Source organism: Sarcophilus harrisii, chromosome 2, assembly GCF_902635505.1.
Source record: "Sarcophilus harrisii chromosome 2, mSarHar1.11, whole genome shotgun sequence".
Lineage (NCBI taxonomy): Eukaryota > Metazoa > Chordata > Mammalia > Dasyuromorphia > Dasyuridae > Sarcophilus > Sarcophilus harrisii.
Window position 1 is genome coordinate 56416858 of NC_045427.1, and position 131645 is coordinate 56548502.

A 131645-nucleotide genomic window follows, 5' to 3' on the forward strand; every position below is an offset into this window, starting at 1 on the left:
ATGCCATTTGCTTCCAAGAGAAAACTATATAGACAATGCAAATCAAAGCAATTTTTTATTTGCTTTTTTCTTGTGGTTTTTCTCTTTTGTTTTGATTTTTCTTTCACAACATGACTATTATGGTAATATATTTAAAATGATTGTACATGTATAACCTATATTGGATTGTTTGCTGCCTTAGGGAGAGGGAGTAAGGAGGAAGGGAGGGAGAAAAGAAAATCTGAAACTCAAAATCTTACAAAAAGGAATGTTGAAAACTATCTTCACATGTAATTGGAAAAAAATTAAATACTATTGAATAAAAAGATTGAATACACCCATAATGTTCTCAACAGACCAATATCACCCAATGCTGAAGCCATTGACCTTATACCTCAGGTTGCACTCAGTCCCTCTCTAATCAAATTTACAAGTGAAGAAGAGATTTTGAATGCAATTAGGCATCTTTTATGTGGCAAAGCACTTGATGCTGATTCTATTCCAGATGAGATTTTTACAAGACAGACGGTCTACTGCTCATACAAGAACTTAATAAAATCTTGGGGTTATATGGCAAGAGGAGTTATCTCCCAGGAGTTCAAGGATGCTGCCATTGTTCATTTCTATAAAGAAAGAGGAAATCTATGACAATCACGGGTTTCTTTCTTAGTGTCATCAAAATTCTTACTGGAGTCCTTCTTAATTAGCAGATCCTTCACCTAGAAGATGGTCATCTATCTGAGAGTCAGTGTGGCTTCAGAAAGTGGCCAAGAAATGGTGTTGTCATGATGTTTGTTGCCTGACAATGACAGAAGAAATCTAGGAGTAGAACAGAGATCTATACACAATGTTCATTATCTGACCAAGATCTTTGATACAATCAGTTGTGCAGGCTTATGGAAGATCACAGTGAAATTTGGTTGCCCAGAAAAGTTCATCAGTATCATACTCCATTTTCATGATTCTTGCACAGGTTCTGAATGACAGACAATGTTCTCATACTTTCCCAGTCACCAAAGAAGTAAAGCAGGGCTGTGTGCTTGCTTCCACACTTTTTATCATGATGTTTTCCTGATGTTGTCAGATGCCTTCAATAAAGATGAAAATGTCATTAAGATCAGTTCCCACACTGTCGGTAAACTGTTTAACTTGAAAAGGTTTTAAAAACTAAAGCAGAAGGAGAATTGATGCATAGTGACTTTTTGTTTGAAGCTGATTATGTACTCAAAGAGTATAAATTGATTTTCTGCTACTTGTGCTAATTTTGGATGACAATTAACATTTTTTTTTAAATTTAATAGCCTTTTATTTACAGGTTATATGCATGGGTAACTTTACAGCATTAACAATTGCCAAACCTCTTGTTCCAGTTTTTCACCTCTTACTCCCCACCTCCTCCCCCAGATGGCAGGATGACCAGTAGATGTTAAATATATTAAAATATAAATTAGATACACAATAAGTATACATGACCAAACCGTTATTTTGCTGTACAAAAAGAATCAGACTCTGAAATATTGTACAATTAGCTTGTGAAGGAAATCAAAAATGCAGGTGGGTATAAATATAGGGATTGGGAATTCAATGTAATGGTTCTTAGTCATCTCCCAGAGTTCTTTCTCTGGGCGTAGCTGGTTCAGTTCATTACTGCTCCATTGGAAATGATTTGGTTGATCTCGTTGCTGAGGATGGCCAGGTCCATCAGAACTGGGGATGACAACATTAAGAAAACAGATTCTCCACCAACCAGAAAGAGACAAAAAACAAGGGCTTTTAATGTCACTGGATCACAAAGTATTCAAGAGTTTGTAAGACTGGAAAGGTAGGAAGTAGCCAGGTTCTGAAGGACTTTAAAAGTCACATAGTATGCTTAAAACTGTCATAGCTCCATATTGCTCTCCCGAATGGTTAGATCAGTTCACAACTCCACCAACATGCATCAGTGTCCCACTTTTGTCAGGAGGATCCTCTCCAACATTTCTCATTATTTTTTCCTGTCATCTTGGGGGGGGTGTGTAGTGATACCTCAGAGTTGTCTTAATTTGCATTTTTCTGATCAATAGTGATTTAGAACATTTTAAAGTTTTTTTTAATTTTCAGAAGGTATGCATGGATAATGTTTCAACATTAACCCTGTGTTCCAATCCCCCCCTTCTCCCCATCCTAATCCCTAGATCGCAAGTAATCCAATATATGTTAAACATGGTAAAAATGTTAAGTCCTACATAATGCATACATGTTCATACAATTCAGAAAAATCACAATCAAAAAGGGAAAAAATCAGAAAGAAAACCAAATGCAAGCAAACAACCAAAAGAGTGAGAATGCTATGTTGCGATCTACACTCAGTTCCCACAGGCCTCTCTCTGGGTGTAGATGGCTCTCTCCATCACAAGGTCACTGAAACTGGTCTGAAGCATCTCATTGGTTAGAAGGTGGCAACCCAATAGTGATGAAGCAGAAGGTGCCCGTTCACAGCAGCCACATCCCTGCCTGCAGGTGACCCAGGTCAAGGGACCATCTCCCCAGCGGACTCAAACAACAGCGGACTCCGGCGGCCGTCTCGGGGTCTGAGAGCTGGGCACTGCCCCGGTGTGCAGGAGGGACTAGAAAAAGTGCCCTAAAGTGGTCTGCTTTACCTAACCCTGCTCCCCCAGCAGCCGGGGACCCCTCCCGGGGCCGAAACACAGAGACGTGGGTTCAAAAACAGCGCGAGCGCGCTTAACAACAAGTGAGGCGCAGGAGAGCTGAAAGACGAGGAGAACTCAGACGGGCGTCCCTTCGGTGGAACCACGCAGGCGGATGAAGCCGGGCCCGTGGCGCGCACTTTCTGCGGGGGCCTCGGTGACGCTGCAGCCCGTTTCGCAGCCAGAATGAAGCCGGCCAGCAAGGAGCGGATGGCGGCTCGCGGCAAGGGGACGGCCGCTCTCAGGCGCACCCCGAAGCGAAGCTTGCCGCTCTGGGCGACGAGGGCCACAGACACGGCGGGGAGCCCTTGGAGACTGGGCTGGGCCGAGCGGGAAGCGCCCGGGCCAGCGTCCCTCCCCGCTCTCGGGTCCTGGCACCGCACGGCCTTCTGGGTGCGCCCTCACGGCAACGAAACGGCCAGCGGCTGGGGGGCACCCTCGCTCGGCTCGGAGTCAGCGCGGGGCAGCGCGCCGCCCGGGTCCCTCCCGCAGGGGGGGGGGGGCGCGGGAGGCGCTCACGGGCTGGGGGGCGGCGCGCGTTGACCCAACTCGGAAACGCCGGGACTAGTCTGAAGAAGGTGACGGGCAACCTCAGCAGCCCGGCCCGGCCCCTGGGCTAGAAGGACCCGGGCATCGGTACCGGCACCGACGCCTCCCGGCAGTCCCGGGAGACTGCAGAGCCACGGCCGCCCGCCAGGGGGCGCGCTCGCACAGCCCAGGGGCCCAGCCCGCGCAGGAAGGTCCGCCGCCCCAGGCTGGGCAGTAGGAGCCGCCCTAAGGGCAACCCCAGGTCTCCGGGCTCCCGCGATCGGCGGTTTCCCGGGCAACTCGGGTTCCGCCCCCCCCTCAGCCTCCCGGACTGTGCTAGGAGCGCTCTGCTCCTGCCCGCCCCACACCAGCTAGGGTAGGGCGGGAGGCACTAAAGGTTACAGCGGGGTTCAAGGGCCGAGGAGTCCAGGACGGGCCCTTTAAGAGCTAAGCGATGTGGGGGCGGGGCCGCCCCGCCTCCCGAGGGCAGGCATGCGCAGGAGCGCTCTCCCGCGGCGCCGGCCCGGTCCCTCTCTGCCCCCGCCCCTTCCTGAGCCCTTGGTTCCTTAGAAACGGCCGCAGTCCCGGCCACGCGCGAGGCTGCCGCCGTCTCCCAGCGCGCCCGCGCCCTCGCGCGCTCCTTCCCTGCCCGGTCCGCTCCCGCAGCCCACGTCCTCGCGCTCCGAGCTCCAGGTGCCGTCGGGCCCCGCGCTGGGCCGTACCTGGCCCCGGGACCCCCGGCGCGGCCTGAGGAGGGGATGCCGGCAGGCTCGGGCCGCACCTCCGTGGGCCCCGCGCGCCAGGTGAGAGCGGGGAGCGGGGGAGACTGGGGCGGTTACCTAGGAGATGGAAGGGGCGGGGCCGCGGACGCTGGGATCGCCCGCCGTCGGGTCTCAGTTTCCAGCTTTGTAAAACAAGGGGCTCGAACTCGATCGCGGTCAGCAGCCCATCCAGGTTTGCGTCCTGGCATCTTGGCCGGAGCCGAGTTCCGAGGCGAGGAGCCCCAAGGTTCCTCCCCTCCCCCCTCGTTTTAACGGGCAAACTGGGGATGCTGCGGTTGGCTGGCCCGCGGTCGGGGGCAGTGACAGAGGCCTCGCTCGAACCCAAGACTCGCAGCTTCGCGTCCTGCCCTGCAGCCGCCTTCACTTGGGTTCTGGCTCGCCCCTCCCCGACTCCCCCAAGGCGATAAGTCCGGGGGACTCGTCGCCCCTCCTCCCTTCCTCCCCTCCCCTTCGGGAGGGGGAAATTCCCTCCCAGGCATCCTTGACCGCTGGTCTTCTGTCTGTGGTCACATCCTCTGAGTGATCGGAAACTGGTGAAGGACCGCAGCCGCCCTTTGTTGAATGCCGCCGATTGTCATCAAGTTGTTTGCTGGGTGCAGATGAGGAAGGAAGAGAGGGAGAGGGAGGAAAAACGGAAAGAAAGGGTAGGAGAGAGGGAGGAAGAAAGGAAAGAAGGGGAAGAGAGGAGAGAAAAGGAAAAGAAGGATGGAAGGTAGGAAGGAAAAAAGATGGAAAAAAGGGAGGAGGAGAAAGGCAGGAGGAGGAAGAGAATGGAAGGAGGGAGGGAAGAAGAAAAAAGGGAGGAAGGGAGAAGAAAGAAAAGGGGAGAGAGAGGGGAAGAGAAAAGAAAAAGGGAGACAGGAACGAAGAAGAGAGAAAATGGTATTATGCTGACTTTACAAACGTTCTGTCATTTGTCACAACAACCATGGAAAAGTAACCGCAGCTCTAGTTTGCATGTCACTTTGAGAGAGGTAGATGGAATTGCAAGTGTAATTGCTATTTTACTGACCAGGAAACAGATTGAGAGATAAGTGATTTATCAATCTGGTCCTACTGCTGATAACCTTCAGAGCTAGCTCAGTTTCCAGGAGACTGTGATTTCTGCTGTCCTGAAGGCTGTTCCCATCACACTGAATATACTCTTGACTATTAAGAGCCTTTTGGAGATCTGAACACAACAACAGGGGTGCTGTAGGGAACTTCCAAGAACCTTAAACCTGGAAGGAACCAGCTTGGGGTGGTGGGAAGAAAACTGAAATCCATAGTTCTTGGCTCAGTTCTTTTTTTCAACACTCTGGCCTTTGCTTCTTTGATCTGGCTTGGATGATTCCTAAAACCCCTGCTACCTCTAATGGTGTGTGACCTGTGTTATTACCTTACTTACATTAGAAAGACATGGTTGTGGAACTGACTGTGAAAAATGGAGCAAGTGGGCAGAACAACGAAGGAATGACAGCTTCTTATTCTTGGGCAACAGGTATTTCCTTGGGCAGAATCTTGTCAGATTTTGATTTGCAGACTTTGGTGCACTGAATATAGAGTATTAGGGTTGGAAAAGAACTTTGGAAATCATGAAGTTTGGCTCTGTCATTTTACAGAGGAGAAAACAGCTTGGTCAGAGACACATAATAGACTGTAAGCTTTTATGATCATCAGTGGAACACTCTACCTTTTGACTCTTTGTGAGATGAGATGAACTTTTTATTTCACTAACTTCATAATTCTGCTAAGGAGGTGAAGTTGAAATTGGAGCTTTAGATCCTGTGCAGAACTGCCTCAGATTATGTTTTGGGAAAAGCCTGAGATTTGGGGAATTGGAAGAACTGTGTTTGAATGTTGTCACCTCACTTGTTTGGGCCTAGAAAAGGGGGAGTTGGATTCATTGATTCCCTTCATCCCTTTCCACTATAAACCTTTGCTTTATCAAAATGTCAAAAGCAGCTCTCAGAGGAATTATTAATCCTTCAGCACCTTAAGGATCTGAGGTTTTTTATTAGCATGAGAAACATAGATAAGATTTTCAAATAGGACACACTTGCAAAAAAAAAGTACTTAATCTGAAACGTCATGAGGATGGTTTACCTTTTTAAAAATGTAATTTGATATAACTTTTGAATGATTCAGCACTCAAACAGGGATTATTCATGGACTGTAATGTCAAAGCCCTACTTTACAACAAGAATAAGAAATACTGGACAACTTGGAAGAACCATATTAAATACATTTCATTACTGCTTAAATCCTCACCTCCTGGTGTTTCAGGCTTATTTTTGCTTTTTTAAAGAGAGCAGGTGGACCTAGAGAAACAAATGAAAGATGATATACCCATAACAAAGCAACATGAGAAGTCCACAGCAAGTGGTGTTCACAAAATTGCAGATTAATCATCCTGTAGTCATCAGATATAAATACATAAACATTATTTGTGCAAGTAAGGTGCTTAAAAAGTTAAGCACTGAGTTACAATATGCTCTATTTTTTGGTCTAGACCTATGATTTCATTGGTGGAAGAAGCTCCCTTGACAGAGAATTCCCTCCAGTAACTGCTTAGCAATTTGAGTCTTGAGAGTTGCCACATAATCATCATGAGTCAGGGGCAAAGAGAGGAAGCTAAGAGAGAAATTTAAAGATGTTTAAAGAAAAACAGGAATATTTCCAATTATGAAGTATCTAAAATATAAAATTACTTAGAAATTTAAAGATAATTATAGAAAAACAGGAATTATCTATGTATGTATCTAAGACCCACCATTTCTGTGGTGCTACACCCACATTGTGAGGTGTGCTTATAGGAAAATTCTCCTTGGCAGGGCTGCAGAAAGAAGAATTAGCCTGACCATTCTAACCAGTCTTTGGGACAGTGGTCTAAAGGATGGTCATAGAGAGTTCTCTCAAAGCTTTCATTCCTAAGACTTTATAAGTTAGATGACATTAGGGAAGTATAAACTTAAATAGCTTCAAAGCAAATATGTAAACACATCCATTGTAAATCTAGGTAATCTGATGCTTTACCTGTTTTTAATTTTTTTTTAACTTTTAAAAAATTATTATTTATTTATTTAATTATAATAACTGTTTATTGACAGAACCCATGCCAGGGTAATTTTTTTTACATTATCCCTTGTACTCACTTCTGTTCCGATTTTTCCCTCCCATTCTCCACCCCCTCCCCTAGATGGTAAGCAATGCTATATATGTTGAATATGTCATAGTATATCCTAGATACAACATATGTGTGCAGAACCAAACCTGTTTTTAATCTTAATGTTTATGCTCTTGTCCTGGGACATAGAGATTTTGGTTTTGTTAAAGTAGGCTTGCAGTGAACTTGACTGAAATTGCAAAGACCATCATCATCCCTCTTTTTAGGAAAATTTGATAGGGATTCTTTGGAAATAGTATTTTATTTTTTCCAATTACATGTAAAGATAATTTATAAAATTTTGACTTCCAGATTTTTTCTCCCTCCCTTCCTCTGAACCTTTCTTCCCAAGATGTCAAGCAATCTGATATGTTATACATGTGTAGTCATGTTAAACATATTTCCATATTAGTCATGTTGTGAAAGAAGAAACAGAACAAAAGGGGAAAACCACAAAAAAATAAAGTGAAAATAGCATGCTTTGATTTAAATTCAGACTCCATAATTCATTCTCTGGAAGTGAATAGTATTTTCCAATATGAGTGTTTTGGAATTGTCTTGGATCATTGTATTGCTCAGAAAGAGCTAAATCAGTCATAGTTGATCATTGCACAAAGTTGCTGTTACTATGTAAGGTGTTCTCCTGGTTTTATTCACTTCACTCAGCATCAATTCATGTCTGTCCAGGTTTTTCAGAAGTCTTTCTGTTCATCATTTCTTCTAGAACTTATAGTTCTATATATTTAGAACATATTATATATAATATAGAGAAAATATAGATATGTATAATATAGAGAATACATAATATAAAGAATATAATATAGAGAAATGTAGAGAGAATATGTTATATAAATATATAATAGAATATAGATTATATCTATTATATATGTATAATTCTCTCTATATAGTCTAACTTCTTATAGTATTCCATTACATTCACATACTACAAACTTGTTCAGCTATTCCCCAATTGATGGACATTCCCTCAATTTCCAATTCTTTGCCACCATAAAAAGACCTATTACAAATATTTTTGTGTATAAGGCTTGTTTTCCTTTTTTATGATCTCTTTGGGATACAGGCTTAGTAGTGGTATTGCATCAAAAGATATGCACAGTTTGATTCCCTTTTGAGTATAATTTTGACATGGATTCTCAAAGCTACCTATTCAGAGAGTCTTTGTTTTATCTTGGAGGAGAGTACACGCCTCAAGGCTTCTTAAACTTCTTCCACTTCAACTCAGAAATTTTTATGAGGCCCCAGGTTTATAGGTATATAAAATAAGGATGCAAATCAAACATTTACCAGTAATAAGTCATAAATTTATTTAAAAACAATTCTTTGGCCTACATGTAATTTTACCATTCCAAGATCAAAGCAAATTTGCATACTATAATGAGATGGATGTGATGGGGGAATATTTGATACAGCAGGACACAGAGTATTAAGAATCCTTTTATTGTTGTCAAATTTTTCGGGGTTCCTATACTTAGATTTCAGATTCATATGGGGTCATGATCCACAGTTTAAGAAGATTTGACATATCTCATTTGACCCATTATTGATTAGAACTTGCAGCGTACAGTCATTTTAAAAGGAAGCTGTTACTGTTTTAATAATTTTTATTCTTTTATCATCAGCTAATAACTAGAAGAGACCTGAGAAAAGATCTGGGCCAACAGCTTCATGTTGAGATGAGGAAAATGAGATAGACTGGGTTGAGGTGTGTGTGACTTTGTCCAAAGATACAAATTGGCATAAAACTGGAACTAAAACTCTTGTTCCTCCCCATGGTCTTTCCATTCCCCTTAGTAGGCACTGTTACTTTTATAGTTATTGGAATGATCCCCATCTATTGATGATAAAGGAATGTTAAGAAAAAAAATTTTTTTGTATACTTTTCCAGATCTGTGATCTCATTAACATGAACAACTCTTTGCAATAATCCAGATCATGTTACTTCCATGCTTTCTCATTTTGTATGACTCTTGTCTGTATTCCCCTTATAAATCTTCCCAGAATGTCTGCTAATGTATGAGCTTCCTCTGGACCTCTGGATATTGCATGAGAATCAGTGAAACACACATAGGTATTGATTTTTAAAAGATTTTTAAAAGAGATGAAAAAATAGGTACACAATTTAGTAGCTTTTATTCTTTTCTCAGTTACTTTTTTCTCAGCATAATAACATATGTTGTTTTCTGTCAAGTCAATCTTTTTTCAGATATACAAAAATCATTTCCTCAAAATTGTCATTTCTTCTTTTATGCACCCTTAGTCTAGGATGAGCTGTTCTTCCCATCTCTAGTTTTTGAGAGCCATTTCTATTTCCCTATGTAGCTTACATATAGAGATTGTGATATTAAAGGCCAAATGTGATGACTTCATATAGAACTGGTGAAAGATATTTCCCTTTTTCTCTCTCTTCCAGTATTTTTTGGATTGAACTAATTTAATTGACATTCTAAGGTTTTCTTCAAATTTTCTTTGCCTCTGCTACTCTTTACATATGTGTATGTATGTCTGCACATTATGCATATAATCCTAAATACAAAAGACTTAACAAAAGCTTAAATGTGAGCAAAGAAGTTAGAAAAAAATTTTAAATTGTCATTAAATATCAGGAGAAAAGTCATCATTAGCTTTGTAGGATTGATATATAATAGAGCTGTGATAACCTGGATTCTACTTTTGCCTATACTACTTTTTCCCTGTGGAGCCTTGAATAAATCATTTCTCATTTTCCTTATTGCAAAATGGTAGATCAGCTAGCTGATAGGTTTTCTTACTGGTTTTCAATCTGAGATTCTGTATTCTCCACTCACTGTAAATGAGACATATATTTGAAATCATTAGTGGTTCTTTTGATTTTACAATGTTGTGATTTCATATATAAGATGTAGTACATAAAGGATGCATAATGGTAATACTGTATAATTGTCAGGTTTACTAAGCAAAAATGGAAGCCTTTCTGCATATATTTATTGAGAGATGAGGTAGAACATTGAAAGTCAGTCACTGTGAGGAAGAACTCAAGGCAAGGGGGGATTTGGTAAGTTTTAGTTGTTTCTCTGAGTCAACATTATTAACTAGATTTTGAGAACATTTTCTCAAACTTTGCTATATTATACATAGAAATTAATTTGCTTTTTGGCCTAGATCATACAAAACCAAGGAGGCAAGACAATGAGACACAAAGGCACATGTACAACAGAACTCTGGGCCATTAGGCACCTTGCTTTGAAGATTTAGGACTGAACTGGGAACTCTTTCATTAGAGAGCTGAAGGGCCCTGTGACATTCACCCTATGTCAGAAAAGGAGCTTGACTTGTAATTTGGGAGGTCTTGGTTTACTTGGTTTATTTAATCTCTCTGAGTCTCAAGTTTCCTCATCTGTTAGATGCAATGTAAAAATATTTACAGCATTCTACCTTACAAGATTATTGTGAAATCTCTGTATTATAAACCAAAAAGTGCTACATAAGTGTAAAGGAATTATTTCAATGATATCCTGAGATCACACATTTGCTAATGGCAAAGCTAGAACTAAAACCCAACTCATTCCCTCCTAATCAAACGCTGAATAAAGAAAGACCCTTCTAAGAAGAAACTTGTAGCAAAGTTTTGCTAGTTTAAGTTTGGGATAACAGTAGGTACATTTGTGGAGCCATGTGTATTTATTGAGATTTTCTCTTGGAAGGACAATGGCACTGCTCTAAAGAAAAAATAATATGAAAGATTTATTTAGTCAGGATTGTTAGAAGTTTCTCCAGTTGCCATGTACTTCTGACAGATAATTAACATTTCTTAGTCTGGGACAGTTCAAGTAGTCAAGTTTAAAAGACTATAATAAAGTCATTGACAGTGTTTGATAAGAAAGACCACAAGGAAATTAGGAAGCAGAGAACTAGTAAAATTAATAGAGAATTTGTAGAGTAAATACATGGTCTTATCAACTTTCACTAAATACATTTCCTAGTTTCAAGATAGCAGTGGAAGTGTAATAGGTTTACAACAGATCACCTAATCTACTACTCCTGATATTGGAAGTTGTAAAGCAGAAGTCAGGAAACAAAAGAACTGAATAAACATTTAAACCCATTGTATCTGAATTATTCTAAAGTCTTTAATGTTGCACATATTTTAGGGAGTCTAACTCTACATTTGGAATCAATGCATTTTATATAATTATTTAATGTACATTTAATGTACATTTGTTGAATGTGAGAATCGCAATGGGAAAAATGTTTTAGAGAATATAAAAATACAGTATGTCAGTACTTCAGTGGATTCATGTTTTCATCTTTAGGCACTTTCCATAGTCTAATCAATAAACATTCCCCGAAGTCTTTTTCTGTGATGTGGATGTCAGTGGTATTTGTATGGTTGAAAATCATGAAATACCATGATCTCATAGGAAGGAGAAAATTTATATTTGACCCAGACAGCAATGAAAAGACGTATTATGGGCATAAGTTACAACTCACTACATGTAGTAGTGATGATTGTGGATAGAATAAAATGGCTAGATTGAGAGGAGCATCATGAGGAAAACATTTCATTGGTTAACTAACTCTGGATTACATTTAGTTGTCTGACACTGGGTTTGAACTCATCATGACTTCAAGCCAGCACTTTATTCTCTAACTTGTTTAAAGAACATCATTTGGAACCAGAGTATCTAGATTAGTAGAATTTTGTTCATTCTCTGACTTTTCATAAGTTATTTAACTCTGAATCCTCATCTTTTAAGGAAAAGGTTGAATTAGATGATCTCTGAGATTCTTTTTCTGAATCATCTTAAATTCTTCAACAAGGTAAATTGATATCATATTAAAAAATAAACAGGAATGTAGGAAGGAATCAAATAGTCCTACTTTGTTTAAAGATAGAAAATTCCTATCTAAGATCTGCTTTTTTCACAGTATCAGCCCAGAGGAGACGACTTTTAGATCCTAGCTCTTTGTCCCTGTCATCAGCAGTTCTCACATCAGCCTTGTGACAGGCTGCCACTATGTCTGTGACCTAAATAGCACCTCCTGGACTGCTGGGATCAGTCCTGGCAGATTAATCCCAACTTGTCCAAAGCCATTTATAGGGAGGGTTTCCTCCAACTCACTCCCTACTAGGGAAAATTAGGAATAAAAGCCACAAAGCATGTGACCTGTCATTTTCTGGTGCTGAAGTCTTGCTTCTACTGGGACTATCCAGTAAGTGGAAAAGGAAAAGGCAGCTCCATTGTTTTGTTTTTTAAGTTTTTATTCATAACTTCAGGTTCTTACACCATTGTTACTTATCCCAAAAAACCCCTTCAGGAGAGTCATCCCATAATAAAATTTTTAAGAAAAAAATTCAATTAACTGATTAAATTATTGAAAAAGTTTTTTTTTTTTTTTTTAATGGATGATATAGTAACATGTCTGGACTTTTCACTTGGGTTGGGGGTATGCTGTCATATTTCTCTTTAAGTCCTGTCTGATCTTTCTAGTTTTGTTCCACTTCTGATTTTTTTGCGTTTGGTAATGATTTTTTACTCTCTTCTGCTGAAAATACAGTATTGTGTCTCTTCATATACTTTACTTCCAGTTTCCACTGGCTCTCTTCCCCTCACTCCTGATCCCCTCTTCCCAATTGTTATGATGCGGGAAAGATTCCAATCTTTGATTCCCAACCCCCCTAGCTAATGTAAATTACCCTTTGACTCACAAATCCCGGTCCCTTTGAATTCCAATAGAAGATCCAGACTTGTCCCAGCCCCACCCGGATCTGAGCCAACTTTGGGGCTACACCCCAAAACCCCTCGAGCTAAGTCTCAGACTTAAAAGGACCACACTGGGAACCCCTCTTGGCAGAGATTCCAAACATGGTCGCCATGTGAGGACCCTCTGTCCATTGGACCCTCTGTCCAGTGCCCTCCTTATCTCTACCTTCACCTATCTCCTACTTCTAAACTCAGTAATAAACCTCTTTTATTAATCTAGCTCTCTGGGCCAATAAATGCTTTTATTGGGAATTCCGCTCTGCTTCTAGACCTCATATACGCCGTATCCTTGAGCCGAATCCAAGGGGGTTAGAGGGGAACTCTGTTTGACTCCCTGTACCCCAAACCTGCCACTAGACCTTAACTAAACCCTAATTTCATTTAGGTACCCCAAATGTAGACCTCAACATGTACACCTCAACATTTGGTTCCAGACCTCAACAGTTACTATCTCTTTCTCTCTGGAGATTTGTTAATTGGTGCCTTTTTCTCTTTCCTGCTTTTATCTGATTATATAATTTCCCCTTCCTTTCTACTCTCCCCTCACCCTCCTCAGTCTCCTTTCCTTCAGCTAATCCTGTTCACGAGTTTTGCACTCCTTTCCAAACATTATTTCTCTGTCTTTATCTATCCTTTTTCTGTCTGCTTTAGACCTTCATTCTCTGATTCATGACCTCTGTATTTATCTGGTTTTCTTTTTTCTCTGTTGTACTCATACAGTCAAGGCTTCCAAAGTATCCAGTCTAGGCTTTCCCCTCCCTGTGGTTTCTGCCACCACCGTGTAGAGTTTGCCCCATTAATGTTTCTATTATGTCTCACTTCTGCAAGTGTCACAGAATATACTGTGCCATGGGAGGGCGCAACCTACCATGTCCTCGATTAGGTAGCCCACCACTGATAATACTTTTCTCTGGCTACCTATTTTATCCCTTTGTTCCCAAATATCCTCCCTGGGGCCATGTTCTCCCACTCCTCCATGTGACAGTTGCTTCCAGGGATCCAGCTCCTCCCTTCTTTAGGACAAGTAGACTTTTCAAGTGTCAAATTCCCCAGCCAAACCGAGCACAAGATCCCCTTCTCCCTTTATGGATTTTCTCTTCACACATTGGAACAGTTTTCAAGTGGAAGGCAAGAACCTCCTTCCTTTTCTCCTTTTTCTGTTTTTTCGTTCTCTTCTTCACGTGCTCCCCTGGAGGCTCTTTTTTTTTTTTTTTTTTTGGGAGACGTCAAGGTGAGTACCAATCCATTCTAGCCCTTAATTTGATCTCAGCACATCATATATTCTTCATTATGTTCTTATCCCTTCCATTGTACCCTCCCATGTTGTAATATAGGCCCACAAAAAATATGATTTACATGTAGGCAGTATATTGCTTGCTTCTGTCCACAATGCCCTCTGTCTCTTTATTTTACCTCTACCAGATTTCCACCTTCATCCTATCTCCTGAACAATTAAAAAGAAGTTGTTTACTTCTCTCTCTTCTGTTGCTGCTGATGGCTTGGCTGCTGCATTTATTCATCATTTCTTTTTGTTGTTCAGGGTTCTTGAGAAGCAAACAATTTCTTCAGTTCTGGCTTGCTAAAAAATATTTCATACATTTCTTTTTTACTGACCCTTCATCTTTTTTCATTTACAGGTAAGCTCAGACTTGCAGAGTAGGTCACTCTGGACTTGCATTCCAAACTCCATTGCTCTTTGAAACATGTACTTCCATTCCCTCCTCTCTATTTTTTAATGGGTGCAAAATAGTCACATATTCTTTGAATTTTCGTTCTTTTGTATTTGAAGGTCTTTCTCCTAATCAATTGCAGAACTTGTTTTTAAATTAAAATTTCCAATTGTTAAATTTAACCACTATATAACTTGGAGTTCGCAGTCTTGGTTTTTTTCAGGAGGTAAATTGTGAATTTTGTGCTTCCACAGTGGTCCAGGGAAAAGTGTGGTTGCTTGGCCCCTGATCTGAGCTTTGTAAGTGTGTTCTATAGGTTTGGGTCAGAGAGATTCATTGTCAGAACTGCAGGCTGGGTTCCTGCTCTGGTTGTTCCTCTGGAGGCTAGAATTGAATCCTTGGTTCTACTCCTGGCTTCTGGGCCATACCACTGCTGCTAGCTCCTGAACTTGCTTCTTGCAAGTCTAGGCCCTCACCTTTCCTTACACCAGCATGCCAGAGCTGGGCAGGTCTCTTCCTCAGCCTGAATCTGCTGCCAATTGTGAACCATTCCCAGGCCCTGTGTATCCTGTTAAGGGCCAGCCTGCTTTGGAAGCTGAGACATCTTTCTGCCTGTGTCCCAGTGCGAGTCTGGGCTGGAAAAATGATTCACTGACTTTTTCTTGTATTTCCCTTTCAGAATTTGATTTGGTATGTTTGTTAGATCAGTTTGGGGATGTAGAGTGGCAGGGAAGCTTGCTGTATTGCTCCTGCTACTCTGTCCTTGACTGCCCTCCATTCCCTTTCCTCCACAACTGGCCCTCTTGTTCAGATACTCATCCCTTCTAGCCTAGGCTGTTGACATAGACTTTTCACAATTAGTTCTGCCTTCAAATCATTCTGCACACAGCTGCTAATCTGATTTTTCTAAAATATACCTCAGTAGATGCGTCTCCTCATTTGCCTACAGAGTAAAATGCCATGTCTTTAGTTTGATCTTGGAAGGCCTTCACAGTCTGGGTCCAACCAACTTTTCCAGGATTTTTAATGTTACTCTCCTCCATACCCTCCATACCAAACTGAACTGCTTGTGGCCCACCTTCTGCCTCGCCCCCAATTCAGCATTCCAAGCTGCTTCCCTGGCATAGAATGTAATTTTCCATTCTTATTCTCTGAGTCCTTCAAAATGCCCCTCATGGAGGAAGCCTTCCTTGATTTAGTGCTCTTCCACCTCAGGTTTTCTTGTATTTACCTACCTTTTTTCTGTTGTATCATTGAAGGCTAGATCTACTTTTCTTATTTTTGTCTTTATATTCCCAGTGCCAGAACCTCTTATCACATTACTCAGCTCTTAACAATATGTAAAAGGTCTTTTTACCATACCTGTGTTTGCCACAGAAATAGCCAATTCTTTCCAAATCTGACTTTTTTTTTTTTTTTTTTTTTTTTTTTTTTTGGCAAAATATAAAATGGGAAGCAATGAAAAGAGTTTGAATTAAGCAGGCTTCTAAATAAAAACTATTTAAGAATGTAAGATTTAGAACTTGAAGGAACCTCAACAATCATCTAGTCCTATCCCTGCACCCTCATCTTATAGTTAAGGAAACTGAGTTTTCAGTACTGGGAAGTGTCTTACCATAGAGGTGACATAGAACTGGGATTCAAAACCAGGTCTTCTGACTCCAAATGTATTACTTTTCAGAGGTAGCCAAGGTGGTACAATGGATAGATCTTGGAATCAGGAATGCCTGAATGACCCTAGGCAAGAAATTTAACCTCTGTTTACTTTTTTCCTCACCTGTAAAATGGGCTAATAACAGCACCTCCTTTCCAGGGCTGTTGTTATAACGTAAGGATCAAAATTATTTGTAAAGCACTTGGCACTGTATCTGATATATATGTAGGCATTCAATAAATGCATATTCCTTTTCCCTTTATATTATATTGACTCAAAAATAAATCAGGTTACAATTTTGTTTTAACCAATTTCCAGGGCTTTTGCTATAACGTAAGGATCAAAATTATTTGTAAAGCACTTGGCACACACAGTATCTGATATATATGTAGGCATTCAATAAATGCATATTCCTTTTCCCCTTATATTATACTGACTCAAAAATAAATCAGGTTACAATTTTGTTTTAACCAATTTATTTTCTCCCTAACACTTCTCAACAATAGGAAAATTATTAATTCTTGTTTTCTTTACTATATATATTTAAACATGATGAAGACAAGAGTCTATTTTGTTTCACTGAAACACTAGCAGAAACAAAGTATTATTGATCTTACTGCCAAGACTAAAGTTCTTTTCCGAGATGCTTGGTTCTAAGAAGTTGTGGAATGGCCCAACATCAGTGCTCTAGCTAGTTTTTGTTACTCAGGGGCCCCAGAGGACCTCGTTGGATGTGAGCATTAAATCTTGAGGAACCGGTGGTGGCCACTCTATAGCAGTCTCATCCAGAATGCATGACCATGCTCACTGCAGCAGTGCCCCGAGAGTCTGATCTTGAGCAAAAGGAACCTTGTTTTCCCCTGCTGAGTGCCTGATTTTAGGGTGAAGATGAGGGATGGCCTTTTCATTTAAACTGCGTGGCTCTGTTATGATAATCTCTTTGCAAGAAAAAAGTGACAGATGTGAAAATCAGCTGTTATTGAGTGCTACCTAAGGTTTTTGAGTTATAGTTTAAAAAAAAAAAAAAGCAAAACCGAACCTCCTTCTGTAATGGGGAGTATCAGAGTTCCTGTGACCTGGCAAAAGATTGGCCTGTTTGTCATCCAAGTCAAGGGAAGGTGGTCACCATCCAGCCGGTCTGTGAGGTTGGCCATAATCAGGACACCATGGGAAACTTCAGCTGGACTTGGTTTGAGGACTTTTCCTTATGTCTGGCATTCTCTCCCCCCCCCCCTTTTTAAAGCTGAGCTACAAAATTATAGGTGTAGGGGCTCCTGAATAGGACCTTCCTCTGCCAAGACAAATCAGCACCTTCTCTGAATTTAGAGTCTTAGAATTGCCCATGGCAGTGAGAGATTAAGTGATTTAACTAGGGTCATGGCTGCCATTCTTCCAAACTCTTAAGACCAGGTCTCTATCCACTTTAACACACTCATTCTTCCCCTTGAGAAAAAAATAGAACCTTATTTAGTTATTTATTAGGCAACCAATAAATATGAAATAGCTCATTGATGTCAAATACTATGTTCATCTCTTTGAGTGATATACAAAAATGAATAAGGAATAATTACTACCTTTGTGATATTTATAGCCGCCTTTAAAAAAAAAGTGAAAATTCACATGAAAAGATAATTGACAATAAACAGGGAGAAAATAAGGTGCCTAATATATCATTGTTGGATATGATGTGATCTAGATAGTCTTCCCGGAAGGGTGGGATTTTGCTGGACTGGAAAGGGTTGAGCAGGATTTGGATGAAAGGGAGGTATTGGCATAGGGAGGACAGCATGAACAAAGACAGAGAGGAAGAAAGATTTACGGTTTGTTCTGGAGCTAATGGATACATCAGTATTAAGGGAGCATAAAGTTCATGGAGCCCATAGTGAGGGATAAAAAGTTGTGGAGAGCTGGGTTGGATCCAGATTGTAGAGGACCTTGAATACCAGTTTAAGGAGTCTGGGTCTCATTCTGTTGGCAGAGAGCATGTTAAAAGTTTTGAATGGAAAGGAATAGGTAACAAAATAAAAAGTTTTTTTTAAGAAAAATTCAAGGGATATATGGAACTTAGGGATAAGAAAGAAGCCCCAGTATTGAAATAGTCTGACTATAGGGTGGTAAGAGTTCTGAATGAGGTGATTGCAGTAGGAACCTAAAGGAAAGCATGTATTGGTGCAACAGATGTCAGGGACATGAATGAATACTATTCAGGATTTGACTTCTTAACCCATTATGCCTCCTGATACTTAAGATTAATGTTGTTTAATATGGAAATATGTTTAGAAGAATTATACATATTTAACCTATATCAGATTGCTTACTATCTTGGGGAGGAGGAGGTAAAGGAGAGAGAGAAAATTTTTAAACACAAAGTCTTACCCCCAAAAATAACTGTTGAAAACTATCTTTGCATGTATTTGGAAAAATAAAATACTATTGAAAATTTAAAAAATAAAAACCCAAGTTCATGGGGAAAAAAAAGATTATTATTACTTAATCAGTTTGACAAAGTAAGATATCAGCTGCTCTTGTCTGTCCTTCACTTCGAGGCTTGGTGATAACAGTTTTAGGCTTTAGTCTAACTCCAGATTATTAGTCTCACCTGTTGCTACCCGGGCCTTCTTGATGCATAGAGAAAAGCATAATAACAGTAACAACAATAGCATTCATATGATGATTTAAGGTTTGCAAAGTGCTCTATGAATATTTCATGTGATCCTTACCACAGCCCTGGGAAGGGAAGTATAATCATCTTCACTATTTTGCAGATGAGGGAACTCTGCAGGTGGAGGTTAAATGTTTTGCCCAAGATCACAATCCAGTTGATTGGACCTTTATGCAAGCAGATCTTGTCAGCACTGAGAGTCCTACCAACAGCGGACATAAAAAACTAGGCAGGCAGGCAGGCAGGCAGGCCCATTCAAAAGCCTCAGACTCATTTCTAATAGCACACATCTTTTGCAGATTTCATAGATTCAAAGCATATTGTATATATGGAAAACTGAAACACACACATATACATCTTTTCTGTGAAACTGTTCAAAATATAAGTCTGAAATACAGGGGAAAAAAATTAAAGAAAATATCATAGAATCTGTGCAGGAGTAGGATTTGCTTAGTTTTCCAGACCGAACTCAGCACGAGAGGTCAGCTTTGCTTCCTTTTGGGGATTAGCCATTTTTAAAGCTAAAAATAATCTTTGCTTTAAAACTTTCCCATAGAACCACCTCAGTCATGTGCTTTGTTTTTCTTCCTTTTAGGGATTTAGTAGAAACTAGACAAGAAGGGGGAAAAGTCTTAAAACCAGTCTTTGCTTTATCAATGTGTAATTTTGTTGTTGTTGTTGTTGCCAGTCACTGATTATCTCCATAAAAAGGGGACAGAAGGAGGAAAGGGAGCAGAAGCTTGTTGGATCCTCTCTTGCTGGGAGAGCAATAGGGGGCAGATGGCTACCAAGGCCCCAAGCACTTGGCTGGCCTCCTTTCTGAGGTCTCAGAAAAGCAGTAGCTCCCCAGGGAGTTAGGCCTGATTGTTAATTCTTTGGGAGGCCCGTTCTTTTTACCAGCCTGATTTCATGTTAACAGTTCATAAAACACTTTGGATTATTTTATATACTGATAAATATATTATAACACTTTAGGTATTATATTTCAGTGCAAATGTTCTTTCATTCCCACTGATAGGTGCTATTAGAGCTTTAAAACTCTATTGTTGAATTACTCAGGAAATTGTCCATTGTGTCAGTCTTGTTTCTTGAACAAATTCCTTTGGGCTTTTCTCTGATTACACTTGGGTGGGCACCCTGGGCTTATCAGCACAGGAAACTGACTTGTGCTTGGCTAAATCTAACTAAAAACCTTTTTGAGGTTTTAAAAGCAAATGTTGGTTGCTAGAATTTGCAAAGAATTTCATCCCAACTGAGCAGTAAGGAAATAAAACAGAGATTTTAAATAGAATTTGGAGCTGAAAAGGACCATAGAGGTCATATAGTTCAGCCAGAATGCAGAAGCAGGCTTAGAGTAGAGAAATAACTTGGCTTCCACAGCCAGTAAGGAGCGGATCTTCTGACTCTATCCTGTGTGCTTTTCATTACATCTTGTAATTCTTCAAATCTGCCTCATTTCTTTTGGGTAATAATTGATTTTTTAAAAAACCAGAATTTCTTGGGGGCCTACTCTTTTTAACCAAAAATTGTGATATGTGCTCTGACAGATTCTTTCCAAGCTTTGTAAAAATATACTTTCCTTTAAAAATTAGGACTGTTTCATAGAATTCAGGAAAGGTATACATTGTGTATATAGAGACACATAAAAACACATCTGATTTCTTTCTTCCTTTTCTTTCTTTACCTGAGGTCACTGTTTCTTACACAGTTTGCTTTCTGAAGCATCACTGTATTTTCAGTTTTCTTGTTTGGGACAAGAGTTAGCTGCTTCTTTCTTGTATTTCTCTTTTTGAAAATATCTTTTCCAATCTATAACTAAGTCATCTATAATTACTGAGTTCTCAAATTCTCAGACCACTCATGAAAAGGCAAATCATATTATTTGAAGCTGAAGCTTCTAGTAAGAGGACGAATTCTGACAGATCACCGAGTGTATGGATAAGCTAAGAGAAGGCCCAGGAGGGATCATTTGAAAAGAAGCTAAGACAACAATAGCATTTGCACTTTTTCTGTTGTTTGCTTGCATTTTTGTTTTCTTCCCAGGTTATTTTTACCTTCTTTCTAAACCTGATCTTTCTTGTGCAAGAAGACAACTATATAAATATGTATACATATAGTGTATTTTATATATACTTTTAATACAGGAGTCCTCAAACTACGGGCCCGCTGGCCATATGCAGCAGCTGAGGACGTTTATCCCCTTTACCCAGGGCTATGAAGTTTCTTTAAATGCCCACAAAACAAAGTTTTTGTTTTTACTATAGTCCGGCCCTCCAACAGTCTGAGGGACAGTGAACTGGCCCCCTATTTAAAAAGTTTGAGGACCCCTGCTAACATGTTTAACATGTATGGGACTAGGGGAGGGGATGGAGGGAAGGAGGGGAAAAGTTGGAACGAAGTTTTTGCAAGGGTCAGTGTTGAAAAATTACCCATGCATATGTTTTATCAATAAAAAGCTATCATAAGAAAGAAGTAAACTTTCAAAATTGTTTTAAATTACAAAAAAAAAAAAAGAGGCTGAGATTAGGGCAAGTAGATGGCAGAGTGGATAGAGCTCCAATCCTGAAGTCAGGAGGGACCTGAGTTCAAATGTGGTCTCAGACACAACTTCCTGGGCAAGTCATATAACCGCAATTGCCTCAGCAAAAAAGAAAAGAAAAGAAAAGAGGCCAAGGTGATGACCACAGAAAAGCCAACTAGGAAGATCTAGTATTTCAGTTAAAAAAGTGTCTGAGCAGGAACAGAAATAGCTGTTAATCTGCCAATAGTGAGCACATCAAGCTTGGCTTGTAAAGAACTGAAATGGGGCTACCTTAGCCCCTTTGCTTATCTTGTTGAGACTTAGAGTGACTTTCATATTTGTGTCACCTTAGAAAAACTTGGGTCAATACGGAACTGGACTTAGAATCTTCTCTTGTTAAAAGATTGTTATGGACAACCTGTTTTTCTTTTCCACTTTTAATTTGCTTATATAAAACCAATGCCATAAAGAGAGAGTGTGTTTTGGCTAGCTTGGTGTATTCAAATATGAGCTTCAAGAAGTCAGTCAGGGAAGACTTTACTTGTTCTGTTAATTATTTTTTATTTGTTTGATAAAATAGTCCCCAAACCAACATTTTAAAAAGTAGGAATGTGATTTGGCAGTTAGAAAGATACCTGTTTGTTTCATTTCCGAATTTGCCATTGATTTCTTCAATAATCTTAATTGCTGCCTGTCACTGTCTTTTGTTGTATTCTTTATTGGTCCAGTGAGGGTATTGCCCTTCCTTGTAGGAGTAAACTTCTCTTCCAATATCTCAAGCAGTTTTATAAAAATAGTTAGCATGTACTGCCACAATTGGATTATTTCTACTATTCAGATAGAGTAGAAGAAATAAGCTTTCTTTGCAGGTTATATTAGTCTGTCACGGTAGATGAGCTTACTGCCTGTAGGATACAAATCACATGTTTATTAAATTATAAATTATCATTTTAGAGCTAGAGGTACACCTAATTAACTAGAGGTACACATAATAGGACTGAAGGTCCATAAAGATCAAATGACTTGTACAAGATCAAATATAGGTAGGTTTTCTGGTTTTTAGTGCCTTAGTCCACTATATGATCCTGCCTCTTTTCAGCTAGTTTTCTGAATTTGAGTTGAAGTCTTTATTTAAAAAGAAACCAGTGCCCCTTTAGTTTATAACTGTTCTGGATAAATATGCTTCAGTATGTAAATCATGATTTTTAATGGCCTTCTCAACTTAAAATGCCTTTTATGAAAACAGTTTCTTCATTAATGATCTGTGGATATGAAGCATAAAATACCAGCATTAAAGGTATAGGTTACTAGAGGACCACAGGGAAAGGTATGAGAGGCATCAGACAGACTAACTGTAGCAGATTTGCAATAAAGAGCTCTTTAGGCCTTCTGCAGAGAGCCAGGACTGGGAAAGTCTGGTTATACACCTGAATAAGTGATAATCAATGGAAAACTCAAGTTCTCTTTTGGGCTCCTAAAGATGTCCTTTATGTTAGGTGAATGATTTTTGGAGGATTTAAAAGGAGGACAGAATGAACAGAAAACAGGGTTGGAGTCAGCATTGATGGAGGAAATGCCCCCACTGATAGAAGGCTAACTGACCTATGCAAATAAATACTAAAGTATGGGAACAGTTTGATCCTCGCTTGTATCTATGTTTCTGATCCTTTAGAGTATGCATGTACCTAAAATAATGCCTCTGAGTTTTCCAGAGAAATGAAGTTATCCCTTTAGGTATCAGTGGTTTTATTCAAATCATTAAAAAAAAATTTTTTTTTTGGACCTCTGTAGCAACTACTGTCCTATGTCTACACAAAACAAAGTTGAGAAGGAGATTTTCCTGGCCATTGATATTGGGTTTTTATTCACAATGGAGCACATTCTGCAGCTGTGCTTCCTTGATGTGCTTCTGGCCACTCGCCCATCCTTGCCTCCTTTGGTTGACCTTATAGTACAGTAAGTGCTTTGATAACTTTAATAGCCACAGCTTGTTTATTAAACTCACTGTGGTGAAAGAATTAAGGAAGCTCATTAGAGACACACTTTGCAGTCTGGGGACAAAGTATTTACATGGAAATCAAACACCTACGCTTAGAACTAAAAGGCTGGGTAAACACAAAGTGTCCTTTCCCTTAAAAGCAGGTGCTATGGATTGTCAGGCCTTCAGGGTAGGAAAGTCATTCAGTTAAATTTAACAAACATTTATTAAGACCCTAGTCAGTTATTCTATGTCTACATGGTTCTTGTGCCTGTGTTGTTTATTTCCCCACTTTGGTTGAAAACTTCTTTTGACAAGTCACTAGCTTTCTCTAGATCTCAGTTTCTTCCTCTATAAAATGAAAGATTTGGATTTTCAGGTCCCTCCAAACTCAAATTCTGTAAATCTATGTCTTGATTCTATAAATCCCTCTTTGGACCTTGCTCATGATGGGTGCTCATTAAATGTTTGCTGATTGAGACTAGTCTACTGTGTTATAATCACAAAAGCAGTAATTGTGGTAACTTTTTTTTTCCTGAGGCAATTGGGGTTAAGTTACTTGCCCAGGGTCACACAGCTAGGACGTGTTAAGTGTCTGAGGTCCAATTTGAACCCGGGTCCTCCTGACTTCAGGGCTGGTGCTCTATGCACTGCTCCATATGGTAACTTTTTAATGACAAAGTCATGAATGCTGGTTTATCAAATAGATGCTTCCTCTGTTGCAAAATGTAGATACATTAAAGACTCAAAAAAACTAGAATTTAAAGTCTTCCTTTTTTTTTTTTTTTTTCTGGTGGTCTCAACCTGAAAGTGAACTTTGAACAGAGCATTTTAATTGGTTGATTAAAAGAAATTAAAATGAGGTAGATTTTTTTAAGGTCTTAAAGAATCACTTCATGATCTTCAAATAATATTATTCATCCTCTTACAGATGTTTCTACAAAGTATAAGATTCAGAGTAAAAATGAAAAAGTCACCTTCCAGTTGATTCCCATATTCAGAGTTCACTAATCCATAAGAACTAGCACTTTATGAGGTAATAGAAAAATGAAAAAGTATTAGACCTCCCCCCTTATTTAATATTATATTAAATAATATTTTTTAATAATATGAGAAGGAGATTTTTTTCTCAACTTTGTTTTGTGTAGACAAGCTATTTATTTGATCTTTATGGACCTTCAGTCCTTTCATGTGTAAAATAAAAGAGTTAATTAGATGTACCTCTAGCTCTAAAATGATATGATTTTATAATTTAATAAACATGTGATTTGTAACCTACAGGCAGTAATATTATTTAATATAATAGTTGAGATCACTATACAGCATTATCAAAAGTAACACGTTTTAATTTTTCTATATCTCCTCCAACATTTATCATTTTCCTTTTCTGTCATATTAGCCAGTCTGACTTAACTAGTAGGTGGTAGGTGAGGAAAATAACTCAAGAGTTGTTTTTATTTGAATTTCATCAATAGTGATTTAGAACATTTTTTAGATGATGATAGATAGCTTTGAATACTGCATCTGAAAACTGCCTGCTCATCTCCTTTGACCATTTATTAATTGAGAAATGGTGGTGGTTATTTCTATAAACTTGACTCGGTTTTTTATGTTTGAGAAATAAGTCTATCAGGGAAATTCACTGTAAACAATTTTTTTCATAATAATGATGGCCAACTATGTATTTCCCTCCATCCTATTTTCGCCATTTATCCTTCTCTGCTTTCTCCCTTCTTCTCTCTGTTTCTCTCTCTTTCCCTTATTCCCCTTCTCCTATTCACCTCAAAAGTGTTTTGTTTCTGACATTTGCCTCCCCCAAATTGCCCCCTCTCATACACACTTCTCTTATCCCTTTCCCTTCCTGCTTTCTCCTATGTGGCAAGATGGATTTCTACACTCAATTGAGTGCATCCATTATTTTCTCTTGAAGCCAGTTCCGATAAAAGTAAGGTTCATTTGCTCCTTTCCCCACTTCTCTCATTTTCCTCTTGGCTGTAAAATCTCTTTCAAGACTCATTTATGTCAGATGATTTATCCCATTCTACCTTTCCCTTTCTCCTCTTTCCAGTATATTCGTCTTATCCCTTAATTTTAATTTTTAAAATTTATAAATTATAAATATAATTTACTCCCTCCACCCTGGAAGAGCCAAAAACTTAGAAATTCCCAGAATTACCTCTGAAAACAGATGCAGAAAAACAAAGTTTGGGACAATGCCCCCTCTACTTGGTAAGCAGAGCTCCACTTTAGCATTTCCTCAGAAATGCTTGGAAGTTCTCTATTTCATTTTTCTCTCTGAAAGATTATACTCAATTTTGCTGGGTAGGTGATTCTTGATTGTAATCGTAGTTCTTAATCTCAGGAATATATTCATTCCATGCCCTCTGATCCCTGCTAAATTGTGTGTTATCCTGATTGTGGCTCCATGACATTTGAACTGTTTCTTTTTTCACTGTTTGCAGTATTTTGTCCTTGATCTGGGAGGTCTGGAATTTGGCTATGATATTCCTGGGAGTTTTCATTTTGGGATCTCTTTCAGAAAATACTTGGTGGATTCTTTCAATTTTCCTTTTACCCTCTGGCTATAGAATATTAGGACTGTTTTCCTTGTTAATTTCTTGAAAGATATCTAGACTCTTTTTGATCATCACTTTCAGGTAATCTAACAATTCTTAAATTATCCCTCTTGGATCTGTTTTCCAGATCAGTTGGGTTTCACATTTTCTTCCATATTTCATTTTTTTGATTTTGTCTGATATTTCATAAATTCATTAGTTTCCACTTGCACAATTATAACTTGTAAGGAATTATTTTCTTCAGTAAGCTTTTGTACCTCCTTTTCCATTTGGCCAATTCTATTTTTTAAATAGTTCTCTTTAGTAAAGTTTTGTGTATCTTTTCCCATTTGGCCAAGGCATTCTTCTCTTCATTGGCTTTTTTGTACCTCTTTTACCATTTGGTCTATTCTGTTTTTTAAAGTGTCCTTTTGTGAGTGTCTTCTTTACCAAGCTGTTTTCTTTTTTGATGATGTTCTTCCATCACTCTTTCTCTTCCCAAATTCTCTTCTACCTCTATTACTTGATTTTTAAAATCTTTTTTGAGCTCTTCCATGGCCTGATACCAGTTCATATTTTCTTTGAGGCTTTGGATGCAATAATTTTGACTTTGTTGTCTTCTTTGCCACCGTACAAACTTTCTGTGGTCAGAATTTTTTTTCTGTTGTTTGTTCATTTTCTATCCTATTGACTTTTAAAGTGGAGGGGGCATTGCCCCAAGCTTTGTTTTTGTGCATCTGTTTTCAGAGGTAATTCTGGGAATTTCTAGGTTTTTGGTTCTTCCAGGGTGATATGATCTAGGGAGAGCTGTATTTACTACTCTCCTGCACTGGACACTGATTTGTGAGTGAACTACAAGTACTCTCTTCAACCCTGAACTATGATCAGGATTCCTGTTTCCTTGTACTTACAAGTTCTGCTGAGTCAGTGTCCCTCATTGTATTGGAACTAAGATCCAGGATTGTGACCCAGATTCATGTATAGGCAATGTCCTGCCCTTGATACCAGCAAAGGAATGCTTATAAATCTCTTTCTAATCCCATTTTCTGATACCTTTACTGTCTGTGGGCTGAGAGGTCTGGAAACCACCAGAGTTGTCACTGACTCAGTTTCTTCAAGGTCTGTTCCTGGTTTGCTGAGACTGATGCTGCTTGTGCTGGATTACAATTCTCTCTCACCTCCTGGTGCTTCAGTAGACTTTTACTGCTGACCTGTTAAATTATCTTGGACTGGAAAATTGTTTCACTCCGCCTTTTTGTGGGTTCTGCTGCTCTAGGATTTGTTAAGAGTCATTATTTAAAGGTATTTGGAGGGGGTTAGTAAAGAACTCAGGGGAATCCCTGCCTTTATTCTACCTCCAAATCCTTTTCTTCTTCTTTTCTCCTAAGGCATTTACTTATTACACTTAGTTAGAATTACACATTTTAGTGAATAAAGAGCTGGCAGAGACCCGAATGTCTGGATTCAGGCCCTGCCTCTGAAAAGTCTGGACTTTGTGGTCTGAGCAAGTCAATCAGTCATTGCTCAAAGTAAGTTGCAGAGAAGGTTCCAACCTGCCTTTGGAGAGGAAGTTTCCTCATCTTGATTTTCCTTCTATGAATGAAAACACAGTCCAAGTCAGTACCTACTCTGGTCATTTTTGTCCTTCATCACACTTAACAATTCATCTCCTATCCCTGCTTCTGTATAGACTTCCTGTAATGCACACAGGCAGTTTCTTCTCAACCTCACGTCTTAGAATACCTGGTGTCCCTCCAAGCTCAACTCCAGCACCAGCTCGTCCACAACCCCCTTTCTGATCCCTCCAGCTGCCAGTGCCTCTGACTCTTTCATGTAAGAAGGCTCATAATCTCTCCCATAGAATGGAAGGGCCTTGAGGAGCAATGTCATTTTTGTCTAAAACAGTGTCTAAGATGCAGATAGTAAGCTACTTATCAGTATTAATAGATTCCCTTTTGTCTTTCTGTGAGTGTTACTTTTTGGAGAATCGGAAAGAAAAGCAGGAAAACTTTTAAATTCCAGCATTTTTCAAAGAATTTCACATGTGTATCAGTTAAAATTTAGCTCAGTGGCTCTATCCTGGTCTCTAGGTCACATTCTGATAAAATGAAGATTTACTTGGACAAAAGGAAAATAAAATGCATGGAGTTAGGGGTGCCAAAAATGAGGGGAAAACATACATTCAGCTCTAGGACAGCTGGAGAGGGAGGGAGTAGCACCACAGAGCTATGGGCAGTGGGATATTCTCTTGCAGGGCATGTTGCCATGGCAACTGGTTTAGACCTTATCTTCCTGATTCTAAGTGATAAGGTAGATTTGGAAAAGGGACTTGGTATAGTGATAACATCTATGGAATAGTTTCTTTGTGCCAAATCAGAATGATAAGCACATTTGCTAGTCTCATAGACTGCAGAGGCAGTTTGACAATTACTTGGACTTTCCTGGATCCCTGATCATCCTTCCCATGGCACAGACGTAGTCTATTTCTTCCTTTCTGTCCTATCCCATGGAGTGCTTGTCTAAGACTTTCCATTTGTGTGTCTTTGAAATCTGAAGCACTATATGCTTAGTGCAAAGCACAAAGTAAGCATTCAGTAAATCTTGTTGGTTGATTGATAATGTAAGAACAAAGTTTTCTGGTGATCCTAGACCATCTGTTTCCTATTAGATCCTCATTTAATAGGTAAGTATGGGGTGAATTTATTTTAGAGCTCCTCTTGCAGATTTCTTATAGGTGAGAAATTAAAGTCCCAAGAGGTTAAGTTACATAAGATCACATAGCTAAATCCAGATAGCTGTAATGAGGCACAGAGCCCCACCCTTCCCCTGGTGCTGTGTCCATTGTTCTGCTCTTTACACAAGGTGAAGAAGCTAGTGCCTTCACAAATGCCATCTCACTTGATCCTCAGAACAACCAAGGAACGTAGGTGCCACAGCTGCTGTCCCCATTTTACAAATGAAGAAACTAAGGCAGACAAGTGAAATAACATGTCCAGGGTCACCCTGGGATAGGATCTGGGTCTGGGATAGGATCTGAACTCGGACTTTCTTGACTCCAAGCCCAATGTTTCCTCAGTGTTCCACTTGCTTCTTTGTACTACAACCTGAATATCAGAATAGGAAATCTTTGCCTTTAGCCTCTGCTCCCACATCTTGAACCTTCTTTCTCTTTTGATTGGAATGGACTCCCCCACCAACACATTCATAGGATAACAAACACTTAACATAGACTGTGACCACATAGTTTATTGACTGTAACAGAAATGAAAGGAAAAATGTTAATTCCTCCTACTTAGAGCCTTCTCCTTTAATCATCTTCCCAGTCTTTCCCCCCTCCTGCTTCCATTTCTTCAGGTGTAGCCAGGTAATTCTTAAACCATATTTGCCCACAAACTGTGGAAAGGGAATAAGGAAGATGCGATTGTAGATGAGTTCCACACATATACAAAGCTGCCTGTCTCATCCAGGAAGAAGATTTCTGTTTTGAAATGTCTCTATCTAAGAATAAAGAAATTGGCTTCTGAGAGAGAAAGATTTCTAAAGTGTAAACTACTCTCATGGACTATCCTCTCGATGACCATGGACACCCATTTTCCTTTTAAGGGATAGTCTAGTGGTGTTGTCATGTTGAAGGGAGCTGGATGTGGCACTTATGTCTCTTGGGTGTGCTGGATGCTTCTTTGGGACTTGGGATCTGACAACCATGACTGGTGGAAGTCTGAAGAACCCAGGGAGGCTCTGATGTGCCAAGGACAGGTAATTCCGGCAGTGAATTCTCCAGCTATGCTGAGGGGGGGTTATGAGCAGTTCTGGCTTGGCTGTGTATCCATAGTTACCTGGATAACAATTGGGACTCAGTGACACACCCAGGGAGATGACTGACAAGTCAAATAGCATTTATTTACAAAGAAGCTTGGCTCAGTCTGTCCTTTCAGTTTTTCTTTGTTCAGGCTCCTTCCCTTCAAAGTTCACATGTTCTCATGGTATTAGCCATCTCCTAGAAATTCCAGTCCTCTTGACCTATATCACTGAACGGTGGTGGCTCTGGAGGGGAAAGTGAGGGAGGTGACCTTGCCCAGCCCTCTCTCACTGAAATCTAACTCATTTGCATTTCATGACTTCTTCCCATTGTCAGGTCCTCTTGGAGAGCAAAGATCAAACACGACAGATAAGTTCTTAAGCTAAAGGAAATTAAGATCATGGAGCCTTTTGGCAGTATGGTAAAGCCATGGACTTTTTGAGAGTAATGTTTTTATATTTATGGAATAAAATACATAGGATTACAAAGAAAACCAGTCATATTGTAATATAATTATCAAAGTATTTAAAAAACAAGTTTACATGACCAAGATTAAGAGCTCTTATCCTAAGTACCAATGACTAAGTACCAAAAACAAAGGTGTTTTTTAGATGTTTTTGAAATAATTTTTTTAAAAATCAGCATTTTAGAACGTTAGTAGATTCTACCATTTTTAGTAGGCTGGGATTGATAGTCTGATCAAGTCAGATGTGGAGTCTAGATTATCACTGACTTCTTGGGATTTTCTTTCCATTCTTGAGACTTTGCCTGCCATGTTGCTCTACTGAGCACATTTGATACATGAACGGGCCGGTCATGACTTTGGATCCGAGTGTGGTGCTGTCCACAGTGGGCAAAAGCGGCATTGTGAAGGAGGGCCCTACTGAGAGCCTCAATTTTGGGAGCTGATTAGATGAAGTAGGGTCATCTTTTTGTGGCCACCTGGGAAGGCCAAGGCTGTTTCACACCAAATTCCAGTGCCTTGCCCTTGGCCATATTTGCCTTTCTTTTTCCACCTGTGCTTTCACTATTTAGGGAAGCTCAGCTGCTTAGAGCCTAGTCTGCATGAGATTACATGTGGCTATACAAAACTTGCCCAGGGTCTCAGGGACAGAGGCAGGACTTGAACCCAGATCTTCCTGATTCCAAGACCTGTCCTCCATAGGAGGAGAATGCCTCAGTTCTGTGAAGTTTTATCTATTTATCTTAGTTCTTAACTCACCTGTCAATGATAAAACTTAAACTTTGGGTCTTTAAACAAAAAAAAAAAAATTCAGAAAGCCTTCTCTTATCCCTCATTAGCACCAAATTAAAATCTCCATTAGAAAGGGAGCCTCCCCCTTCTTTTATAAAAGAGGAGTTTGGATTAGACCATCTTCAGGGGACCCATTTTCAAGATGAAACAACTTCAGGCAAGTGATCTCTCAACGAAGAGATCATGGGATTGTAACTTAACTAGACTGCCAACAAAACTTTCTTCTCTGTGTGACTTTTGAACAAAGCCCTTTCACTTCTGTGACTCCTAATTCTCTTGTCTGGTAAAATGAAAGTTGCACTAGATGGAATTTAAGGTCTATTTAAGGTTCTAGAATTTCCTTTAACCCAGGTTTTCTAATAATAAACTCTTCCTGTGAAAATACCCTGCCCTGTTCACTCAGTTGAGCATTGATGGTTTAATGAATTAAATTGATAGAAGATAATTCTGCCATTCTAAGAAGAATGGCATCCATAAGAACCGATTCTTGGATTAAGACCATTCTAATACAGAATAAGTGCCTAATAAATGTTTGCTGGCTTGATTTAGGGTTGGTTATATTGCCTCTAACCAGAGCCTTCCTATAAAGTAGTAATTGTCAAACCAGACACAGTTCATTAGGGGAGGTGAGAGGAAATGAGTCAGTGTGTGTGTTCTTTTTGAAGCTGGTAGAGCCAGGAGTTAGCCTGCCCTTTGTCAACATTATTTTTCTCCTTTTCACTAGATGCTAAAGGGGAATGGATGGGAACATTTCCAAGCAAGAGTTACTTATAAGTTCGTTGTTTTTATAACAATTAGAACATTATCTTACTCTACAAGTACAAGATATAGTAGAGCTTCTCACCCCACCAAATGGCTGTGCTTAGAAATGAGAGGAGAATCAGAATGGGTCACTTAGCAGTTCCATATGTTTTCTGAGTTCTTTTTTGAATCCTTTGTTTTTGCTAAACCTGTAGTGTAGTTAATTGTAGCAAGGTGATTTTTTGCCCTTCCTCCCTGGCCAAGCAGACTGAACAAGTTCCATCTAAGCTTGTGCCAAGATGGAAGAGAAGTGCTGTGGTGGAGCAGAAAGAACACAGCATTGGTTGAGCCCTTTCGAAGTGCCAGGCTCAGTATTAGTAGTTGGAGTACAAATGCAAAGTGAGCTATTTCTGTGCTCAGGGAATTGACATTGTCCTGGAAGAGTTGCGGCTCATTGAGTGACCCTAATGGAGTGAGCCTCATAAATGCTAACGATGATTATTGTGTTCATAAAGAAGTAAATAATGGACCCAGATATTTCTTGGGGAAGGGGGAGAAGTGAGGCAGGTGACCTTGCCCAGCCCTCCCCCACTGAAATCTAGTTTACTTGCATGTCATGGCATCTCCTCCCTGATGTCAGGGTCCTCTTTAAGAAGGAAGAATAAACACCAACCAACTAGATATTTATTTATTTTTATAAAGGTTTTTATTTTCAAAATGCATGCATAGTTTTCAACATTCACCCTTGCAAAATCTTGTTAAAGATTTTTTTCTCTCCCTTTCCCCTGCCCCCTTCCCTAGGTGGCAAGTAATCCAATGTATGTTAAAACATATGCAATTCTTCTATACATATTTCCACAGTTATCATGCTGCACAAGAACAATCAGATCAAAAAGGAAAAAAATGAGAAAGAAAATAAAATACAACCAAACAACAAAAAAGAGTGAGATTACTATACTGTGATCCACACTCGGTGCCCACAGCCCTCTCTCTGGGTGCAGAGTGGTTCTCTCCATCACGTCCATTGGAATTGTTCTGAAGCATTTCACCAACGGGATATTTTTATTGTTTTATATATATATATATATATATATATATACACATACACAAAGTTATTACAGGCAGCATTAAAGAACATCTTGAAGGACCCAAACCTTGAAGAGAGCTCAGAATTCCAGGGATGAGGAAGGCAATCATTCCTGGCCTATGAGACAAGACAACTGGTGCAGGAACTTAGAGACCATAGAGTGTTGTTTACTGGTGACAGCAATCAGGGCAGCTTAAGGGAATTGGGATGTGGTCATACCAACTATGGACAGCTAAGGAAGCCAGTGGAGGAGACGCTGTATAAACAGTTAGTACTATTCAGATGTTTACAGGGTCATTGGAGATAATCCACATAGAAAAAGTCATGGACATGGCTCTTTACAACCATGAGGCCAGTCTCAATAGTCTTATGATGGAGAGAGCCATCTGTATCCAGAGAGGACTGTAAGGACTGAGGGTGGATCACAGTATAGTTTTTTCACCATTTTTGTTGTTCACTTGCTTTTTCTTTTCTTATTTTTTTCCTTTTTGATATTATTTTTCTTAGCATGATAAATGTGGAAAAATGTATAGAAGAATTATATATGTTGAACATATATTGGATTGCTTGATGTCTAGGGGAGAGTTAGGGGAAGGAAGGGAGAAAAATTTAGAGCATAGGGTTTTTTTGGAGGGGAGAATATTGAAAACTATTTTTGCATGTATTTTGAAAATAAAAAGCTATTATTTAATTCTTATTGTCTCTGCCAAGAAAATCTCCAAAGAGGTCGGGCATAACTGAAATGACAGGTATCCTATGTCTTTGAGATCAGAGTTTTGCTTGAATAGAGAGTATATGTTCTTTTAATGTTATTGCTTTTTGCTTCTCTTTTTCTATATTGTCCTTCACTTCTATATTTCCATTTCCAATCAGTTGTCTTTCGTTTTGTTTCTTTGGTGATTCTTGCTATCAGAGATTCAATTTTTTTTTTCAGTTCCCCCATTTTGCTCTCACAATTCTCATTTCTCTTAGTTACTCAAGAACATGTTATGGATCTTTGTTCCCAATTCCATTGTGCTCTCTTTCTCACCAAGTATTGAGCCATTTTCCATTGTTTGGCAGTATTTATTCATACATATTTGAACTTATTTATGAGATTCTGAGGCCATATTTCTTTCTGTTTAATTGTGTTTTACTCATCGACTTATTTTATTATGTTTAAGGTCTTTGTATTTTCTTTTTTCCCAGATATTTGGTTATTTCACTTCATGGGCCTTCCTCCCCCACATTCTCTGTTGTTCACTTTTTGACTTCCTCCCCTCTGACAGTGGTTTTCCTGGATGGAGTGGGTGTGGTGAGGGAAGAGAACTCAAAGCCTACCAGCTGTCTGCATCCTGGGCAATTGAAGGTTCACTAGATTAGGCCTGTCCCGGGTGACTTATGAGGAGACTGACCTGGCCCCAGTTGGATGCCAGGTTCTTTCCTTCAGACTTAGTAAAAAGCCACATAGCCCTCCATAACGTGTCCTGCCTGCTCCCTCTGACTCTTGGTCTGGCCGGGCAGGTCAGAGCATTGTCACATGGTGATGTGACAATTTTGTCATTTGGAATTTGGGCATCTCAGAAAGCAGGCAGAGTTAGGGAGAGGTTTGGGATGTCAGGGTGAGCTCTCTATCAAGCCAAGACCTGTGTCCTGCCCCTTGTCTTCTATTCCTCCATTCTCTTGCAGAGATCCTTTGTAGCATAGAATATTGCCTCATTGTTAGCAATTGAAACTAGCAAATTTCTGTCATTTGAAGCTTGGATCTCTATAATGTGGGGGCAGGCTGGGGGAAGAAAGGGATGCATCAATGCAGGTGTATACCATGATGTGGGATGTTTTGTTACAAATCCGTGGTTTAGATGACCTGTGCCACTTTGGGGGAGGAGGTGTTGAATGAGCTCAAGGTAGGTGTTGATTCACGGGTTGTTTTTTTTTTTTTTTTTTTAATCTTCTTTTGGGTTCCTGATGTCCTAGATCAAGGGAATAGCTCTGAAATGGCTTTATCTTTGTTTCATAGTTTCTGTTGCGGAGAAGCTTGAGGAGTCATAAGGTTCAAAGAAAATGTCTACTCCTCCATCATATTGTTCATTGGTCCAGAAATTCATTAATCTCTTAGTTCCTAGGTCTAATGACCTTTTCCCAATCATCATCCTTTTTGACCTTGCTGCAACTTTTGACACTGTTAATTATTTCCCTTGAGGCTGTCTTCTCTCTCTGTTTTTATAACACTTCCTTCTCTTAGTTCTTCTCTTATCTATCTGTTTCATTATCATCCGAGTCACTCTTAGACATCCCTGGGTATCCTCCAAAGTTCTGTCCTGCGTTTTCTTCCCATATTTTATTTTGCTTAGTAATTTCATTAGCACCTATGGATTCAATTATCATCTCTTTTATGATGATTCTCAAATCTGTTTATCCATTCCTAACCACTTTGCTGTCTTCAGTCTCACTTCTCCATTAGACATTTGGAACTAAATTTCCCATCGTCATCTAAAACTCAACCAGTCCAGAACTTGTCATAATCTTTTCCCAAAACCTCTCACCCCTACTTCCAAACCTGTTTATTATTGTTGAAAGTACCGCCTTCCTCCTAGTCGTCTAATCTCACAACCGGGATGTGGTTTTTAATTCTTCACTTCCTCTCACCCCTGCCAACGAATCTGTTGACAATTTCTGTCTTCTAGTTTATTTTATAACATCTTTCATATGTGTCCCTTTCTCTCCCCATGCATACACCACTTTGGTGCAAATTCTTAGCATCTCATGACTGGACTATTACACAATTCTCTGCTTGGGGCTGCCTATCTCAAGGCTCAACCTGCTCTAAACCATCCTCCATCTGTCAAATTGTTCTTCTTAAAATATAGACTCCCTCATTAAATAAATTACCTTGGCTTCCCACTGACTCTAACAGCAAATCTAAAATTCTCAAGTATGCAGAGGCCTTTATAACAGGTTCACTTCCTACTTTTTCAGTCTTTTATATTAGTCACCCTCGTATACTTTGTATTCCAGAGACCATCCTCCATGCCTGAAATTCTTTCCTTTCTCATTTCCACCTCCTGGTTTCCCTGGTTTCAAGTCTGAAGTAATCCCTGCTTCTGTAAGAAGTGTTTCCCAACATCTATTAATGCTTCCCAATGTGGATTATCTCTAATTTATCCTGTATGCAATGTGTTATTACATAGTTGTTTCCTTGTTTTCTTCTTCTCTTTTTCATTAGACTGTGAGTTCCTTGAGAACAGGAACTAACTTTTGCCTTTCTTGGTATCCCCAATGCTTAGCACAGTGCCTGGTAACCTTAGCTTAAAAAGGCCCAGGTCTCCTTTTTCATCTCTGGTTGTTCTGATCTAAATCTGGCCATTAGACCCCAGTGAGGCAGGAGACCTTGCACATCCCACCCTCACTTCAGTCCAGTTTACCTGCATGTTATGGTATCACATCCCTGATGTCAGAAGGAGAAACAGCAGTAGGCACTTAATGGTAGTAGCTAACATGTACATAGCACTTAAGCCTTGTGTAAAGGAAAGGTTGGGTGACCACTAGTTAGGTATATTATAAAAGGAATTCTTAATTCAGTTATGGGTTCAAAGAGAGGGTCTTAAAAACCCTTCCAGTACTCTTATTCTTTTATTCTGTGAACCTATAATAAAAGGGCTGTAAAATATCTCAAAACTACTGCTTTCTGCTGTTGAAATGTGAAATGAGGAAAAGCAAGAAAGTAAAAGAGGGAAAATATAGAGCCTATCAGACTGAGTAGGGGAAGCCAAAAATGACATCAAATGACAGAATCTTAGATCTAGAAGGGATCTCAGGAAGTGTAATACAGGACAGTACTAGATTTGAAGTCAGTTTGGGTTCAAACTCTGCATCTGTCATTTATTACTTGGGGACTTTGGACAAATCACTTTTAAAACTCTGGGCTTAAAAAAAAAACACCAAAACTCTGGGCTTCTTATCCTTCCTTTCTTGTAAAATAAAGAGACTACACTCTGAGGGCCTGTAGTTCTACCTGATTATTATTTGGTTCTAAAATATATACCCAATTGTGATCCTCTAGTTTTTACTTGCAGATCTCTATTTTTAGGAAGTTTCTTCATACAGATAGTTATACCTCTCTACAACTTCTAGCCATTACTCCTTTTTCTGTCCTCTGCTTTTGCTTTTAAGGGCAATATTTTAGTATGTAATAAAATCCCATATTTCTGAACTATCATGTTCATAGATGTAACAATTTCAAAATTGAATTGACATTTTACTTACCCATTGATTAGATATTTTTTAATATTCAGTTCCTAGAATACTTATAAAGTGATCAAAAAAGACTATTGAAAAAAGATGATCAAATAAAGGACCACTCAAGAATACAATAATGATAATGGATAAGAGAAGGAAGTATTATTTATCTTTAAATTTTTGCTTCTGAGTCTTCCAAGAGAAATGACAGAACAAAAATGGTTAATGGAGTTGAATCCTAACACAAATAAGGATATAGTAAGAGAATACTTGGCAGGTGTGAATTCAGGTTAATTAGACATCAACAGAACAATCCTGAGTACCTACTATATGCCAGACCTATGTTAAGCACTGAGGATTGATAGATAAAAGTGTTGAACCATTGCTGGGGAATCTTTGAGAGATTATGGTGAATTATGGAAAGAAAAAACACTCAAAAAGAGAGGAAAATGGAGTCTACAAACAGTAGACTGAATACTTTAATTCCTAGAAGAATAAAATTATTATAGATCATTTTTTAAAATTGTATTTTTTTCGTGACACTCTATATTCTGTATTGTTATTCTTTTTCCTACCAATCTTGAATTAGGGAAGACCAACTTTTGTCATATATGTGGAACTCCCACAATCCATACTTCCATATATTACTTTTTTTTTTTCTGGAGGTGGAGAGCATTTTACTACTTAAATCCTTTGTAGTTGGTTTGAATTATTATATTACACAGGATAGCTTAATCATTCCCAGTTACTCTTTGAAAAATATTGTTATTATCTACTGGTCATCCTGCCATCTGGGGAAGGGAGTGGGGGGGTAAGAGGTGAAAAATTGGAACAAGAGGTTTGGCAATTGTTAATGCTGTAAAGTTACCCATACATATAACCTGTAAATAAAAGGCTATTAAATAAAAAAAAGAAAGAAAAAATATTGTTATTAATGTATATAACATTCTCTTAGCTCCACTCCTTTCACTCTGCATTATTTCATACAAGGCTTCCCATGTTTTTCTAAATTCCTACCTGCTCAGAGATTCTCAGAAAAACCTGGGTCCTCCATCAGCTCAAGCAAAGTCAAATGTACTGTGTACATAGTAATAGCAAAGTTGTGGGATGATCAGCTGTGAATGACTTTGCGATTCTCAGCAATATAACAATTCAATATTACTCTGAAGGACTTATGATGAAAAATGCTATCCATACCTAGAGAAAGAACTAATTGTATATGAATTTAGACTGAAGCATATTTTTTTTCTTGAGAGGTATTTTTTTTGGAGGGGAAAGAATCTATGTTTTTGTTTGCAACATGACTTTTATGACAGTGTTTTATCTAATTTCACCTCGGCCTTCTCAATGAGGGGGGGAATGAAGGGGAAAGAACCTGGAACTCAAAATTTTAAAAACAAATATTAAAAGTTGTTTTATATGTAACTGGGGAAAATAAAAACATTTAAAATAAGAATAGCTTTAAAAAATCTGTTGTGCCTAAAAAAAGGAAAGAAAAAAAAACTAGTGCAATCCTCAAAAAAACCTTTATTTTGTCATTCTTAGAGCACAGTAATATTCCCTCACAATTATATATTGCAACTTATTTGGCCATTTCCCAGTTGATGGGCTTCCCTTTAGTTCTTTGCCACCACAAAGAGAACTGCTATAAATATTTTAAAACATATATGTTTCAACTCTAAAGGACCTATGAAGGAAGATGCTGTCTTGCCTCCAGATAAAAAACTAACATGTATTGTATGATTTCACACATATATCTGTGTCAAATGTTGGCCTCAAGTGTGTGGTTGAGAAGGGGGAAGGACTCAAATGTAACCAAAAAGATTCAAATGTTTTTTAAAAGAAACATGTGGGTTTTGTTTGTTTTTTTTTTCCTTTTCCCTGGTCATTTCATATGCTGGGTCAAAGGGTACATACAATTTTATAATACTTTGGGCATAATTCCAAATTGCTCTTCAGAATGGTTAGATCAGTTCACAGATCTGCCAACAGTTTATTAGTTCCCAATTTTTCCACATCCCCTCTAACATTATTTTTTCCTATCATTTTAGCCAATCTGATAGGTGCGAGATGATACTTCAGAGTTGTTTTAATTTGCATTTCTCTAATCAGTAATGATTTAAAGCATTTTTCCATATAAAAGTATATTGCTTTGATTTCTTCTTCCCAAAACTGCCTTTTCATATCCTTTGACCATTTATCAATTGAGAAATGATTCTCAATCTTACAAATTTGACTCAGTTCTCTATATATTTGAAATATGAAATCTTTATTCAAGAAACTAACTACAGAAAATTTCCTCCAATTTTCAGCTTTCCTTTAGAGCATTTTTAAAAAGGTATTGTTTGTGATGGTCTAACAAAGGAAGTCGTGACATCAATGAAGTCCAGCATGACTTTGTCAGCCATAGGTCAGCGCAGGCCAATCTCAATTTCTTTTATGACAGGGTTACTGGACTGGTAGAAATTGGATTTACACCAAGAATTCAAGGTTGGGTTAGCATTAGGAAAACTATAAAGATGTTGTTAGAACAGCAATAAAAATCATGTTACATCAATAGATGTAGTAGAAAGACCATTTGACAGAGTACATTTATTCATGTCAAAGATACTAGCAAGCTTAGAAATAAATGGATTTTCTCATAATAAATTTAAAATATATCTATTAAAGCCAAGGAGTTATCATCATTTGCAGTAAAGTCCCTGATTGGAAGGGTGTGTGTGTGTGTGTATGTGTGTGTGGTTACTTAACAATATGGAAAATAAATGAGAATTACAAAAGGAATACATAGCTCATCAGTTACCAAATTGTGTTATCTGATGTCTTCACCATATCTCTTGTGTTTCTTATAGCTATCTCCCTCCATCCCCTCACAACTTTTCCTGTGTTATTTGTCCCTGCTTCATGCCCCTCCTCTTACTTGGGCCCCCTTAAGAGCCTTCTAACATCCCCTTTCTCTCCCCATGTAGCCCAATCCCCCTTGAGCTGCTGAGATTGCTTTGCCCATAGAGCCCCAGGGCTTCCAAGATCACACCTAAGCTCTTTGGTTTGAACTGTGAAGCTCTTCTTGTGCTGTACCCTTCATAAACCTTCAGGCTCCTTCCTTCCATCCTGGCCCATTTAAATACTCCTCCTCCTCTTCCTCCTCTTCTTCCTCTTCCTCCTCTTCTGATCTGTGCCTGGGTGTGAGTTTCCCTGCCCCCATCTGGGCCTTGAGAGCTCTGGCTCCTTTCTCTCCTTCCCAGCCCCTCTCACCTCTTCCTTTATCCTGTCTCCTTTCATCCTCATGGCATGGTGTCAGGCCACAAATAATAGCCACAGCTAGAATCCATGAACATTTTGAAAGTTTGAGAACATCTGTTCTCAAAGCTACCTTGGGATCCAAGTATGTTATCATCCTTCACTTTATGAATGAGGAGTTCAGTGACTCCTCCAGGGTCACACAGACCAGATTTGAAGCCAGATCTTCCTGAGTTCACATCTAGGCCAGCTTGCCTGACTGAATGTAGCAATAAGAGCTGTGGACTGATTCCCATCTGAGCTGTTTGCGGCCTGTGTGACCTGGGACAAGGTCCTCTTAGATCCTTGAACAGGAGGCTGTGGTTGAGAATGGTCCTTAATTACCTTCTAAACCTAAATTCTAGAAACTAATAGCATGGGTTCCAGGTGAGTCCAAAAATCGCTGCTGATTATTGTCTTTCCTGCTAATAACAAGGTGTTGCATTGTTTGTGTTTTAGGAGCCATTCTCAGTCTGTGAGCATGACGAATGAAGCCCTAGTGAAGAGATGAATTGGTGAAACCAGGATGAAGCTGCTGCCAGGAGTTGGGGTCTTTGGGACTGGCAGCTCAGCTCGGGTTCTGGTCCCATTGCTGAGAGCTGAAGGCTTCACCATTGAGGCACTGTGGGGCCGGACAGAAGAGGAGGCAAAGCAGCTCGCTGAAGAGATGAGCATTTCCTTCTACACCAGCCGGACAGATGATGTCTTGCTACACCAGGACGTAGATCTGGTTTGCATCAACATCCCTCCTCCACTTACTCGGGAAATAGCTGTGAAAGCTCTAGGTACAGTCAGGCCACAAAAAAGGGGTAGATTGGTTTTAATTATTTCTTTTTTAGTGCTTAGAACATTGCCAGACATCTTAATGGGTATATGTACAGACTGTCCACCAGTATGCCCTTTTTTCCTTCTCAGTCCAGAATATTCAATGGTGGTAATAACTGGTGCTTCTAGAGCTTTTCGGGGTTTACAAACCGTGCTCCTAAAAGTAGCTTGTCAGACAATTTGAGTATTACTAGTGTTATTTATCCCTGTTTTATAGATGAGAAAGCTGAGGCTCAAAGAAATTCAGTGACACATAATGAGGAGTATCAGCTGGATTTTAAAGCTGAGTTTCCTTACTCCAATTCAGCATTTCTTTCCTCCACCTTTTGGTAAATGTGAAAACATAAGTGAGTCAGTGATCCAGAACATATTACGTGGAAGTATATCAGGGTAATATAAGAACTTAAGTTGCACTTCTGCCTTTTAGAAGGATGCATTGCTTGAGGTAAGTACTTTTATTCTGCCACTAAGTCCTGGGATAGAAGATGCTCATGAGAAAGCATTCCTTGTCCTATAGGTTAGAGGATCCACATTTTCAGTGACTTCAAAGTTGTTCAGAGTAAGAGCTTAATGACAGATAGAATCACAGAGCTGGAAGTGACCTTAGAGTTAATTTAGTCCTAAGATCCCATATTCCTGGAACTGGCAATGCTGGGTGTAGGTTCAAGATCTAAAAGGCATCTCAGAGGCCAGTCCTAGGATTTATTTTTTTAAATTAAATTCTATTTTATTTTCCAATCTAAATGTCTTCCTTCTTATCTCTTCTTCCTTTTCTACCCTCTTTCTTCACTGAGAAACAGAAAAAACAAAGACCATTACAAACACAAGCAAAGCAAACGAAACATTTGCTGTGTCCAAAAAAAAAAAAAAAAAAACAGCCAGAAAGAACTCCTGTCTTCTGATTCTGAAGCTCCTGTTGTTTCCATGTAGAGAACAGGCAAGGTCATAAGTCACAAAAAAAGACTTTTTATTGACACTGCAGTTTATAATGCAAAAGATGATCAATTGAAGACTGATCAAGGGTCCTTTTGGTGTCTTAAGTACTTACTAGGTGCCATTCATTGTGCTAAGGACTACTGAAATTTTTGTTGTAGTTTAATCATGTCTGACTCTCCATGATCCAATTTTGACGTTTTCTTAGCATAGAGTGATTTCCATTTCCTTCTTTATCTCATTTAACGGATGAGAAAATAGAGACAAACAGGATTAAGTGGCTGCCCAAGGTCACACAGCTAGGGAGTATCTGAGATCAGATTTGAACTCAGGAAGATGAAACTTCCTGATTCCAGCTCTGTCCTGTGTTCTGTATCCAAACTCTATTGATACCCTATCCACCTACCTGCCAAAGGACTGTGATAAAGAAAAAGTAAAAACTCGGTCTTGATCTTCAAGTCCATATTCTAATATGGAAGACAAAATGCAAATAACTTTACAGTGTGTATCATCTATATAGTCTTATCTCAACTTTCAGATTCTGTGTAACTGTTCCTTTAGCCATTTTATTATCCTGCCTCTGATTTCCACTTTGCTGAATTTGGTGGCCTAATGGCTGGTGGTCATTATCATAGTTGGTACCTATGTATTTCCATTTCTGTAAATTGAAGCTCCATAGAAACTGTTACTGAAGGTCACTAGTGCCAAAATTAGTAAATATCATTGTTAACAGATGTTAAAAGATGTTAGGGTAAGCAAATTTCACTGTTTTATTTCCTTAGGACACAAAATTTCCCTGCAGACTCTGGGAGAATCATTTGCCAGTTCATTGATGTCTTTCCTTTAGATTATAAAACATGTCAGAGGCACAGTTTGGATTCTTTGTGCTTCAGTAACATTCTGTCATACATTGAGCTGGGGCCTGCAAGGCTTTTAAAAATTGCTTCATAAAGTTCCTATAATAAGAAATAAAGTTAAATCAGTACATATTGTATATCTACATGAGTAAGGCCCATGAGGCAGGTGCTGGGGAATATACGAAGAAGTAAAAAAACAGCCCCCTAGCTCAAGAAACCTGCCATCTGGCTGGAGGGAACCAAAGAATAAAATGCAAGAAAACTTAAGTAATAAAATAGCAGAATTGTCAGTGCATTAGTTACTTTTCCTGAATTGTTTATTTCTCTTTTTTCAAATTTTTGCTACAAAGAATGACTTGCTGGGAGAAGAGGCAAAATATCTGGAAATAAAAGTGATATCAAAACAAAAGACCAATAAAAGTAAGATTTAAAAAGGTAGAAAGAGAGATGTCCTAAAGTAGTATGTTATTGTCATGTTTTATACACAGTGACTACTTAGAGTCAGTTCTTTTTACAAATTTCTGGGACTCTGAGAATTAAATTTTCAGAACATTCTGAAGATGACACTCCTGCCCTAGAAGTTAGTATCGCTTTTACTCTAGGCAATATTTCTAGTCATCCAGGAATCAGAGAAGAGTAGAATCCCAAGGCAGTAGCACTTATATACAAGGTTATCTGCTCAGTTCTAGGAATATGATGATGAAAAACTACCAAGACCTCAGAGATTTCATCTGGGAAGCCAGGGATGATGTGGTACAGTGAGAAAAGAATCAAGACAAAGCACTCTAGGAAAATGCTTTGTGACAAGACATTTCCCTGAGGAGATGGGGACAATTTTATTGTGGAAATGGCAACCGAAGGAAGAGAAAGCCTTTAACACCACTGGTGATGGAGTCATAGGCCTGTGATTGAGAGTCAGTCTTTCTGGAATGTGCACACACATGAGCCTTGTGTATACACACACACACACACACTCACGCTCACACATGCACGTGTGCCGCTGAGGTGGGAGGTGGCAGATCAAGATCAGGAACTAACTAATCCATTTTGGTTAGAACCACAGGATGTGAAGGGCAATAATGTGAAGTAAGGCTAGAAAAGGAAGTGAAAAACTGATGAAGGGGTCTCAGATGCCAGACTGTGGGATTGATGGTCTGTCCAGTGTGTCATTGGGAGTCACTGTACCTGGTGATCAGTTAGGCTAGGTAATGCAAGCTAAACCGAGTTTACAAAGTACCACCAGGAATCAGAAGTAGAGGACCTGAATTGGAAGTACGACTTTGAGTTCCAGTTTCTTCCAGGGTAACTTTAACTAAACAGTAAAGTCTGATTCTTTCTCTACTCTCCATCTTAAGATTGACTGTCCAGACTTATAAATCTAATTTTATTCCACACTACATAAATGCAAACTAGCACAATTAACTCCAATAGGTCAACCAGAGACTAGCTCGAGCTTCCCCATTCTTCTACCTGCCTTTTAAGCCTACAGTGATTATGGCTAAGACTAGGCATTGTGCTAGGTGAGGAAATTCCCCATTAGTACTTTGGTAGTATTCCCTTCAGTTCTTAGCATGTAAGAATTCTATGATTTCGGCCTATTTATGTAAATAGGAGGAAGAACAAAGGCATCTGGGAGCCTTTATAGTAGTTCTGTTTCATCCTCCAAAAAAAATCTTCTCTAAGGGAAGTTAATATACTAGAAGCCACTCTTAGAATGTGCTCTGTTCTCTAGTGATGTGGCAGCTAAAACCAGTTAACTCTAGTATGTGACTAAGGTTTTCTCATAACCTTATGAGAACCTTTTCTCATGTTGTTTTTTTTTTTTTTTTTTAAACTTAATGTGAGCTCTAATCAGAAAGCCCAGGTAAATATTTTTTAAAGTTTTATCCTCAGGGTTGCCATAGCAGGGATCTAGAGGGCCGAGCACTAGACAGGTCTAGGGGTCAGAAGACTGGGCTTGATGTACTCTGCTCCATTATAAGCATGGCAAGTCCTCCCCTTCAGTTCTCAGGCTCTTTGCATGTAAAATGAACATAATAATAACTGTCCCACCCTCATTTACTAGGCTGTTGTAAAGAGAAAGGAGTTAATAGATGTCTGAACTTTTTAACTCTTTGGAATGAAGGCCTTAGTGTCATAAAGTAGCACAGTTGGCTTCTGCTCCATCAGGCTAGCCAGGTCTGGAAAAAGATGGCGGAGTTTTGAGCAGTGTGGGCAAGTCAGGTTACATAGCTGACCCATAATTTCTTAAACTGTAAAATGGTTAGCAGGAACACCTCCTAAAGGAGAAAGGAGCAGTGAGGGTTAAAGCAGGTTAAAGAAACCTGGCCAAGACAAAGTCAGCTTAGTAGAATCATCTCCAGGGCCTTCGAGATGGACATGGAAAAAGGACTATAAAGAGGAGGAAGATAGAAAAGATTTTCAAGCATCTACAGAAACTTTTTTTTCCCATCAAAGCCAATAGAACCATCATACTTGGACCCTGATATTACTGTTCCAAAGGTACATACAGAGATGTCAGAAATGATCTAGAAGATAGTAACAGCTAGGGAAAATAGCCGAAGGACACAATGATGGCATCAATCATAAATGGGATTTCTGTAGCCCTTTCAGTTTGCACAGGGCTTTACGAATAATGTCTTCACCACAACCCTGTGAGGTAAATGCTATTATTTTACAGCTGAGGAAATGGGCCCATACCAGGATACACAGCTAGTATGCCTCTGAGACAAAATTTGAACTCGGGTTTTTATGATTACATTTCTATATAAAAGAAATACATTTGTAAATGTGCCAAAAGGCTGATCTCCATGGTATTTTGGAAGGAATAGAAAATGTGAAAGGAATGCTCAACTCTTGTTAATACCCCAAAATGTGAATGAGAAGCTAATAACTGTTGATATTTATATCCTTTCTCCCCTCTAAACAAAATCTTTGAGTGTCATCTTTGTGAGACTTGAGGTCATCCTCAAGGAAGGTATCAGCCTATTTCATTAATGAACCACATCTTTGCTGTCTCACAGTTGATTGAAAGCTGGAGAGAAGGTGGATTGTCTGCACTTAGAGTTTGCTGATAATTAAGAAGTGGTCACCTCAGTAGAACAAAATGCCACCTTACAGACTTTTATAACAAAGTACCTTCCGTCCATAAATCAAGATTCTTTAGGATTCCTTGGAAAATGTAACCACAGAAATAACCCTTTGCTAACAAGCATAAGGCAAAACAGGCAGCAAGCATCTGTTAAGTGTTGACTTAAATTCAGGAGATAGAAAGAAAGACAAAAAGCTGAGCCCTGTCCTCAAGGAGCTTACCTTCTGATGGAGATGACATATAAATAGCTAGGTACATGAAAGGTAAATATAGAGTAGATGAAAGGCAGTTTGGGGGGCCTATAGAAGAAATGAGTTGAGTGGGAATTTGAAGGAAGCTGGGGAAAACTGGCTGGAAGTGGAGGTGAGTGAGGGACATTGTTTTCCAGGAGCAGAAAAGATAGTCTGTTTGAGAAATTAATTGCACACAGGCTGAGGTAGCTAGAATTGAGAGTATGTGAGTCAATTATAAGAAGACTGGAAAGGGAAGAAATATCCAGGTTAAAAGCTTTAAATGCCAAATAGAGGTAACAGAGACCCTTTGAACCAGGGTGGAGATGGTTTGTGGTGTACCAGAAGATCTTTCCCACTGTGATAGAGGAAATATTGCACAGAATTCAGATTGAGGGATTTATCCTTACTATCCATAGGAAATTGTTATATTTCTGTTTGTAGATGACATTGTTTGGTTACCTTAAGTTTCAAGACTTTTGTAGCCTCTTGTAAGAGATCTGTAATCATTGAAAAGAAATTTGGTCTAGCCATACACAAAGGAAAGACCGAGTGGTCTTTCTTGTTTATTACACAGATTTTATCATGCATGTTGAATGGACACCTTATAGAACTTACCCAAGAATATGTATACCTGGGACAAACAATAAGACATGTATCTAGACATAGATACAGAAAAGAGAAGAGAAGTGAGCTGTATTTCTTTTAGGAAATAGCACTTTTATTGAACCTCAGCTTTCCATAATAGCAAAGGCCCACCTTTTTCACGACAAACATTTTACCAGTGTTGCTATGTGACAACTAAAAAACCCACTGCTTCCCAGAAAGTAAAGATATGTATCATGCAGAAAGAGCTGGAAAGGCTCAAAGTAACTAGGAATAGGCTGCAACATAAAACCAATAAAGAAATTCAGAGAAAAATAGGAATAAAGAGTGTCATGAAGAAATAGTAAAAGGGATTATGAGTCAGACAGAGGACCAGATTGTTTCACTAGTGAGGATCATACTTTAGGTCCTACTTTTTTCTGTAAAATGAGTGATATTTATTTATTTATTTCTAATGCACATTGCTTTGTGAATCATGTTGGGAGACAAAAATCAGAATAAAAAAGAAAAATCATGAGAGAGAGAAAAAAAACAGAAAAAAAAAGTGAACTTAGAATATGTTGATTTATATTCAGTCTCCTTAGTTCTTTTTCTGGATAGAGATGGCATTTTCTACCCAAAGTCTATTGGGATTGCCTTGGATCACTGAACCACTAAGAAGAACCAAGTCTTTCATAGCTGATCATCTCATCTTGATGTTACTGTGTACAATATGTTCCTGGTTCTGCTTGTTTCGCTCAGCATCAATTTGTGTAAATTTTTCCAGGCCTTTCTAAAATCGGCTTGTTCATCATTTTTTATAGAAAAAATAATATTCTATTACCTTCATATACTACAACTTGTTCAGCCATTCTCCAATTGATGGGCATCTACAATGAGTGAGATTTTTTTTTCCCTGAGGCATTTGGGGTTAAGTGACTTGCCCAGGGTCACACAGCCAGGACGTGTTAAGTATCTGAGACCAGATTTGAATTCAGGTCCTTCTGACTTCAGGGTTGCTGCTCTATCCACTACACTAACTAACTGCCCCAATGAGCGAGATTCTCAGCAGTTCTAAGGACCCTTTTAGTCTAAAATATACTATCAAATTCTATGAAAATTTCCATCTGTGCCTATATTGCAAAACAACAGCAGGTTTCTTTGGAGTTCTGTGGAGGCTATTATTACTTGAGAGGCCAAGATATAGTGACTATTCTCTGATAATCTATCCCAGTTGCTTCAGCTTTTAAATTATGTCTTATGTCTCTGTGCCTATTTTTTACTTTCTGTTTACTTCTCCATCTTTTCTGTTTTTTACTCTTTCTTTAATTGGCTATATTGAACCTGAGGTTTACATTATCTTTTTGTAGAGTGAAATTTTATGTGCTCTGGGCATAATTTTTTTTATAATAGCTTTTATTTCTCAAAATACATGCAAAGATAGTTTTCAACATTCACCCTTGCAAAACCTTGTGTTCCAAATTTTTCTCCTTCTCCCTTCCCTAGACAGAAGTAATCCAAAATAGGTTAAACGTGTAATTTTAAACATATTTCCAAATTTATCATACTGCATAAAAAAAATCAGATCAAAAAGGGGAAAAATGAGAAAGAAAAAATAAGCAAGCAAACAACAACAACAAAAGGTGAAAATACTAGATTATGATCCACATTCAACCCCCATAAGTCCCCTTTCTGGATGCAGATGGCTTTCTCCATCACAAGTCTATTGGAATTGTCCTGAATTGCCTCATTGTTGAAAAGAGCCAAGTCCATCACAGTTGATCATCACATAATCTTCTTGTTCTATTGATTCTACTCACTTCACATAGCATCAGTTTATGTAAGTTTCTACAGGCCTTTCTGAAATTATCCTGTTGATCATTTCTTATAGAACAGTAATATTCCATAACATTCATATGCCATAGCTTATTCAGCCATTCCCCAACTGATGGATATCAACTCAGTTTCCAGTTTCTTGCCACTACAAAAAAAGGCTGCTACAAACATTTTTGCACATGTGAGTCCTTTTCCCTTTTTTATAATCTCTGTTGGATACAAACTCAGTAGAGCCATTGCTGGATCAAAGGGTATTCTTTGCATAATTCTTTTTAAAAAATCAAAGCTGGAAAACTTGCCTTTTATTTAATTGACCTATATATAGGTGATTTCCCCCCCTTACTATAGCAGGGTACTTGGTAAGAAAAAAAAAAAGTCCTTTGCTTTTTGGTTTATACTTTTTCTTTATAAATTACTAATTTATCTCTAAACCCTGACAGTTTAAGCATCTTGTGGAGCATTTTTCTTTTTCTTTTTTTTAAGGTAATGAAGCATTTTTTTATTGAAACTTTCTATTTTCAAAACATATGCAAGGATAATTTTTCAACATTGACCCTTGCAAAACCTTGTGTTCCAATTTCCTGGTCCTCCCCACACCCTCCCCTAGATGGTAAGTAATGCAGTTAAACGATAAAATAAAATATATATCTAAATCGAATATAATTTTCTTCATGCCATGTTAGGAATATCAGCTGACCAGTAAAGGAAAGAATTTGAGGCCTACAAGGCCCTAAATAAATGAAACTAAGTAAATGAATAAGTGATTTCACGAATGAAGAAGGATCCTTTATAATCTGCAACTTTTCATACATGTTCTCTAAATGCCTCCTCTTTTCAGAGATGAAATTCACTCTGGTGTTTTTTATTTTTTCAGCTTTGTTTAAGAGGGAGCTTTAGTAGATTGTCAAATCATCGTGGTGGTCAGTATATTCTTTCCCTAAAGTCTTTTTAAATCAGCCACTAAAAGATGAGGTTTCCATATTCACTAGAATATTTTTAAGCTTCTAACGGGAAACAGCAAGTAGCAACATTGTTTTTCTTAGGCTGATAACAGCAGAAAGAGAACTGATTCACATACACCAGAACCTAAGATAATTTGACCTCAGAAATAATGTGTTAGGACTAAGGAAAAGAAAAAGTCCGAATTTTTAGGCTTTTGTAAGATAAAGTTTCTTTATAAATCTAGACTTTTGGGTTAAGTCATGTGAAGTCAAAGAAGGAAGTAACAGAGACCTATAGTCCCAGGAACTAAAGGAAATTAGACTATAGGCAGGTACATTAATTACCAGTAGAAAATTTGTTTTTAAGGAGGATATCCTCATGACATCTTAAAATCAACATGTCTAAAATGAAAATCATTTTCTCCCCTAAACCCCCAAACTCTGCTGCTGAACTTTCCTAATTCTATCAAAGGAATCACCATCATTCTGGTGTTTGGGGCTTGTAATCTTGACATTGTTCTTAGTTTCTCACTATTTAAGTGAGCTCACTATTTAAGTCAGCACAGTTCCGAGCACATTACTGTTCTTTTGTTTAGCTGTGTCTGATCCTTTGGGACCCCGTGACCCATGACACTCTTCTTTGTTCCACTGTTTCCCAAAATCTGCCCAAGGTTGTGCTCATTGCTTCCTTGACAGTCTATGTGAGTCATCCTCCTCCTTCCCCTTCTTTTGCTTTCAATCTTTCCCAAAATAAGACTCTTTTCCAGTGAGTTCTTTTGTCTTCTCATTATGTGGCCAATGTATTTCAACTTCAATATTTGTCCCTCCAGTGAAATAGACTGAATATCTTTAAATATTGACTAATTCAATCTTCTTGCTGTCCAAGGAACTCAAAAATCTTCTCCAAAACCACAATTTGGAAGCATTGATTCTGCAGCACTCAGCTTTCCTTATAATCCAGCTCTCATAGACAGACATTACTACTGGAAAAACCATAGTTTTAATTCTAAGAGACCTTTGTCAGAAAAAAGTGATATTTCCGCTTTTTAGTAAATGCTGTACAAATTGGCCATAACTTTCCTTCTAAGGAGCAAGTATCTTTTAATTTTGTGGCTACAAAAGGCATCTACAATGCTCTTTGAGCCTAAGAATATAAAATCTGACACTGTTTCCATTTCTTCTCCCTCTTTTTTCCAGGAAGTGATAGGACCAGTTGCCATGATCTTTGTTTTTTTTCTCCTTTTTAAAAAAAATTATACCTTTTTTATTTTCAAAATATATACATGAATAATTTTTGGCATTCACCCCTACAAAACTCTGTGTTCTAATTTTCCCTCCCTTTCCTCCCTCCCCCAGTCAGCAAGTGATCCAATCTAAGTTAAACATGTGCAGTTCCTCCATATATATTTCCACAAATTTCATGCTGTACAAGAAAAATCAGATCCACGAAGAAAAAAGTGAGAAAGAAAGCAAAATGCAGGCAAACAACAACAGAAAGAATGAAAATATTATTGTGTGGTCCACACACAGTCCCCACTGGCCTCTCTGGGAGCAGATGGCTCTCTTCAGAACAAGATCATTAGAACTGGCATCAATCATCTCATTGTTGACAAGAGCCACTTCCATCAGAAGTGTTATATAATCTTGCTGTTGATGTATCTCCTGGTTCTGCTCATTTCACTTAGCATTTGTTCACGTAAGTCTCTCCAGACCTCTCTAGAATCATCCTGCTGATCGTTTCTTATAGAACAATAATATTCAATAACATTCTTATACCATAATTTATTCAGCCATTCTCCAATTGATGGACATCCATTCATTAGTTTCTTGCCTCTAAAAAAAGGGCTGCCACAAACATTTTTGCACAGTGTGGGTTCCTTTCCTTTCTTTATAATCTCTTTAGGATACAAGCCCAGTAGAAACACTGCTGGGTCAAACAGTATGCACAGTCTGATAACCCTTTGGACGAAGTTCCAAATTGCTCTCCAGAGCAATTGGATCAATTCATAGCTTCACCAACAATGTATCAGTGTCCCAGTTTTCCCACATCCCCTTCGACATTCATCATTGTCTTTTTTTTCCTGTCATTTTAGCCAATCTGAGAGATATGTAGTAGTATCTCAGAGTTGTCTTAATTTGCATTTCTCTGATCAGTAATGATTTAGAACATGTTTTCATATGACTAGAAATGGTTTTAATTTCTTCATCTGAAAATTGCCTCTTCATATGCTTTGACCATTTAATGATCTTAGATTTTTAAGCTTCAAGCTAGCTTTTACACACTTCTCTTTTACTCTCATCAAAAGGCCTCTTAATTCTTCTTTACTTTCTGCCATTACAATGGTACTTTTTACAAATCCAAGATTGTTGAAATTTTTCCCAGCAAGCTGAATTCCAGCTTTTGATTTGTCCAGCCTGGCATTTTTCATGATGTACTCTATCTACATCTAAGTTAACATAAATAAGATGATGATATATACATCTTTGTCATATTTCTTTCCCAATCTTAAACCAATCACTTGTTCCATGTTCAGTTCTAACTGTTGCTTCTTGAACTGCATACAGGTTCCTCAGGGGACAAGTTGGTTTGATACTCCCATCTCCTTGAGGACTTGCCACATTTTGTTGTAATCCACACAGTCAAAAGCTTAAGTGTAGTCAATGAAGCAGAAATACATGTTTTTCTAGCAGTCCCTGGCTTTCTCCATAATCCAACAAATGTTGGCAGTTTAGTCTTTAACCCCTATGCCTCTTTGAAAACCAGCCCGCATTTCTAGTAATTCTCAGTTCACATATTGTTGAAGCCTAGTTTATGGAATCTGAAGTATAACATTACTGGTGTGTGAAAAAAGAGCAATTGTTTGGGAATTTGAGCATTCTTTAGCATTACCCTTCTTTAAGATTGGAGTGTAATAGAGCACCAGCCCTGCAGTCAGGGGGAAAAAATAAGATTGGCATGGAAACTGAATTTTTTTTTTCCAATCCTGGTGTCACTGTTGAGTTTTCCAAATTTATTGGCTTATTGAGTGCTATTAATACTTGAGCCACACTTTTTTAGGATTTTAAATAACTCAGCTGGAATTTTGTCACTTCCACTAGCCTTATTGTTAGTAATGCTTCCTAAGGCCTACTGAACTTCATTCTTTAGGATGTATGGTTCTAGATCAGTAACCACAATACTATGGTAATGTTAAGATCTTCTATAGTTCTTCTGTATATTCTTGCCACCTCTTCTTAATATCTTCTATTTCTATTAGTTTACTACCATTTTTGCCTTTTATCTTGCCATTTTTGCATGGAACGTTCCTTTGTTATCTCTGATTTCCTTGAAGAGATCTCTTTTCTATTCTGTTATTTTCTTCCATTTCTTTGCATTGTTCACTGAACAATAATAGCTCCTTGCTATTTTTTGGAATTTTGCACTCATTTGGATATATCTTTCCCTTATTCCTTCCCTTTTTTTCTTCAGCTATCTGTAAAGCTTCATCAGGCAATCATTTTGCTTTCTCACTTTTTAAAAAATTGCTTCCAATACACTATTATGAACCTTTTTCAATAGTTATTTGGAAACGCTACCAAATTTAATTCCTTAAATCTACTCATCACTTTCACTTCATTTGCATAAGGAGTATTATTTTGGTCATACTTACAGAGTCTGATGGTTGTCCCTATTTTCTTCAATTTAACGCTTAATTTTGCAGTATGAAGCTCATGATCGGAGCCATAGTTCCAGGTCTCGTTTTATCTGACTGTATAAAACTTCTTTCTACCTTTGGCTGCAAAGTATATAATCAATCTGATTTCTACATTGAATATCTGGTGATGTCCATGTGTAGTCATGTTGAAGTGAAGTAGTCATGTGTAGGTTTGTTGAAAAATTGACTATTGAGTTAATCTTGACAAAACTCTGATACTCTCTGCCCTGTTTCATTTGGCACTCTAAAGCCATACTTAACCTCCTTTTCCAATTATCTTTTCATTTCCTACTTTAGTATTCCCATCCCCTGTGATGAATGTGACTTTTTTTGGTGTTTTTTTCTAGAAGATGTAGGTCTTTATAGAACTGATCAGCCATGACCTTTTTAGCATCAATGGTTGGAGCATAGACTTGTATTACTGTGCGGTTAAGTGGGGTTTTTTTGGATTGAAACAAATATCATTCTGTCATTTTTAGCTTATAACTCACTACTGCTTTTCTCCTTTTTGTGACTTTGAGTACTTATTCCATCTCTTCTAAGGAATTCTTGCCCTCATATGTAATGATCATCTGAATTAAATTCACTCATTCCTGTTCATTTAAGTTCACTGACACCCAAGATGTCAATGTTTAATCTTTGTAAATCCTGTTTGACCATACCCAGTTTACCTTGGTTCAGTGATCTAACAATCCAGATTCCTATTCAATATTGAGCTTTGTAGCATTGCATTTTCCTTTTATCAGCAGACATCCTCAGCTGAGCTTCCTTTTGGCTTTGGCCCAACTTTCTATTCTTTCTGAGCCTACTTATAATTCTCCTCTGTCTTCCTCAGTAGCACAGTGGATACCTTCTGACTTTGAGGGGCTCATCTTCCAGTGTTAAATCTTTTTTTAAAATCATTTTTAATACTGTCCATTGTGTTTTCTTGGTAGAGATACTGGAGTAGTTTGCCATTTACTTCTCCTAGTACACAACTGGCACTTCATAAATGCATGTTCTCTCCTCCTATATCCAATCAGTTGTCAAGTTTTACTATGTCTATTTTCACATCTCCCACATCTGCATGCATCTGTGGCGTCCCATTGCAACAGCTCATTTTTTTCTCAGACTCAATTCTTCCATCCTCCAGGCAACCAATCACGTGGTTGCCAAAGTGATTTTCCTTAAGAGGACATGACTATGTGACTCCTCTACTCAACCAAATGCAGTAACTTCTGATTATCTTTAGGATAAAATTAAACTTCTTTGTTTTGCTTTTAATTTCCTGATCGTAATAACCTGATCTAAGACATAATGTCTCTTTCTAGGCTTATTGGACATTACTCCCCCATCTTCAACAGTGTACTGTTTAATCAAACTCCCATCTCCTTCAGTAAATATTTATTTAGCATCTACTATATGCTAGACACAGTGCTAAGCATTCAGATGCAAACAGAAGCAAAAAGCAAGACCCTGTACTCAAGGAGCTCACAACTCAAGGGAGAAGACAACATGGAAACAAATTGTATATAGCAAGCTATACACAGGATAAATAGGAAATAAGAGAGAAGACTTAAATAAGAGGGGCTAGAGAAGACTTCATATTAAAGATGAGATTTTAGTTGAAACTTGAAGGAAGCCAAGGAAAGCAGTAGGCAGACTTGAGGAAAGAGAGCATCCCAGATTTGACAAGCCTCTTTGTCAAGGGGACCACTCTTTGGCAAAGACTAGGAGAAAGGAGGAGAGAATGGGAGATTAAGGGATTTTAAGTTGAAGAGACAGCTTCCATCTAGTAGCCTTGATTTTTTTTTTTCAATAAAGAGGTGAAGCTCTCAGCTGATAGAGAATGATGAAGGATAGCTTGAGAGGCTGGAGGAAGAAAGAGAAAGTTTAGTATAACTTCTGTGAGAAGTGATATGAGGAATCAGGAAGATTTTTTAAAAAATATTTCATATTGCTGCAATCAGGGCTCTGTTGATGTTGGATAACATGATTCTGTAATGGATCTACTTAACTACAATAAGAGAGAAGGAAGCAGATGAAGGGAGTGATCCAAGGTTGAGATTTGGCAAGAAGGGAGCAGCAAAGGAACAAACTGGACAAGGGATTCAAGAACAGATGATAGCCTAGGATTGAAATAACTAGGTATTGATTGAGGAGTGGAGGTCTCCATTTTCACCCCAATTCCAAGATTGTAGGTTTCCATAAGGGCAAAGAACAGATGTAGGAGAGATGTAGCCTTGGGAGAGGTGGGTAATAGGAGGTTATGAGCAATGTCCAGAGTTTCAGATTGGAGAGACGGAACACTAGTAAATAATGGTGGTGTGTGTGATATGTGGCAAAGATAGGTGTGAAAGCGGTTGTGAGGCTTAAAGAAATTGAGGGGACATCTGCCCTGGTATTAGAGTCTTGTATGTAAGGAAAGGAGAGGGACATAGCAAGAAAAGTCCTGAACTCAGTGAGAAGAACCACCATAGTTATCAAAATTTTAATTGGGTGGGAAATTGCCAGTGAGTAAACTTCAAAGGAGGAAAGTTTACTGCTTGAAGGATGCAAAGAAAAAGTCTGGCAGTAATGATGGGTAGCAAGAAGCAACTCCTCTGGGACCTGTGTGATGAGGCCACATGCCTAGTATTAACAAAGGTAAATCTACATCCAGCTCCAAGGACCCTACCTTCGAGGAATATACAATGTGAAATGTTCCTGTGATCTCAGGAACTATATTTTCCAAATCTTATTTTTAAAATATTGTGCTCAAAATTGCTAACTCTTCTTAATTGAACTCTTCTGCTAACAGGAGAAAACAGTTGCTTCTTCTCCAAATTATTTTCTTTTTATGAATTAAGATGACTTTTTATGATCAAAATCAGCCCACTGAGTAGGAGGAGACTAAACCTGATATTCCAGGTTTGGAATCTAAATATTGACAAACCCATTTGCATGAGATGAAATATAAAGAATGCCAAACATCTTAGACTGCCAAGCAAACTAGCAATTGCCATCTGACTCAACCTAAAACATATCAGGCACAGAGGCTGAAAGAAATTGTGTAAACTCTACCTCTCTTTTGAAAGGTGAAAGAGAATAAGGGATGAAGAAGAATGCCAGCTAATGGCAGATAGGCAGGATGGGGTGAGGGACAGAAAAGATGAGTAGAGACGGGGGCAGAAACAAAATAATTTTTGACTGGAAGCAATGACAGCAGCAATCATAAAGAGGGTGTAAAGATTCACCCTTTTCTTATAAAAGGACCGTTTAAAAAGAAAGGAGTTGCAAAGAAGAGAATATTTATCAGGTTTTCACAAACAAAATTATTCCAGGAAGAATCATAGCTTTTGCAGAAATTAAAGACTGAAAACAAAGAAAATAAGGATGAAATAATAGAATCAGAAGTTTAAACTGAGACCTAGTCAGCACCTCCTCTATTTTACTAGTGAGGATACCAATCCAGCTAGGTAAAGCAGTTGTCCAGGCCATGGAAAGCTTGGACTTTTACCCGTGTCCTCTGACTTCGCTGCTGCAGAAATTCCTTTTCCCTTTTTAGGGCATCCTTCTCTTCCTTTGCAGCAGTATTAAAGGGAGTCTTCTGCCCCAGAAACTAAAAGAAGGGATTCCCACTGCATTGGTTAGCAATTATGTAAGGGATGTTCACAGAGCAGATTTATACATTGGAGACTTGTTTTCATCTCCTTGCTCAGCTATTAGTCTTCAGTAGCCAACTTCAAATTATTGTTGTAGCATACAAGTCTCTTTTCACTAACCCTAAAATAAGACTGAGATCTTCAAAACGTAGTAACATTCTACATAAAGAACAAATGCAGAGCAGTTGACTTCCTTTTTCACAGCCCCTTTGAACCCAGACCATATGTCATGTGAAAATGCTATTAATTGTTGGAATCTCCAGGCATTCAGAATCCTGAATGTCCAGCTGGGAGGTATCTTTAAGGTACCTCCCTTTTGGGGAGAGAGTGTCTGGAGGCACTGGGCTTTTTGTACCTGATGGAGATCTCAAGAAAGGCAAAAAACTCAGTCCCTTCTCTCTGGTGTTTCACAATCTAATGAAGACAAGAAAAGGAGTTCTGCCAAAGCCATTGTCTTTTTTGGACTTAATGATCCCTTCAGAAGGCACTTCTGCATGACTGCTTCAGTGGTTTGTGGGCTCCTTTTTTTTTTTTAATGTAACTTTAGGGAGAAGATCAAAAGTTTGAAGGGCTTTTAAAAGGAATTTTTAGCTCTTTGCTGTTAAGAATATCCTTTTTACAGTGCTAAGTATAGTAATAACCTGCCATATGGTCAGAACCAATGCCAATAGCAGATCCTGGAATGGAGTTCTAATGTTTCTCTGCCGCTTGGGCTGGACTGGGTGGGAAGAAGTAATCAAAATATGTGGTTCTCGTGATGGAGGAACAGTAAAAAAAGCTGCCCAGTACAATGAAGCATCTAATTTGGGTCATATTCCCAATGGGGGGACTCCTTACAAGACTGGACAGTGTTCTGCAGATGTCTATGGGGATGGTATATAGTGTAGTGGAAAGTGCTTTGGGCTAGGACTTCTGAGACCTGGGTTCTGGACTTTGCTCAAGTGCCAATTCACTTTGTAACATTGAGCAAAGCCTTTCTGCAAAAGTGAGTTGGAGGATCAGTTAAAATGAGCTAAAATCTCCCTTCTCTGCAGAGGTGACAGGAAGAGCTTGGTTGCATGTTACATATGCCATCAGCAAGGTTGGTGTCTTGGTCAGTTAAAAGATTCAAGGGCTAATAATGTAAAGTGATAATCACCAAAACAGAATTTCGTTAAAAATTAGTAATCACTAGTAGAAAAACAATTTTTAAAAAGCACACCAGAATTTAGAACTACAAAGAACAGGAAAATATTTCAAGAAAAATTTTACTTCCACACAAATCTGAAAATCTCAAAGCTAAAATGAATTCCTCCCACATAAAATTTAATTAACACCAGTTATTACCCTCTAGCTGCCCAACACATACCCACTCACCCCAACAACAGTCATTCATTTGAGGCTACTTTTTCTTAGGACAGGATCTTGAAAACTTTTTCCTGTTACTGTTCTCTTGTCGGAATTGTCATCTGCCAGTTACAGCTCTTTCCTTTAGCGGATTTCTAGCCTTCCTGCCTGCTATACACAGCTGAATAAGTTGGTTAAGACCTTTATGTTGTGCCTCTTTATAACTTTACTAACAGCATTCCTTTTTTATTTGGTTTGAAATCAGTAGGTGCCCAAGATGGCTTTTCCTCCAAAAGATTGAGCCTGAATACAGCTTGCTTACTGTGGAGATCTGAATTGTTTCTTAGTCCCATGTGGGACCAGGACCTATTCCTCCCTACCAAGCATAGTGCCTCCAGTGCCTGATAAATAGTAAGAGCTTAATAAATGCTTATTGACTAACACCTTCATCTTCAAATTTGATCTGAAGCATTTCCACTTAGAACTTTCTTGACCTTCATCTGGGAGGTTAGCTTTTAGGACACTGTATTCCCTTTTGAGATGTAGAGTTAGAAAGCTTTCCCTTTGGCCTCCATTAATATAATATACTAGAAATTGCCGTTCTACCATTTCCCTCTCCATAACAATCATAACCAGGATGGAAGTCTCAAAAATAATGTCCTACTTGAAAAAGTCATTTCAAAATCTATAAGCATCATTCGGCTCAGTTAACCCACTTTCATCACCAGATTCAGCTCTGAATAGGCCAGACCCTCCCTCAAGCAGCCTCTGAGACAGCATTTGAACTCGGGTCTTCCTGAGTCCAGGTCAAATTAATATGTCATTCTACCTCACCACCTTAATATTTTCCTTACTCACTTTACAAGAAATAGCAAGTCCATATGTTGAAAGCAGTCTGTAGAATCTTAAATTGAAAAAAGATCTTTGGAGGACAGTCCAACTTGTACCTAAACAGAAGCACACTATTAGACCACTCCTAACAAGCAGCCATATCAAGATCTACTGAAGATCTCCAGTGATGGGAGACTCACCACCTGCCAAGAAAGGCCATTTAATTTTTATACAGGGCTAAGGAAGGTTTCCTATAATGAGGAATTGAACTCTACTTCTCTGTAACTTTCCACTAATCACTTCTTTTTACTGTCTGCCTTTCCTGAAAGCTGCTAATCCCATCCAAAAGGGTCCTACCCAAGTGCTAGAGTGGAGATGATATTACAAGCTGTGATTTACTATGTCGTTATTACAGCCATGATGATATAGCAATTTAAAAAGTTAATACCATCTCAGGCTATTTTAAGAGAAGAATCAGGAGGCAATAGTGTGACCATCCCCTACTCTGTATTTTAGGAGGAATACTGATTTAAATGAAGATTGGCTCGACAGTTGGACAGCAGGGTGGGGGAAGGATCTACCTACCATCCCATATGAGAAATAGCTGAATGAACCAGAGAAGGTTAATCCAAAAAAGAGAAATACCAGACCTAACTTGTTTCAAGCATTTGAAGACAGTCCTGTGGCTCAAGAATTAGATTTATCCTTCTTGAACCCCAAATGTAGAAGCAGGAGAAATTTCTGCAAGTTTCATTGAGATAGACTGTAGACTCGATGTTTGGGGGAAATTTATTCTCCAAAAGTTGAAATGGGTTGTTTCAAATAGACTAAAGGCCACTAGGCAAAAGTTGAATGGCTCCTTATCAAGTATGTTGTGTGAGTGCTAGTTATACTAGATGGTTTTTCTTTTATCATTCCAACTCTGAGAGATTGAGTTATAGTTTATCAGACCATCTTATGAACTTTACATTTATGTTGCAAATATTTTATAATTACTTGTTTCCCCATTAGAATGAAAATTCACTGGGAATAGAATCTTTAATAAATATTTGTTAATTGATCTGAGTTGAGAAAGCTCAATTCTGAAATGGGGGTGGGGAGGGGGGAATCTGCTGAATAATAAAAGGGAGGCCAAGAAGCTCACTCTGTTTGGAGGCTTTTTAAATGGAGATGAGATGGAAAGGAGAATAGCCTGTTTTTACAGACCTGATTATGAACATTTCAAAACACTTGGTAAGTTTTCAACTGGAGTTTAAGGAACTGTGACCAAGCTAGGAACAACTACGGAAGTTGTGGGGTTTTTAGGGTTAAAGCAGCACTGTGCTTTGATAACTTAAAAGTGGGGGCCAGAATATACTCAGAAGTAAATAGACAGAAGGCGGGCTTAGGCTTAGGCCTTTTTGTTTGTGTTTAGCTCTTTTTCTTTTACCATCCTCCCCTGTAATAATGATCTTAAAATTAAAGACAAAGCACTAACATCATAGTTCCTCTTAGTGAGCCCATTATGGATCTAAATTAAAATTTTAGGCATATTTTTATTTGCAGGTGGTAATATCCAATAGAGTATGTTGCTTCACAAGTTTATTATTAACTGTGTAAAGGAATACTTTTTCTGTAATGAGTTTTAGGAAGTGGGTAGTAATGGCATATTGGAAAAAATTCATATGCTCTGTATATATCTTGTATATCTCTGCTTATAAACATGTCTCCCTCATTGGAATGTAAGCTGTTTGAGAGCAGGACTCTTTGCCTTTTTTTTTTTTAATCCCCAAAGTAAATAATTGATCCCCTGACACATGATAACTATTTAATATGGAGTTTTAAATTCCCATTCTCCTTGTTTTAATCTTGGGGATTTGGTAAACAAATCTGTATCATGTTCATAACATCCTATGAATATGTATATAAAAAATCATTGGTTAATTTGATTTTTTTTTAAAAAGGAGAAAACAAATTTATCAGTATCAAACATAAAAAGGGTGAATATACCACTATTGAAGATGAAGTTAAAGCAATTATTATGAGTTATTTGGTTAAATTATATGTCAATAAAACTGACAATCTAAATGAAATGGATGAATATTTACAAAAATATGCCAGATTAACATGAGGAAATAAAATACTTAAATAACCTTATCATAATGGGGGTAAAATTGAATAAGCCATAAATGTATTCCCTAAGAAAAAATCCGTAGGATCAAATGGATTTACAAGTAATTACATAAAACGTTTATGGAACAGTTAATCCTAATACTATATAAGCTATTAAAAAAATATGTAATTAAGGAGTCCTATCAAATTCCTTTTGTAACACAAATATGGTTTTGATCTTAAATCAGGGAGAGCACAGAGAAAGAAAAGTAGAGGCCAATTTCTTAATCAAAAATAAATACTAGCAAGGAGATTACAACATCATATCACAAAGATCAATACACTATGACTGGGTGGGATTTGTGCCAGGAATGCAGAGCTGATTTAATATTAGGAAAACTATCAGCATAATTAACCATATCAAGATCAAAAGCAACAATAATCATATGCTTATTTCAAATGCAGAAAAAGCTTTTGACAAACTATAATACCCATTCCTACTGAATATATTAGGTACAAAATAAATAAAGCCTTTCTTAAAATAAGTATTAATCATAATGGATCTAAGCTAGAAAACTTTCCAATAAAATCAGGAGTGAAGTAAGGATGTCCATTTTTACCACTACTATTTAATATTATATTAGACGTGTCAGCTATAGAAATAAGAGAAGAAAAAAATTGAAGAAACAAAAATAGGCAGTAAGGAAACAAGCCTATCACTTTTTACAGTTGAAATGATACATACTTATAGAAACTCAAAGAATCAATTTAAAAAGTAATTGAAACAACTAACAACTCTAGCAGAATTGCAAGATGTAAATTAAAACCCTCCTAAATTGCCAGCATTTCTGTATATTACAACAGAACCTAGCAGGAGATAGAACAATTCCATTTAAAAGACAAACCCAGAGACTATATGAACACTATAATAATTTTTACACAGATAATGACATTTAAATAACTGGAGAAATAGTCACTGTTTAAGAGTAGGCTGAGCCAATATAATAAAAAAATTATAATTCTTTCTAAACTAATTTACTTATCCAGTACCATACTAAACTACCAAAGAATTATTTTATAGAACTAGAAAAAATGATAGAGTCCACTAGATGGTTCAGTGGTAAGATCACTGGGCCTGGATTTAAGCAAGACCTGAGTTGAGATTTGGCCTCAGATGCTCTGTGACTCTGGGCAAGTTAGTTAACTTCTGTTTTCCTTAATCCACTGGAAAAGGAAATGACTCGATGGTCACAATTGAACAACTTGACATCAGGAAAGATAATAGCAAAATTCATCTAGAAGAATAAAAATTCAAGAATATCAAAGGAATCAGTGGGGGATTTTGAAGGAAGGCAGTCTAACAGAACCAGATTTCAAACTATTTTACAAAGAGATAATCTTCCAAATTATTTGATACTGTCTAAGAGAATGATGGAAGAGATCAGGTATGCAGTATACCATAGTAAATGTGCATGGTAATAGATCCAGGCTTTGGGGATAAGAATGTATCACTGACCAAACTAGCTATATCAAGATAAGATAAAAATGGGTACATGATTTAGACATAAAAAGCAATATTACAAACAAGTTAAGGGAACATGGAAAATTTTAGATCTAAGTCAGATCTGTGGATAAGGGAAGAGTGTATGACTAAACAAGTTAGAGAGGATCACAAGAAGTAAAATGACTAATTTTAATCACACAAAATTTTAAAGTGTTTACACAAACAAACTTAGGCAGCCAAAATTGAAACGAAAGCAGGAAACTCGAGGTGTGTGTATGAAGTTTGCAATAAGTTTCTCTGATAAAGGCTTCATTTTATAAAAATAAGTTCCATTCTCCAGTTGATAAATGGTTAAAGGATGTGAACAGGCAGTTTTTAGAATAAAGACTCTAAATCACAATTGATTGTCGTTGTTTCTGTTCAGTCCTGTACAACTCTTTGTGACCTTGTTTGGAGTTTTCTTGGCAAAGATATTTGAGTGTTTTGTTATTTCCTTTCTAGCTCATTTTACAGATGAGGAAACTGAGGCAAAAGGGGTTAAATGACTTGCCACACAGGTCACACAGTCAGTAAGTGTCAGGCCAGATTTAAACTCAGAAAGATGAGTTGTCCTGATCCCAGACTTAGCACTCTATCCATTGCACCACCTAGTAGCCCTCAATAATCACACTATTAATTAGAGATATCCACATTAAAACAACTCAGATACCATCTCAGAAGCACTTTTCAGATTCAAAATTCATTTCTCAAAAACACATCAGATTAGCTAACATGACAGAAAAGGAAAATAATCAGTGCTGAAGAAGATGTGAAAAAATTAGGGACACTTGATCATTGTTGATGGAATTCTCAAGAACGATTTGTAACTCTTCCTAAAGAGCTGTAGAACTGTGCATATGCCTTTTGACCCAACATTACCACTACTAGAACTATATCTCAAAGAGATTAAAGAAAAGGAGAAAGGACCCGAATGCACAAAAATATTTACAGCAACTCTTTGTGTGGCAAAGAATTTGAAATTGAGGGGATGCTGTTCAGTTGGGGGACAGCTGAATAAGTTGTAGTATATGATTGTGTTGAGGGTGCCATAAGAAATGAATGGGCAGCTTCATTTCACTATTTTTTTTTTTTTTTTTTTTTAGTGAGTTATTTTCTTTTTCCAATTCACAAATTCTGTTTCCCTGCACTTCTTGGGAGTTTTTTACCTTTTCCAATTCACATTTCAGGAAATTGTTTTCTTTTTCCATTTTATCAAATTTTTCTTTTAGTGAGTTATATGTCTTTTCTGTACTCTCTTGCATAACTTCTCTTTCCTTTCCCCATTTTTCTTCTAGTTCTCTTTTAAGGTTTTTAATAGTCTCTTCTAGGAGAGCCTTTTGTATTGGGGACCAACAATTGTCTGGAGACTGTCTGCTATTAGTCTCTTCAGGGTTGAAAAGCTGCTCTCTTTCTGAAAAGAAACTATCAATTGTCCTTTTGATTTTTTTGCTCATTTTGTTAAAGCCTGTAGGGTCTGCCCTCAGGGCCAGGAGGTTACCAGCTTCCTCTGCAGAGCAGTGAGAGGTGTATGGACGGGTAGCTGTCCTGCTTGCCGGCTGCAAAAAGCAGCCAGGTACTGGAGTGCTCTGGGAAAGAGTTTCCCACCAGGAAGTAACTCAGGCCTGCAGGGCAGAGCTGGGAAAGTACCCTGCAAAGAACCCCTGCTGTGTGAGATAATGACTGCCCTGGGGCTAGAGGCTGAGCAGTGAGAGTTTCACTACCCCAAGTCAAATCCCGCCCTGGGGCTGTGGGTTTTAGCAGTTGAGCAGTGAATGGATTTGCAGGGACCAGAAGTGTCTCTGCCCAGGGAAGCACAGTCCTGCTGGGGAAGTTCTATTGCCCCAGACTGAGCCACTCACTGTGCTGATCAGAGGCTGCCCAGGCTGTGCCCCTCTGTCGTGCAGATTTGTAACTGTGAATGAGCAGCTTCAAAATAAGGTGGGAAGGCTCAGAACCATTGTGTCTCATCTAGGAAATCAGAACTGTTTTCCCAGCAGTTCCCAAATTATCTTTTTTCTGTTCTTTCTTGCCCTCAGGTATTGGAAAGAATGTGATCTGTGAAAAAGCCGCCACCTCCGTGGATGCCTTCAAGATGGTGACGGCCGCTCGCTACTACCCCAGGCTCATGAGCCTGGTGGGAAACGTCCTTCGATTCCTGCCGGCCTTCATCCGGATGAAGCAGCTGATCGAAGAGCATTATATCGGCAACGTGCTGATCTGTGATGTGCGCGTGTACTGGGGCAGCCTCCTCAGCCACAAGTACAACTGGATCTGTGATGAGCACATGGGGGGCGGTGGTCTGCACACCATGGGCACCTATATCGTGGACCTCCTCACCCATCTGACTGGGAGGAAGGCTGAGAAGGTGCACGGTTTTCTGAAGACATTTGTGAAACAGAATGCCGAGATCAGCGGCATCCGGCATGTCACCAGCGATGACTTCTGCTTTTTCCAGATGCTCATGAATGGGGGTGTTTGTAGCACAGTGACTCTCAACTTCAACATGCCGGGTTCCTTCGTGCACGAAGTCATGATTGTGGGGTCTGCTGGGCGCCTCATAGCCCGAGGATCCGACCTCTATGGACAGAAGAGCACCGCTCTTCAGGAGGAGCAGCTGCTGATGGATTCTTTGACAATCAATGCAGGGCTTCTAGAAAAGGGGTTTAAAGACATTCCCTTGTTGTACCTGAAAGGCATGGTGTACATGGTGCAGGCTTTGCGCCAGTCATTTCAGGAACAAGATGACCATCGCACCTGGGATTTTAAGCCAGTCTCCATGGCAGCCTCCTTTGAGGATGGGCTTTACATGCAGAGTGTGGTGGATGCCATAAAGAAGTCCAGCAGGTCTGGGGAGTGGGAGACGGTGGAAGTCATGACTGAGGAGCCAGATGCCAATCAGAACCTTTGTGAGGCACTGCAAAGAAATAACGTCTGAGCTGGCTGCTGCCCACTTAGGTGGCGGCATGGGGTAGGGGATGTCCTGGGCTCTAACCTTCTTTAGGGAAGACACATGGGTTTGTATTTAATGTCAGGATATCATATGTCTAGGTAGAAACCTGAGGTGACCAAGGAAAAGACAGAGTGGTTTCTCCTCAGGAGGTTTAGGGTTCCCATTGCTGTTGGATCGGATTGTTAAGAAAAGTTGAATTTCTCTTTGCACTTCCAGAAAAGGACAGAGCTGTCATCCCATGTCCAGGGTCAGAAAAAGTGACACCTTTTAATAGGATAGAAAAGCCCACACTGAGCAGCCAGCCCCATGGCCTCAGCCTCCAGGGAAATCACTCTAGGCTTTCAGATCAGTATAGAACTGATGGCAAGGTTCCATTCCCCATTACCTTACTGGGCAAGGGTACTTCCATCAGAACCTCAAGGCTCACCCCTGACCCCTCCTTTCTGACTTCCCTTACTTTGTTTACAGAGGGGCAGGATGTGGAGAAAGGACTCTCTTCTCTGTTGATTTATGGGCTCTAACTGGAAGATAAGATAGGGAATATGGGATCACCTTCCCACATACTACCCAGAGTCTAAATCCTGGAAGAGAAGGGGAAAATCCCTGTTGTTAAGAACTCCTTAATGGGGACTAAACTTTAGAACAAAAGTTTGGTGAGTATATCAGCTGTGATAACAAAGAGAAGAAAGGATTAAAGCACCTGAAAAAAAAAATCTAAAATAAATTAATCAGAAGATCTGATACTCTGAATTTGTTTGTGGGGTGGGAGAGGGAAAAAAGTTTTGTGGACATTTAAAAGACTTGTTTAAAGAGACTGAAGTTTTTGTTACCTTATGGGCTCTGTGTTGATTAGTCCTCAGCGATTCCCATGAAACAGGCATAGGGCGAATAGATTTTTGGAGAAACTAATCTTTTTGGAGAAACTGTGTCGGTCCCTCTCCCTGCATCTGACCCTCTAGCTTTCATCCTGACCTCTCGCCAACCTTCCCCACTATGGGTCCCATCTTGGATGTTCCCTGAAGGGCTGGCTTCTCTCTCAGGGAAAAACAAAACAGAAGGGGTGTGGACAGCTTCCTGAGGTCCTGTGTCCTTTCAGGAAGACCAGGAGATGAGGGCTTCTCCAGAGGCAAAGGAAAAGTGGTGACTGGACAGAAATACGTGTGCAGCTGAGGCTGGGCTGGCCTCCTGGAACCCCACACTCCCACCTGTCGGGGCATGTTTGAGTGGAAATGCATGATAGGGACCAATGCACAGGAAGTAGCTACGCTCCCATTAAATGTGTTTTGTGTATGTGAGGATGCTTTAGTATGTGTTCTTTCCAGCCCTTGATCACATTCACATAAAGCATCCATTTCAGCCTGACTTTGAGAAAAACAAAAGGCATCATTCTACTTATTTGTCTGGAATTTTTTGTATTTTTTTTTTTTTTTTTTTTTTTTTTTTTTTTTTTTAGCCAAGGGGCCCCTGGCCCTGACACCTCAGGTCCCTTCTAGCTTTAAAATTAGGCGGCCTTGATTCTTGTGATCTCACTTATCCTCAGTTCAGCTTTCCAGAAAAGCTATCTGTCCAAAGAGGATAAAACTCGAGCCTCGAATCACTTTCCATTCAGGAGCTCTCTCTTTTCCCCCTTAAGCCCAAATGGAAATGAAGATTTGGTGAAAGTTTTGTTATATTTGTTAGACTCTAGAGATACAGCAGCGCTTACAGTTCACTATTATCAACTAGCCCTTCCTTCCTTCCTTCCTTTGTTTGTTCTTTTATTCAATAGCATTATTAAGATCCTGTGGTGTGCTGAGCACTATGCTAGGCACAGTTGGAGATACAATGCTCCCTTCATAGAACTTGTAGTGTAATTGCACTTATAAGTCCACAGTAGTCCATCTGGCCTGTGTGAAAGGAGATGCCTTCAGGGGCAGTGAGCCTGGTGGGGCTTATGGAGAACCTTTCTCAGCAAAGGTGATGTTAGACTCACATCATGAAGAGTGAAACCTTCATTTCTATCACTTATATTCCTCCTCTCCTTGACTTTTCTTTGAGCCAACTGATGTGCCCTGGGCTTTTGTGGGTCTGTCTTAAGCTGGGGGCCAGCCATCTCAAAACACAAAACACGACTCTTGCAGGATGAAAGAGACCCTAGCACATAGCCTTTCCTTTTCAGTCAAATCAGTTCAGTCGTGCAAGGCATTGTCCTCAGTGCTAGCAATACAGCTACAAAATGACAATCCCTGCCTTCAAAGACTTTCTGTTCTCTTGGAATTATAAGGATCATCCCAGTGATGGAGCAGGAAAAGAAGCATAAATAGGGACAATGACAGATCCCTAAAAGATATTTGTGGTTTGAGAACGTGTTTTGACACGCTCAGACATGAGAGGGGTCAGTGTGGTATAGTGGAAAGAGTAGGTCTGCTACTTAACTGTGAAATCTTGGGAAAGAAAAGGACTTTCCTTGGCCTTAGGAGATAATTTCTAAAGTTTAGGGACACAGAGAAACAGAAGAGTTTCTGCTCTACTGGGAGGGCATAATATTGGGGAGAAAATATTCCCAATACTTGCACCTGACCTGGGCCTGAGAGCCAAAAGAAGGTTACCCACAAGCAGTGGACAGTGGCCCAACCCATTGCAAAGGCAAGAGGTATATTATCAAATTGATACAGTTCCCACTCTAATTGGTCTTGAGGCAGAGTAGTGAAAGGATCTCTGTCTCTATGTGGATGTGTGTGTATAAAAATACACAAATTTTTATACACACACACACACACACATAAACACATACACACTTATAAATTATAACTAGACAACTAGGAGGAGCACTTTCTCTGATTCCCACAAGGGAAGCCAGATTCCAGGTACTCGGTGGATTCTCCTTCCTAAAATCACTGACCCAGAGAACATAATTCAAAGTTAAGTAATTTACAGAAATGGCGTGGAAGAACAGCAGCAATAAAAGATCTCTACCTACTCATATACCTAGGGTGTGAACTCCCACAAATAGTGTCAGTAGGAGGAGTGGGCCCTTGGGATGTCTCATGTAGAAGGCACACATGTAGGACATACCGTGCCCAAGCCAGTGTTCTCGCTGGTACCACAAGTGTTCCTGATGATATTCTTGCAATGTCTTTGTGGGGAAGTTCTTGAGAGGGCTCTGGGGAGCTCCGGACCTGCTCCTGGGCAGACACACAGCTCCAGCTTTAGGTTCAGAAAACATCCAAGCCTTGGTTACTGCTGTGCATTTGGGGAAAGGACCAGAATCCATCTAAGTTCAGCTGCAAACCGGACTCGAGCCAGCCAGCCTCAAGCACCATCAAGCCCCTCTGCTCAACAACCATGTCTCTTTTCATCCTATACTTCAACAACATATCACAGTAGAGAAAGAGAAATTCCCTTTCCTCCCACACTGGGGGTACCATGAATGGGAAAAGGTGTAGTACATCCTCCAGAGAGAGAGAATCTTTCCCTGGCCAACTCCTCTCTTGCTTGTAAACTCTCCCAGGAAGTTGCCCTCCCCTTGCATCTCTCCCAGTCCCAAAGGTAACAGAGCTACTCAAAGTTTTTCAACAGAGGAATGCCTGACATGAGCAGACCTGAGCCTTAAAGGAGGTTATTTTGGCAGCTATGGAGAAAATAGATCGGTGGCAGGGAGACTGGTTTGTATTGTGTTAGAAAGAGGGGAGGGTAGCTAGGTAGAAGTGGATAGAACCCAGCCCCAGAGTCAGGCAGTTGAGTGCAAATCCACTTTCTAGCTGTGTGACCCTGGGCAGCCATGTAACACCCTGATTGCCTCCAGAAAGAAAGGAGGCAGAGAGGGGAAAAGGGAGGAAGAGATGTGGATGAAGAAAAGGGAAAAATGCAGAAAATACAGAGATGAGAATTGGTAACTGCTTAGATTATGGGGGCATGAACATTTGGTCCAAGCCTTATCTTACTGATTTATCCATGTTAAGGATAGAATCCACTGTCATTCTGTAGGATTTGACTTTTCCAGTCTTGGGAACCTTGACTGAAGTACTATGTGTTGTACTATGGGCTCACCACATTAGGAGAACAGCATAGCTGGTCCGAGCTGCTTGGGAGCAGATGCTCTTTGATCTTTCTATATATCTGTCGGTATTGTAGTGCCTGGCATATGGTAAGTGCTTAATGTTTATTGGCTGAGCTGAGTATTCTATTCCGGCCTCTGGACATTGAATTGTTTCCCTGAAAGGTTGAATAAATGTAGGAGTCAACCAGTTAGTTAGCAAGCATTATTGTGTGCTTACAATATATTAGGCGTGGTCTTAAGTTTTGAAAATACAAATAATCAACTAGCATTTATTAAGTGCCTACCTATCACAGCCAAGCAGTCAGCCAAGTTCTGGGGGGTACAAAGAAAATAAAAAAGCTAACAATCCCTCCTTTCCAGAAGTTCACTGTCTAATGGGAGAAATAATAATTAGGTAGAAACAAGATATATACAGGGCAAATTGGGGGTAGTCTCAAAAGGAAGGCACTAAATTAAGGAGACTGGGAAGGGTTCCCTGCAGAAAGTAGGATATCATTAGTCAAGACCTGAAGGAAGCCAGGGAGCCCAGGAGGAAGAGACGGTGGAGAGTGTTTCAGGCAGGGGAGACAGCCACTGAAAATACTTGGATAGTGGAGATGGATGTCATGTACGAGCAGTAGAAGGGACGGCAGTGTCACTGGATCAAAGAATATGTAGAGAAGGGATAGGACATAAGACTGGAAACTGATAGGACTGGGAATCAAGGTTTGAAGGGCTTTGAAAGTCAAACAGAGCATTTTGTATTTGATCCTGGAGTAAAGAACTGCTGGAGTTTATCAAACATGATCCATAGTTTAGGAAGAAGAGTTTCACAGCTGAATGAAGAATAGACTGGAGAGAGGAGAAAGGAGACAAGAAAAGTAATCAGAAAGCTATAGAAGTAGTCCAGATTGAGGTGATGGGGCCCCACCCTTGGTGGTCAGAGGAGAGGGGTTATACCAAAGGGAGTTTTCAAAAGTGGAACAAAAAAGACTTGACCATTGATTAGATGTGAAGCATGAGATCGTGAGGAGTTGAGAAGACACCCAGGTCTCAAGCCTGGGGATCTGAGAGGCTAGTGGTATCCTCCACAGGAATAGGAAAGTTATTAAGAAAGGACTTTGAAGGAAAGATAATGAGCTCAATTTTAGACTTAATTGAATTTAAACTATCTTCAGGACATCCAGTTGTAGATATCTAAAAGGCAATTGGAGGTATGAGACTGGAAGGCAGAAGAAGGATTGAGACTGAACTAATAGATTTGAAAATCATCCACCATTGAAGTCATCATTGAAACTATGGGAGCTGATGATTTCACCAAGTGAAACAGTATAGAGAGGGAAGAAAAGGGGGTCTAGCACAGAGTTTGAAGATCCCTCCATATTAGGGAATACGGCATGAGCAGTTGGGAGAGGTTAAGACTGGATATATGGAACTGAGATCTTGCAGAGATGATCATTAAACTCATGGGAGGTGATGAAATTGCCATGTGAGAAGAAGGGTGGTAGGAGAGAGAAAAAACAAATTCCTTTCTTCAAGCTGAGAGACCATCCTTTCCAGAGTATGAAGCCGTCTGTTGATTTGTGCAGTACCGAATGTCGCCCCAGAGGTGAGAGCTAACTTAGAGATCATCTGGATCAAAATTTATTTTACAGATAAAGAAACTGAGTCAAGCTAGGGCAACTTTACCAGAGTCATACAACCAGCGAGTAGCAGAGCTGGGATTCCAACTCAAACCCTCTACTTCTAATTCCAACACTTCACACTGCCACATTACTTTAAGCCCTGATTCAACATCTGAAAATATATTGAATCTCCTTTCTGCCTTTCTACCTAATCTGTGTTTTTTACTTTCAACCCTGAAATGAACAGGAACATTTTATTCCAGATCCATCTTTTGTCTACAATATCCAGATTATCTATTTCTACCCAGTAGAAGGTAGTCGACTCAATTATCTCTGGGTTCCATCCCTTTGACCTTTAAATCCCAAGGCCCTGAGAACCTTTTATTTTACAAAATAAGAGAAAACTAGAGTCAGAGAGTTAAGCTCACAGAAAAGAAGTCCATTTGCTAAAGAGCTTTTAGGTAGTCAGGAAGGAAGGAAGCTGTCTCCAAATCCAGAGCACTTTGCATCAAATGGCAGCAGCTGCATCTATCTGCCGTTGGGGAAAGGGTCTTTAATACTTCTGAGTGAAATAGAGGAAGTAAATTGATTCTGCCTTTTGCCTTCAACCTTTAGTTCTTGGAAAAAGAACCTAATTTAGCCAAAACATGAGAGATACAGTAGAGCATTTGCTCTCCAGACACAAAGAGATTACAGATTACAGATTAGCTGCTGTGGGCTTGGACCTTGTCACAGAGTGACGCCTACTGGAGAAAGGTGCAATTACATCGTTGCTGTGCATTACGAGATCTGTTTTCAAGCTTCTTCAGTGAACCTTCCTTTAAAACAAACAAAAACATAAAACCTTGGTGGTGATATATGTAATATTCTGTCCTAATGATCCCCCACATCTCTGTGGTGAGAAAGGAAGCACGTTTCAGTCTTTTACATTTCTGTTTAAAATCTCTTCTCTGAAATATTCATTTTTTCATTTCTCATTTGATTCCTTTTAGTGATTTTTATATTATTCTGTTAGTTTGGCTTATTGCATCAGTTTATAGTTTTTTTTCAAACATGAGGCCATATTTGTCACTTCTTTCTGCACAATAATAATCCATCACACTCATAACTTTTTTCTTCATCATCCAAATAATGGGTGCCCACTTTATTTCCAATTCTTTGCTTTTACAAAGAGAGCTGCTATGAATATTTTGGCATATATTGTACTTTTGTTTCTGCCTTGAATTTCCTTGGAATTTAGGCCCAATCTTGGGATTGCTAGGTTGGAAGGCGTAGGCAGCTTGACCACTTTTCCTGCATAATTCAGAGATAGTCGAAATCCAGAATAGTCAAATCATTTCACATCTCTGATGGTGTATCATCATATCTCATCTTCCCATAGCCCTTTTCATTTTTATCCATTCTACCATTTTTCTTTATCCATTTGGATGGTGTGAAGTAAAACCTCAGAGTTGTTTTGATATGCAATTATCTTATTACTAGTAATTTTGAACACATTTTTACTTTACAATATCTTTAAAAACTATATTACTTAGCCATTTATCTTGTAGGGAATTGATTTTTTAAAGGGCAAAACTTTTCATGTCACTCAAATAAAGATTAGTTGAGAACAAATGGCATTCGCCCCCTCTGAAATTGTTCCAAAAAGAGAATTTTTTTTTTTTACTATAATAACCCCAGTGTCAGGAATTAGAATTAATTTATTTCTTTGAAGACAGACAGTAACATAAATGTGCTTGGGTAAAAAGACAGACCTAAAAGAAAAGATCTTGCAGAAAATCTGATTGAACACCTTTTCTCCCTGAGAAAACGAGCAGCAGAGCTCATCAACATTTGACTACAGAGCTTCTTGCTGCAACTTGAGTGTTCTCTCCATTACATCTCACTGCAACTTTTCCTCCCCAGCTGGAGTTTATTCCAGAAGACCATAAAGATGGAAGACCATAGGATAAAGAATACTGATCTGAGTGTCAGGAAACCCAAGTACTGGTCCTCTCTGTACTTCTGTTTCTTCCTTTATAATCTGTTAGTAAATAACAGATAATGTGTAAGATCCCTTCTTGAGTTTGTTTTTTTTTTTTTTTTTTTTTTTAATTCTCTGGAGTGGAATTTTGAGTCTCTTGGAGACAGCAAATGGTACTTTTACCATGTGATTCTCACAGCTTAGGTACTACCATTATGTGGTCTGTTTAACAGATGAGGTAAGGGCAATTAGGTGTCCAAGTGGATAGGAAGACTGCTCTTCCCTGAGTTCAAATCTCGCCTCAGACAGTAGTTGTGTGACCCTGGGCAAGTCACTTTACCCTGTTTGCTTCAGTTTTGTCATCTGTAAAATGATCTGGAGAAGGAAATGGCAAACCACTTTGTCGTACCTTTACCAAGAAAATCCCTATGGGATCACAATGAGATCAAATATTAGACACCATTGGAAAATGACTGAACACTAAATTCCTCATTATAAGAAGGGTATTTTTTCTTATTTTGATTCTCTGACTAAGCCAGATGAGAAAGAAATCCCCTAACAAATGGCCATCTACCCTCCTCTCAAAGAAAGGGAAATCTACTTCTCCAGGTAGCCCATTTCACTTCTGGATAGCTCTTATTAGTAGGAAGAACTTTTTTTTTTCCTGATTTAGCTTAATTGATCACAAACTTCCCAACAGATAGTGACCAAATGATGTAAGTGGCCTCTTTGCAACTTGTACTGGTTCTTTTTCTCTAGTTGTGTCTTTTGGGATCAAACTGAACAAACTAAGACCAAGAGAGGATCCTACCCCAAGGCCATATCTTAGGGATCTTTATAACCTACCTGAACTGATTCAGTAGTTATTAAAAAATTCCCATTTGGTCATACCGTCTCCATCCCCCCATGATCCTGCGCCCCTCATCATAAAATGCCCTTCCCCCAGCCCATCTCTACTGCTCAATCTCATTTCTATTTCTTCTAATCTGCCTTCCAATGTCAATCTCAAAAGCTACCTATTTTTCTATGGTGCTCTCTTGAACCCATCCTCCCCAACAGGTAACAAACTTGCTTTCATCTCACATCTTTTCCTTCCATCCTATTTCATCGTCTGGTCTCCACGGATACCTGCCTCCCTCCTGACAGAGGCTAATCTCACCGGCCACCTTGCCAGCACTGATTGTACTTGGGCTCATTCCTCTCTAGCACCAGCCCATCACTTGTGGGGGTGGAGAAGTTGGAATCCTCCCGACTCCCCACTGCCACTTCCAGGCTCTCCCCTCTGCTTCTCTCAGTAACTTCTCTTCCTTTCAGATTCGCTCAGTCTATATCCAAGACACTACCAGATTGCTAGTAAGCATCATCAGGATCCTTCTTTCTTTCTTCCTCCCAGACTGGAAACCTTCACTCCTTCCAGAATCTCTTACTGTGGAGGATACCACCTCCATATTCCATATGTTGCCAAGACCTGTCGATTTTACTTGCCAGCTGTCTCTCATGTACTTTTTTCTCTCTAACGTCATTGTATTTACCCTAGTACAGGCCCTCACCTGGACTATTACAATAGCCTGATGCTGGGTCTGTTGCCTTAAATCTCTTTCCACTACAATTCAGCTTCCACTCAGCTATCCCAATGAGCTTCCTAAAGCACAGGTCTGTTTCCCTCCCCTACTGAATGAACTTTAGTAGTTTTCTATCATGTCCAAGACTCAATATAAAATCCTCTGGCACTCGGAGCTCTCCATACCCTCCCCCGTCATCTTTCCAGTCTTTTCACTCCTTACAACTCTTCACATACCCTGATGACACTGGGTTCCTCGTTATTCTTTGCATAAGACTCTTCATCTCCCGATGACATTTTTACTGGCTGTCTTCCTGCTGGGAATGCTCTCCCTCTTAGTTTCTGCCTCCTGGCTTTCCTGGCTTTCTTCAGGTCCCAGCTAGAATCCCACCTTCTCCTGGAAGCCTTTTCCAATTTCCCTCAATATTAATGGCTTTCCTGTCAATTATTTCCAATTTAGCCTGTATATAGCTTGTTTGGGCATAATTGGTTACAATTGTCTCCATTATCCCGTAAGCTCCTTAAGGACCAGGACTGTTTCTCTCTTTTCTTTATACTTCCACCACTTAGTATGGGGCCTAGCACATTTGTTGTTGTTCCATCTTTTCAGTCCTGATTCTTTGTGACCCAATTTAGGATTTTCTTGTCAAGAATATTGTCCTGTCACAGAGTAGATATGTGATGTTTAACAACTGACTGTTTAAGGACCAGAAATGTGAGGCAATTTGCTCACATTTCCATAACTGGTAAATTGGGGAGCTAAGATTTGACCCTAGATCTGGTGACCTGGAGAGACAGATAATAAAATTCAAAATCAGCTAGATTCAAAGAACAGTTATTGATCCATTGTCAGTATAGCAGGAATATCAAAGGAACATGTCCTTACTCCTGGTAGGTCAGCATTTCTGAATGGATAAAGGCCTACACGTATAACATTTTCAGGTGATAGCAAGTTGGGAGGGGTCACAAATGTACTGGAAAACTGTATCAGGATCTAAAAAGTTCTTGCTAGGCCAGAACATTTCATCAAATCTATTAAGATAAAATTCATTAGGAAAAAATGAAAATCTTAAAGGTGCCAAAAAAAAAAGAAAAATCAACTTCTCAAGTCTAAGTGGGGCTGGTTATTTGGAATTATGTGCAGTTCTGGCCGGTTTACAAAACAGCGGTTTACAAAGGCACTGATGAGTTGGATGGTTTCCAGAGAAAGGAAAGCAAGCTGTTGATGTCCATGTCTTAAGAGAATCAACTGAAAGAATTGAGTGTGTTTAGCCTTGAGAATGGAAGGCTCAGGGAAGATATGGCAGCTGTCTTCAGATATCTGAAGAAGAGGAATCAGGCTTGTTCCATCTGGTTCCAGAAAGCAGAAGTAGAACAATACAACAGATGGAAGTTGCAAAAAGGCTATTTGGCCATTGATCAGTTGAGAAATTTGGGATTGATTTAGGCCAGACCAGAAAAACAAAACAGCATTTCCTACCAGTGGGAGCTGTCAAAAGAAGTGATTTGGGTTGTCTAGGGAAAGAGAGGACCCTTCTTCTTGGAGGTTTTCAGGCAAAGGCTATAACTTTATTGTAGGGTACACCATTCCTTTATGGGTCAGCAAGGTGGCCTTCTAGTTATCAAATTCTATTCAATTTGAAAAGTCCAACGATCAGATTCCAAGTTCAGTGCTTTCCTTCCTCCTGGGTTTGATGAAGGTACAAGAGAATCCCAATTAGCACAATTATATTGTTCTGATATAGTGGATGGAAGACCAGCCTTGGTTCATGACCCAACTCTGACTAAACTAGATTTGTGATCATGTGCAAGGTATTAATTAACTTGCCAGTTCCCCAGGCAATTCTCCAACACTTTTCAATTATAAATAAGTATCCAATCTCTACCAAGAGTGGAAGTTTCCATATTAGGAGTCCTCCATGACTAAAGCACAGGGCTGAACCCCTCAAAAGAATATTGCTCAGACTAACTTTTAGGACTAATTTCTCCCTGGAAAATCCAAACTGATTCATCCTGAGGATACATTAGGGATGGGAGCGGAGGAGAGGAAGAACCATCACTTAGTAGAAAGGGTTCTTAGAAACACAAGCAGCTTGCTAAAACTGACTGGCCTAATCCCCAAAGAGCAAGAGCAGTGTGGCAGAACAGTAACAATAATAATAGTTTATATTGATAAAGCACTTTAAGGTTTACAAACCACCTTCTCATTTGATCTCAAAGCATGGACTATTTTTTAATCTCCTTTTGACAGGTATGAAAACCAAGCCACGATTAAGTGACTCCTTCAGGGTCTCACTAATATGAGGCTAAATTCAAACCCAGATTTTCCAGTCCAAAATAAACATTCCTCCTATACAAGAAGCTCAGCTTGGGCTCAGGCAAAACTGGATTTAAATCAGGTCCTCCTTACCTTAGGTTTAACATTAGCGTAAAGTTGGCTTGCTTTGTAACCCCTAAAGAGCAACAGAAATGTGAACTATCACAATCAAATCCAATGGTGGCTGCACAGAAAGAAACTTAAACAACTTTTTATTCTTGAACTTCAATTTTCTTTCTAAGATGAGTCCAAGGGGGAAAGATGTAGTATTTAGGCAGCTCCCACTTCCCCTGGTTCTCCTCAGGGAAGCGCATCCCACAGGCAATAAACACGGGCAGGCCAAAAATTGCTACAAGTGTTTGTTGCCCGGAAGCTTCAGAAAGCATTCACCCAGTAACGCCGCCAAGCCGAGAAGGGGGCAGAGGGGTATTTAGGTACAGAAAGGAGGCCCTTCTGGCCAAAAGTACCAGTGAAGTGCCCCCTCCCCGGGCCTCTTGGGCAGCAGGGGGCCCGGGCCTGAGCCAGCCAGGCAGCGGCGGTCCCGTCACTTGTACTGGGGGGACAGCGGGGGAACGAGGTGGGCCGCACACACGCTCAGCATCTTGTCGATGTCCACCTGGGTCGACTTGTCCACCTCGGCCTTCAGCTGGCTGCTCGGGGCGAAGCTTAGGACGGGCACAGGCTCTTCAACTCCCTCCTCGGCAAAGGGAGCCAGCACCGAGGGGATCGCTTCAGCCCGGAGAGAAGGGAGGAAAGACTACGTGGAGGAGGGTCTTGGTTCGGCGCCCCCCAACCCCAGATCCCCGACAGAATCTGATCTGGTCTCTGGGGCCAGAACCCCGCCAGCGCCTTTCCCAGAGCCGTCATCGAGGTGGCGGGGCCTCAGCCCGGGGGAGGAGCAGGGAAGGAAGCCCCCCGGCCCGCCCTGCGGGGGCTCCACTTCCGGGCAACACTGACCTCCTAGGGGCGAGGCCTGTGGCCTCTCCACGCCGGCCTCCTCCGGGCCTCCCGGAGGCTGCTCTGGGGCCAAGCCCAGCTCCACCTCCATCTCGGCTTCTCCGTCCCCAGCCTGGTTCAGCTCCGGGTTGCTGTAGTTGATGTACTGATACAAAGGCCTCAGGCGCTGGGCTTTCCCTGCAAGGGCCCACAGGTCGCGCCTCTGAGCGAAGGCCGGCGCCCCGCACGGACCCGTCCCCGCCTCCGGGGGCATGAGGGGCCGGGGGGAGGGGGGGGAGGTCCCGCAGCCACAGAGCCCCCTCCCCCCCCACAGACCCCCCCCCCCCCCCCCCCCCCCCCGGGGGGCCCCCCCCGCCACTCACGCTCCAGCCCGAGGGTTTCCGCCGGGGTGGGCACCGCGGGGGCAGCAGCCAGAGGCGGGGGCGCGCCGAGGCTCTTGCGCTTCTTGGCCTTTTTGTGCTGCTTGGCCGGCGGGGAGGGCTCTCCTTGTGCCCCATCCGAGTCTTCCCTTCTCAAGGGCGGCCTTCTCAAATCCGCGTGCTGCAGGAGCAGCTCGGCCTCCACCCTGGGACGGCGCGGGAGGGAAGGAACAGGGCAGTACTGGATGGGCGGCTCTCCCAGGGGCATCCGCCGCGCGGGCGAGCCCCGATCACGGGGGGGGCTGGGGCTGGGGGCAGGGGGGAGGGGCTGCCGCTGGGCCGGACTCCGCCGCCTTCCCTGGAAATCCCCAGAACGCCCGAGGGAGTGAGGACGCGTGGCGTCCCCTCTCCCGACCCCGGCGGCCCGTTTGCCCCTGGACCTAGAACTCCGCGGCCGTGTTTGCCCGGTTACAAGCCACTGGCACTCTCCCTGTCTTCTTCTGGCCCCCAGCCCGCTCCTCCGGGGACAAGGTCCCGGCCCGCCCTCCTCCGCCGGCTCCGCTCGGTCCCGCCCGGCGGGGGCAGTGCCCGGGGCCAGGCCCGCCCTTCCCCGCAGCCCGGCGGTCCGCGGAGGGGCGTCCGGGCAGCCTCCCGGCCCTCGCCCCCTCACTTGGCCGGCTTCCTCTTGAGCCCGTGGCTGGCCCGCAAGGGCGGGACCAGCGGCGGGGGGCGGGGACCCCGCGGCTCCAACTGCTCCTCATCCTTTGCCAGCTCCTCCTCCAGCTCGGGCTCGGGCTCCGGCTCCAGTCCCGACCCAGCCTGGCGCTCTTCCCCCTGCGGGTCACCGAGGTCTCGGGCCGGGGCGGGTGGCCCCCAGCCCCTTCTCCTGTCGCCGGCCCGGGCCGTTACTGGGACTGCGGAGGCCGAGCGGGCGGCCCGGTCTCGTCCGTTCGCCTGGGGGCCCGCTCCCTCCCCCCGCACTCCCGAGCGGCCTCAGCCCCTCCCTGCGGGCGGTCCCCTTCCGCCGCCTCCCCCACGCCGAGCCTCCCTCCCGGGCCGCTTACCCCTGCTCTGCCCGTCACGCGGCACTGTCACTCCCCCCCACCGCTGTCACCTCTGCGCCCGGGCCCGCGGGGCTCTCCGGAGCCTCTCCCGGCGCCGCCGGGTTCCCCTGCCGCCTCCCCGGCCCCGCCGTGGCCATGGCCCCGGGCAAGCGCGGCGGAGACGCTCCTCCCTCGGAACCCGGGACGCGGCGGCCCGCCCTGCGCTCGCGGGGGGGGGGGCGTGAGAGCCGGGAGTTCTAATGGTGGGCGCAGGGAGGGCCCGGGCGGGGCCGGGCGGAGTGGGGGTGGGGCTCCTGACAGTCTGGCGGCGGGCCCCCGCCGCCGCCCCCGCCGCCCCCGCCGCCGGAGAACGAGCGCATTCACGCCTCCCACGGCGAGCGCTGAGCGCCGACCCGGGAGCGGGGGCCGGCGGGGGCCGGTCAGGCCGGGCTCAGGCTGCGGGCGTCGGAGGGCAGGTTACCTTCCTGGCTCTAGGCGCGGGCTCTGCGGGCCCTCCCCCAGGCACGCGCATCTGTGCCTGAACCGTCACAGGAGATTCTGGCGAGTCTCCTTGTCTCCTGCTGCTGCCCCGCTCGCTCGCCCTTCAAATCGCTTTTCCTAAAGGGCAGCCCCTGCTTAGCGAATGGGAGCAGTTCCCTGCGGCCTCCGGGATCAAACATGAAATCCTGCATTTGGCTTTTAAAAGCCTTCAAACCCTGGCACCTGGGCTCCCTCCAGAGGCCCGGGGACAGCGGCCTCTGCTGTCCTTCACGCTGGCCCACCCCCCGACTCCCGGCGTTTTCTCTGACTGCCTCCCAGGACTCATCCCCCCCCCCCCCAATGTCCCTCCAGTCTCCGCTAAGTGCGTCTGTCACTTTTTGCGAGAAGCCTTTCCTCACCCCCTTACTGCCCGGGAGCACCCCGCCTTATTCAGAAAATACCTTGTTCACCGTCGTTCGCGCAGTGGCTCCTGGTCTCGAGCAGGGAGTGAGTTTTGTTTTCTTTATAAGCCAGAGCTTAGCCCAGACATGAATGTACTTCTGTGCTGGACCTTGTACATAAATGATATAACGTGAAAAGGATAGGGCAGGAACAAAGCACTTGCTGGAGGGAGAGCCCTGGTCTCTAGATTGGGCTCAAAGGAGTTAGGGAAAGCTGTCTGGAGGAGATGGGCCTTGACTGGTTTGTTGGTGGAGGGAAGAGAGAATGGGGGACGATTGGTGAAGATCACGTTAGGACACTTGCCCCTCTGAGTGCGCCACCAGCCAGCGCGGTTGATGCCTCTTGTCCAAAACGGCCTCCCTCCTTTAGTCTGCCAAGAATCCCTAGCTTCCCTCAAAGCTCAGCCCCTCGATGCTACTGCTGACAGGAAACCTAACCTGCTGGTTCCCTCTCCCTCTGGAAATTACTTTGAATCTGCTTTATCTGTCCACTTAGTATTTAATTTTCTGAGTACTTTGAATCTGCTTTGTATATCCATTTAGTATTTAATTTTCTATGTACTTGTTGCCAAAAAAAAAAAAAAAAGGAATTTAAATTCCTTGAAGACTGGGGACGGTTTCCTTTTCTGTCTTTATAACTGGGGCCTAAGGCAGGGTGTTTCCACCAGAATCCCTTATCTGTTCTCCAGTTATAATTTAACCAGGGCCCAAAGGAAGGGTAATTTGGGGAGGAGAGAGATGGTCTGAGAGTGTTGCTGAGAATGATCTTCTTTCCTTCTCAGAAATCTGTTTCTGATTGTGGAGATTCTTATACCTTTTAGAGAATGCCAGGAAAGTATACTTTAGGGGAGACAGGAGGCTGGGGAAGAGAATGGAGGTAAGAAGAAAGAACAGCATCGGCAAAGCAGCATGTAGGAGTAAAGTGCTTCTTTTTCTATTAACCTTTGAGATTTGGACATCCTTGCTCATCATTTCTTCCATCCAATAACATTGGCTCTCTGGCTGTTCCATGAACTATCCCTCCATCTCTTGGCTCTGGGCATTCTCTCTGGCTGTCCTAGAGAGATGGGCTGAACACTTCAGAGTGTTCTTAATAGACCATCATCAACAAATGCTAAAGCCATTGACTGTTTATCTCAAATAAAAGTCAATCATTCCCTAGCTGAAGTTCCAACTGAAGAAGAGTCTTTTTTTATTAAAAACTTTTTATTTTCAAAACATATGCATGGATAATTTTTCACCATAGACTCTTGCAAAACCTTGTGTTTCTAATTTTCCTCCCTTGCCCTCACCTCTTCCCCTACATGACAAGTAATCCAATATATGTTAAACATGTTAAAAATATATGTTAAATAATATATATATATACAATTATCTTGCTGCACAAGAAAAATCAAAAAGGAAAAAATGAGAAAGAAAACAAAATTCAAGCAAAAACAACAAAAAGATTGAAAATGCTGTGTTGTGATCCACACTCAGTTCCCACAATCCTCTCTCTGGGTGTAGATGGCTCTCTTCATCACAAGAGCATTGGAACTGTGAAAAAGAGGTTTTGAATGTCATTAGACTCCTTTTGTGTAGCGAAGCACATGATGCTGATTATATTCCAGCTGAGATTTACATGGTTAGAGGGTCCCATTGCTCATACAAAAGCTGACTGAAATTTTCTGGGTTACGTGGCAAGAGGAGGTTATTCCTCAGGAGTTCAAGGATGCCTCCATTGTCCATCTCTAAAAAGGTAAAGGAAATAGATTGTTCTGTGTTAATCACAGGGGATTCTGGCTTAGTCATTATCAGCAATAGTCATTGCAGGCGAGATTCTCTCCAGAGAGCTCCTTAAAAGGCTAATCCTTCACCTGGAAGAGGATCAACTACCTGAGAGCCAGTGTGGCTTCAGAAGGGCTGAGGAATAGTGGACATGGTGTTTCTTGCCCAAAAACTTCCGGAGAAATGCCAGGAGCAGAACAGAGCCTGTATGTAACACTTGTAGATCTGACTAAGGCCTTGGGTACTGTCAGTCATTCACCTTTATGGAAAATTATATCAAAATTTGGCTGTCCAGAAAAGCTCATCAGTGTTGCCCATCCATTTCATGACAGCATGATTGCTTCTGGCTAATGGGCGATGCTCTGGAGCTTTCCTAGTAATAAGTGAAACAATGTGCTTGCTCCCATACTTTTTAGTATGCTATTTTAAGTCATGTCGTCAAACATCTTGAATGAGGGTGAACAGGGCATCAAAGCCAGCCAGCTTTCCAACCTGAAAAGGCTACAAGCCAAAACTAAAGTGGAGGGAGTGTTTGTTTGCAGATGATTGGACACTCAGTGCAGCCTCTGAAGCTGAGATACAAGAAAGTGTGGGTCCATTTTCCTCTGCTTGTGCTAATTTTGGCCAACAATGACCACCAAGAAAACAAAGATTCTCTATTAGTCAGCACTATATCATCCATATGTGAAACCTTCGGTTACAGCAAATGGAGACGTTTTGAATTCTGTGGATAATTTCTCTTACCCTGGCAATATATTTCCAGGCATGTCCACGTTGATAATGAGATTGATACATGCGTTGCCGGAGCTATCTCGTGTTTGGGAGATCCCCAGGGAAATAGTGGTAGGGGAGAGATAGTAGACTGACTACCAAACAGAAGGTCTGCAGAGCCCTTGTGCTGATCTCATTGTTGTATCTTTGTGAAACCTGGAGGGTTTTTAGCAGCAAATGGAATCGCTTCCATTTGAATTGTCTCAGGAAGAACTGAAGATCACCTGGCAGGTAAGAAAGATACCAGACACTGAGCTCCTTTCTTGAACTAAACTGCCGAGAGTTCTAATTCTACTGCAGAGAGCGCAATTCCACTGGGCTGGCCAAATGTACGCTTGCCTAAAAAGACTGTTTTGTGGAGAACTTGCCCAGAGCAAACCCTCACAAGGAGGTCAGAGAGCGATACGAGGACGCTCTCAAGGTCTCTCAAGAACTTTAGAGTTGACTGAATGACATGGAGGGCACTGGCACAGGACTGCCCAGCATGTTGTGCCCTCAGCAGAGAAGGTGCTGTGCTCTAGGAGCAAAACAGAATTGAATTAGCTCAGAAGAAACTCGAGATACACAAAGTGAATGAGTGCACTCCAAATGTTGATAGGCAGAGCACTCCTAGCTCTTATTGATCTGATCAACCCACAGTCAGACACACTGTAACTTGACTAATATAGTGATGTCATTTTGGTCCTCTTCAAGTACGAAAGACAACAGCCAACCAACCCTCATACCCGGAAGATTCTCTCCAATTTCTTTTAAGTTGCATTTAAAATCCCATTTTTTACCTAGCTTTGCCCAACTCCTAGTCACTTTCCCTCTGATAATTTCCCATTTATCCTCTATAGAGTTTTGCTTCTCTATATATTTGTATATGTAAAGTTAATCTAGGATCAGAATTTGCAGTCAACAGGTGGAGACTTAAAAGGGAGAGGTGAATACCAGTTTATTATTGCTCAGAACTTTGGTTCAAACAAGACAGAGGAATAGGAAACTTATAACATAAAAGTAATACACAATCAGTCAACAAACTCAGTGATCACTATTATACCACTAAAAACAGTATAAGAAACAAACAACATGTAGCATCACCACTCTCAGGAAGGACCAACACCTGAGTTTCTTGGCTGGGGTATCTCCTTCATAGTCTTCAGGGTCCCAGGCAAAATAGCCCTTCATAAATGAGATTCCAAAGTTTCTCTCCTACTATGGGATTATTATTATTACTGAAAACAAAGAAGGCAATATGCCAAGTATTTTTGTTTGATATATGACCCATCACGCAGAGCAACCTTCCAGATGTGGGGTGCTTCTGTCTCAAGAGTCTTGCCAAGGAGAATAGTTTATTCATTCCTCAACATTGACTGTTTTTACTCAGGGAACTGGCCAGGTTTCTGGAGCAAAGCATATAAACTGTAAAGGAAGTTTTTTTTTTTTAAATTAAAGCTTTTTATTTTCAAAATATAGACATGAATAATTTTCAACATTTGCTCTTATAAAACCTTGTGCTCCAATTTTTTTCCCTCCTCCCCACCTCTTCCCCTAGATGGCAAATAATCCAGTCTAAGTTAAACATGTACAATTCTTCTATACATATTTCCACAAATATGCTGCACAAGAAAAATCAGATCCACAAGGGAAAAAATGAGAAAGAAAATAAAATGCAAGCAAACAACAAAAGAGTGAAAATACAATCTTATGATCCGCATTCAGTTCCTGCAGTCCCCTCTCTGGGTGCAGATGGCTCTCCATCACTAACCATTGCAACTGGCCTGAATTGTCTCAGTGTTGAAGAGAGCCATGTCCATCATGATTGATCATTGTATAATCTTCTTGTTGTCATGTACAATGATCTCCTAGTTCTGCTCACTTCACTTAGCGTCAGTTCATGTAAGTCCCTCCAGGCTTCTCTGAAACCATCCTGCTGGCCATTTCTTATAGAACAGTCATATTCCATAACATTCATATACCACAATTTATTCAGCCGTTCTCCGACTGATGGGCATCCACTCCGTTTCCAGTTTTTTGCCAATACAAACAGGGCTGCCACAGACATTTTTGCACATGGGGGTCCCTTTTAAGGGAAGGTTCTTAATGCCCAGGGAGAGAGGCCTTCCCTCCCTGTGCCTCCCCAGTTATATCAGATCATTGCAAGTACGTTCTTATGCTCTCAGCAAAGCTAAACAAAGGACATGGCTGAGAGTCACTAACAGCATGTGGTTCTCTCCCCTTCTCCCCTCCATACTTCGTGGGCAGGGACTGTCTTTTGCCTCTTTTTTGTATCCCTACTGCTTGACATCGTGCCTGGTGCGTAGTAGGTGCTTAACGGTCACTGATTGATCATTTTGGGTATGGACATGTCAGCCGAAATCCGACACTGACCGCCCTAGATTCACAGCAACTGACGCTGGGGCCACCCCCGGTGGGTAAAACCCCCAGGAGACTCCTTAGACTCTCCCTGAGAGTTGCCATTCAGGAGCAGAGTTGGGGAAATACGTGGTCGGAGAGCGCCCAGATCCCTGGCCCTGAATCACTGCGCTGCACAACGGGAAGGGGGGGACACAGACCGTCATTCAGTAACCATGGCTCCCTGCACCGGGCCAGATGCTGGGATACATCCCCGCTCTCCAGAAATTACTAGTTTAAGGGGGGAGCAACATGCAAATAACCACACAGGTAATTAGAAAAGCCTAGAATTAAGGAGGGGCCAGAATTAATTAAAGGGGGGGGGGTCAGAGCAGCCAAATGGAAATTCAAGCCTAGAGGGCTGGAGAGTCAGAACAGTGAGAAACAGACCTGTGGAAGGGGAAGGAATTTATGACCAAAGCAGAAGTAGAGATCATTACTGATCACAAAATAGAAAATTGCCACTATACCAAACTGAAAAGTTTTTGTATAAACAAAACTAATGCAGACAAGATTAGAAGGGAAGCAATAAACTGGGAAAATATTTTTACAGTCAAAGGTTCTGATAAAGGCCTCATTTCCAAAATATATAGAGAATTAACTCTAATTTATAAAAATCAAGCCATTCTCCAATTGAAAATGGTCAAAGTGATATGAACAGACAATTCTCAGATGAAGAAATTGAAACTATTTCTAGTCATATGAAAAGATGCTCCAAGTCATTATTAATCAGAGAAATGCAAATTAAGACAACTCTAAGATACTCACTCACACACCTGTCAGATTGGCTAAGATGACAGGAAAAATAATGATGATTGTTGAGGGGATGGGGAAAACTGGGACATTGATGCATTGTTGGTGGAGTTGTGAACGAATCCAACCATTCTGGAGAACAGTTTGGAACTATGCTCAAAAAGTTATCAAACTGTGCATACCCTTTGATCCAGCAGTGTTACTATTGGGCTTACATCCCAAAGAGATTATAAAGAAGGGAAAGGGACCTGTATGTGCACGTAATGTTTGTGGCAGCCCTTTTGTAGTGGCTAGAAACTGAAACTGAATGGATGTCCATCAGTTGGAGAATGGCTGAATAAATTGTGGTATATGAATATTATGGAATATTACTGTTCTGTAAGAAATGGCCAACAGGATGATTTCAGAAAGGCCTGGAGAGACTTACACGAACTGATGCTGAGTGAAATGAGCAGGACCAGGAGATCATTTTATACTTCAACAACAATACTATATGATGACCAGTCCTGATGGATCAGGCCATCCCTCAGCAACGAGATCAACCAAATCATTTCCAATGGAGCAGTAATGAACTGAACTAGCTATGCCTCAGAAAAAGAACTCTGGGAGATGACTAAAACCATTAAATTGAATTCCAATCCCTATATTTATGCACACCTGCATTTTTGATTTCCTTCACAAGCTAATTGTACAATATTTCAGAGTCTGATTCTTTTTCTACAGCAAAATAATGTTTTGGTCATGTATACTTATTGTGTATCTAAGTTATATTTTGATATATTTAACATCTACTGGTCATCCTGCCATCGGGGGAGGGGGTGGGGGGGTAAGAGGTGAAGAATTGGAACAAGAGGTTTGGCAATTGTTAATGCTGTAAAGTTACCCACGTATAAATCCTGTAAATAAAAGGCTATTAAATAAATAAATAATAATAAAAAAAGAACAGTGAGAAAGTTGGGGCCCCACCCTTGCCCCTTTGCTTTCCTGACCCGGAGAAGGGTCGTGTACAAGGCAGCTGGCTTGGGGGGCTCCCACTAAGTGGGAGGAGTCCCCAAGACCCCGTGGCCACAGCACAGCGGATCGCCCGCCCGGGAGGAGGAACGGTCAGAGCGCGGAACATCTTGGAAAGGGGGGAGGGGGGCGAGAGTCGGAGGCACTCGGCGCCCGGGGCTGCGAGGCTGCTCTTTGTCCCCCGCCCGCCCCGCCCCGCCCCCTCCCGCCAGCCCCGCCCCGCCCCGCCCGCCAGCCCCGCCCCACCCCTGTCCGCCAGCCAGCCCCGCCCCGCCCGCCAGCCCCGCCCCGCCCCGCCCGGCAGCCAGCACGCGCCCGAAGCAGTCACCTTTCCATCTGGGTCAAGGGCTGCGGCGCCGGGCTTGCGGCTGGGTGGTGCGCCACCCTGTGGACGAAGCCCTGCGCTTCGCGTCCTTGCCGGTCCGCGGCAGTGATGCTCTCTGCCAGGCGCACGTGGGCGGCGGCGGCTCCGTCAGCCCCTCCCCTATGACCTGAGACGCCCCCCCCCCCCCCAATCCGCGGGTCCCCGAACCGCGCGTCCGACCCGCGGGGACCGGGACCGCCCCGCCCCGTGGTCTCCCCCGGAAAGTCCGGACTTCATCGGTCCGGGCCGGCTCCGCCCGGGGAGCCCACGGCCGGGCTCCTTTCTGGGCCTCAGCCCCCTGACCTGCAGAAAGAGAAGGCCGGGCCGGGCGCAGGGTCTCCGAGGGCGGCGGCCCGTGATTGGCTGCACGCAGGCCCGGGTCCCTCCTCCAGGCCGGGGGCGGCCGCGGGGGAGGGCGGAGCTTTGTTACCGCTGGCCGTTTCAGTTAGACTACGGCGCCGTCCGAAAAGGGCCCTGAGCGCGAAAGGGGGCGGGGCGTGAACCCCCCTGTAACCAGCTGGGCTGCTTGGAGAGCCGGTCACTCAGCCTGTGAGAGCGGCCGGCGCCGAGAGGCTCCGAGAGCCCCGCGTCTTGCACATAAGAACAAACCACGCTTCCATGTTGATTTAGGCGGGCGCCTTCTCCCGGAGCCGTGATGAGAGCCGGATGAGACAATGCCGTGAAGCGTTTTGCAAAACGCATTTGTCGACCACCTACTATGTGCCGGGTACTGATGCTGAGTGCTAGGAATACAAGTGAAGACCAAGAAAGGGTCTCTGTTCCCACGGAGCTTGCGGACAAGCAAGACACGGAGCAAGCAAGGAGTTCTCTCTTTCAATTTGCTTTTTGCAAAGCGGTTGGGGTTAACTGACTTGCCCAAAGTCACACTGCCAGTAAGTGTTGCCTGCCGGAGGCTGGATTTGAATTCAAGTCCTCCTGACTTCAGGGCCGGTGCTGTGTCCGCTCTGCCACCTGGACACCCCAAGAGATTTCTTGTAAAGGCCCGAGAATTGAGGGGTCTCGGCAGAAAGTCGGTTTTAAGCTAAGGCTTGGAAAAAGGCGGGAAGGCCACAAGGTGGGGATGAGAAAGGAGAGCATTCTAGGTGGGGAGGATGCCACTTACATACATGGAGCTGAGAGGTCAAGTGTCTCCTCTGAGGAACAGGAAGGGGACCGATGGCATGGACGGAAGAGAAGTAGAGCAGAGGGCAAAAAGAAGGAGGGCTGAGGAAAGGCGATCGGGCAGCTAAGAGATCACTGGCACTTCTGTGGAGTCAGGAGATCTAGAACCAACTGCAGAGTCAGGGAGATTGAGAGAAGATGGCCTTCTTAAGGAGTTGGGACCACAAAAGGCAGAGGGGATCTGGGGACACAGTTGGAGGTTCGGGAGGATCGAGGGAGGGGTTTTTGATCGTGGGAGGTATATGTGTGAGAATCAGCCAGTGGAAGGGAGAGCTTGAAGACAAGTGAAAAGATGGCGTTTGCAAAAGAGAGAGAAGATGGTGGTACAAGGATTGGTCTTGATTAGAAGTGCCACGTAAGTGTGGGGAACGGGAGGAGGAGGTAATGGCAGAAGGCACGGGAGTGACCCGAATTCGGAAAGGAGTGGGGGAGAGGAAGTTCACAGCACAAGCCCTCCATTTTTTCAGTAAAACACGAGGTTCTCAAGTTTCTCCCTTGAAAGGGGCCAGGAAGGAAGCCATAAGAGGTTTGAGAAGGGATGGAAAGGTTTGGGGGAGCTACATCCGCTGCCTTTGTTCTAATGCTGCTGAACAAAGTGGAGAAAATCTGACAGGGTCCACTAGAAATATGTCACATCAACTCAACTGGGCCCTCACCACTGCCAGGCAATCCCTTACACCTCCCTTAACTCACTATCTGGAAAAGCAGATGGTGGGAGTGATCCTTCTATCTGTCTGAAGCTTGGCGGGCAAAATCATCAATGTGATCAGAGGGCAAGAGACACAGTGAAGAGGATAGTGTAGAGTTGAATTGGTTCGCCCATGGGGTCAAGATGGGAAAAAGAGAGCGTGGTTAATTCAGGGGGCATGGACCGGGGAATTCAGGCAACCGAAGTATGGAAGGCGGAGGGAGACTAAGCATCTAGTAGACTGATTAAAGAAAGTTCACAGATATGGAAATGGTGCTTTTATGGATGATGGCAAGATCAAAGTTGGACCACTGGTGGAGGCAGGATGGCAAACGAGGAAGGTGATGACCTGGGAAGTTGGGGTGTTTAAGGGAGAATGGTGACATGCTCTGGTACCCAAGGAGAAGCTGGGAGGGAAAGATTGTGAGCCAGTGACTGGATTCATTGAGGGAGGAAAATCTGGAGATTCATAGACAAGAGCTACCAGGATTCTGATTGGGAATACCAATCAATTCTTCAAGAGCATCTGAATTGGTCTGAGTATTTGGGGGGTAAAAATTGGAACTATATGAGAAAAGTCACCAAAGAGTTCAGATATTCAGATATACAAACATTCAGAGAAGCTTCTTTGTGTGTTTGGAAACAAAAAAAATTAGAAAACTGTGGATGGCCATCGATTGAGGAAATGACCTAACGTTGTAATTTATTAAATGTAATCGAATACTATCGTGTTATGAGAAGGAATGAATGGGAGATACTCAAAGAAATCCGGGAAGACTTTTATGAACTGAATGAATAATAGGACCATAGGCGCAGAGTTGGACGAGGCTTCAGAGACCATCTATCCCTATGTGCTCATTGTACAATTGGCTCAGATGGAAGTAAACATCACTGGGGGAACAATCTGCACAATCACTCTAATTATACGAATGAAAACAATACTACCAGGAAGCCAAACTCAAGCTAATTGCATGACCAATCTTAGTTCCTTCTTCAGAGAAGTGTGTGTGTTCACACTCCCCGCAGTGTGTCAGCTGGGGTGGGGAGGCAAGCGCAGTGGTGGGCTCTGTCCTTGACACATTCAGGACATGGTCTGTGAAAGATAAGTTCAGAGGAGCCCTTGATAACAGTACGGAGAGAGATTTTATACTGGCCAAAAATATATTTTGCTGCCGGGTTTTTTGTTTTTTAATTGGCATAGTATAAAGTCTAAATGTAAACTAGGTAAGTGGAGAAAAAATGGTTGTTTCCTTAAATTTACCTTTTGTTCAGGTTCAAACTCATTTTCATGCTGAACCAGAAGGGTTGTGGGGAATGTCTTGCTCTGAGCGAGCCAGGTGGCTGGGACAGTTGTCATCTCCCTCATTTGCCATCCCACCTCCACCCGTGGTCCCACCTCTGGTCTTGCCATCATCCATAAAAGCCCATTTCCATGTCCATGACCTTTGAAATTCCTTCATCTGATCCCAAGCTACCAGATTCTTAGTCTCCCTCAGCCTTCCATTCCCCAGCTCTGTGAAACTCTGTGGAACCTCTGCCGCTGAACAGAGGGCTCACTCCCAGCTCCCACGGTCAGCACAGATGCAGGCGTTCATCCCTTTGCCGGGTTCCCCATAACTTTTGGACCTTTCGGATTCTGATCCAGAACTCCTTTAGGAGTCTATCCTCATAGTCACGGCTAGGCGATTAGAGCACTGGACATGGAAGGTGACCTAAATTCAAAAACAGCCTCAGAGTGACCCTGTGCAAGTCTCTTCCCCCTCTTTGCCTCAGTTTCCTTATCTGTAAAATGAGGATAATAACTGTATCTGCTTCCCAGGGTTGTTGTGATGATCAAAAGATAATATCTGTAAGTGGGTGCACTACCTTCCCCTTATTCCATCACCTGTCTCTGCTTTTGTCCTCCTAAATATATATTTCCCCCCTAAAAAAAATAAAAATTTAAAAACATAAAAAAAACAAAAAAAAAATTTTCCCTCGCTGAGACCCGTAGTCACTCTACCCTTTTTCTTATTTCCCAGGGCGTCACTCTTTGAAATTGGCTAGTTACCCAGCTCGGTCATATACCCCCTTGTCCTATACCTTTTTTGGGGGGGCTGTGGAGAGACAATCGGGGTTGAGTGACTTGCTCAGGGTCACACAGCCAGGAAGTGTTGTGTCAGAGGCTGGATTTGAACTCAGGTATCCTTATTTTTATGGGAGGGGGAGGGGTAGTGGTCAGAAGTGTTCTAGTCTTTGAACTACAAATCCCAGAATCCATTGTGCTCCGGGATTTTTTCCCCCCCTTCCCCCTCAACCGGAAGCTGGTGTTGCTAGGCGACACCAACTCCCGGTTGGGCCCTGGCAATGCAAAAGTGTGGACCTGGATGGTGACTAGATCGGTGCTAGGGCTGGTGCTGGTGACCCCCGAAGGAGGGATGGGGGCGATGGGAGGGCTGGCGGCCTGAATGTAGGACTGGCTTGGGTCCCTCCAAGAGCGGCGGGGCGGCGTAGGGGAAGGTGACCCCGGTCGGGGAGGGGACACTGGGGGAGGGGCCGACCGGGTGGGGAGAGAGCCAGACTCCTGTGGGGGGCGGGGCGGCGTGGGGGAAGGGAAGAAGAAGAGGCTGGCCAAGGAGCCCCGCCCCAGCCCCCAAACACTGACACGCCCTTCCACTTGCCCCTGCCCCCCCCCCCCCCCCCCGTTTTCTTCTAGCAGCAGAAGCCCCAGCCATGTGCGAGGGACCTTCCAAGATCTCGGGCCCCATCCCTCCTGATCCCACCCTGTTCCCCAACTACTACAAGCGCCCGGGCACACGTAAGTGGCTCAGCAGCGCCCCGCGAGGGGCGGGTGGGCAGGCGCGCCTGGCGGCAGGGAGCCCCAACCCTCCTCCCTGGCTGGCTCTGGGCTGATGCCACTCTGGCCGGGGAGCTAAAGCCCGATAAATAGCTGAGCCTCCCTTCTTTTGTAAAGTATGATGTTCTTTTAGGACGTGGCTAATATGGAAATGGGTATAATCTGTATCCGATCGCTCGCCTCAATATGAGGGGAGACAGAAAAAGAGGGAGACAATTTGGAACTCACAACTAAAAAACAAAATGTTAAATTGTTTTTATATGTAATGAAAGATAAACTTTAAAGAGTAAAGTGGAAGTGGATATTAACATGTAGAACTGATCATGTAAAAAACATGATTTTTATGCCCCTGTTTCACAGGTGGTTGCAAGCAAAGTATTTTCCAGCCTTCAGAGCTGTTCTCTCTACCTGTGAGTTATGATTATTCTAGCACCGCCCCTCTCCTGCTTGCTTCCAGCCCGGAGCCTTGAAGGAAGTGCTCGGAAGCTAAGCCTGGAGCCTCCCTGGCAACCAGGTGCCCCCCTGGACCAGCCTGCTCCTCAAATTCACCCCGGATCCCAGCAGAGCCTGGTGGGAGTTCTGCTGCAGCTCCAGGAGGTCTCGTTGGGCAGCGAGCCGTTGCCCAGGAGTAAGTGCTAAGAGCAGCAACCTGGGCCCCCTGGCACCAAGGAAGCTTCCCTTCCCCCACTGCCACTCACTTAGGCTTGGGGGGCATGGGATGGGAAGCCAGGAAGACCAAGCCCTCAGAGGGAGACAATAACAGACCCATCCCCGGGTGAGGGCCACAGAATACGCCGGAGTCCAGAGCCAAGAGAACAGAGCCATCCATGGCCAACTCGCAGTGTAATTGGGCCAGTCACGGGGGGCAGAGCATGGTGAGAGGCAGCATTTCTAGGGGCCCAAGGCATCCATTTGATGTGGGACAAGTCAGGTGGCGACTTCCATAAAAGGAGGGGCTTGGACCAGCTGATGTTCAAGAACTTAGGAAATTGTCAGGCCTCTGTACCCATGAGCAGGCCTGGCAGTGTCTCCCTGACCCACAGGGAAGGACCTAAAAAACCACGAGAAGGAGAACGTGAGGCGGATCCGGGAGATCCAGAAACGGTGCCAGGAGCAGGAGCGGGGACAAGACCACGGCCGGCCGAAGCCGCTCAAGGCCCTGTGGCGCTCACCCAAGTATGACAAAGTGGAGTCCCGGCTGAAGGCCAAGCTGCAGGTACCCCCTCCCCCCGCCAGCTTCTGACCTCCTCTGCCTGGCTGGGCTGGGGCCAGGGGCTGCAGGGGGAGGAGGGAGGGCTTCGCTTGAGAGCCCGCCTGACGCAGTCCCTCTGCTTCCCCCAGGAGCCATCCCCTGCCTCTGTGCCAGAGCTGCCGGCTTTCCTGCGGGCTTATTCCCGCTGTGGGCCAGGGGTGCAGCCTCGCCGTGGGGCTTCCGCGGGCCCGGCTTTGCCCAGCACTGATGGCTCCCAGCCTCCGGGCCCTGACGCCAAGGTGATGCATCTGCATGGGATGCTGGGGTGGAAAGGGGGAAATGGCAGGCTGGCCCAGGACGGCCACCCATGCGCTCCCCTCTCCTGCAGGGCCAGGGTCCGGTGGTGGACTTCATCACCCACAATGCTCGGACGGCCAAGGTGGCACCTCGGCGGCGGTCACGCTCCCTGCAGTGTCTAGCTGAGGTACGGGAGCAGCAGCGGCGAGCCCAGGAGGAGTACAACACCAGGCAGAAGGGCCACGTGCCCCACTAGTAGGTCCTTGTTGGTCCCTTCTCCGTGCCCCGTGCCCTCCGGCCCCACTGGGGAGGGCCTCAGCCCGGCAGGAAGGGAGACAGAGCCCCAGTGCCCCACCCCACTTTGCTGAAGGGCTGAGGGAGGCCATTGGGTCTGGGCTGGGCATCTGGGGACGGGGTAGCTCGCTCACTCTGCCCTTTGGTAGCCTGGTGGAACGGAAAGATCTGTGGCGCCGGGAAGCTGAGGAGCGCCTACGAAATCAGCCCGACCCCGAAATACCCCCAGGCCATACCATGATGCCCGAGAGCCAGCGCCTGAGCACCCTGAAGTCCCTTCTCCAGAGTGAGTGTCTGGGCCAGTTAGGGTCGGGAGACGCTAGGGAGAGGGAGCCAGAAAACTAACTTCCTTCCCCCCAGTACCTCACTTCCTGCCAGCCTGATCCCCTGTGACTGCGGTCCATGTGCAGCCAGCCTGACTCCTACTGAGTCCTGGGGTCCTAACTACGAGGAGGGAGCTAGAACCCTGTACCCTGAGCCCTTTTCTTTGTCAGAACAAGAAGAACTGCTTAAGGAGCTGGTGCTGTTGCCTTCTGGAGCCGACTCCCTTCGAGCCCAGAATCACAAGGCTGAGCTAGAGAAGAAGCTTTCCCAGGTGGAGGAGGCCCTCAAGATCTTCTCCCGACCCAAAGTCTTTGTCAAGATGGATTCCTGAGCTCTTCCCCTCTGACCCACAGGAAGGCCACTGGAAACCCCTCTGCCCTTTCTGAGTGGTTTGAGGGGTCCTGAAAGGGAAGGTTCTCGCACTTGTGACCCAAGTGTACTGTGGTAACCCCCTGAACCCCTCCCCAAGGGCAGCAGAAGGAACAAGCCCAGGGAGCCACCGTCAAGAATATTTTTCTGTTTTTAAATTAAACCTTTTTTTACATGAACAGTGACCCCAATCTCCTTTCTCCTGACCTCTTCCCAAGTTAATGTTTCTCTAGAAATGCCAGGCTAAGTGGGCATGGAGGCATGGAGAGGGGGCTCTGTCAGCCACATCAGCCAGCTTTGGGGGGAGAGTGACAGTAGGACAGCTATTCCTGCAGGACCCAAAGCTCAGCAGCTTTGTCAGTTCCGGGGAGTCATGCTGAGAGGGGTCCCAGGCCCCTTGGTGGCTGCCTATGGATGAGGGCCAGGAGAAGCTGCTGCTGAGAACAATGACAGTGGGACAGCACAGCCCACAAGACATCCTGGCTCCTTCCTCTTCCTCTCCCTGAGTCCTGGGAAGGAGGAAAAGGCCAGCTCTGGCCCCTGCAGGCCTGGCCCCCTTATGGCATTTGTGACTCAGCTGCCCCCAAAGAGCTTTCCCTGTAGTGGAGAAGGGCTAGTGTTTTCTAGAAAAGCTTTAATATTTCACAGATGGAAGGACGTGTGAGCAAAGGCCCCGCCTCAGCTCATGAAAAGGCAGCTCCCCGTCCGGCTGCCCGCCAAGAGAGAGCTTGGGACCGGGGAGGGAGGCGGAGGTCGAGGAGGGGCACCTTGGGGGACCCTTATCCCTCCTTGGCCCCGGTGTCCACCAGCCCAGGCAGGGGCCAGAGGTGTGTGTGAGCAGGACAGCAACCCCAGGGTTCGGCCGGGCAAAGCCCGAACTATAGGGTGACACCACTGCCATCTTCCCTTAGACTGCCCCCCCGGGCAGGGCTGGCCCCGTCCTGACTGTCCAGTGACTGTAAGGACCCTCGAGAGCCAGGGAGTGAGCGGCTGGGCCGCAAGTCCCTGGGGGAGGGGGCCGGAGGCGTCCCGTTTGGGCAGGGCGGGAGGTAGCCAGGCAGCCCATGGCTCTCGATGACCAGGTCACTGTCCTCATCGCTGTCTGGCTCGGGAACTTCTGCGGGAGGGAGGGGCGCGGTGGGCTGCACCCCCGCGGGTCGGCCCGCCCCGGCCCGCACCACGTTGTTGCGCTGGTTGGCCGGCTTGACGGTGACAATGAGGTTGTGGCTGTTGGCCACCATCATGTCTGTCACCTGGTCCAGCGACTTGCCGGCCACATCGATGCCGTTGACCTCCAGGATTTCATCACTGACGGCCAGGAGCCCGGTACTCTCGGCCAGGCCGCCCCGCACCAGGCGGGAGATGAAGATGCCGGGCACCTTCTCCAGGCCTTGGGGCGCCACGCGCACGCTAACGCCATCCCTGATGTAGAAGCCCAGCGGGCGGTCCGAGCCGTGCTTGTGCAGCTTCACTCGCCGGTGGCTCTCAGGCAGCAGGTCCACGTCGATGACGGAGGAAATCTGACGGAAGTCCTGGGGAAGGCTGATGAGGAGTGGGGGCCGCGTCCGATGGGGGGCCGCGGGCCGGAGGAGCAGCCCCTTCTTCCGGCGCTGCAAGGAGTTGGAGGTAAAGGCCATGCCCGTGGGATCGGCTTCTGCTGTGGGAGGGAGCGGAGCTCAGGATTGTCCCTCGGGCAGCTCTCCCCCACTAGCCCCCGGGGCCTTCCTCAAGTTAGCTGGCTGCCAGCTTCTAGGGGAGTTCTCTCCTAGGGACTCCTAGAGAGAGAGCTCTCCCCTTCCCGCCTCGCTTTGCCCAGCACCTTCTCTGCAGGCCCCGGGGGCTCTTGGCCCTGCTTCGGAGCCAGGGCTGGCTTCCCTACCACCCTGCCCCCCATGCAGCCCCAGGAGTCACAGGCACAAGAAAACAGAAGAACCCCACTGGGGATAATACTGGGGGGGCACCAGATCAAGAGCATGATTTGGAGTCCCAGGCTCAGGGTTCAAATCCTGCCTCTGGTGCTCATCAGCTGTGTGACCTTTGATAAGACCCTTCCTTTCACCTCCTTTTCTTTATCTGAACGGACAGAGATGGAGCAGATACTTGTTTCTTTGCATGTTTGACCCAATGAGCTCCAGTGAGGGTGGCAGAGAGCACCTAGCTGCCCAGGTCACCGCAGCCCACCCTGTGCTGCCTGAAAGTCCTCTTCCCTCTGTCATAGGCTTGTCTGTGCTGATCCAGCAGCAAAACCCCCCGCTGTGACAGACCGTGACGCCCCCCAGACCACGGCGCCCCACCCCCGTGACAGACCCTCCCCCACAGACCACGTCGCCTCCCCCCCGTGACCCCCCCCAGACCACGGCGCCCCGCCCCCACCAGCGCAGGGCTCTCACCCCTCTTCTGCACCAGCAGGCGGAGGGGCGGGTGCGTGCTGGCCAGCGCCCGGTGCAGGTTGTCGTCGTTGGTGAGCGGCAGCAGGTCCCCGTGCACGTCGGTGTAGCCCAGCAGCACGTCCAGGCCCGGGATCTGGTGCACGGCCCGAAGCAGCCGGGAGAACTCCTGGAAGCCTCCCACCGAGGCTCGGGGCAGGGCAAAGCGCCGGAACTCGGCATCGAACTGAGGGGAGGGGGCCTGAGTCAGGCTCCGGGCAGCCTTGGAGAGGGGCCCGAGCCATCTTGGCGGGCAGAGCCTCCCCCGTGCCGGACACGCGCGCACACGGACACGCGCGCACACGGACACGCGCGCACACGGACACGCGCGCACACGGACACGCGCGCACACGGACGCGGACCATCCCACCCCAGCCCGTGTCCCCTCCCCTGGGAGGGGACCTCGAGGGCTCGCGGAGGGGGGGGATCGGAGCCTGGAGGGTACGCCCGGCAGAGCAGGGAGCAGCGAGGCGCTGCAGCTGATGGGGGGTGGGCTGAGGGGGGGCGCGGAACGAGTGGGAGTCGGTGGGGGAGCTGAATGCAGGGGACAGCTCCGGGAGTCCGCAGCAGCAGCAGCAGCAGCGGGAAGCCCGGGCTGGGCCCGGACCCCACCCCAGGGGCTGGCTCTGTATGCCCGGCAGGGGTCCGCGGGCAGCGCCGGCCCCCGCCCCCAGATGCAGGCCCCGCAGGGGCTGCCGCCCGAGCGGCCCAGGATGCGGGGAGAGAAGGCAGGCAAGGGAGGACAAGGAGGCAGAGGCGCGGGAGGCGGCCCGGGGATGGAGAAAGGGAGCCGGGACCCGGCAGGGCGGGGGGGCGAGGGGCACGGGGCCGGGGCCCTTACTTTGCTCTTCACCTCGATGATGCTGTCGGGGCTCCGCGCCGGGGTCCGCTGAGGTTTGGCCATGGCTGGGCCGGGGCCGGGCCGGGCCGGGGCTGAGGCCGAAGCGGCGCAGGTGCACAGCCCGGCCCCTCCCCGGCTTCCCCCGCCCGCGCCCTGCAGCAGTGCCCGCCCCGCCCCCTCCCCGCTCCCCTCCCTCTCTCCGCGCTGTCCGAGAGCAGCTCGCCCCAAGACTGGGGAGGGGAGAGGAGGGGGGGAGGTGGGTACCGACCATGACGTCATCCGCGTGGGGGAGGGGGAGGCGCCGAGCGCCCGCACGGATGGAACGCGGAGACAACGTTCCCTAGGTAACTGGTGGGAGGGGGCGGGCCGGCGGCCCCCTGCGGCCCCAGCGGGCTCGCGCGTGGGTGTGTGGCGATGCGCTTCGCCCCCCCTCCCTCCCGGGCCCGGCGGGGCTCTCCGCGTCCCAGTCATTACTCGCCGCGGGCCCCGTTTCTCCCCCGGTGCGGGGTGGGGGAGGGCGGGGAAGGCCACGGTGGCCCGCGCACAACCCCCCGAGTCCTGACGCCCCGATCCCCGACCCAGCGAGGCGGCGCCGCCTAAGCTCCGCTCCAGCGAAGGCCGGTACGGGGGACGGAGGGGCCCAGGCCGGACCCCCACCCCCAGCCCCTCTAGGATAACCCGCGCCGGCCCCTGCATTCGTTGGAACAAAAACTGCTTAAACACCCACTGGAGGAAGGACTCGATGGAGGGAAGACGCGGTCCCGGCGCTTACAGCCCCCCGGGGGTACGGAGCGCAGGTGTCCGGGCGCCGGGCGTAATCTCGGGAGACTCCGGCTTCGATCCTGGCTGACGGCTGCCAGCTGCGGGCGAGTCCTTTTCTGTGAGGCAGTCTTCACATCTGTGAAATGGACACAGTACCTGAACCACCTGCCTTACAGGGCGGCGCCGCAGGCAACTCTCACCGAGCTGGCGTTATGGCACAAAGATCTCTGTAATAAACGAAGCTACCTCCTAATTAGCGAGGTGCAGAACAGAGCTGTTGACGTGGTCCGAGGAGGGTGTCATGACCAGCCGAGGGAGGGGGAAAGCCTCACGATGGAGACTTCTAAGTTGGCGGGAGGATGCTTCTCCAAAAAGAAAAACTCTGTATTGTGTGCCCTGAGGTCAGTCACCGACCGTGGAGTGCCGAGGGGGAATAGAAGGTATCTAAGGTCATTCTAGCTGAGTCTTCACAAGTGCAGTCGCATTCTCTCCCTCCCTCTCTCTTGTTCTCTGTCTCTATCTCCATCTTCCTCCCTCCCTCTCTCTTTCTGTTTCTTAGTCCCCCTCAGTCTGTCTCTAGGGCTCTCCCTTTCTCCCTCTCCCCTTTTCTTTCTGTCTCTTTCTCTCTCTCCATTGACCCAATCTTTTCCTTAAAGTAGCCCTGCTTTTCATCTTTCTCCAGCTGCTGGCAAAACTCTCAGTTATCCCAACAGGTAAAGACCTTATGTTTTGGTTTCCTAGCAATGCCCTCCGCAGGCTTGGCCATTTCTAACTATGACTAACTGCTCGCTGCTCTAGAAGTTGCTCCAAGTAAATGGGGGTTTCATGGTGCATTTTTGAAGCTAGCAATATTTCCTCACTAAAATATTAAGTCGCACACATATTAAGATGCTTAATATTGAGCGAGCTAAAAATAGGGCTTATTTTGCTTCACTTTACCCAGAGTACCATTCCTCCCCAGTAGCTCCTCAGACAAACTTTTATGGCTTCTGTCAAATGTCATGAACACAAAAAAGGCTAGAGGAGTTTGGGAAAATGCTGCTGTAAGTCGTGAGAGAGTTATTTTAAAACATTTCTATCTCCACAGGACTATCCTCTCCAAAACACTTGGGAAATAGGGTAAAGAGCTGGAAGAGAGCTCTGAGAAATTCCTTCTATTGATAGATAAAATTGGGATGCAGAGAGAGGAAGCTGTCTAGGATGGCACAACTATCAGAGCAGAGCTAGCCTTTGAACTGGAGTTTTCTGACTCCAGATAATCATAGCTTAGCTCTGTGTCAGGCACTTGATAATTGTCTCATTTGACCCTCACAACTCTAGGAACGAGGTACTATTATTATCCCCATTTATAAATGAGAAACGTGAGAGATAAAATGACTTGCTCGGGATCATACCATTAGTGTCTTGTTCAGTTTTGTCTGACTCTTCGTGATCCCCTTTGGGGTTTTCTTGGCAAAGATACTGGAGTGCTTGGCCATTTCCTTCTCTTTATGACACAGATGAGGAAACTGAGGCAAATAGGGCAAAGTGACTTGCCCAGGGTCACACAGCTAGTGAGTGTCTGAGGCTAGATTTGATCTTGACTTCAGGCTTGGTGCTTCAGGTTGCTGCTCATCAGTAAGTATATGAGACCTCCTTTGAACCAATCTTCCTCACTCTAGGGCCCATTGCTCTGTGCACTATACGCCACCTAGCTGTAAATGAAAGATTCCAGCACACTCCATGGAGGGGAGGGCAGGAGGGACATTGATTACCACCATACCCATACCTCCCTGCTACTCTTCTTTGTACCCTTCTTTGGAGCCTATGGCATCATCCTCAGTAGCGGCAAATGTAATTTTGAAGGAGGAGGTGGCAGCTAGATGGTGCAGTGGATAGAACACTGCCCCCCCCCAAAATTAATTTAAAAAAGGATGAATAATTTTGAAGGACTTGATTTTTGGAAATAATCCTAAACCAATACAATTTAACACTTTATTAGTTTTTGTTTTTGAATAAAAATCAGTCATGTTTAAGATGCTCAGTTAATAAGATTCATCATCATCAAATTTGTACAGTTTTAAGCTTTTCAAAATACTCATTCTTTCATGCAAGGAGCATTTCCTTATTAAAACTTTTTATTTTCTAAATATATGCATAAGGGCAGCTGGGTGGTGCAGTGGATGGAGCACCAGCCCTGAAGTTAGGAGGATCTGAGTTCAAATCTAGCCTCAGACACTTAATACTTCCTAGGTGTGTGACCCTGGGCAAGTCACTTAACCCCAATTATCCCAGCAAAAAAGCCCCCCCCAAAAAAATCCATATACGTAAATAATTTTCAACATTCACCCTTGCAAAACCTTGTGTTCCAAATTTTTTCCTTCTCTTTCCCCCACCTCCTCCCTAGAAGGCAAACAATCCAATATATGTCAAACAGATGCAATTTTTCTCTACACACCTGCACAATTATCATGCTGCACAAGAAAAATCAGATCAAAAAGGAAAAAACTGGGAAAGAACAAAAAGTAAGCAAATAAGAAGAGTGAGAATGCTATGTTGTGATCCACACTCAGTTCTCACAGTCCTTTCTCTGGATGCAGATGGCACTTTCCATCACGAGTCCATTGGAATTGGCCTGAAAAGAGCCATATCCACCAGAACTGATCATCATATAATCTTCTTGGTGCTCTATCCAGGGATCCTCAAACTTTTTAAAAAGGGGGCCAGTTCACTGTCCCTCAGACTGTTGGAGGGCCAGACTATAGTAAAAACAAAAACTTTGCTTTGTGGGCCTTTAAATAAAGAAACTTCATAGCCCTGGGTGAGGGGGATAATCGTCCTCAGCTGCTGCATCTGGCCCGCGGGCAGTAGTTTGAGGGCCCCTACAGTGAGTCTATGCAATGATCTCTTGGTTCTGCTCATTTAGCGTCAGTTCATGTAGGTCTCTCCAGGTCTTTCTGAAATCATCTTGCTGGTCGTTTCTTACAGAACAATAATATTCCATAACATTCATATACCACAATTTATTCAGCCATTCTCCAACTGATGGGCATCCACTCAGTTTCCAGTTTCTGGCCACTACAAAGAGGGCTGCCACAAACATTTTGGCACATGTGGGTCCCTGTCCTTTAAAATCTCTTTGGGATATAAGCCCAGTAGTAACACTGCTGGGTCAAAGGGTATGCACAGTTTGATAACTTTTTGGACATAATTCTAGATTGCTCTCCAGAATGGTTAGATTCGTTCACAACTCCACCAGTAATGCATCAGCGTCCCAGTTTTCCCACATCGTCTCTAACATTTCTCATTATCTTTTCCTGTCATTTTAGCCAATCTGAGAGAGATGAGGCTGCACTTCAGAGTTGTCTTAATTTGCATTTCTCTGATCAACAGTGATTTGGAGCACCTTTCCATAGGACTAGAAATGGTTTTAATTTCTTCATCTGAAAATTGTTTATATCCTTTGGACAAGGAGCATTTCTTTAGTAGTTTAATGTGTAGTGGTGGCTAAAATAAATTTTAAAAACTGTCAGTGTTTACATGAGGAGGGAAAGGAAGCAGGGTACACCAACAACTTGGAAACAAAAATGGAGATAGCATTTCTCATTCCTTGGAGAGCACCTGGATTACAAAATTTGGGGCTGGATTCAAATCCCAGCTGTAAGTATATGTCTGTATATGTACATATTTTCTTTGTTCTCCCAGAACTACACATACTATTCACTTGGTACAAAATAAGTATGTAATAAACGGTTGTTAGATACTTAGAAACCAGGTGACTTTGTGCAAGTCAATGAGGATAATGATACTTGCACAGGGTTGATGTGAGGGGAGCTCACTCCAAACAAACAGAATTGTATCTCAGAATTGTTCAATTATGTTCTAACTCTTTATGACCTTATGTGGGGTTTTCTTGGCAGAGACACCAGAGTGGCTTACCATATCCTTCTCCAGTTTATTTACAGATGAGGAAACTGAGGCAAACGAGATGAAGGGACTTGCTCAGGGTCACACATCTAGTCTGAGGCTGGATTTGAACTGATTTCAGACCTAGTATTCTATCCACTTCACCACCTTCTACCTTTACCCCAGAGATCATGGAAAAGGGAATGTTTGTACAAAAAATATTTAAGCTGCTCATTCTGTGGTGGTAAAGAATTGGAAATTGAGGGGATGTCCAATTAGGGAATGGTTTACCAAGTTGTGGTATATAATTTTTTATAACAGCTTTTTATTTTTCAAAATACATACAAATATAGTTTTCAACATTCACCCTTGCAAAACCTTATATTCCTGCTAAGTGAAATGAGCAGAACCAAGAGATCATTATATACGTCAACAACAATACTGTATGAAGATGTATTCTGATGGAAGTGGATTTCTTTGAAAAAGAGACCTAATTCAGTTTCAATTGATCAATGATGGACAGAAGCAGCTACACCCCCCCCCAAAAACAAAACAAAACAAAACAAAACAAAACACTGGGAAATGAATGTAAACTGTTTGCATTTTTGTTTTTCTTCCTGGGTTATTTCTACCTTCTGAACCCAATTCTCCCTGTGCAACAAGAAAACTGTTTGGATCTGCACACATACATTGTATCTAGGATATACTAGGACATATTCAACATATATAGGACTGCTTGCCATCTAGGGAGGGGGTGGAGGGTGGGAGGGAAAAATCGGAACAGAAGTGAGTGCAAGGGATAATGTTGTAAAAAAATTACCCTGGCATGGGTTCTGTCAATAAAAAGTTACTATAATAATAATAAATAAAAAATGTAAAAAAAATGTATTTTAAAGCTTAAAACTGCACCAAGATGGGGATACCCTGTTTTTAAATTATACTTTTTAAATAACTTTTTTTTCCATAATTAGATTCGAAACTCAAAATAAAACCATTTTCCTTCAAAAAAAAAAAAAAAACCCAAAAAAAACCCCCTTATATTCCCTATTTTTCTCCTTCCCTTCTCACCTTTCCTCTTCCCTAAGACAACAAGTCATCCAATATAAACATGTGCAACTCTTCTAAACATATTTTGTGGTATGTAGTTGTGATAGAATACTATTGTGGTATAAGAAATTAAGAGCTATGATGATTTCAGAAAACCTGTGAACTTATATGAAGTGATGCAAAGTGAAATAAGCAGAACCAGAACATTAGTCAGCAGTAGCAATATTGAAAAATGATCAACTATGAATGATCTAGCTATTCTCAGCAATACAAACCAAGACAATCCCGAAGGATTTATGATGAAAAATAGTTGCCACTTCCATAGAAGGAACTGATGAAGTCTGAAGGCAGATGGAACATATTTTTCCTTAGTTTTGCAACATGACTGATATGGAAATGTTTCCCATGACTGCATGTGTAATCCATATTAAATAGCTTGCCTTCTCAAAGACGGTGAAGGGGAAGAAGAGAAATTGGAACTCAAAATTTCAAAAACGTTAGAAGTTGGAAAAATATAAAAAAAAACAACACTGTAGAAGTCAGTAAAATTATATTGAATTTTGTACAACTTCACATGTGTCTTCTCAATGGGGGGGGTAGAATAGGGAGGGAGGGAAGGAAGGAGAAAATCTGAAACTCAGTTTTAAAAACAAATGCAAAAAATAGTTTTATATGTAACTGGGAAAAATCAATGGGGAGAAGAGTAAATATATATTAACTCACTTAGGAGGCAGGCAATGAGCTCAACTGGGGATGCACAAAGAAACAGTAATTCCTGCCCTCAAAGAGTTTACAGTCTGAGGGAAGGGATAACTTATAAATATATACAATCTATGCAGAAGGTGACTGGGTAATGAACAGAGGAAAGGCGCTGAAAGTAAGAGCGGATACGGAGAGCCTCCTGGAGGAGGCGGGGCTTGCAGGAAGCCAGCTCGGGAGAACATGCTAGAACATGCTAGAACATGCTAAGCACGGGGAGAGCCGGAGAGAGCACCACGGGGGATTTCGGGCGTCTCGGAACAGCCAGGAGGCCGGGGTCGGGGAGGGCAGGACACGTGTAGGGGAGGAAGAAGGCTGGCGAGGCGGGAAGGGGTCGGGTCACGAGGCTTCGAATGACGGAGCACTTCGTGTTTGTGCCTCGCAGCGACCGGAAGTCACGGGGGTTGAGGGGGGAGGTCACGTGACGAGACTGGACCTTTAGGAAAATCGTTCCGGTTGACGATGGACTGCCCTGGGGAGGGAGTGGAGGCAGTTCCTGCAGTAGTCAAGGTGTGGGATGGCGAATACAGAGACCGGGACGAGTTGAAACGGCAGCTAGGGTTAGCGGACGTTAATAAACAATCGCAGGGAGATGGCGCAGCCGCTACTAACACACAGTCTGACGCCGCGCACGCGCACACGGCCTACCCGAGTCTAAGCTTCCTCGGGGGGCGGGGCCTGACCGGAGATTGGCAGTTCCCCGTCCAGCCCAGCGATTTCCTCTTCCGGAGACAGGGGTCATTCAAGGCGGCGGGAAATAATAGCGCGACTCTCTTCCCTCCTCCCCGGGTACGGGCAGTCCCGAGTCGGAGGTCATGGCGACGTCGTGGAAGCCTGTTCTGCAGCCCTGGATCCGGGATCTGCTCCTCGGACTGGAGCCTGGACAGAGCTCGGGGCCAGAGGGAAAGGGAGAGGGACTCGGGCAGCTGCTGGAGGTAAGGAAGCAGAGAGGGATGTGGCGCCCTCCAAGCTTAAAACCTAGGGTTAAAGGGGAAAGGTGTGATCAGAAGCTCCGGGGAAAGGGAGGAGCCATTGGGCGAGGGGCGTGGCCAATGGGGCGAGAGATGTTAGAAGTAAAAGGCTTATTGGATGGCCTGGTCAGAACCTTTGGGCTGGCGGTGTTGTCTCGGGGCGGGAGAGGCGGGGCCTGCGGGGGCTAGCAAGAAGCCATTGGGCAAGGGACGTGGTTGTGAGTGATATCACCTGTTTGGGGCGTGACCATTCCGTCCTACCAAAAACCCATTGGACCCGATAGGGTCGTGGAGCCGGGGCGGATGATTGGGGGCGTGGTCATTCCTGCTTAGCGAGAGGCCCATTGGACGAGGGGTGTGGTTAAAGGCTGAGGGGGCGAGCCCCTCTGTTGGGGGTCGGAGCCGTAGTAACCCGCGGGGATCCGTGCAGGTGATTGAGGAGGCCGCTCCGGGAGGGACCCTGGAGCTGCTGGGTGAGGCGGCCTCCGCCGTCCTGCTGGTGACGGACGGGACCCACAGTGTGCACTGCCTGGTGACCCCCGAGGCCCTGAGCATGGCTGCCTGGTGAGGGCCCCGGCCGGGCCTCAGGTTCCCGCGGGCGGGGCAGGGGGCGGGGAGGGGGCCCCCCGGGACCGGGCCGGGGCCTTGGCGGAGGGGGCTCTGACGCGGGCGCTCCCGCAGGGAAGAGAAGCACTTTGGTTTTAGGAGGGCCGTGGGCCGGCTGCTGCTGCTGCAGGACTTCCAGGTGTGCGTGCAGGAGGAGGGTGCCGAGGCTTCGCAGGTGAGCCGGGTGGGGGCGGGGCTGCCGATGGCTGGCTGCGGGGGGCCGGGGCCGGAGCGCTCACTCTGCCTCTTGTTCCCTGCAGGGCAGTGGGGAGTTCTGCCTCTGGGTGCACCGCTTCATCCTGCTGCCCACGGAGCTCCCCAGGGAGGGGGTGACGAGCTGGTGAGGGGCTCCTCTCCCCCCTGCACGGACTCCCTTCGGTGCCACATCCCCCGTTCTCTGGCTTTGGGGGCGGGTGGCGCTCCCTCTCCTCCTGATGTAATTCTCGCCCCTTTCCTCAGGACTCCTCCCCAGCTGAGCCTTGTCCCACCCTTCCCCCTGCCTCGGCCGCATCTCCCCTTAGTCTCTGCTCTCTACGGGGAATCCCCAGTAACTGTTCTTATTGTTACTTTAGTAACTGGGACCCAGCTGTTCGAAGAAAACTTAAGGAATATAGAAAGTGAGTATGTGCCTGCAGGAGGAGGAGGTGGGAAGAGCTTTAAGGAAGACTGGGGCCCAGGAGTGGCTCTATCTCATCTTAAGCTGCTGGAAAGCTTTGTGGGGGTCTGGGGTCTTGGGGCCCACTAAGGCCCAGGCCTTCTGCTCTGTCCCTACAGGCACCATGAAAGGGAGAGGACCTCCCCTCACATAGGTACCCCTGGGAGTCCTGATGGGGAAGGGGGGGATGGACTGAAGGAAGAAGGGAGACATTTGTCTTCACTTCCTCACTCAGACCCATTCTCTGCCAGATCGAAGTTCTTCGTTGTCCCAGTTGCTGGAAGAGATGTGTGAAGACCGAAGGAGCTTGCTAAGCTGTCAGGCCCAAAGCTGCCTGGAGCTGGGGGACTCCCAAGGGGGGTGTCTTCCCCTTACTCGATGGGAAGCCTCTCGAAGGAAGGCCCGGGTCAGTTTGCAGAGGGTTGGGGGGTGGGGACAAGAGAGCTGCCCTGGCCCAACAGGAGGGGGCAGTGAGCAGCTCAGCTGCTCACAAGAAGTGGAGCCAGCAGGGACTTGTTAATAGAGAAGGGTCTTGGGTACAAAGGAAGTCATTTCCCCCAATTTCACACTGTCCCCCACAGGGAGAAGCTGTGTTCACTGTCTCAGGCCTGAAGCTGCATATTAGTGCAGAGGAGGAGGACACCCTTCAGAACCTGAGGGCAGGTAAGGGACCCCTGGGGGAAAGGGCTCAGGGGCTCAGGGTCTCCAGGTGAAGACGAGGCGTTCATCCCGTGTCTTCTCTTTTCCCTCCTTGTCTTCCCCCACCTCAGTTTCTGAAAACAGCCCTGACTGTCAGAGTTTGGAGAGGACTCCACCGAACCCCTGGCAACTGCTCCCAGCCCTGTCCTTGACGCAATCCTCTTCCTCCTCCTCTTCCTATGTAGGTAGGTAGGAAGCCAGGGGGGAGGGGGCAGAGTCTCAGGGTGGCCTCTCCTCCCCCCTGGCCTTAGACCCTTCTCTCTCCTGTCATTGCCAGAGGCCCTGGACTGTTTGCCGTTCTCAGCGGAGGGAAGTCCAAGTCGGCCGAAGGATAGCTTCATCGCCAGTCAGGAACCCTCTGAGGGGTGCAGGGAGCCCATCGACCTGTCCCCTCTGCTCTTTCAGGGCAGTGGGTCTCCTTGTATCCAGACCACTTACTCCCAGGATCCACCACTGGACCGGCTCTGTCCAGCTCTTCCTTCTTCATCCCAGGCAGCAAGCAGTCTCTCCAGGGACGAGTGGGAAACCCCCAAGATGGGTGGCTCCCACCAGCCCCTTGAAGTCCTGACGAGGGCCAGGGCCAGGGGAAAGGGAAGGGGGAGAAAGGACAGACCAGGAAGCTATAAGCCCAGCCTGGAGTTTGTGAGCAAGAGAGTCAAAAGCATCATCTGGGATGCGGAGAACATTCCTTCAGACGACTCCAGCCTAGGAGGAGGCCCGGCCCCAGCCAGGGTGAGAGCAGGCAGAAGTACTCCATACTGGAGCGCATTGGAAAGGGAAGAGGCTTTGGACTGGCTGACCTTAATTTGAAGGGCCTTTTCCCTCACCTCCCTTTGTCCCCCGTAGGTCCCTCCAAAGACACATCTGGATGGCTCCCCGTTTCAGTACAAGTACCCGGAGTCCTGTGTCCAACTCTGTTCCCAGGTTTTAGCGACCAGGTCAGTGTCTGCCGGCCTTCTGGTGGGGGGCTCCTCTCCTGGCTCCTTTCCTGGCCTGTCACCCTAACCTTTTACCTCTTTTCTCACAGACTCTGCCCATCGCTCCTGGACTGGGCCAGACAGGTGCTGATGGAGACCGACCTGGTGGAGGTGGGAGAGCTCTGACCTGCAGCAGATGCTTGGCATGCTGCCTTGGGGGCCAGGATTAATAAAAAGCAGAACTGCAGTCCTCGTCTCCTCCTTTCAGTGCAGAGGAAGTGCCTTGGGTAGGGACAGGATGGGAAGGTGGTCACTCCTCCCACCCCTGCCCCAGGGAGGCCACAGCTAGGATGAGGTTTGAGTTTTTTAATAAAATAATCTCATGCGGCCAAAGGTGTGAGTGGAGGGCTGGGTCAGGGGCTGGGGGTGTCGGGGGCTTGGCTGCCCACTCTTTGGTCTGTGGCTGGGGGAGCGGTGGTCAAGGGGATGGACTCCAGGCCGGCAGGCACCTCCGGGGGCAGCTCATCTGGTGGTGGCGGCAGCCGGGGCTCTGTGCTCGTGGCTGACCCTGCAGGGGGGACACACAACAGCTTGGGCCTGGCTCTGCTGACCCTGCACCCCTAGCTTGTTGGCCTTAGGCCTTCCCCCCATTCCCCGCCTCTTTACCCAGACTCGGTGAGGATGAGGGCTCATCAACTCGGGGACGGCGTTTGAGGACAGGAGAGCGGTGTAGGCGCAGGGGCAAGTCTCTGATGGGAGATGTAGCTGCCGGGGTGAAAGAGGGAGGCTCAGGGTAACCCCTGGAGGTGGGGGTGATCCCTGGCCCTAGCACCCCATGCAGTGCCTCCTTTCCCTTCTGCCCCCTCCCTCTGCTCACCTGCCGGGGCCTGGAGCTGTTCCTCGTGCACAGACACAGCTCTTCGGGTGGCCAAGACAGCTCGGGGCTTCAGGTGATTGTCTGGAGGTTGTGGTGAGCACGGAATGAGATGAGGAGGGCTTTGCAGCAGACCTCCGGGTGCCACCTGCTGCTATGGCGGCGCTTTCTAGTCCCCCCCCAGCCTTGCCTCCCTGCTAGCTTCTCGAAAGCCAGAATCGCCACTTTGTCACTCTGCCACGCTACTTCAGGCTCTCATCCAGACTAGATCTCAAAAGCCGATTTCTCTCCCTACCTCAGGCAGATTGCCAGAGTGATTAATTATCTTGACGGACCACCCTTATGAGTAAGTCCCCTTCTCAGAGTTTTCAGTGGCTTTTCACTGCCCATGACGTCCTGTCTGTCCTTTGAGAGCCCGGTATGCCAGGCCCTCCACGAGGGAGCCTCTGGCCAGGCAGCCGTCCCACCACTGTCTCCAGCCACGTGTCCCTCTTCTAGCTGCTCTGGCTCGTGTCACTCTTATCTGGAATCTCCATCTGCCCAATTCCTACTCCTCCTTCCGGGACAGCTCATCCCTGGAGCGGCGCAAATCTTGGAAAATGCTTCCAACTATTGCTCCGAGAGCCCTGTTTATTTTCCCAATCTTATTGCTACAGCTGAGCTTAAAAGGTAGCTACATCCAGTCACCTCCTCTCTGGGGGCTACATCATTTCCTCTCAGTGACCTCCTCTGTATCAGTCTGTTCTGGGGTTCTGGCGTGTATCATTCTCCAAATGTAACACCAAATGTCCAACTCTCGACCGTGATCGTGGGTGGACAGAGACCCTTTCTGGCTGTTGTGTCCCATGGCCATACCTTCGCTCCTGGCTCCCAGGGCAGCGTCCTGGATGAACTGGTCATTCCCGGCATTGCTGGCTCTTCGGGGGGACAGTCGAGGAGATGGGATGGGACTAGGGCAGGGGCTTGGGAAGCTGGGCTCAGGTTGAAGCAGGTTAGGGGAGGGTGTCCGGGGTCCTGGTCGGTCCCAGCCCTTCCCTCTGAGCTCAGCGTTCAGCTGCCGGCCCAGGGCCTTCCAGGCCACAGGCTCCGGCCCCCGACCTCCCGGTCCTGGACGACATGATGAGTCTGAGCAGGGAGAAGAAGTGGGGGGAGGCAGAAGTCAGTCATTTGTGCCTGATTGGACATTGGAAAGGACACCAAACTTTCCAGACAGGCTTGGGTGGGGCCTGGCAGGGAGAAGTGCCACGGGCTGGGAAGGTGGTTTGGAGAGGGACGGCCGCCTGTGCCTCAGAGAAGTTTTCCCCTCGCCACTTACCTGCAGACACTGAGTGGGTTCGGGACTTGAGGGACAGGGGAGGCGACTCAGCCGAGCTGTCCATGATGTCTCCTGGAAAACGAGGGTCGAGTGGCTGAAATTCCTTTTCTTCTTGTCTTCTGGCCTAGGTCCCAGGGTTCCCCCCTCCTTCCATTAGCCCACTTCTGCCACCCTGCTCTTGGGGTGAGGAATTAAGCCTCCTGGCCAAGCTGGCAAGAGGGGCTTAGACCCAAACCCAGGGCCCCCTGCTCCCAGCAGAGATTCCACTCACCATCTGAGCCGGCCTTCTTTATCTCCCCGTCTTTGCTCTGGGGGAGGAGGAGGATAGTGAATCAAGTTTCTGGTCATCCTGTCAGTGGGGCCACTTTTAGCCCCAACATGACACCCCAGGAGGGCGAGTCGCCCATAGGCCGCTTCCTCCGGTCACATGTCAGCTGTATCCCCCTCCCGCTCTGGCCAGTGCCGCCCTGCAAAGGGAAGCCCCCATGGAAGCCTCACCTGCTTCCTCTTGCTGTCGCCGCCTCCGCCTCCCCTGCCCACACCAATTCGCTGCAGCATGACATGGACTCGCTGCTCAAAGGACGGAGGCATCTCGGTGTCTCCCCGCTCCAATGGTCGCCGCTGTGGGGATCGGGAGGAGTCAGGAAGCTCTAGAGGAGGGGGGCAACCCCCTTCCTCGGCTCGAGTGCAGGCCCGAGCCCCCACCCAGGGCCTCAGCTCGGGGGAAAGAGGGCACCACTGAGAAGGTGAAGACAGGAACCATGTAACCAGATTTATGGGTGGAGAAATGGGAGGCGGAGGGGGGGCCTTCACCTTCTCCTGCCGCCCACCTAGGGCCTCTTCCTCATCTGCAGAAAGCAGGATCATAGAATGTGCTTTGCCTTCTCTGGCATAACGAGGCCGACTCCTCCGGGCGGGATCCGGGGAGCAACTGGGTACTCCCTCCAAAGTCCCTTCAACTCCAGGTTCCTCTGCTCGGCCAGGCCGGCTGGGTGGGCGGAGAAGGTCACTGAATGCGGCTTTCCGGGTTCGAGGAGGAGCCCCGGGGCTGGCGTCGGGCTCAGCCCGAGACCCCCGAGTGGATCGTGGCTTTTTGAAGGCAAAAAGGGTACCCAGCTTTTTCCGTAGTGTTCGGGAACTGACAGGAGTCCCAGGTTCAGGGACTGCATCCGGAGGGGACCACCTACGGGAGCAGAGTTCAGTGTGGGCTGGGATCATAGGACAGAGAGCTCCCAGTGCCCCTCTGATCTTAAGAGCTGACTAGCCCAGGGGTCCCTTCCGACCCCCTCACTGCTCAGTCCCAGCCCCGTGGAACTGCTGTCCTGGTCAGGAGGAGCCCCAGCTCTTCTGCGCTCGGTCACTCCCGGGCCACCCAGACCTTCCTCAGCAGCCCACTCCCGGTTCCCTCCCACGCCAAGTACTTCGAGCTGTCGCTTTCAATCAGGGCCATTTCTAGCTCTAGTGACTTTCAGCCCTAGTTATCCCCGGCCGGGCTAATTCCAGCCTCAGTGCCTGGCACGGGGAAGTGCTCAATAAATGGGTTTATTGACTGACCGACATTCCTGCCACTCCCAGAAATGGCCACTTCCAATCCCCATTACTCCTGGCCTCAGACATTCCTGTCAGCCAATAAGCATTTATTAATCACCTGCTGGGGAGGCACCTCGCTAAATAACAGGGACTCCAGAAAAGGTAAGAGACAAGAGACCAGGGTCACTTGGTGGAAGAACGGGGGTGTAAGGAGTAAGACTGAAGAGGCAGGAAAGGAGCCAGCTTATGAAAGGCTTTAAAAATTGAACAGAAGAAGGTATATTTGATCTGAAAGAAGCCCTGGAATAGACAGATAGGCAGTGATGTGGTCAGACTTGTTCGATTTGACCAGAGTGGGTCGTTCAGTCCAAGATTGGTGGTGACTAAAACCAAGGTCATCTTCAGCCCTAAACTCCCAAGCCTGAATAATCCCAGCCCCTCTGGCTCCTGGCTGGAGACAGTCCCACATCTGGGTACTCCCAGTCCCAAGCGCCCCCAGCTTCAAGCATTTCCAGCCCTGGCTCCTCTTGATCAAGGTCCCTTCCAGCCAGTCATTCCTGATCCCCCTTCTCTTATCCTTTGTCACTTGCCCCTGATTGCTCCCCAACCCGGGCCACTTACAGTCTCTCCTGGTGGATCAGTCTCTTGGAGAAGAATTCATCGACGCCCTCGTCCACACGGGCGTTGAGCCCATTCTCCTCCTCAGGCACAACGGGAGGTACCTGGGGGCACAGGGCACCTCAGGAACTCAACTAAGCCTCCTTCCCTCCCAGGCCAAATTCCTGGGCCAGGAAACCTGGAGCAGAAGCAGGGAGAGCCCCTGGCAGGGAGTGGAATGACTAGTGCCCACCTTCCCCACCTCCTGGGGCCCCTGGCTCCCACTTCCAGTCATGGGTAGGGCAGGGGCCAAGGGGAAGATGGGGAGATGATTAAGAGCAGGACCCCCCTTCACCTCCGTCACGAGCATAACCCAGTGGGACACCCGAAGCCCATCAGCCACATGCAAGGCACATTTTCAGTTATTCAGCCCCACAGCCCTATCATACATTCACATACACTGTCACATTCATGGCACCATTCACATACACCCCCAGACATAATCATACACAACCAAAGGCACATTCATACTCGCAGTCACCCACGATTCCTACCTCCCCAGCACCCAGTTGGAGAGCCAGTCTTTGCTCTGAACACTTCCCTGCAGTGCCTTTCCCCTCTATTCCCCCCCCCCCCACCACTCTCTCTTTTCTCTCTCCTCCTGCTGCGTCAGAATGGCTGGGGAGATTTCAGCCTTCTCTTTCCACTTTCCCCTTCCATCTGTTTGCTGCAAAGGCCCCCTACTCGGCACCATTACATGGCTGACCCACGTGGTGGATGATCCCCCAGCTTCTTGGCAGCCCCAGTCTCCTCCTCACCTCTCCAATTCTTCTGGGCCCCAAAACCCAGCCTCCCCCTCAATTTCCCAGAGCTCAAGGCCAGGCAGGTGGGGGAGGGAGGGAAAAGGCAGGCAGCAGAGGGCAGGAACCATAGGGCATGGGGACCTTGTGGGGAGAAGAGGAAGGGCCCTGTCCTTGTCGGGGTCCAGGGCCTAGCAGCCAGCTGTGGGGCAGGAACCGCTCTCACCCTTTTCTCACATCTGGAGACCAGAGCGGGGGCACAGGGTGTGTGGTTTGGGACCCTGGCTGGGGAGAGGCAGGGTGGGAAGAGGAAGGAGGTTTGGCTGAGAAGCTCCGGGCTCTAGAGGCAGTTTCAGGGAAGCAAGTAGGGCCAAGAAGGCTTCTTTTCTCCCTCACGCCTCAAACTCCCACCCACACAATAACGGAGGTTTCTTGTGTGTTTTGTGTTTGTGCAGGGGAGTAGGGACGAAGGGAGGGTATGGATTTCCTAGATTTCAGAGCTCCGGCTCCCAGGCTCTGTCCTTTTTCTGCTGTCCAGGCCCAGTGTGTACCCATTGGCTCAGGAGATGAGTAGGAAGCAGACACAGCCTCTAGCATCCCCATGCTGGCCAGGTCACCTGTCTTATCTTATTAGTCTCCTTTCCTTCCTCCTTCCCCCCTCTCCTCCCTGCCTAGGCCAAGCAGCGGGGCCTCAGAAGTGGGTACACATCTCCCATCACCGGGACGCTTTCTCAGTTACCGAATCCCTTTCTTGCTCTCCAGAGGCCGGGCCACCCCCTGTGTCCCAGCTCCTGCTCCCTGCCTTCTTCTCTGCCTGGCCCTGAGCTGTTACTGTGGGAAGATGAGGGGGAGGCTAGGTGGGAGCCCAGGAGGAGCGGGAGAGGGGGCTGACTGGGGATCTTCACCCAGGCGGGGCGGCCCGAAGGCCAGGGGAGGCTGGAGTGGCCGTCAGCACTTTGGGACCTTTACTGGACTCCAGTCAGACCTCACTACACGCACGTACATGTATGTGCACGCATGTCGCCTTCCAGGAACAAGTCGGACGCCCATGGGTACGCCCCCCCAGCCCGACACACCAGGCAGACCGGAGCCCTGTGGGGCAGAACGCCCAGGACCCCGCACACGCCTCACACACATGTGCACACAGCCCCCAGTTGTACAGCGCTCCCACGCTCACTTGCCCATACACGGCCCCCACTCACAGCGGTCTCACACACAGTCATGCATGTACAAGCACTTTGCACGCACAGCCACCACCCCCTCCCCCACCCCTCCAGCAACTCCCTTTCCCAGCTAATTTGGCTTCCCCATCGTTCCCGAGTCCGTCACCACAGCAACCTTGGGACGCCCCCCACCCTTCTGGGGTAGGGTGTGCCCGCGGGAGGGCCGAACTGGCCGGAGAGGAGAGGAAGCCGCTGCCCGGGGGGAGGGGAGGCCGGGGGCGTCCTGCGCCCCGGCCCCGGGCCTCCCGCCCCCGCCCCCGCATCCCTGGGCCAGGCAGCCCCAGGAGCATCCCTGCCCGCATCTCCCAGCCGCCCCCCCCAGCCCCGCAGGAGGATGCTCCTGCCTCCCTGGGCCGCAGGGCCGAGCTCACCTGGACCTTGCTGGGCGGCTGGTGGTGGCGGCGGCGGGGCCGTGGCCTGGCCCGCGTGGGGTGGTCCAGCGGCTGGCTGGCAAGCGGCAGGTCCATGTGGAGCTGCGGGACCGCGGGCAGCGGGGTCGGGGCCGGGCCGGGCTGGGACGAGACCGGGGCGCTGCTGCTAAGAGACGGCCCCGCCCGCTGCCCGCCGGGCTCCGCATCCTCTCCCTGAGCCGCCAGCTCGGGCTCCGGCTCCGGCTCCGACTCCGGCTCCAGCTCCGGCTCCTCCGAGGGACCTGCGGGAGGGGGAGAGAGGACTGAGGGCAGCAAGGGAGTGTGTGTGGGGAGGGGGGGCGGAGAACCCCGCCCAGGGCGGAGGGAAAGGCCCCTCCCCCTCTCAGCCCCTCTTCTCCCCGCGGCCCAGGGCGCTGTCCCGGGTGCTGAAGCACTGGGGCCTCGGCCGTAAGGGACGCAGCCGCCCCTCCCCGAGTTAGGAGGAGGGCGGACCTGTCCCGGATCAGGGCGGGATGCCGGGCTGGGCCGGGGCAGCAGCAGCCAAGGAGCCCCCATCCCCACCAGGACAACCCCTCCCCCGACGCGGCATCCTCAGAGAATCTGAGCGGGAGATGCCCCGAGATCAGACCCTAACTGGCTATCCCCTCCCCGCCGAACCCCCTCCCCGCGTCCCTCCGCGCTACAGCTGAGCCCTAGTGGGGAAGGGGCCTGCACTAGCCCCGGTAGCTTCTGTCCTGTCCATGGCTCAGGGGGCCCAGGGGAAAAGGCCCCTACGGACTGAGTGCTGGGGCCTGAGCAGCGCCCACTCAGCCACAGGCACAAACTCTCTGCCAGGCCCGACACAGGCATGCTCTGGGGGGAAACCCCAAACCTCATTCCTGCCCCGTCCCCTCCAAGGCCAGTGGGAGCACAAGAGTCAGGGCGCCGGCCTTACTTCGGACAGCAGGGGTAGGCCGGATGCTCTGGTTGTGTTTATTTCTCCTCCACTGGGCCACTTTGTCCTGGGGTGGGGAAGCAGAATGACAGGCCCAGGCCTCAGCCCATCTGCCTCAGCCCAGAAGCTCTCTGGGGGAGGCGGTGGGCAGAAGGTCTGGAGGCTGCGGTCATGCCTCCCTGAAGAATGGAGCAACTCTAAGGAGAATTCCGAGAGGCTCAGCATCCACAGTCAAGGTCTGCTAGACTCTTAGAACAAACAGGAAGGGACCTTGGAGATCCTCCAGGCCAGTTTCTTAACCTGCATTTTGTGGATTTGTTTTAAAGACTATTTTGATAACTATATTTTAGTAGAATCGGTTTCATTTGCAGCCTTCTGTCTTTTATTCTGTGTATTAAAAACAGGATTCTGAGAAGGGGCATTAATCAGACTGCTGCCAAAGGAAGCCATGGCAGAAAGACTCCCAGATCTGGTCCAATTCTCTCATTTGACAGATGGGGCAAATAAAGTCAGGAAGTAGATGCTATTTTCAGAGTAGTCACTGTGCTCTGGGAGCAGGGGGAACTTTGTGCCCAAATCTTGTATAAGTGGGTGGAAAGGAGAGGCATGGGCTGGAAGAGGAAAAAAGCAGTCACTTGAACATTCTGTGGGATGTCTTATCTTGCCTCCTCCAGAAGACCCAGGTCACAGATGTAGTCAATGGCAAAGGGACTTAGAGAACAGGTTGTCTTGAGAATTGAGATGATTTAGGAATTCACCAATGGGAATATAAGGGACTGAGAACTAGTTTTGTAATTTTTGACTATTGCTCATGTGAGATGAACTGAAGGGTGGGTATGGAACATGTCCTCCTCTCCTTGGAGAATTCAGACTATCAGGGATCCTACCTTGCTGATGGGGAAGGGGAGCTGGTGAGAGAAACTACTTACCTCCCCCAAGGAGGAGAGGCCTTCTGTCTCCCCATCCCCAGGACTTCTATCTCCCCTATGTAGTAGAGTCCCACTCTTCCTGGCTCCTGCTTCAGCACTGTCTGTGAGAAGCAGGGAAGGGGGTGCTTCTGATGTGTGCTGAGATAAGCTTTCCACCTAAAACCAGTAAGACAGTGCCCTAGAATGACTCCCCAAGACCACAGAACAGGGTAGAAGCAGTTAGTAATTTTTGAGTTCTGGTGGGCAGCTGTGTTCTGCCAATTCTTTTCATGGAGGCACTGATCAGGGAAAGAAGGACCAGGGACAAGAGGAAGGAGTGGAGGCATTTAGCTCCATGTAGATCTCATTTGGAGACCCCACACCACAGATTAAATCACAGGGATGACAAGGGAGCTGTGTAGATCCCACATGAAGCCCTCTCTTCCAATCTTGGTTCCCCTCTCTTTTTTCCGCTGCCAGTTCCTTCTCCTTCCGAAATTCCCTTCCTCTCCCCAGACTCACCAGTCGATTCTGGGCAGCACTCAGATCCTCCACTACCTGGGCAATGATTCGCTCTGCAGCAGCTGCTGTGATAGACAGGCGGATCTCACTGGCAAAGGTAGGAAATGGATTTAAGGATCAGAGTCAAGGATGTGGAGTAGTCCCCACTGATGCATCGCTCCCCTCCTCCTGCTGCTCCCTTGTCTTCCCTCCCTAGAATCCCCTGGGGACAGGGCTACTTGAGTTTGCCGAAGACGTCATTGAGAAGCTGCTCCAAGAGTAGGCTGAGGCCCAGGTGGTCCTGCCGGCTGACCTGGCCTGAGATAGCGCTACTCAGCTGCTCCCGGCGCCCGGCCTTCTGCATCACCCTCGGGCACAGGCTCTGAACTGTGTCCAGCGTGGCTTGTACGAAAGACTGAGGTGCAGGCAGAGAGAAGGCATGGGGGTCAGAGGTTACATGAGCCAACATGTGTCAGCATACGGAAAGTGAGGAAACCAGCTGGTTCTGAAGGCATAAAGCGTTTTCAAAGGGAATTCCGCCTTAGACACCAAACTTCACAGTGCGAGCAATAAGGACACTTTACTGACTCAACTCGTCTTAAATTAGGGACAGCTCTCATTCCTCACGGCGTTCTCTGAGGTGAAAGCTGCTGGCTTCCAACTCCCCTGCCCAAGTCAGAGAAAGGCAGTAACCCACTCTTTCATCCAAACTATCTTTTCACAAAAATAAAGGAGATAAGACCAGGGCCAAGCAGTGCTCTTGGAAAACCTATGCTTGGGTGGACAAATAAGTCATTGTTGGGCTCTGGAGGGAGGGCAGGTCTGGTGCTTTTAGGCTTATGTGAATGGATGAAAGGTCAGGGCAAAGGGGAAAGGCGAGCTCACCTGTATTTCCTGATGACAGGCCTGGCCCACCTCCTCCAAGAGGCCCTCCAGTTTTTGCTGCAGCTGGCTGTTGTGGTATGGGGAGTTTCCAGCCTCATAGAGCACAGGCAGAATCTGGCGTGAAGGTAAACAGGAAGAATCAGGGTCTGTGGAGGAAGGCTGGCTCCAGCCTAGATTCTCATACTTTGGCTTAGACGGAAACTGGCCCCCGCTGATGACTTTAGTGAGGTGGTTGGAATAGGACCTGGGGACTGACAGGTGAGCAAGCAGACAGACAGGTGAGCTGTACAGTGGTTAGGGCACTGGACTTGGAAGGTCAAGAAGAGATGAATTCAAATCCAGCACTGGACACTTATTAGATGTTTAACTCTGGGCAAATCACTTAAAACTCTCAGTCTCAGTTTCCTCATCTGTAAACAATAGCACCCGCCTCATAGTATTGTTCTGAGAGTCGAACAAGTGAACATGGGTGAAGTGCCCTGTAAACTTTAAACTGATGTATCCAAACTAGCTGCCATTATTATAATCAGGCAAGAGAGAGACCGCTGCTAGGCTCTCATCAAGCAGATCGGCAGGAGCTTGAAGCATGGGTTGGCTACAGAGGGGTTGGCGTGGGTGAACTCACACTGATGGAGAAATTAGCATCCCGGATAGCTTCCTCAGCCTGGTGCAGGGCAGCCTCACCCCGAGGGCTGGGCCAGCAGCCCAGCAACTCCATGTGCTCCTGCACTGTCAGGCACATCTCATTCACCATCTGGGAGTGGGGGAAGACGTGTCTCTGACACCTGCTCCTCCAGTCCCCCCAGTCTTCACTTACCCCCAAGGACCTCAGTGTCCTGACCCTGGGGGACCTTTTTATTTCTGAGAGTCAAGAGAAGGGAGCTAGGGACAGGAAGAGAGGAGAGAGGAAGGGTGGAGGCAGTCTCACAGGAGGGGCAGGGCCTTTTTTTCCTCCTGTCCTAGGATACCAAGGTCCAGACTGACTCCCCCTCCCCATGACACAGGAGAGACACTAGGGAAGGGACACAGGCCTAGGGGGTATGGGGCCAGGCCTGGGACCTGTTCAGAAGATCGGGTGACAATTCCCTGCTGCAAGCGGAAGGCGTGGTCAGGCAGGGTTCTGTGTGTGTGATTATTCCTCAAGAGACAGGCCTGGATCTGGGGGAAGGATGTGGGGGAGTCACAGAGGGCCTGAGGCTCGGTCTGTGCCCCCCAGGCGCCATCCTTTCTCTTCTGCTCCCCCCGTGCCCACCCCAGACCTGGTGTATCGCCTCAGAGGTTCGCTCCGGGCTGCTTCGGTAGGCCTGGGCCAGGTCACTCAGAGGCAGGGGCATGTTTTTCAGCGTGTGGTTCCCCTCTAGGGCATGAGCCACATCCAGGAACCCTTGAGCTGTGGTGTTGTTTCGGTCCCAGATCACAGTCCTGGGGAACCAGGGTTGGAGGGAGCAATGGGAAGCACAGATTTGTCTCATCGGCCTCCGCCCTGCTCCTTCCTGTCCCCCCATCCCGTCCCCCCCCACCCCTCTCACCTGAGCTGGGTGTTGATCTGCAGGGCTTTAGCCAACATCTTGGCACCTGTGTCCCCCATGGCGTTGCCACTGATGTCCAATGACGTCAGGCTCGGATTGCTGCCCAGGGCATTCAGCAGGACACTGGTGCCCAGTTTCAGCCTTGACTCGGCCACAGAGAGAGACTGCAGGGGCTGGGTTTGTGGGAATGGGGGGGTGGTCACCAAAGGTACGGGGCCAGGAGCAGAGGCCTCCTGGGGGGCAGGACGCTGCTTTCAAGCCTCTCACAACATGCCCTTCCCCTTCATACTCACACAGTCATCATCCTGGGTGAGCTGGACAATGCGGTGCAGCACATCCCCAAGGGACTCCCTGGGAAGGGAAAGGAGAGCGGCTGAGAGCGCTAAACTTATCAGAGTAAATACTGAAAAGACACAGCCCTTCGGACCTAGGGAATACGTGCTAAGTGTAGGGTCCGGGATGTTTGGGGGATCGGCAGTCCCTGGAGCTGGGTGTTAATTGAGCCTGATCACATGAAGAAGAACCACTGGGGCTTCTGGCAGAAGCAAGTGATTATGAGATTATATCAGACTGAGGAAGCACAGCATTTGTAAACTGTCAGAGGAGATTATTCTTCTTTTTAATAGCGATATGAAGCCAGTCTTTGTTATTTTCTTCTTTGTTCTTGATTGGGAAAGGAAGTGATTTAGTTTGTTGGCTACATGGGAATATGAGCAGAGTACCTGAAAGCTTCCTTTGCAATTATTAGCAGAGAGGATTTCCTGATTGGCAGAGAGTGAGCCTGGAATTGTAGACCAGGAAAACAAACTGAATCCTTTGGGCTCAAGACTGGTGTGTGGGATGCTAATCTGGATTTAAGAAGGATCCAGCATAGTTATTTCTTAGATTAGAAAATTTAGGTCCCGTTAAGTCTGGAACTAGATAGATTTCTTTTATCAACATGTTGAACAATCTAGACTGTCTGTTTTTTTGTGTTGTTATTGTTGCTTTTATGTGTATATATATAAAATCTCTCTTCCCTTATAAATAAACCCTACTTTTTGATCTTTTGGATCTATATCTTCCCAACCACAAAAGACACAGTGAGAACTGGGGAAGACACCTAGATATGGTGACAGTAGCAGAAGAAAAAACATGAGGAATCTAGTTTCAGGTGGGCTGGATCTCTAAATCAGAGAGTTAATTTGGAAAGTCCAGAAAGAACTTGGGCTTCCAGTTGGGGACTCCATCATTGGACAATTTCTTTAGAATAATGAAAGTTCTGAATATTGGCTTGAAATGACAAAACTGGCCAGTTGTAACTCTTAAGACAATGAGGCTTAAGACAATGAATCCTCTTGGAAGGGTGTGGGATTGGGAGATGCTTCTTACTTTGATTTAATGTTGAAATTCTTCCCCAGAGCCACATGACGGATGGACTTGCTCCTCCCAATGGCCAACACCAACGTTACCATGTCTGTGTCAAAACCTAGGGAACAGGCAACCACGGCTAAACTGACAGGGCTGGGGAGAGGGAATGAAGGCTATGTGCTGTCCTTTCCCCACATGCTGATGTGATTCTGAGCCCCAGAAGTGAGCAGACTCTTTCCCCGGGGCAGTCAGAGAGGCCACTGTTTCAGCATTTTCCTCCCACTCCAGACAAGGATCAGTCTCCCTGCCAGTGGACAAAGTTCAGGGGTTAGAGGGGAGGGTTTAGGAGGCTCTGGGCACAAAGCCTGGAGGGTAGTTGTGGGGCAGGGCTTGGCCCGAAATAAGGTACAACAGCTCCCTTTCTGGTCACTGGGTGGGAAAAAAACTCCCTAGTCCCTGCAGTAAAGGGAGTCCCTCATCCCGCCTCCTCTGCAGCTCTCACCATTGTCTGACAAATCCAGGGCCCTCACCGAGTTGATGTCAAAGATGAGGTCTTGAATCACTTGAGCACCAGCTGAACGGAGCTGTTATTTTTGGGGGGTGGGAGGTGGGACACAGAGCACAGTCAGAGTTGAACAGGCTGAGAATTTCCCTTATTACCTCACCTTCCCACCCAGTAAGCAATATCATAACTAGTGTGAATGGAGCTTTGCCGCAGCTTAGCTCCCCAACATGGCCTTTGGCAGGGTGAGGAGTACTTCTTCCCTGAACTGACAAGTGCTCCTATGGCCCACCTGGGTACCCCTTGGAGGTACCAGACATGGCCGGCTCCATCACTAGGATTTTGTTGCTGTGAAACCTCTCTCCTGTCATTCTCCCCAATCCCTTGAGCACAGGGGCTGGTACTCTGGGTATGTAGCTTGTCTCCTGCAGACACAACTACCCCCAAAGTGAGATTGTCCTCCGTGCCACATGCACCCCTCTCTCCAGCTTACCGGAATCTTTCCCAGGAACTTTTAGCTAGTCACGGCCCTGCCAGCAGGTCAGAGGTAGACTAGCCCAAGTGCAGGAGACAACTACAGCATCCTGGCTTCCTAGATTAATGTTCTCTCCGCTAAGGGATTTACCGGAATCTTTCCCAGGAACTTTTAGCTAGTCACGGCCCTGCCAGCAGGTCAGAGGTAGACTAGCCCAAGTGCAGGAGACAACTACAGCATCCTGGCCTCCCAGATTAATGTTCTCTGCGCTAAGGGATAGGGAAGCTGAGCAGGGCTTAGGGCCAGGAGCCTTACCTCACAGGTGTTGAGGTCCAAGTGGATATCTGTGAGTTGAGTATTGACGGCCAGGCCTTGAAGAAGGCTCCTATGGAAATAGGATAGAAGCCATCCTGAGAATGGCCTGAGTATTATTACCCCCATTTTACAGATGAGAAAACAGAGGTTCCAAGAAGAGATGTGATTTGCTTAATATGTGTTACCGCCAGGAATCAATCCCAAGTCTGATGGCCCCATGTTTGCTCTTTTATTATATGCCAAGAGGGACTGCAGTGGAAAGGGAGCTCAGGTTTTGGAGTCAGAGGCTCTGAGTTAAAGTCTAAGAGTAATTTTGAGTTTTTTCCAAGGCAAGTGGGGTTAAGTGACTTGCCCAGGAGCACATAGCTAGTAAATGTTAAGAGTTTAACTCCAGTCTTCCCAACTCTGGGTCTAGTGCTTTACCCCCTGCCCCATTGAGCTGCCCCTTGAGTTCAAATCTGTCTTTGTCACTTACTACCTCCGTGACTTTGGTCAAAATGACTTCCCATGCCTGAGCTTTGGCTTTATCGGTAAAATGAGGGGGTGGGATCAGATGACCTTTCAAGTCCCTTCCAACTATAAGTGCACCGTGCTAGGATCCTTCTGGCCCCAGCCACACCCAGCAGGAGCCCACAAACATGTCCCTCCCTCATGGGCAGACTGACCTCCCTTGGAGGGCTGGGTATCAGGACTGCAAGGTGGAGGAAGCAGAACATTACTCACCTAAGAGCCTCTGAAGGCAGCTTGGTCCCTGCCAAAGCCACATGGTGGAGTGACTTCGCCTGGCTGAAGAATGACTGTAAGGAGGAGGGCACTCCCCGATTCCTTCTGGGAGGGGGGGGGGGAACAGGGATGGGTTTCCCTCCTGCCTAACTTCCCATCTCAGAGGCCCTTCCTCAAGGCTGCAGACACTAACTTGTTCTCCCCTGACTGGCCCAGGGCCAGCCCCCGCACCCCTTGCATGGTCCACTTGGTTCAGGGAGCTGAACTGAATTGAGTCAGAGGGCCCCTTCCTTCCCTTTCATCCCCAAGTCAAGGTGGGCCCTGCCCTTTCTGGGGCAGAAGAGCCACAATGGGAGGGCTTCTCTTACACGTGGGAGAAGATGTTGTTGGAAGCATCAAGATGGACAAGGCTGGCACAGCATCCTCGAGACAGTGCCCGGAACAACTGGGAGGGGAAAGGAGAATGTAACAGAGGCCCCAGACCCAGACCACCATCCCTCCGTGTCGGGCACTGTCCCTGAGGGGCATGTCCAGAGCTCTCCACTGCATCTGAGCTACATCCCACTCCCCACCCAGGGTTCTTCCACCCCTAAGGACACACTTCCTCCACCTCACCCCATTCCCTTCCTCCGCCCCAAACAATGGATAGAATAGGACCCTTTCCTTACAATGTCCAGGGCACTGTCGGTCCCTGAGAGGTTCAGGTGGCTCACAGCGTTGGGATGACTCAGGAAACTATATAGACCCTGCGAGGACATAATTCTTCAGCAGAACCCCTCAGATCTCCTTTCTGACCTCCCCTTCCCCATGGCTTTGATAGTTTGGTCCAGTAGCAAGGACCCTAGAGAGAGCTTAATTCTAGTCCTATTTTGGGTCAGTCAGTTTCCCTCTCAGGACTCAGTTTCTTCATCTGTAAAAATGGGGGAAGGCAAATGGTTCCTCCAAGTTTCTTGAAGTTCTAAACATTCTATAAGATCTAGGCAGTCACCCCACTGCCAATGCTTTGTTGGGATCAGGGCTTGGGGTGGGGCCTTAGGGTCAGAAGTTAGGATTACTCACCCCTTCATCCTCTGTGACCCCCAGAGCCCCAGGATTCCCAGACAGGTCCAAGTGGGTCAGGGAGGAAGCAAAGGAAGAATTGGTGAGGAGGGCCTGGCCCAGAGCGCTCATTCCTGAACGAGGAGACGGGAGAAGGGGCAGAGAGGAGGTCAGGAGCTGGGGTTCATCTCCATCCCCACTGCCTTACCCCCTCTAGCCCACGAGCGGCTGCCCCCCTTCCTCCCCTTAGCTCAGGTCACGTTCCCACCTCTGGTGGTCAGCCCTGTCCGGGAAAGATTGAGCCTTTTCAGAGCTCTAGGACGCTTTTCCAAGTGGCGGCTGAGTGCTGTCACTCCTGGGGATTGTGGGGAGGGAAGAAAGACGGTGTGGATCCTCTGGGGGGAGGGGGAGGCAGGGAGAGCGCCCCACCCATAGCTCTAGTCCCTTTGCCAGCAGGCCAGGGAGGAAGGCCAGGCTCCCGGGGGCGCATCACTGCGATTACGGATGCTCCCATCTTCCCCCAGGGCCAGGCTGTGAGCCTCCGAAGGGACAGGCTGCTCTCCCCTCACCTAACTCTGCGCTCAGCACAAGGGCTCAGGGGTCGGTCAGTAAACAACCTTTTATTACTCACAATGTGTCAGGCTCTGTGCTTAGCCTCGGGGCTACCGAGAAAGGCAAATCCCGGGGCCTGCCTCCCAAAAGCTTACATTCTGGGAGAGAGAAAACCACAGACCCAGATTCTGTCCTCTTGAGGCCGGTCCCTGAACCGCAATTGGGCCGGGAGAGGGTGTGGATGGGAGGGGTCGCAGAAGGCCGGGGCAGAGGGCCGGACTGGTTTGGGGGTGGGGATTTGGGAGGTAGGGGACAAGGCGGGAGTGGAAAATAGGCAGAGATCCATAGAGGTCCGGGTCTGGGCAGGGCTGGGAGGGGAGAGGGCTGGTACCTCGGTCCTCCAGAGGGTTCCCTGCCAGGCTGAGCACACTGAGGGCCGACCGGGGATGCTCTGCCAGAGACTGAGCCAGGCGCTGCGCAAAGTCCCTGGGAGGGCGAGACAGAGATGGCTGGGACTCCCGGACTTGGTGTTGACCCCTCCTTCCCTCTCCCCCTTTCCCCACCTCCTCACCCCTTCAGACCGCAGTTGTCCAGCACCAACTCCTCCAAGCGGGATGACTTGCTCAGCATGTAGAGGATCTGCTCAGACACCTCTAGGCTCTGTGGAGGGGAGAATGGGGAAGGGGTGGGGAGCCGGGAAGGGCGGCGTGTTCAGAGACCCTCCTAATAGCCCTGACATTCTGCCTTCCATCTCCTGCCACAATTCCACTGCGCTTAAGACAGAGACTAGCACACAGTAGGAGCTTAATAAGTGATGTGATTCCTCTCCTCCTACTGTCCCCCCTCTCCACTCCAGGACCCTCCTCACCAGCTTGAGGTCAGAGCAGGAGAGGCGGCTGAACCAAAGGTTGTAGGATAAGGCAGCCACACTTAGGGCCACATCCCTGGGGAAGAGACGGGAAATCCAGTCAGTGCTGAGCTCTGAGATGAGACAAAATCTTAATTTTCCCGCTCCTGCAATCACAGGAAAAGCAGGGGAAAGTTCGGGCCTGGCTTTCCCAGCTAACCCCTTCCTGTACCCTTGGGGAAACAGGCCCAAAGTTGGGGTGTTTCAGAAAGAGCAACAGATTTGGGGCTCAGTCCTCCCTGAATCTCAGGGGTTTTTTTTTGGCAAAGATACAGCAGTGGTTTGCCATCACCTTCTCCAGCTCATTTAAAAGATGAGGAAACTGAGGAAAACAGGGTCACAAATGTAGGAAGGGTCTGAGGCTGGATCTGAAGCCAGGAAGAGGAGTCTCTCTGACTCGAAGGCCCCTTTTCCCTATGCCCTGTATCACCTAACTGCTCTAGGAGCCAGAAAACCTGTGTTCAAATCTCAGCCCTGCCACTTGCTACCTGTAGGACCTTGGGCAAAGCCATTTTCCTTCTTTAGGTCTCAGTTTCTTCATCTGTAGGACTGGATAACCTCTAAGGACGCAACTGGATCTAAATCCCATGCTATTAAGAAGGCAAGTGGAGCTGGGCTCCCCCTATACTTTTGGTTTCTTCCCAGGCCCCCCCCCCCAAGTCTGTGCCCACTCTCACCGGCTGTGCAGATGACTGAAATCTCTTAGGCTGAAGTTCCGACAGTCTTGGCTATGGTAGATATTGTCCACATCCTGGGCTCAGTAAGTACACAGGGTCACCTCCAGGGTTCGGCTAGTGCCTCCTGGGGTAGGGGGCCGGAGGATCCATTCCCTTCCCCCTAGTCCTCCCACCCCCGACTCTCACTGATTCCTGGAGGACTTGCTCCTTCACACAAACCACTGCACTCCCTCCCCATGGCCCCTGCTGGAATTAGTAGACTAAACCCCATAAAGACAGGGAATGCTTGTGGGCCCTAGTCTCACCCATTGGATCTCCTCTCGGAATGGGAACCCATTATAGTCACACAGGGCAGCATAGGTCTCAGAGAATCCTCCTAGAGTCAGACAGGGATAAAGGCCACATCAGGGTTGTGGAGAGGCACAGGAGGGGAGAACCAGAAAGACAAGAAAGGAGGGACAAATGCAATGAGAGGGACAGAACGACACGCAAGACAGAAGTGAAGGCTGGGCAAAAATCTTTACATTCCTCTTCCATGTCTCCTTTAATGTTCTTAGTTCAATACAGCTGAGAACTTAGTAAGAACCCAATATGTTAAAATATCTTATTCTTGTTTGTAATGTAAACAAAAATAAAATAAAAAGGCCACAATTTTTGCCTTCACATAGTTGGCAATCTATTAGATTAAAAGGTACTTTATAAATATTTGTTGAAGCCTCATGTTTAGAGAGATCCAATTCTCCCTTTCCCTTTAGGCACCATGGGGAAAGGGAAGGGAAAAGAGGAAAGAGAGAAAAGGGGTCCTAAGGTCTGAATATTCCAATTGCCATTTGATAGCTATATGACTCTGGGCAAACCTGGGTCTTAGTTTACCCACTTTAGAATGGGGGTAAGATTTGTTCTGCCTAACCTTATACAGTTGTGAGTCATGTCTGACTCTTCATGACCCCATTTGGGATTTTCTTGGCAAAGATTCTGGAGTAATTTGTCATTTCTTCTCAGCTCATTTTGCAGATGGGGAAACTGAGGCAAACAGGGTGAAGTGATGTGCCTAGGGTCACACAGCTAGTGCGTGTTTGAGGCTGGATTTGGACTCATGAAGGTAATCCACTGCACCACTTAGCTGCCTTTAGTTGTAAGGACAGGGAGTTATAAACCTGGAAGCACTGAAGGACAGAACTAAGTGCTCTTATGGGACCTTGTAAAAGTCAGCTCAGACCCCTTGTTCCCCCTCAACCTCCTCACCACATGGGCCAAGGTTGCCTAGTGTCACTTCTTCCAGGGAACTACTTCTTTTCTCCAGCCGGGCCAGCAGGGCTGAGGGAGACTTCCGGAACAGCTTCCTGAAAGGTGGGAGAGGGAAGCAAGAAACAAACCAGCATCCATCCATTGGAGAGGGTTTTCTCTACTTAGTATGGGTCCCCAGCTCTGGCAGAATGCATGTGTGGATGGGGGAGAGGGGGAATCATTGTGGTTCTGCTCCCAGAATGTCCTCACCTGGGAGAAGTCTCTGGGAAGACTTTGCGGATGGACATAGCCATGTGTAAGGCTAACTGCTCCAGGGCCCCGAGAGCAGGAAGCTTCATCATCAACTTGGGCAGCAACTCCAACTCAATAATCACCTAATGGTCAGAAAAACCGATGCTCTCCCTCTGATAAATGGGTCAAAGGAGAGGAACAGGCAGCTCTCAAAAGAAGAAACCCAGATTACCCAGAGGTAGATGAAAAAATGCTCCAAATCACTTAATGTTTAGAGAAATACAAATTAAAACCATTCTTGAAATTCTATCTCAGTAATCAGATCGACAGCGCTGACAAAAATGGAAAATGACAAAACAGGTAGAAAAACAGGTGTTTTGATATACTGATTGAATCAGGGAACTGGTCCAGTATTCTGTCCCCAAAGGCACTAAACTGCATTTTCTTTGACTTAGCAACATCACTGTCCTATATCCCAGTGAGGTCAAAGAAATAAGATAAAGGACTCATATGTACAAAAATATTTAAAGTAGCACTTTTCATGGTGGCAATGAAGTGGAAACTAAGGGCCGGGGAGTATGGTCCATCAGTTGTAGGGACGGAACAAATTATGGTATGTAACCTGGGCTTTTCTGGACATCCCCAATCCTAACATGGAGATACCTTGACGGGACCTTTTGAGCAAACCTAATTTGCCCAACAAGAAGCCCACTGCATTCCCTATCACTTTGGTGCCTCCCTTGATTGACTGTCTGCAACTTTAAAACAGGAGGGCTTAAGCCAATCACTTTGCTACTTTTCTTTGCCATTCTTAGCTGCCTTTTCCCAGAATAAAACCTCTGATAACTGAATCAGTGAGAGGGAAAGAATGCAAAGGCCTCTGAGGAGCCGCTGCATGTTAGAACTGGGTATTCCCAGAGAAGCCCGGTTAATAAAGCGCAAGAAATGATGAAAAGAAATGATGTTTGGAGGAGCCTGGCCAGACACACATCCTGATGCAGAGGAAAGTGAGCAGGACCAGGAGAACAATCTAGACATTAACAACAGTATAGAGAGAAATACTCTTAAAAGACTTGGGAACTGGGATCAATGCAATAACAAGCAGGATTTCAGAGGGTTTGAGAGGACCAATGATGAAGCATGTTACCCACCTCCAGACAGAATAGAGAGGGAATCAGGCTACAGAATGAGACTTAGCATTTTGGACAATGTGGGAATCTGTTTTGTTCGAGTATACATATTTGTTACAAAAGTTTTCCTTTTCTTTTTTGGAGATGGAGAGAAAAATAAATTTTTTTAACTAATTGGAAAAATTAATTTTAAAAATGGTTGGGAAGAGGATTGGAAAAAGTCTAGTCAGGGAATCCTGTTTGGGGTATACTGAAAGCGGAGCCTCACCTGCGGTGGAATCTCCTGAAGAACTATCTCCTTCACTTCCAAGTAACTGAATGTGCAGTCCACCTATGAGGAAGGGGCGGGGGATACTAGTTTAGTTCAGCTTGGACCCCTCGTCCTTCCAGGGGGTTGCTGGCCAGGCTAAGTGCACTGAAGGTCTGAGAGATGCTCTACAGGGAGGAACTGAGTCCACCTCTTCTCAGTCAAGCCCTGTCCAGCTTCAGCTCCCTCCATTATCTTTTTGGATAAAACACAGACTTCTTAGACTAATCATCACCACGACCATTCTTAAGCTCAGAGCTCAGGGATTAGTCCAGCCAACCCCAAAGCCAGAGTAACAGCAAGGAATGAATCAGTCATGTTTGTAATACATACAGGAGGGACTTAGCCAGTATATTTAATAAATGCTTGTTTATGGAAATCCCCTGTTAACCTCGCTTGGCCCAGAGTCTAGGAGAGTTTGGGAAATCCTAGAGTTTGGAGGTTGGGGCTGGTGAAGATTTAGGGGGAGGTGGGGACTCACCCGAAGGGGAAGTGAGGTGTGAAGTAAGTAGGCTCTCCAGGGTAGCAGCGCCTGAGGGGAGCCGGGCAGAAAACAAGGGACAAAATCTGTCAGGATGTGTGGGCCTTGTGTGGCGTACTTCCCCCCCCCCACCCCCCCAGAACAGTCCCCGTTACAGCTTCTCATCTCTCCACAGCCGTGATCCCTTCCCTCATTTGGCCCATTGGGCTGCATCCATCCCTTCTCCCCCCTTCTCTCTCCCACCCAAGCCTTTCCCACAAATCCTACCAACACTCGATCCTTCTCTCGTTCTTCAGGCCCTTCTCTCTCATATATTTGGATAATCAGCAGGAGTTTGACTTCCTTTGGCCACAGAAACCTGGTGATTTCATCTGTGGGACCAACCTTACATGTCTGATCTCCTCTTGGCTTCCCACTGAGACCACTAAGGTCACCCTAGCCCAACCCCCGGGGGTCACCAGTCTAGGTTCCACCCAACTTGGGACAGGAGTTGCTGGGAGGGGAAGAGTATCAGGACTCTCTGAGGGACTGGAAGCTGGGCTTGAGGATCCTTTGGATTGCGGAAGCAGGAGAGTCAAAGAGGAAGAAGAGGAGAGAATTCAGGGGGACTTGAGCCAGTTTCCCCAAGGTCTGTTCCCAACCAGTGAAGGAACTTGTAAGGAGCGGGAGGACACGGGGAAGAGGAGGCACATGGCCTTCACTCTGATCTCTGAGGCCGTCCTGCTAGCTGTCCAGCCCAAGGGGGAAAGGGAGAACTCACCTTGCAGCTCATAGGAGATGCCCTCAGGGGGCTGGGCCATTTGTAGGGGATGAGCTCGGGACCCTGCAGAGCCAGGAAAAGTGCCAGCTAACAACAGAGCAAATGACTAGTAGCACAGGAAGCCCTCGGCTTCCCCTGACCCCTCACCACCTGTTCCTTCTTCCGCAGAAGGTGAGAGCTGCTTCCTGCTCTCCACCCTCAGCTGTGACAGCCCCATGGGAGTCTAGGCTCCTACCACCACTATTGTTCAGGGGAAGGGGAAATAAAACCCCAAAATCTAGCGTCAAAAGGGCCTGCTTCAAATCAAATCCATGCTAATTATTAATAATGTAACTGTCCTGGGGTTTAATTTCCTTTTCCGTAAAATGAGTGGCTTGGACCAGATCAAGGGTTCTTAATTTAGGGCCGGTGAACTTGTTTTATTACATATTTTGGCAACTGTGTTATTTCAATGTAAAGTGTTTTATTCTGTGCATTTAAAAACATTATTCTGAGGAGGGATACCTCAGCTTCACCAGACTATCAAAGGGGTCCATGACCCCCCCCAAAAAGGTTATGAATGTCTAGGTTAAGTAATTCTTTTCTACTCTAAATTAAGTACAAAGAAGAATCCAAGTGACTATGGGCTATGACCCCTGAAATCAGAACCTTCTGTGGCTTCCACAATAGAGATATTTGTCCAAGGTAGGATCATTTCTCTTCAGGAGACTGTGGGGTTCTCTTCTTGAGAATATGAAGGGGTAGAGGGGTATTCCTAAAACATCACCCTACTTCCTCAACAGCCCTTTGCCTCCCCAGAGCTGTAGTTTTCATTGAGAACACCAGAGGGTGCTGTCCACTCATTGATCAACCTGGTTCCAGCCTCCAAAAAGCCTCCTTGGGTCAATGAATAGGACTCTTACTGCAGAGAAGAAAAGGGAGAGGATGAAGAGGATTCTCTTTCTGTCTCTTTATGTGAAACACTGAATGAGAGAGAGAGAGAGAGCCCATTGCCTCCCATATAAATAGAAGCTCATGATCCTGGCATTCAAGGCTCTCTTTAAGATTTGGCTATTTACCTTTTCATCCTTTTCTTATACTGCTCCCTTTTCAATAGTTTATCTTTCAATCCATTAATTTCAGGTCCCTGATTCTCAGTGCAACTACTGAGATAGCTTCAGGCTTCTTTTCCTGCATTCAGTCTCTCCCTACTTCAGTTTAAATCTTTATCCTGTTGCCAAAAATAA

At 45.2% G+C, this 131645-nt stretch overlaps 6 protein-coding genes across 24 annotated transcripts; 3 read left to right on the top strand and 3 right to left on the bottom strand.

The window, feature by feature from the left end:
- The first annotated feature begins 2684 nt into the window (after positions 1-2684).
- Positions 2685-66954, top strand: GFOD2 (glucose-fructose oxidoreductase domain containing 2). Of its 4 annotated transcripts, none has more exons than XM_031950258.1 (3): positions 2685-3997; positions 40762-41111; positions 64746-66954. In XM_031950258.1, the coding sequence occupies exons 2-3, from the start codon at positions 40829-40831 to the stop codon at positions 65642-65644; spliced, it is 1182 nt and encodes a 393-aa protein (XP_031806118.1). In that variant the 5' UTR covers positions 2685-3997; positions 40762-40828; the 3' UTR covers positions 65645-66954. The 4 variants fall into 4 exon arrangements, with proteins under 4 accessions (XP_031806118.1, XP_031806120.1, XP_031806119.1 ...); XM_031950260.1 differs by having other exon boundaries at positions 40762-41087; XM_031950259.1 differs by lacking the exon at positions 2685-3997 and adding an exon at positions 4034-4148.
- A 10384-nt stretch (positions 66955-77338) lies between these two features.
- C2H16orf86 (chromosome 2 C16orf86 homolog) lies at positions 77339-80222 on the bottom strand. Of its 2 annotated transcripts, none has more exons than XM_031950263.1 (5): positions 79984-80222; positions 79130-79293; positions 78463-78665; positions 78101-78277; positions 77339-77872 (listed from the first exon to the last, which is right to left on the bottom strand). In XM_031950263.1, exons 1-5 carry the CDS (start codon positions 80032-80034, stop codon positions 77688-77690), a joined length of 780 nt encoding a protein of 259 aa, XP_031806123.1. In that variant the 5' UTR covers positions 80035-80222; the 3' UTR covers positions 77339-77687. The 2 variants fall into 2 exon arrangements, with proteins under 2 accessions (XP_031806123.1, XP_031806122.1); XM_031950262.1 differs by lacking the exon at positions 79984-80222 and adding an exon at positions 79574-79730.
- A 7456-nt stretch (positions 80223-87678) lies between these two features.
- On the top strand, positions 87679-95304 carry ENKD1 (enkurin domain containing 1). 13 transcript variants are annotated; one of them, XM_023495050.2, is made up of 8 exons: positions 87679-88399; positions 92072-92173; positions 92670-92840; positions 93256-93428; positions 93554-93703; positions 93793-93956; positions 94145-94281; positions 94490-95304. In XM_023495050.2, exons 2-8 carry the CDS (start codon positions 92089-92091, stop codon positions 94648-94650), a joined length of 1041 nt encoding a protein of 346 aa, XP_023350818.1. In that variant the 5' UTR covers positions 87679-88399; positions 92072-92088; the 3' UTR covers positions 94651-95304. The 13 variants fall into 13 exon arrangements, with proteins under 13 accessions (XP_023350818.1, XP_031806132.1, XP_023350819.1 ...); XM_031950272.1 differs by having other exon boundaries at positions 92075-92173; XM_012540317.2 differs by lacking the exon at positions 87679-88399 and adding an exon at positions 91575-91875 and having other exon boundaries at positions 92075-92173.
- Positions 95305-95326: 22 nt separating this feature from the next.
- PARD6A (par-6 family cell polarity regulator alpha) lies at positions 95327-98900 on the bottom strand. 2 transcript variants are annotated; one of them, XM_031950265.1, is made up of 3 exons: positions 97956-98900; positions 97079-97301; positions 95327-96342 (listed from the first exon to the last, which is right to left on the bottom strand). In XM_031950265.1, exons 1-3 carry the CDS (start codon positions 98649-98651, stop codon positions 95567-95569), a joined length of 1695 nt encoding a protein of 564 aa, XP_031806125.1. In that variant the 5' UTR covers positions 98652-98900; the 3' UTR covers positions 95327-95566. The 2 variants fall into 2 exon arrangements, with proteins under 2 accessions (XP_031806125.1, XP_031806124.1); XM_031950264.1 differs by having other exon boundaries at positions 95327-96345.
- A 5881-nt stretch (positions 98901-104781) lies between these two features.
- On the top strand, positions 104782-108504 carry ACD (ACD shelterin complex subunit and telomerase recruitment factor). Its single transcript, XM_031950274.1, has 12 exons — positions 104782-105343; positions 105810-105943; positions 106061-106160; positions 106246-106325; positions 106558-106602; positions 106760-106794; positions 106892-107046; positions 107222-107303; positions 107411-107524; positions 107617-108071; positions 108186-108277; positions 108367-108504. Exons 1-12 carry the CDS (start codon positions 105224-105226, stop codon positions 108440-108442), a joined length of 1488 nt encoding a protein of 495 aa, XP_031806134.1. The 5' UTR covers positions 104782-105223; the 3' UTR covers positions 108443-108504.
- A 103-nt stretch (positions 108505-108607) lies between these two features.
- CARMIL2 (capping protein regulator and myosin 1 linker 2) lies at positions 108608-130702 on the bottom strand. Of its 2 annotated transcripts, XM_031950273.1 has the most exons (39): positions 130420-130583; positions 129927-130030; positions 129660-129710; positions 129140-129202; positions 127760-127884; positions 127508-127605; positions 126568-126638; positions 126263-126336; positions 125547-125622; positions 125250-125338; positions 125070-125164; positions 124395-124481; positions 124148-124260; positions 123757-123834; positions 123457-123533; positions 123089-123193; positions 122366-122435; positions 121576-121657; positions 121095-121191; positions 120017-120074; positions 119724-119896; positions 119454-119616; positions 119254-119352; positions 118820-118948; positions 118195-118308; positions 117549-117724; positions 117331-117418; positions 116830-116985; positions 115901-115967; positions 114967-115247; positions 112597-112697; positions 111259-111628; positions 110944-111066; positions 110717-110753; positions 110446-110517; positions 109986-110255; positions 109134-109214; positions 108923-109021; positions 108608-108824 (listed from the first exon to the last, which is right to left on the bottom strand). In XM_031950273.1, exons 1-39 carry the CDS (start codon positions 130457-130459, stop codon positions 108670-108672), a joined length of 4407 nt encoding a protein of 1468 aa, XP_031806133.1. In that variant the 5' UTR covers positions 130460-130583; the 3' UTR covers positions 108608-108669. The 2 variants fall into 2 exon arrangements, 1 of the variants encoding a protein (XP_031806133.1); XR_004231650.1 differs by lacking the exons at positions 108608-108824; positions 108923-109021; positions 109134-109214; positions 109986-110255; positions 110446-110517 and having other exon boundaries at positions 111276-111628; positions 130420-130702.
- Positions 130703-131645: the final 943 nt, after the last annotated feature.

What these genes read in the sequence shown, in the direction of transcription:
- C2H16orf86 (XM_031950262.1), bottom strand. Translation starts at nt 79,660, where the DNA reads ATGGCCACGGCGGGGCCGGGGAGGCGGCAGGGGAACCCGGCGGCGCCG. An exon ending in CTCAAGAGGAAGCCGGCCAA is followed by an intron (nt 78,666 to 79,129) that starts GTGAGGGGGCGA and finishes GCGCCGTCCCAG; the next exon opens with GGTGGAGGCCGAGCTGCTCC. An exon ending in GGAAACCCTCGGGCTGGAGC is followed by an intron (nt 78,278 to 78,462) that starts GTGAGTGGCGGG and finishes GGGCCCTTGCAG; the next exon opens with GGAAAGCCCAGCGCCTGAGG.
- GFOD2 (XM_031950258.1), top strand. Translation starts at nt 40,829, where the DNA reads ATGAAGCTGCTGCCAGGAGTTGGGGTCTTTGGGACTGGCAGCTCAGCT. An exon ending in AGTCAGGCCACAAAAAAGGG is followed by an intron (nt 41,112 to 64,745) that starts GTAGATTGGTTT and finishes TCTTGCCCTCAG; the next exon opens with GTATTGGAAAGAATGTGATC.
- CARMIL2 (XM_031950273.1), bottom strand. Translation starts at nt 130,459, where the DNA reads ATGGCCCAGCCCCCTGAGGGCATCTCCTATGAGCTGCAAG. An exon ending in AATTTCAACATTAAATCAAA is followed by an intron (nt 120,075 to 121,094) that starts GTAAGAAGCATC and finishes TTCCCTTCCCAG; the next exon opens with GGAGTCCCTTGGGGATGTGC. An exon ending in CTCATCCTCACCGAGTCTGG is followed by an intron (nt 108,825 to 108,922) that starts GTAAAGAGGCGG and finishes TCCCCCCTGCAG; the next exon opens with GGTCAGCCACGAGCACAGAG.
- PARD6A (XM_031950264.1), bottom strand. Translation starts at nt 98,651, where the DNA reads ATGCAGGGGCCGGCGCGGGTTATCCTAGAGGGGCTGGGGGTGGGGGTC. An exon ending in TCATCGAGGTGAAGAGCAAA is followed by an intron (nt 97,302 to 97,955) that starts GTAAGGGCCCCG and finishes CCCTCCCCTCAG; the next exon opens with TTCGATGCCGAGTTCCGGCG. An exon ending in CCTGCTGGTGCAGAAGAGGG is followed by an intron (nt 96,346 to 97,078) that starts GTGAGAGCCCTG and finishes TCCCTCCCACAG; the next exon opens with CAGAAGCCGATCCCACGGGC.
- ENKD1 (XM_023495050.2), top strand. Translation starts at nt 92,089, where the DNA reads ATGTGCGAGGGACCTTCCAAGATCTCGGGCCCCATCCCTCCTGATCCC. An exon ending in CAGCGAGCCGTTGCCCAGGA is followed by an intron (nt 92,841 to 93,255) that starts GTAAGTGCTAAG and finishes CCTGACCCACAG; the next exon opens with GGAAGGACCTAAAAAACCAC. An exon ending in CTCCGGGCCCTGACGCCAAG is followed by an intron (nt 93,704 to 93,792) that starts GTGATGCATCTG and finishes CCTCTCCTGCAG; the next exon opens with GGCCAGGGTCCGGTGGTGGA.
- ACD (XM_031950274.1), top strand. Translation starts at nt 105,224, where the DNA reads ATGGCGACGTCGTGGAAGCCTGTTCTGCAGCCCTGGATCCGGGATCTG. An exon ending in GACTCGGGCAGCTGCTGGAG is followed by an intron (nt 105,344 to 105,809) that starts GTAAGGAAGCAG and finishes GGATCCGTGCAG; the next exon opens with GTGATTGAGGAGGCCGCTCC. An exon ending in CCTCTCGAAGGAAGGCCCGG is followed by an intron (nt 107,047 to 107,221) that starts GTCAGTTTGCAG and finishes TGTCCCCCACAG; the next exon opens with GGAGAAGCTGTGTTCACTGT.